The following is a 144,179-nucleotide window of genomic DNA, read 5'->3' on the forward strand; positions in this document are numbered from 1 at the left end:
CCCAGACCCTTTATGCTTCCCTGACCTCTCAGCTCTATTGTAATGGATATGTATCCACTCCTTTCGCAGTCTCTCGAGGTACACGTCAGGGATGCCCCCTTTCTCCATTACTCTTCGCCATCGCTATTGAACCACTGGCAATCTCCATAAGGAATTCCCCTTCCATTCACGGTATCTTAGTGGGAAACGTCCCATTAAAACTCGCTCTATATGCAGATGACTTATTATTATTTCTGTCTGACCATTCTACTTCCCTACCCTCTTTGTTTTCCTTGATATCTAATTTTGGCACTCAATCAGGATTTAAAATAAACATGTCCATATCAGAAATCCTAACGTTAGAAGGCCCCAATTCTCTCCCACAAATTCCCTCAGTCCCTATCTCCCTATCCATACTCAAATCAGAAATTAAGTACCTAGGCTTACATATTCCCTCGGATATTTCCTCTTTATATAAACTTAATTATACACCGTCTCTTGCCAAAATATCTTCACTTTACGATTCATGGCTTAACCTACCATTATCTATTATTGGAAGAATAGCGGTTGTTAAATGTATTATATTTCCTAAAATTTTCTATCTACTTCAAATGCTACCAATTAGTCTTTCTATTTCTGACTTGAAACGGTTTGACCAGATCACCTCAAGATTTTTATGGCAAAATAAACGCCCCCGAATTGCTTTCCACAAACTACAGACTCACAAATTTCACGGAGGCATGTCCCTTCCAAATCTAAAATTATATACTCTAGCCACCAATTTCAGATATATTTCAGATTGGCTTCTTTCTAAATCCACATTCACCTCAATTTCTCTAGACACAGCTCTTTTCAGTCCATATTCTCCCAGTGCCCTCCTTCACTCCAAAAAATCAGATATTCCCTTGAATATTTTACACCATACTTTGTTCCATGACACTTTTTCAGCTTGGATTAATATCAATACAAAAATGACAAGAAATCCATCTTCTTCTCCATACATTACTCTTTGGGGTAACCCCTCCTTTTATCCTTCGCTATCTAATCCAATTTTCCACACGTGGAAAGACAAAGGTCTTTCACTCACTTCACAAGTCTTTGACCCTGGAGGACAAATATTGTCGTTTTCTACTCTTCAAACACAGTTCTCTCTTCACACCTCTAACTTCTTCATGTATTTACAAACACGGCACTTTGTCTTTTCATTAGACCCTAAAACTAGACATCAAAACTCAATTGACCCCATTAATTCCCTTCTACGCCTATTAATTACTATCCCCTACAGGATAAAACTTCTCTATACTATTCTTTTACCGACATCTAATACAAAATCATGGCATTCACTGGCATCTACTTGGCAAAATGATATCCCCGACATTAACTCCCCTCTAATTCTCACTGAACATTGCTCTAAAACTTTAAAGTTTTTGAAATCCTCCTATCTTCAGGAAGTACACTGGAGAACTCTACATAGAGCCTACATATCCCCAGCTCAAAGAAGACATATGATTCCAGACACCTCAGGCTCCTGTTTTAAATGCCATTGCCTTCACGCTAATTTTTTCCACTGTTTTTGGGACTGTGGGAAAATAAAACGTTTCTGGAATAAGGTAATTGTATACATAAACTTTTTATTTTCCACACATGTTCTCCCTGATCCTTTAGCTTGCTTATGTGCGAATTTTAAAAATTGGCTCCCCAACAGAGAACTTTCTCCCCATATTCCGTTGTTGGTTACCATTGTGACAATTGCAAAGAAAATAATTCTCACCCATTGGATTTCCTCTTCCTCTCCTTCCTTGCAGGAATTAAAGTTAAAGCTTTTACAGCTCCTTTATTTTGATAGAAATAGTACTTTTCCCGATTTGGATAAACATGTTGACCGATTCTACGCCAAATGGTCCCCATTCATACATTCTCTAGATTCGAATACTCAAGACAGAATTATGAAAGTATTTGAAAATACGGATTGGCATCATTTACGTATAATTGCTAATTCCTAACGCTACTCAACATTGGCTCACTAATTGATTCTGTCTAGATGGTCATAAAACATCTCAGACTCCTTTCGATAACAGATCAGATCCCCCCTTCCCTTCTCCCCTCCCTCCCCCCTTCCCTCCCCCTCTGTCATCTTCTTCTCTTCTCTTCTCTTTTCTATAAGTTCTTCTTTTTGTTTTATCTTGTATCCTTTATATTACTATTTTTCTTTTTCTTTTATATACTCGTCATAGTATAGCTTGGATAAACACTACAGAATCCTCAATTTATAATTCAATTTGCATTGTTATAGCCGAGGTTTCTCTCCGTTTCAATACGCTATTTTTGGAATTGTTCTTCATGTTATTTGTTATTATACCTTTGGATTACTGTTATTCCTACATTTGACGATACATCTTCTATGTTCATCCACCTATACTTTTAAACAATAAAAATTGTATTTAAAAAAAAAAAAAAAAGTGTGCATGTCCTGTTTATACAACATAAGGGTGGGTGGGAGGGCCCAAGGACAATTCCATCTTGCACCTCTTTTTTCTTTCATTTTTCTTTGCATCATGTGCTGTTTGGGGACAATTTTTTTGAAGTGCCATCCTGCCTGACACTGCAGTGCCACTCCTAGATGGGCCAGGTGTTTGTGTCGGCCACTTGTGTCGCTTAGCTTAGTCACACAGCGACCTTGGTGCGCCTCTTTTTTTCTTTGCATCATGTGCTGTTTGGGGACAATTTTTTTGAAGGGCCATCCTGCCTGACACTGCAGTGCCACTCCTAGATGGGCCAGGTGTTTGTGTCGGCCACTTGTGTCGCTCAGCTTAGCCATCCAGCGACCTCGGTGCAAATTTTAGGACTAAAAATAATATTGTGAGGTGTTCAGAATAGACTGGAAATGAGTGGAAATTATGGTTATTGAGGTTAATAATACTATGGGATCAAAATGACCCCCAAATTCTATGATTTAAGCTGTTTTTTAGGGTTTTTTGAAAAAAACACCCGAATCCAAAACACACCCGAATCCGACAAAAAAAATTCGGTGAGGTTTTGCCAAAACGCGTCCGAATCCAAAACACGGCCGCGGAACCGAACCCAAAACCAAAACACAAAACCCGAAAAATTTCCGGTGCACATCACTAGAACTAGTGATGTGCACCGGAAATTTTTCGGGTTTTGTGTTTTGGTTTTGGATTCGGGTCCGCGGCCGTGTTTTGGATTCGGACGCGTTTTGGCAAAACCTCCCTGAAATTTTTTTTGTCGGATTCGGGTGTGTTTTGGATTCGGGTGTTTTTTTACAAAAAACCCTCAAAAACAGCTTAAATCATAGAATTTGGGGGTCATTTTGATCCCATAGTATTATTAACCTCAATAACCATAATTTCCACTAATTTTCAGTCTATTCTGAACACCTCACACCTCACAATATTATTTTTAGTCCTAAAATTTGCACCGAGGTCGCTGGATGGCTAAGCTAAGCGACACAAGTGGCCGACACAAACACCTGGCCCATCTAGGAGTGGCACTGCAGTGTCAGACAGGATAGCACTTCAAAAAAATAGTCCCCAAACAGCACATGATGCAAAGAAAAAAAGAGGTGCACCAAGGTCGCTGGATGGCTAAGCTAAGCGACACAAGTGGCCGACACAAACACCTGGCCCATCTAGGAGTGGCTATGTTTTTATTAGAAAAATTGCAACAACAAAACAAAGCAATCAACAAACACGAGAGAAAAAAATAACTTACATAAACAAAGGTGATACCAGCCAAAAGCCATACTTAAATAATATTGTCCAAAGTCTTTAGTCCGACTACGATGGCATAATATATCAGATTAGTGTATGAAGAGGCAATGCCAAATAAACTCAAAAGTCCATAGCACTGGCAAGATTAATAATAGTTTGTCAAATAGACAATCAATAGCAATATACAGACCAATATGTACAAAATCAAGCCATAACACACAACAAAATCCAAACATAGAGAAAGTGAGGTGAGCTTTTAGTCGTATGTTAAAACCATAACATAAAAAAACTATAACACAAAATCTATAGGGGGTGAAAGAAAAGAAAGCCAGAAGGATGAAAGGAAGGAAAGACTTCAGCCACCCACTCAAGGGGGTCTCAGATGGCGCCAAAGCCTGGACCAACTGACGGCATCCATCCTCCCTCGATCCATATCCATCATCCTCTTTACCTCGTGAAGAATGGTACCAACCACCTCAGTACAAGGAAGGACTAACCTTCTAAGGGAAACTAGACACCGTGCACTCCAAGTGTGGTACCTGACCGCTAAACTAACTAAGTAAATGGTGACTAAATCAAACCTCCCAAACCTCTTTTTGAATGGCCCATACGCCCACTCAGGGTAACTAAGCCCCAAAAGGCACGGAAGGCGTAAAGCGGCTGAAACGGCTTTGTAAATTTTTACATTAAAGGGACACTCGAGCAAGAAGTGGTCCACAGTCTCCACCACCCCAGGACATTCCTCACGTGGGCAAACACGATCACTGGCACCTCGAAACCCGATCTTCCCCCTAACATAAAGCTTCCCTTGAAAAAGAAGCCAGGCAATGTCCCTGAACTTCAGTGGGATCCTCCGAGAATTAATCAGATTCAACCCAGCTGAGTACACATTGCCCGGGCAGTCCCTTAGCGATGGCTGGGCATAAAAATGAGATCGCAAAATGCTCCTCTCCAACTCCCTTCTAGAGAAGCCTTTGACTTCACTCATCAAAATTCCCCATAGCCTTGTAACCTTCAAGCACAAGATGACGTAGATCGGGAGGTATCCGCTTTTATCAACTCGGAGGTTTCTCACCTGACTGCCATCTATCCATGACCTGAGGAAGGGGTGCACCCAAACCCTAAAGCCTTCTACCCACCGAGGGGGGGCCTCCAAAAACAGACTCCCAAGATGTAACTTTATAAAAGTGGATGTGAAAAACACCACAGGGTTGACCATTCCAAATCCACCCTCTGCCCTCGGTCTGTAGGTGATGCCTCTCTTAACGAGATTCATCCTGTTCCCCCACAACAACAGGAAGAACAAAGAATAAATCCTGGACCACAAAGATTGAGGCAAACACCACACATAACTGACATAAAGAAACACCGGGATCAGGTGAGTCTTACACAGGTCAACCCTTTCCCTGAGAGAAAATTTCCATCTTCTCCAGCTCTCTACTTTACGGGCAGCAACTTCCAGCCTACTCACCCAATTTAGAGTGGTATAATCACCACGACTAAACCAAATCCCTAAGATTTTGATTGACGAATTGGCCCGGGAAAGGCTGTCCGGAAGGCTGAACTCCTCACCTTCCTCCCCCATCCAGAAAGCTTCACATTTGTCTTGGTTTATCATGGAGCACGAGGCCCCAGAATTTTTGCAGATAAGGTGTTCCACATCACGTGCCTCAGTCGTAGACGACACGACAATCGTGACGTCATCTGCATAGGCCACCACCTTCAGCAGACACTCCGGCCCCAATTGCACCCCTTCGAGTGCACCACTTTCAACCCTCCTGACGAAAGGGTCGATTGCGAACACATACAGAAGGGAGCTCAAGGGACAACCCTGACGGACACCGGAGTTAACCGCGAAGGCAGGACCTACCCAACCATTGACAAGCGGGAAACTCTCGGCCTGATTATAAATAACGCGAAGCCAATCCACCACCCTCACTGGAAGTCCATACCTTTCAAGCAAGGCCCACAGGTACTCATGATTGACTCTATCGAAAGCCTTAGACTGATCCAATGCCAGCAAGTACTTTCCCCACTTCTCAGCACGACATCGCTCCACAGCCTCCCGGACGCCAAGGACAGCACTAAAGGTGCTACGGCCTTTCACGGTACCATGCTGAGAAGAAGAAAGCAACAGCCTGGAAACTTCCATCAGCCTATTGAAGAGCACCTTTGCCAAAATCTTCCTGTCTGTATTGAGAAGAGCGATGGGGCGCCAGTTCTCAACACGAGATGGATCCTTACCTTTGGACAATAATATGAGGGCGGACAACCTCATGGAGGGAGGGAGCAAACCCTCAGCCAGGCTCTCATTAAAAACCTCCACAAGATGAGGAACCAAGAGGTCCGAAAATGCCTTAAAAAATTCAGATGTTAAGCCATCCAGGCCCGGAGATTTCTTTATAGACAAACCGTCTATGGCCTTCCTGATCTCCTCCGCCGTCACATCACTTCCCAAAGAGTCAAAAGAGGCATCAAGGCCCCCGAGCCCAGGTGTCTCCCTAAGAAACCTTTCCATCCTTTCTCTGATGAGTAGCTGCTCGGACAAAAGATCGGAGTAGTAGGATCTGATGACCCCCAGAATGCCCTCCCTATCCTCACGAAGGACACCCCGAGAATCAACCAAACCCTGCACCTCCTTCAGATCAACCGACTTTCTACAATTCTGACAGGGATCAGGTGAGTGGTAAGCTCCATAATCCCTCTCCAAAATCAAGGAAGCCATGCGACTGTATTGATATTCCCTCAACCGAGCCTTCACCCGAGAGATCTCCCCACTATCTCCACGCTCAGAGATCAAGAAATCAAGTTTCCTTCGCAAGTCATAGTAGGCATTTTGTTTTCTACAGTTTTTCCGGGCTACCAGCTTACGGAAAAACCCCCGAGTACGCTTTTTACACTCCTCCCACCACTCGGATCTACTCCAACCTGCCTCCAAAAGAGTCTCTTGTAGTTGAAAGAAATCTCTAAAGGACTGTCTCACCATCTCCTCCTTCAGGAGCCCCGAATTCAGCCGCCATAGACCCCGCCCTCTCTGAGGGGTTTCCGAAGCATTCAAAGCAAAACTCAGAATACAGTGATCGGAGAACTCTACTAGCTTCACCTCAGGAGGCAAAGTTTTCGCGGACTCCTTAACAAAAAACCTATCTATCCTAGACCTACGACTACCACAATAGAAGGTGTAACCCGTGAGGTCTGGAAAATGGCGAACGTACACATCCACCAGACCAGCCTCCCTAGTCATGCTAGCTAAAAAATTGGAATCATGACCCAGGGTTGTCTTTGTGCCCCCCCTGTCTTTTGGCCTAATGATAGCGTTAAAATCGCCACCAAAGACAATCTGCCAGGCTGAAAAAAGAAACGGTTTTATCTCCGTGAAGAGACATCTCCTGTCCCTTGGGGACTGGGGCCCATAGATGTTAATTAGCCATAGGTTCTGTCCCTTCAAGTTGATATCCAAAACCGTACACCTACCTACCTGTAACTCTACAATCCTGTGCACGGTTACCATACCGGTAAAAAGCACCGCCACCCCACCGTACGGCTCGGCCGCAAGAGACCAGAAAGACGGTCCACGCCTCTATTCACGCTTTGCTCTATGAAGAACCGCCAGATCACCAATCCTGGTCTCCTGCAAAAATAAAAAATCAGCCTCAATTGTGCTGAAAAAATCAAAGGCCATAAAACGAGCACGTTCGGACAAAACGGAAGCCACATTAATTGTGGCACATCGTATAGGCTGGGGATCCATGTTTCATTGGATTGTAAGGTAGGACCCAATCACTTTCTCTTTGCTTGCCTACTTGACTCCTCATCGGAGCCATACCTTTTAAAACTAGTCCCCAAGGGAAGAGGATCATCCTCCCCAACAAACACCTCCTCAGTATCACTCTCACCTGCAGTGGGAGAGACAGAGAGGTCCATGCCCCGAGCCTCACCCAAAACAGCAGAAATATCTCGGCCCAAATCATCATGAGGAGGACCCGGATCAGGAGGCTCCGCTCCTGGAGAAGCGGGAAAGGACCTAGGGTCCACAGGGACAGGGGGAGGATCCACGAGATCATGGGGCAATGAGGAAAGGATTTGAGGGGTACAGGAAGGCATGGAGGAAAAATCCCCCACATCTTCCCCGACTGAACTCTGAGGTTTCCCATCAGTGTCTGATGTTACCACCGATCTAACTTTTGAAGACACATGACCAGAACTATCAACCTCATTACTTCTTCTCCTCCTTTCACTCCTCCTACACCCCTTCCCCTCCACCACGGACGCTACTTCCCCAAAGGAACTCTTAACAGAGGACCTCCTTCTTTGTTTCTTGGGTTTATCCTTTGGGACCTGGACAAGCTGCCCTTCAGATAAGAGGATATCACTGTCCTCCACCGCAGACTCTTCCTCAGAGTTAAACTGAAATCTATTAACACAAAAAATACCAGGGTCTGAATCCCTTCTTTTGGCCAACCTTTTCCTTGACTTAGATTCAACCACCTGAAAGCCATCTTTATCCACCTCAGCAGACACCTTCCTCACCACACTGTTCTTCTCTACCACCGCCCTCACCACTTGCTTTTCTACAACCTCCCGTCGCTCCTCCTCAAAAAGACGACCCATTTCCCTCTCTAGCTCTTCCCCCATAACCTCAAGGTTATGGGAGGCCTTGGGGTACCTACTATAAGGATGGCCTTCGCACCCACAAAGGTTGCAGGTTACATTGCCACAATCCCTCGCCACGTGCCCAGTTTTACCACAGAGGGCACATTTCAGGACAGTACAGTCACTGCTTAGGTGACGAAAGTCTCCGCAGCGGTGACACTGTCTACGTTGACCAGGATAAAAACATTGGATTTTGTCTCTCCCAATGAAAGCAGCAGAGGGAACATGGCAAGGCATCTGACCATTATGCCTAAGCCTGATCACAGCCGACCAGGCTCCACCCCACACACCTTTCGTGAAATCAATCTTCACCAGAGGAGACAAGATGTCGCAATATCAACTTAACCAATAGCCAATATCTGCAGCAGGGAGGGATTCATTCCTGACCAATACAGTTGCACGGACTCTATCCTGGCGAGTAACAGCCGCCGCTTTATAGCGACAATACGGCTCACACCCCTTCTTTAGCTCCCACTGTTCCCAGAACACCCGCAGCCCTTGGTAAGATATGAAACTAAGGTCGTAGTCAGGGGTCTTTACAGGGTGGATGCAAGCAAAAAGATCAGGGGCATGGAAACCCAATGAGAACACCATTTCCAGGAAATCCCCTTTAGAAGGGGGTTCCTCAACCCCTATCCACTTAAGTGAAACAAAGGTGTTGGATTTTAGGAAGGCTGATTTTGTAGGGATGGGAAAATGTGTAAGCGATTCTTTGGCAGAGTGGAGGAACTTGGAAACAGTGCAGGAGAGGTGGGAAACATTCAAATGTGCAATATTGAAGGCAACAGACCTTTGTATCAAAACCGTTAGGAAAAACACAAGGAAAAGGAAGCCAGTGTGGTTTGCAAAAGAAGTAGCAAATATTGTGAGAGCAAAAAAGATGTCTTTTAGGAAATATAAGCAGACACAAAATAATGAAGACAAAAAGATATATCTTGTTAGACAGAAGGAGACAAAGAAGGTTATCAGATGTGCAAAGGCACAAGCTGAGCAGAAAATGGCCCAGTCAGTGGGTAAAGGAGGCAAAACTTTTTTTAGGTATATAAGCGAAAAGAGAAAAACAAAAGGCGGAATTATAAAACTAAAGACGGACACTGGGAGTCTTGTTGAAGGAGACAATTTAATAGCAGATCATCTAAATGATTATTTTTGCTCAGTATTTACTACTGAAAGAGAGGGGAAGGGGCCACAGTTAAGTTGCAGGGATATTCAGGAAAATGAAACAAGTACATTTACAGAGGAGAAGGTCCTAACAGAACTCTCAAAGCTGAAAGTGGACAAATCTATGGGGCCAGATGGGATACATCCAAGGATACTAAAAGAACTTAAAGAGGTGCTGGTAGCACCATTGACAGAATTATTCAACCAGTCATTAGCTACAGGAGTAATTCCAGGGGACTGGAAAAGAGCAAACGTAGTCCCACTGCACAAAAGTGGAAGCAAGGAAGAGGCAAACAACTACAGACCAGTGAGTCTTACATCAGTAGTAGGGAAATTGATGGAAACACTCTTAAAAGAAAGAGTTGTAGATTATCTCAAATCCGGCAATTTACTGGATCCCAAACAGCATGGATTCACTGGGGGAAGATCATGTCAAACAAATCTTATTGACTTTTTTGATTGTGTGACTAAGGTGATGGATAAAGGTGGAGCCATGGATATAGCTTATCTAGACTTTAGCAAGGCTTTTGACACAGTTCCACATCGCAGACTGCTAAATAAACTTGAAAGTTTGGGATTGGATATTAGGATTATTGAATGGATAAGATCTTGGTTGAAGGATAGAAAACAGAGAGTTGTGGTAAATGGAGTGCATTCACAGGAGGGAAATGTTACCAGTGGAGTACCCCAGGGATCTGTACTTGGACCAGTGCTTTTTAATATATTTATTGGTGACATTGCAAATGGCATTAAAGGGAAAGTATGCCTTTTTGCAGATGACACAAAGGTATGCAACAGGGTAGACACACCAGGTGGGGTAAAACAAATGATAGAGGATCTAGGTAGACTAGAGGAATGGTCAAGAGTCTGGCAATTACAGTTTAATGCCAAAAAATGCAAAATCATGCACTTGGGTCTCAAAAATCCTAAAGCTAAATACAGTATTAATGGCACTATACTGGAAACTACTGAGGAGGAAAGGGATCTAGGAGTTACTATTTCAGATGACTTAAAGGCAGGTAAGCAATGTAACAAGGCAATGAGGAAAGCTAGTCAGATGCTTGGCTGCATTGGGAGAGGAATCAGCAGCAGAAAGAAAGAAGTAATAATGCCACTGTATAGGTCATTGGTACGGCCTCATCTAGAATACTGTATTCAGTTCTGGAGGCCATATCTTCAAAAGGATATTAATACATTAGAAACTGTACAAAGGAGGGCAACTAAAATGGTGCATGGCCTACATCACAAAACATACCCAGAAAGACTAAGAAATCTCAATATGTATAGTTTGGAGCAGAGAAGGGAAAGGGGGGACATGATAGAAACTTTCAAATATATCAAGGGTTTCAACAAAGTCCAGGAGGGAAACATTCTCCAAATGAAGAGAAGCAAAAGGACACGAGGACATGCACTGAGACTGGAGGGGGGGAGGTTCAGGGGAAATTTGCGGAAAAATTATTTCACAGAAAGGGTAGTGGACAAGTGGAATAGCCTCCCATCAGAGGTGGTAGAGGCTAAGACAGTAGAGCAATTTAAACATGCATGGGATAGACATAAGGATATCCTTACAAAGAAATAAGGATCAAATAAGGTTAGAGATAAAAAATAATTTTTAAAAAAAAAAAAGGGGCAGACTAGATGGGCCAAGTGGTTCTTATCTGCCGACAAATTCTATGTTTATGTTTCTATGTTTCTATGAAACCACGTTGCGACGCTTACCAGCCTGATCAGAAGCCGAAAACACCTTTGGAGCAACAATCCTATTGCCACTTGAGACAGCACCCGCATAAGAGGACAAGCCCGGCTTAGGAACTACCTGAGGCGAGGCCTGCCCAACAGAGCCCACAACATTACCCCGCCCCGCACCCTGCCCAACAGATACAGAACTAGCATTTTTATTGGCCAAAGAGGTTCTAATAACGGATATAGCTGGCAAGGATCTCACAGGTACGCCCAAGCTACCATATAGACCATCAACAATAGCCCGCTCCTCTGCAGATAAATCTTCTTTCCTTAATGCCGGAAGACCTTGGGCAAGTCCACACGATGACACTGGACCCACCGACACACTCTTAACACCAGTCTCGGCAACATGTTTTGTTTTAGCCCTAGCCTTAGAGCAAGTGACACCATCAACATTAGTGCCAGTGGCGTCTTTGGCACCACTCACCCCTGCCACCATGCTTGGCTTGCTAACGCCACCACCCGTAGGCAGATTGGGGAGACTTGCCTCAGCCATCTCACCGGCACGCGCCGGACCCACCATGGGCGCAACCTGCTTCCCAGCGGAGGAGGCCAGATCTTGGGAGGTCGACCCCGAGCAAGCAACACCAGCCTGAACAGCGACACCTCCCAGACCACCATCCAACCGCTGTTCCACAATCAAAAGAGGAGACGCCTCCTCCACCATATCAACATTACACTCCAGGTACTGATCCATCGCAGAATCCACAGCATCTTCACCAGCAGAAGCACCACCATCACACCTTGGATCCTCTTCCTCAGGCACGGTCGATCCACTTGGCTCACACTCAATTTTCTCCTCTTCCTCCAGCTCTTTCTGAAGTGCTAGCATCCTGGCCTCCAAACATATACATTCAAGCTCCAACCTGCGTATGTCCCCCTCCATCCTCTCCCTTTCCCATTTTGGACAAGTGTTCCTCCTCCTCTTCTTCTCCGCAATCAAAATCCCCTTCTTAACAACTAACATTTTCAACTCAGCAATGTCAATACTCGATTCACCAGTGCTAGCAAAGTCCTGCATCTCCATCTCCTTACTACCCTCATCGATAATTGCCATGCTAGTCCCACAAGAAGATTGGGAGTCGCCAGACGACAAACCCTACAGACTGCTCTGTCACTTTGTCCTGGACCTCCACAGGCAGGTCAGAGGATACACTCCGGGCACCAGCCGCCCTACACTCCAACTTAATTGTCGCAGGGAGATTACCCCCAATTGCAGCGGATGAGAGTTGTGCTTGCGTTTGTTCGGTGTCAGAGGATACCACATCAAGCAACGAACCTGACTCCACCAAGGAATCACACTTCAGCCCCAGCTTCTTTGTTTTTGACACAGAGGCCACAGTGGCTGGTTTCTTGACATCACCGATCCCTGAGCTACCCACAATAAACTTTGCAGGGGCTACCACAGGTTTAACAGCTCTGGACCTGGTCACCGGTCCCACGGTAGCATCGGTAGCAGCCACAGACTTTCCCTCACACACCAACAAAGCAGATCCAGATGGCACGGAAAGGGGGGACTTAAATTCACTGTACAGGGGGTCATCTTCACTAGACACCCCTCAATTTTCACAGCAACCGAGCCCCCAGTCACTTTTTCCTTAATCATAGATGTCTCATCACCAGTTGGGCACACAGGATTTTTTTTAAGCACAGCAGATGTAGAAATAGGCGCCACTTGAACGTCACCTTCCTTAATCATTGTCACTGATTTATTGGCAGCCGAACTTAACATGGGGGGAACCACTTTAGTAACACCTGTTGGCATGGATGGAACATTACTAGCAGGGGGCTTTATTCCCTGATTGTCCTTATCACCATCCAAAACCTCCTCCACCTCCTTTTGATTTTTTACATTAAGGCTGGCAGCAGTGCACACTGGTGCCGCAGAGCCAGGGGCCACTATACCAGCCCCTGCATCTACAGAGCGACGATCACACGCAGGGAACCCGCTGACAGCCGGACTTACTAACCTCTTCACCGTCGCGTCAGCAGGGGCTCCAGCGGCAGAATACTCTCCTTCCAGCGGCTTCACTTCCAGACGCCGGATCCCGACGCCATTCACAGCGCTTGCAGGGGGGAGCTCAGGGCTGCCTATTAAGGTCTTCACCGGCTCTCCTGACCCCTGGACTCCGCCGCTAGCACCCGCTGAAAAGGGAGCACAGCCCCCGGTACTCTGCAGCGGCTCCACATAAGATTCCATGCTCCGGCCATTAACAGATGCAGCAGGGGATCCACTAGTAGGCAAACTAGGAGCAGTCTTTGCAGGATCAGGGAACACTGGTGTAGATAAACCAGCTGTTGTAGATAAGTCAGTAATTGTAGTTAAACCACAGGCTTTAGACACACTGCTGGGGCTTTCCACAGTGACCTCCATAGCAGACTGCATGCAGGATGATTTTACAGCAGACTGGGACACTGGACTTGAATCCCCAGCACCAGAGCCTTTGCACAGTATAGGTTCCCCTGGGTCAGGCTCCATAACCGGGGGAAACTGCTTCTCCTTACCCCTGGGAGGCTCCATCCCAGCTGGGAAGGGCTCCAGGGATCTTGGGTGTAATCCGACACTCGAGTGGAACTCAGGAGCTCACAACACACACATCTGACCAGGCCCATCTAGGAGTGGCACTGCAGTGTCAGACAGGATGGCACTTCAAAAAAATAGTCCCCAAACAGCACATGATGCAAAGAAAAAAAGAGGTGCACCAAGGTCGCTGGATGGCTAAGCTAAGCGACACAAGTGGCCGACACAAACACCTGGCCCATCTAGGAGTGGCACTGCAGTGTCAGGCAGGATGGCACTTCAAAAAAATAGTTCCCAAACAGCACATGATGCAAAGAAAAAAAGAGGTGCACCAAGGTCGCTGTGTGACTAAGCTAAGCGACACAAGTGGCCGACACAAACACCTGGCCCATCTAGGAGTGGCACTGCAGTGTCAGGCAGGATGGCACTTCAAAAAAATTGTCCCCAAACAGCACATGATGCAAAGAAAAAAAGAGGTGCACCAAGGTCGCTGTGTGACTAAGCTAAGCGACACAAGTGGCCGACACAAACACCTGGCCGATCTAGGAGTGGCACTGCAGTGTCAGGCAGGATGGCACTTCAAAAAAATAGTCCCCAAACAGCACATGATGCAAAGAAAAAAAGAGGCGCACCAAGGTCGCTGGATGGCTAAGCTAAGCGACACAAGTGGCCGACACATACACCTGGCCCATCTAGGAGTGGCACTGCAGTGTCAGGCAGGATGGCACTTCAAAAAAATTGTCCCCAAACAGCACATGATGCAAAGAAAAATGAAAGAAAAAAGAGGTGCAAGATGGAATTGTCCTTGGGCCCTCCCACCCACCCTTATGTTGTATAAACAGGACATGCACACTTTAACGACCCCATCATTTCAGCGACAGGGTCTGCCACACGACTGTGACTGAAATGACTGGTTGGTTTGGGCCCCCACCAAAAAAGAAGCAATCAATCTCTCCTTGCACAAACTGGCTCTACAGAGGCAAGATGTCCACCTCATCATCATCCTCCGATTCCTCACCCCTTTCACCGTGTACATCCCCCTCCTCACAGATTATTAATTCGTCCCCACTGGAATCCACCATCTCAGGTCCCCGTGTACTTTCTGGAGGCAATTGCTGGTGAATGTCTCCACGGTGGAATTGATTATAATTCATTTTGATGAACATCATCTTCTCCACATTTTCTGGAAGTAACCTCGTACGCCGATTGCTGACAAGGTGAGCGGCTGCACTAAACACTCTTTCGGAGTACACACTGGAGGGAGGGCAACTTAGGTAAAATACAGCCAGTTTCTGCAAGGGCCTCCAAATTGCCTCTTTTTCCTGCCAGTATACGTACGGACTGTCTGACGTGCCTACTTGGATGCGGTCACTCATATAATCCTCCACCATTCTTTCAATGGTGAGAGAATCATATGCAGTGACAGTAGACGACATGTCAGTAATCGTTGGCAGGTCCTTCAGTCCGGACCAGATGTCAGCACTCGCTCCAGACTGCCCTGCATCACCGCCAGCGGGTGGGCTCGGAATTCTTATCCTTTTCCTCGCACCCCCAGTTGCGGGAGAATGTGAAGGTGGAGCTGTTGACGGGTCACATTCCGCTTGACTTGACAATTTTCTCACCAGCAGGTCTTTGAACCTCTGCAGACTTGTGTCAGCCGGAAAGAGAGATACAACGTAGGTTTTGAATCTAGGATCAAGCACGGTGGCCAAAATGTAGTGCTCTGAATTCAACAGATTGGCCACCCGTGAATCCTGGTTAAGCGAATTAAGGGCTCCATCCACAAGTCCCACATGCCTAGCGGAATCGCTCTGTTTTAGCTCCTCCTTCAATGTCTCCAGCTTCTTCTGCAAAAGCCTGATGAGGGGAATGACCTGACTCAGGCTGGAAGTGTCTGAACTGACTTCACGTGTGGCAAGTTCAAAGGGTTGCAGAACCTTGCACAACGTTGAAATCATTCTCCACTGCGCTTGAGTCAGGTGCATTCCCCCTCCTTTGCTTATATCGTGGGCAGATGTCTAGGCTTGAATGGCCTTTTGCTGCTCCTCCATCCTCTGAAGCATATAGAGGGTTGAATTCCACCTCGTTACCACCTCTTGCTTCAGATGATGGCAGGGCAGGTTCAGGAGTGTTTGGTGGTGCTCCAGTCTTCGGCACGCGGTGGCTGAATGCCGAAAGTGGCCCGCAATTCTTCGGGCCACTGACAGCATCTCTTGCACGCCCCTGTCGTTTTTTTAAAAATTCTGCACCACCAAATTCAATGTATGTGCAAAACATGGGACGTGCTGGAATTTGACAACAAGAATTTGGGAGGAAATCTGCACTCTCTAATTTCTATTGTAAACTGATAAAGTGAAATGGATCACTTGCATTAACCCCAATATCACTTAGATTTAATGTACATAAATCTTGGGGGTGCTACCTAAGACAACCAGTTAGCAACACAAATTATGGAGAAAAGAGAATGGGGTTGTACTAATAAGGTGCACAAAAAAGAATTGTAAATTAAAATATAACTTTTATTAACACATTAAAGGCCGTGAATCGGTCAGCATGGCGAAATATATGGTTAAAATGACAGATAGAATTTAGAAAAATCAAGTGCTCTAAGATAGAAAAGTGATAAGATTTAAAATGTATCCACTCCGATGAATGCAAAAACTACCAATGAAAAATTAATTGAGATACTAGTCCATTAACAAATAAATCTGTTGTATGTACACATAAGTAGATCAATTATATATTATTTAGTAAAACCACAATTAGTGGCTACTACAAACTTTCAGCTCCCAGTGTCCTCTATAATATGGGTGTTGTTATGAATTCTTTATCTGAGTCAAATACTCTACCATCAACAACCTACATGTGTCAAGAGAAACATTTGTTATATAGAGTTTAAAATAAATAAACAAAATGATGATAATACAAAATTATGTGTCCTGAATTAACTATCCACTTTCGCCTGGGTATTCACTCCCAGTGTCTACACAGCTATGTCAACAGCCACGTAGAATCACCTAAAACATGTTAATCGATAAGTGATAATTTATTAAGCATTTATCATGAAATATATAAGAACCAACTTTGTTGGAAAATATCTTTATTACAAATGTGTCACTTTATTTCAAAAATACTGTATTCACAGCAATTGCTGCCATTGCCCCACCTTTTCAGAGATAGATTATGTCTGGATGGGGTTGATTAAGCCTGTGTACTGATGTTAAATATGCAAGCAAGGATTGGCACCTTCATTCGGGTCTATAAATGGGATAATCTCTATTCCCTAATACGGATTGTTAGTGATTCTAGAACAATATCTATTGTGCCTAGTATTGAGAGTGTAGTGGAATCACATATCACACTTGCTGCATATAACGGCAGTGTATCCACTGGAATTCACTGATAACCTCCGGTCAATTAATAACCTACGTTCTTAGGGCTGGATACAGCTATCAATAGAGGGAGTAGTTGGTATGAATAGGCTTATTATGCAGCTCTATTAGACGCCATAATTTTACCATCAAATTAAATACCCTCAGTGTAACAGCCTCCCGTGAACACAGATTGGTAAATAGATGGAACAAAGGGCCCTTCGGGCTCTTATAACAGCATGTGTTGACGTAATCTTGATCTAATTGTCAAGTATTCCATCACTTGATGGTATGATCTCACTTGCTGTCATGAATACATGAATTGTTAAATGATTCTAAAGGCATTAATAGCTTATGAAATATAGAATTGATGGCACACATTCAATTAGCATTTATGTGTTTGTTGAAAGATATAAGGCTGTGAGACACAAAGGTAAGTATGCTATAACGGCATATATTCAATCAGTATACATCAATTCGGGCATTCCCGTGTTTGCCGTGTAGCAAAATGTTAACTTTCTGTGCATATGCTAGAGAGGAAGTAATTCAGACACAGGAGACTATGAGGGTGACACTGCTGCAACGGCACCTAGTGAATCAGCATTTGTCCGATTAACAGGCATTCCCGTTTGCCGTGCAGCAGTCCAACCCCCATACTCATTGAGAGAGATAAAGCTGTGAAACACAGAGGTATGTATGCTGCCACGGTATATATTCAATCAGCATGCATCAATTCGGGCATTCCCGTATTTGCCGTGTAGCAAGTTATCAACCTTCTGTGCATATGCTAAAGAGGAAATAATTCAGACACTGGAGACTATGAGGGTGAACATGCTGCAGCGGCACCTAGTGAATCGGCATTTGTCCGATTAACGGGCATTCCCGTTTGCCGTGCAGCAGTCCAACCCCCGTGAGCATGACAGATAAGGTAGTTAATGCAAAGGCATCAGAGCGGAGAAGGATGCTGATGCGCGCATTTCGCGTATAGCTTTGTCGAGGCTTAACCCGACTGTGACTTCTGACAAGATATTTATTCATTCATTCTTATGCAATGAACCAATCACATGTGGTTCTATGATCACATGGCCATCTTGTCCAATGCTAGCCCATAACTCCCAGGTGATATTCCGGACCGTGTTAGACTATCCTTAATTACATTATACTACACAGCCGTGTGAGGCATTAATGACCTCAAAGCGTGTGTTCTATGATTACTTCAGTGTGCTGTCATTTCATATCCTATTAACGTCATGTATTACCTGCACATAAGATCTAATATTTCTTTGATATATTCCCGGTATTTATAAGGCAGCCCAAAATCTAATTTTTAATTGTTAATATTTAGATTCCATCTGGGGATTAAACATTCCTAGTTTCATTATTAATATCCAGATCCAATTGTCTGGATAAAATATAGCAGAATTTCCCTATTGATTGATTATCTGAACAGTGTAAACTCCTATACTTCGGCGGACCTTGTTAGAATTGAGGTGATCAGAATTAATTATAGATGGCTATGGTATAGACTTACTGTACCTCAGATCCCTTCTACATGTCCCTGGTCACTAAAATACTCAATGGATTGATGGTCACTATTGAATTGGTCTTTATATATTTGCGGGTCCAAAATATTGATCCTCCTATGCCACATCTGCTTGTGATTTGCAATAATGAAAATATATAAATAAGGCTTTTTGCTGGTGAATTGGACATGAATGATATGCTATGTACCGACCCTACATATGTGAATACCAAATCCTGTGAAAGCATAATGTGATGATAAAGTGAAAGGCAGCCCAGCTGCTAATAATGTGAATACAGTATTAGTTTATCCATAAAGGGTATGAAAGGTGCATTCGGTGATCCACCACATGAGTTGATTTAATTTTATACCTATTAACATAGGAATGTAGTATAGAAAATACCTACACAAAAAAGTGCTACAAATCGTGTAAAATAAAATAAAACTACAAAACAAAAAATACAAAAACAAGTGAAAGTGCTAAAATGTGTGAAAGAGTAATAAGAAAAATTTAAGAATATAGGGACTAGCGCTCCAATAATATGAATAAAGACAACATATATATTTGTGACAATTATAATAATAATAATAGATCGTAAGCACTCGATTACTGTCCATAAAACCCTACATCGGGCAGATTTTTGGCAAATTATATAACCGCAAGCAGACAAACAAAAAATAATATACTGAGAATTCGACCGGCTACATTCTTTGTGATACCAGGGTGAGTGAGAGGGATGTGTAATATTGTTATCCTGATTGATCCTAATAGTATTCTCTGGGACTGATATAATTCCTATGAATGGAATAGTGCCCTGGTATGAATCTAGTCCTAGTATTCATAAAGGGAGGTAATAAGAGAGAAAAACACATTGGAATAGTTCACCTGTTACTAAATTACTTGAGGTCCCTAAGATGTACAACTCTTGGGACCCATACCTTCTATCTGATTGAGACAGAGATATAGATGTAAAGTATTGATACTAGGGTTCTTAGAGTCCCTGACAGTGTAAGCAGCCTTAACCATTATGGTTATCTGTCATGCTCACGGGGGTTGGACTGCGGCACGGCAAACGGGAATGCCCGTTAATCGGACAAATGCCGATTCACTAGGTGCCGCTGCAGCGTGTTCACCCTCATAGTCTCCAGTGTCTGAATTATTTCCTCTTTAGCATATGCACAGAAGGTTGATACCTTGCTACACGGCAAATACGGGAATGCCCGAATTGATGCATGCTGATTGAATATATACCGTGGCAGCATACATACCTCTGTGTTTCACAGCTTTATCTCTCTCAATGAGTATGGGGGTTGGACTGCTGCACGGCAAACGGGAATGCCTGTTAATCGGACAAATGCTGATTCACTAGGTGCCGTTGCAGCAGTGTCACCCTCATAGTCTCCTGTGTCTGAATTATTTCCTCTCTAGCATATGCACAGAAAGTTAACATTTTGCTACACGGCAAACACGGGAATGCCCGAATTAATGTATACTGATTGAATATATGCCGTTATAGCATACTTACCTTTGTGCCTCACAGCCTTATATCTTTCAACCAACACATAAATGCTAATTGAATGTGTGCCATCAATTCTATATTTCATAAGCTATTAATGCCTTTAGAATCACTTAACAATTCATGTATTCATGACAGCAAGTGAGATCATACCATCAAGTGATGGAATACTTGACAATTAGATCAAGATTACGTCAACACATGCTGTTATAAGAGCCCGAAGGGCCCTTTGTTCCATCTATTTACCAATCTGTGTTCACGGGAGGCTGTTACACTGTTGGTATTTAATTTGATGGTAAAATTATGGCGTCTAATAGAGCTGCATAATAAGCCTATTCATACCAACTACTCCCTCTATTGATAGCTGTATCCAGCCCTAAGAACGTAGGTTATTAATTGACCGGAGGTTATCAGTGAATTCCAGTGGATACACTGCCGTTATATGCAGCAAGTGTGATATGTGATTCCACTACACTCTCAATACTAGGCACAATAGATATTGTTCTAGAATCACTAACAATCCGTGTTAGGGAATAGAGATTATCCCATTTATAGACCCGAATGAAGGTGCCAATCCTTGCTTGCATATTTAACATCAGTACACAGGCTTAATCAACCCCATCCAGACATAATCTATCTCTGAAAAGGTGGGGCAATGGCAGCAATTGCTGTGAATACAGTATTTTTGAAATAAAGTGACACATTTGTAATAAAGATATTTTCCAACAAAGTTGGTTCTTATATATTTCATGATACATGCTTAATAAATTATCACTTATCGATTAACATGTTTTAGGTGATTCTACGTGGCTGTTGACATAGCTGTGTAGACACTGGGAGTGAATACCCAGGCGAAAGTGGATAGTTAATTCAGGACACATAATTTTGTATTATCATCATTTTTGTTTATTTATTTTAAACTCTATATAACAAATGTTTCTCTTGACACATGTAGGTTGTTGATGGTAGAGTATTTGACTCAGATAAAGAATTCATAACAACACCCATATTATAGAGGACACTGGGAGCTGAAAGTTTGTAGTAGCCACTAATTGTGGTTTTACTAAGTAATATATAATTGATCTACTTATGTGTACATACAACAAATTAATTTGTTAATGGACTAGTATCTAAATTAATTTTTCATTGGTAGTTTTTGCATTCATCGGAGTGGATACATTTTAAATCTTATCACTTTTCTATCTTAGAGCACTTGATCTTTCTAACTTCTATCTGTCATTTTAACCATATATTTCGCCATGCTGACCGATTCACGGCCTTTAATGTGTTAATAAAAGTTATATTTTAATTTACAATTCTTTTTTGTGCACCTTATTAGTACAACCCCATTCTCTTTTCTCCATAATACGTGCTGGAATTTGCCCAGATGTAATGCACGCACAATATTGCTGGCGTTGTCCGATTTCACAAATCCCCAGGAGAGTCCAATTGGGGTCAGCCATTCTGCGATGATGTTCCTCAGTTTCCGTAAGAGGTTGTCAGCTGTGTGCCTCTTATGGAAAGCGGTGATACAAAGCGTAGCCTGCCTAGGAACGAGTTTGCATTTGCGAGATGCTGCTACTGGTGCCGCCGCTGCTGTTCTTGCTGCGGGAGGCAATACATCTACCCAGTGGGCTGTCACAGTCATATAGTCCTGAGTCTGCCCTGCTCCACTTGTCCACATGTCCGTGGTTAAATGGACATTGGGTACAACTGCATTTTTTAGGACACTGGTGACTCTTTTTCTGCTGTCTGTGTACATTTTCGGTATCGCCTGCCTAGAGAAATGGAACCTAGATGGTATTTGGTACCGGGGACACAGTACCTCAATCAAGTCTATAGTTGCCTCTGAATTACCGGTGGATACCGGAACCACGTTTCTCACCACCCAGGCTGACAAGACCTGAGTTATCCGCTTTGCAGCAGGATGACTGCTGTGATATTTCATCTTCCTCGCAAAGGACTGTTGGACAGTCAATTGCTTACTGGAAGTAGTACAAGTGGTCTTCCGACTTCCCCTCTGGGATGACGATCGACTCCCAGCAGCAACAACAGCAGCGCCAGCAGCAGTAGGCGTTACACTCAAGGATGCATCAGAGGAATCCCAGGCAGGAGAGGACTCGTCAGACTTGCCAGTGACATGGCCTGCAGGACTATTGGCTTTCCTGGGTAAGGTGGAAATTGACACTGAGGGAGTTGGTGGTGTGGTTTGCAGGAGCTTGGTTACAAGAGGAAGGGATTTAGTGGTCAGTGGACTGCTTCTGCTGTCATCCAAAGTTTTTGAACTTGTCACTGACTTATGATGAATGCGCTGCAGGTGACGTATAAGGGAGGATGTTCTGAGGTGGTTAACGTCCTTACCCCTACTTATTACAGCTTGACAAAGGCAACACACGGCTTGACACCTGTTGTCCGCATTTGTGTTGAAATAATTCCACACCGAAGAGTTTATTTTTTTTGTATTTTGACTAGGCATGTCAATGGCCATATTCGTCCCACGGACAACAGGTGTCTCCCCGGGTGCCTGACTTAAACAAACCACCTCACCATCAGAATCCTCCTTGTCAATTTCCTCCCCAGCGCCAGCAACACCCATATCCTCATCCTGGTGTACTTCAACAGTGACATCTTCAATTTGACTACTGGACTGCGGGTGCTCCTTCCAGCACTTGCAGGGGGCGTGCAAATGGTGGAAGGCGCCACCTCTTCCCGTCCAGTGTTGGGAAGGTCAGGCATCGCAACCGACACAATTGGACTCTCCTTGGGGATTTGTGATTTAGAAGAACGCACAGTTCTTTGCTGTGCTTTTGCCAGCTTAAGTCTTTTCATTTTTCTAGCGAGAGGATGAGTGCTTCCATCCTCATGTGAATCTGAACCACTAGCCGTGAACATAGGCCAGGGCCTCAGCCGTTCCTTGCCACTCCGTGTCGTAAATGGCATATTGGCAAGTTTACGCTTCTCATCAGACGCTTTCAATTTTGATTTTTGGGTCATTTTACTGAACTTTTGTTTTTTGGATTTTACATGCTCTCTACTATGACATTGGGCATCGGCCTTGGCAGACGACGTTGATGGCATTTCATCGTCTCGGCCATGACTAATGGCAGCAGCTTCAGCACGAGGTGGAAGTGGATCTTGATCTTTCCCTATTTTAACTAGAGATGAGCGGGTTCGGTTTCTTTGAATCCGAACCCGCACGAACTTCACTTTTTTTTTCACGGGTCCGAGCGACTCGGATCTTCCCGCCTTGCTCGGTTAACCCGAGCGCGCCCGAACGTCATCATGACGCTGTCGGATTCTCGCGAGACTCGGATTCTATATAAGGAGCCGCGCGTCGCCGCCATTTTCACACGTGCATTGAGATTGATAGGGAGAGGACGTGGCTGGCGTCCTCTCCATTAGAATAGATTAGAAGAGAGAGAGATTGTGCAGACAGAGTTTACCACAGTGACCAGTGCAGTTGTTGTTAAGTTAACTTTTATTTAATATATCCGTTCTCTGCTATATCCGTTCTCTGCCTGAAAAAAACGATACACAGCAGTCACACAGTGTGACTCAGTCTGTGTGCACTCAGCTCAGCCCAGTGTGCTGCACATCAATGTATAAAAGCTTATAATAATTGTGGGGGAGACTGGGGAGCACTGCAGGTTGTTATAGCAGGAGCCAGGAGTACATAATATTATATTAATTTAAAATTAAACAGTGCACACTTTTGCTGCAGGAGTGCCACTGCCAGTGTGACTAGTGGTGACCAGTGCCTGACCACCAGTATAGTAGTATATTGTTGTATACTATCTCTTTATCAACCAGTCTATATTAGCAGCAGACACAGTACAGTGCGGTAGTTCACGGCTGTGGCTACCTCTGTGTCGGCAGTCGGCACTCGGCAGGCAGTCCGTCCATCCATAATTGTATAATTATATACCACCTAACCGTGGTATTTTTTTTTCTTTCTTTATACCGTCGTCATAGTCATACTAGTTGTTACGAGTATACTACTATCTCTTTATCAACCAGTGTACAGTGCGGTAGTTCACGGCTGTGGCTACCTCTGTGTCGGCAGTCGGCAGGCAGTCCGTCCATCCATAATTGTATTATTATAATATATACCACCTAACCGTGGTTTTTTTTTCATTCTTTATACCGTCATAGTGTCATACTAGTTGTTACGAGTATACTACTATCTCTTTATCAACCAGTGTACAGTGCGGTAGTTCACGGCTGTGGCTACCTCTGTGTCGGCAGTCGGCAGGCAGTCCGTCCATCCATAATTGTATTATAATATATACCACCTAACCGTGGTTTTTTTTTCATTCTTTATACCGTCATAGTGTCATACTAGTTGTTACGAGTATACTACTATCTCTTTATCAACCAGTGTACAGTGCGGTAGTTCACGGCTGTGGCTACCTCTGTGTCGGCAGTCGGCAGGCAGTCCGTCCATCCATAATTGTATTATAATATATACCACCTAACCGTGGTTTTTTTTTCATTCTTTATACCGTCATAGTCAGTCATACTAGTTGTTACGAGTATACTACTATCTCTTTATCAACCAGTGTACAGTGCGGTAGTTCACGGCTGTGGCTACCTCTGTGTCGGCACTCGGCAGGCAGTCCGTCCATCCATAATTGTATTATAATATATACCACCTAACCGTGGTTTTTTTTTCATTCTTTATACCGTCATAGTGTCATACTAGTTGTTACGAGTATACTACTATCTCTTTATCAACCAGTGTACAGTGCGGTAGTTCACGGCTGTGGCTACCTCTGTGTCGGCAGTCGGCAGGCAGTCCGTCCATCCATAATTGTATTATAATATATACCACCTAACCGTGGTTTTTTTTTCATTCTTTATACCGTCATAGTGTCATACTAGTTGTTACGAGTATACTACTATCTCTTTATCAACCAGTGTACAGTGCGGTAGTTCACGGCTGTGGCTACCTCTGTGTCGGCAGTCGGCAGGCAGTCCGTCCATCCATAATTGTATTATAATATATACCACCTAACCGTGGTTTTTTTTTCATTCTTTATACCGTCATAGTCAGTCATACTAGTTGTTACGAGTATACTACTATCTCTTTATCAACCAGTGTACAGTGCGGTAGTTCACGGCTGTGGCTACCTCTGTGTCGGAACTCGGCAGGCAGTCCGTCCATCCATAATTGTATTACAATATATACCACCTAACCGTGGTTTTTTTTTCATTCTTTATACCGTCATAGTCAGTCATACTAGTTGTTACGAGTATACTACTATCTCTTTATCAACCAGTGTACAGTGCGGTAGTTCACGGCTGTGGCTACCTCTGTGTCGGCAGTCGGCAGGCAGTCCGTCCATCCATAATTGTATTATTATAATATATACCACCTAACCGTGGTTTTTTTTTCATTCTTTATACCGTCATAGTGTCATACTAGTTGTTACGAGTATACTACTATCTCTTTATCAACCAGTGTACAGTGCGGTAGTTCACGGCTGTGGCTACCTCTGTGTCGGCAGTCGGCAGGCAGTCCGTCCATCCATAATTGTATTATAATATATACCACCTAACCGTGTTTTTTTTTTCATTCTTTATACCGTCATAGTCAGTCATACTAGTTGTTACGAGTATACTACTATCTCTTTATCAACCAGTGTACAGTGCGGTAGTTCACGGCTGTGGCTACCTCTGTGTCGGAACTCGGCAGGCAGTCCGTCCATCCATAATTGTATTACAATATATACCACCTAACCGTGGTTTTTTTTTCATTCTTTATACCGTCATAGTCAGTCATACTAGTTGTTACGAGTATACTACTATCTCTTTATCAACCAGTGTACAGTGCGGTAGTTCACGGCTGTGGCTACCTCTGTGTCGGCACTCGGCAGGCAGTCCGTCCATCCATAATTGTATTACAATATATACCACCTAACCGTGGTTTTTTTATACCACCTAACCGTGGCAGTCCGTCCATAATTGTATACTAGTATCCAATCCATCCATCTCCATTGTTTACCTGAGGTGCCTTTTAGTTCTGCCTATAAAATATGGAGAACAAAAAAGTTGAGGTTCCAAAATTAGGGAAAGATCAAGATCCACTTCCACCTCGTGCTGAAGCTGCTGCCACTAGTCATGGCCGAGACGATGAAATGCCAGCAACGTCGTCTGCCAAGGCCGATGCCCAATGTCATAGTACAGAGCATGTCAAATCCAAAACACCAAATATCAGAAAAAAAAGGACTCCAAAACCTAAAATAAAATTGTCGGAGGAGAAGCGTAAACTTGCCAATATGCCATTTACCACACGGAGTGGCAAGGAACGGCTGAGGCCCTGGCCTATGTTCATGGCTAGTGGTTCAGCTTCACATGAGGATGGAAGCACTCAGCCTCTCGCTAGAAAACTGAAAAGACTCAAGCTGGCAAAAGCACCGCAAAGAACTGTGCGTTCTTTGAAATCCCAAATCCACAAGGAGAGTCCAATTGTGTCGGTTGCGATGCCTGACCTTCCCAACACTGGACGTGAAGAGCATGCGCCTTCCACTATTTGCATGCCCCCTGCAAGTGCTGGAAGGAGCACCCGCAGTCCAGTTCCTGATAGTCAGATTGAAGATGTCAGTGTTGAAGTACACCAGGATGAGGAGGATATGGGTGTTGCTGGCGCTGGGGAGGAAATTGACCAGAAGGATTCTGATGGTGAGGTGGTTTGTTTAAGTCAGGCACCCGGGGAGACACCTGTTGTCCGTGGGAGGAATATGGCCGTTGACATGCCAGGTGAAAATACCAAAAAAATCAGCTCTTCGGTGTGGAGGTATTTCACCAGAAATGCGGACAACAGGTGTCAAGCCGTGTGTTCCCTTTGTCAAGCTGTAATAAGTAGGGGTAAGGACGTTAACCACCTCGGAACATCCTCCCTTATACGTCACCTGCAGCGCATTCATAATAAGTCAGTGACAAGTTCAAAAACTTTGGGTGACAGCGGAAGCAGTCCACTGACCAGTAAATCCCTTCCTCTTGTAACCAAGCTCACGCAAACCACCCCACCAACTCCCTCAGTGTCAATTTCCTCCTTCCCCAGGAATGCCAATAGTCCTGCAGGCCATGTCACTGGCAAGTCTGACGAGTCCTCTCCTGCCTGGGATTACTCCGATGCATCCTTGCGTGTAACGCCTACTGCTGCTGGCGCTGCTGTTGTTGCCGCTGGGAGTCGATGGTCATCCCAGAGGGGAAGTCGTAAGCCCACTTGTACTACTTCCAGTAAGCAATTGACTGTTCAACAGTCCTTTGCGAGGAAGATGAAATATCACAGCAGTCATCCTACTGCAAAGCGGATAACTGAGTCCTTGACAACTATGTTGGTGTTAGACGTGCGTCCGGTATCCGCCGTTAGTTCACAGGGAACTAGACAATTTATTGAGGCAGTGTGCCCCCGTTACCAAATACCATCTAGGTTCCACTTCTCTAGGCAGGCGATACCGAGAATGTACACGGACGTCAGAAAAAGACTCACCAGTGTCCTAAAAAATGCAGTTGTACCCAATGTCCACTTAACCACGGACATGTGGACAAGTGGAGCAGGGCAGGGTCAGGACTATATGACTGTGACAGCCCACTGGGTAGATGTATGGACTCCCGCCGCAAGAACAGCAGCGGCGGCACCAGTAGCAGCATCTCGCAAACGCCAACTCTTTCCTAGGCAGGCTACGCTTTGTATCACCGCTTTCCAGAATACGCACACAGCTGAAAACCTCTTACGGCAACTGAGGAAGATCATCGCGGAATGGCTTACCCCAATTGGACTCTCCTGTGGATTTGTGGCATCGGACAACGCCAGCAATATTGTGTGTGCATTAAATATGGGCAAATTCCAGCACGTCCCATGTTTTGCACATACCTTGAATTTGGTGGTGCAGAATTTTTTTAAAAACGACAGGGGCGTGCAAGAGATGCTGTCGGTGGCCAGAAAAATTGCGGGACACTTTCGGCGTACAGGCACCACGTACAGAAGACTGGAGCACCACCAAAAACTACTGAACCTGCCCTGCCATCATCTGAAGCAAGAAGTGGTAACGAGGTGGAATTCAACCCTCTATATGCTTCAGAGGTTGGAGGAGCAGCAAAAGGCCATTCAAGCCTATACAATTGAGCACGATATAGGAGGTGGAATGCACCTGTCTCAAGTGCAGTGGAGAATGATTTCAACGTTGTGCAAGGTTCTGATGCCCTTTGAACTTGCCACACGTGAAGTCAGTTCAGACACTGCCAGCCTGAGTCAGGTCATTCCCCTCATCAGGCTTTTGCAGAAGAAGCTGGAGGCATTGAAGAAGGAGCTAACACGGAGCGATTCCGCTAGGCATGTGGGACTTGTGGATGCAGCCCTTAATTCGCTTAACAAGGATTCACGGGTGGTCAATCTGTTGAAATCAGAGCACTACATTTTGGCCACCGTGCTCGATCCTAGATTTAAAGCCTACCTTGGATCTCTCTTTCCGGCAGACACAGGTCTGCTGGGGTTGAAAGACCTGCTGGTGACAAAATTGTCAAGTCAAGCGGAACGCGACCTGTCAACATCTCCTCCTTCACATTCTCCCGCAACTGGGGGTGCGAGGAAAAGGCTCAGAATTCCGAGCCCACCCGCTGGCGGTGATGCAGGGCAGTCTGGAGCGACTGCTGATGCTGACATCTGGTCCGGACTGAAGGACCTGACAACGATTACGGACATGTCGTCTACTGTCACTGCATATGATTCTCTCAACATTGATAGAATGGTGGAGGATTATATGAGTGACCGCATCCAAGTAGGCACGTCACACAGTCCGTACTTATACTGGCAGGAAAAAGAGGCAATTTGGAGGCCCTTGCACAAACTGGCTTTATTCTACCTAAGTTGCCCTCCCACAAGTGTGTACTCCGAAAGAGTGTTTAGTGCCGCCGCTCACCTTGTCAGCAATCGGCGTACGAGGTTACATCCAGAAAATGTGGAGAAGATGATGTTCATTAAAATGAATTATAATCAATTCCTCCGCGGAGACATTGACCAGCAGCAATTGCCTCCACAAAGTACACAGGGAGCTTAGATGGTGGATTCCAGTGGGGACGAATTGATAATCTGTGAGGAGGGGGATGTACACGGTGATATATCGGAGGGTGAAGATGAGGTGGACATCTTGCCTCTGTAGAGCCAGTTTGTGCAAGGAGAGATTAATTGCTTCTTTTTTGGGGGGGGTCCAAACCAACCCGTCATATCAGTCACAGTCGTGTGGCAGACCCTGTCACTGAAATGATGGGTTGGTTAAAGTGTGCATGTCCTGTTTTGTTTATACAACATAAGGGTGGGTGGGAGGGCCCAAGGATAATTCCATCTTGCACCTCTTTTTTCTTTTCTTTTTCTTTGCATCATGTGCTGATTGGGGAGGGTTTTTTGGAAGGGACATCCTGCGTGACACTGCAGTGCCACTCCTAGATGGGCCCGGTGTTTGTGTCGGCCACTAGGGTCGCTAATCTTACTCACACAGCTACCTCATTGCGCCTCTTTTTTTCTTTGCGTCATGTGCTGTTTGGGGAGGGTTTTTTGGAAGGGACATCCTGCGTGACACTGCAGTGCCACTCCTAGATGGGCCCGGTGTTTGTGTCGGCCACTAGGGTCGCTAATCTTACTCACACAGTCAGCTACCTCATTGCGCCTCTTTTTTTCTTTGCGTCATGTGCTGTTTGGGGAGGGTTTTTTGGAAGGGCCATCCTGCGTGACACTGCAGTGCCACTCCTAGATGGGCCCGGTGTTTGTGTCGGCCACTAGGGTCGCTAATCTTACTCACACAGCTACCTCATTGCGCCTCTTTTTTTCTTTGCGTCATGTGCTGTTTGGGGAGGGTTTTTTGGAAGGGCCATCCTGCGTGACACTGCAGTGCCACTCCTAGATGGGCCCGGTGTTTGTGTCGGCCACTAGGGTCGCTAATCTTACTCACACAGCTACCTCATTGCGCCTCTTTTTTTCTTTGCGTCATGTGCTGTTTGGGGAGGGTTTTTTGGAAGGGACATCCTGCGTGACACTGCAGTGCCACTCCTAGATGGGCCCGGTGTTTGTGTCGGCCACTAGGGTCGCTTATCTTACTCACACAGCGACCTCGGTGCAAATTTTAGGACTAAAAATAATATTGTGAGGTGTGAGGTATTCAGAATAGACTGAAAATGAGTGTAAATTATGGTTTTTGAGGTTAATAATACTTTGGGATCAAAATGACCCCCAAATTCTATGATTTAAGCTGTTTTTTAGTGTTTTTGGAAAAAAACACCCGAATCCAAAACACACCCGAATCCGACAAAAATAATTCGGTGAGGTTTTGCCAAAACGCGTTCGAACCCAAAACACGGCCGCGGAACCGAACCCAAAACCAAAACACAAAACCCGAAAAATTTCAGGCGCTCATCTCTAATTTTAACCTCCACATTTTTGTTCTCCATTTTTTAATGTGTGGAATTATATGCCAGTATCAATAGCAATGGCCTACTACTATATATACTGCGCACAACTGAAATGCACCACAGGTATGGATGAATAGTATACTTGACGACACAGAGGTAGGTAGAGCAGTGGCCTACTGTACCGTACTGCTATATATTATATACTGGTGGTCAGCAAACTGTGCAAAACTTAAATGCACCACAGGTATGGATGGATAGTATACTTGACGACACAGAGGTAGGTACAGCAGTGGCCTACTGTACCGTAATGCTATATATTATATACAGGTGGTCAGCAAACTGTGCAAAACTTAAATGCACCACAGGTATGGATGGATAGTATACTTGACGACACAGAGGTAGGTACAGCAGTGGCCTACTGTACCGTAATTCTATATATTATATACTGGTGGTCAGCAAACTGTGCGAAACTTAAATGCACCACAGGTATAGATGGATAGTATACTTGACGACACAGAGGTAGGTACAGCAGTGGCCTACTGTACCATAATGCTATATATTATATACTGGTGGTCAGCAAACTGTACAAAACTTAAATGCACCACAGGTATGGATGGATAGTATACTTGACGACACAGAGGTAGGTACAGCAGTGGCCTACTGTACCTTAATGCTATATATTATATACTGGTGGTCAGCAAACTGTGCAAAACTTAAATGCACCACAGGTATGGATGGATAGTATACTTGACGACACAGAGGTAGGTACAGCAGTGGCCTTCTGTACCGTACTCCTATATATTATATACTGGTGGTCAGCAAAATTATGCACTGTACTCCTACTATATACTACAATGCAGCACAGATATGGAGTGTTTTTCAGGCAGACAACGTATACTGGTGTTCACTGGTCAGCAAAGCTCTGCACTGTACTCCTCCTATATAATATACTGGTGGTCCCCAGTCCCCACAATAAAGCAGTGTGAGCACAGATATATGCAGCACACTGAGCACAGATATGGAGTGTTTTTCAGGCAGACAACGTATACTGGTGGTCACTGTCAGCAAAACTCTGCACTGTACTCCTCCTATATAATATACTGCTGGTCCCCAGTCCCCACAATTAAGCAGTGTGAGCACAGATATATGCAGCACACTGAGCACAGATAAGGAGCGTTTTTTTTAGGCAGAGAACGGATAAAACTGGTGGTCACTTGTAACCCTGGCGCTAGGGATGGGTTACAAGGAAATGACAGAGTGTGCCTCCACCCAAGCTAGTTAGATGAGTGTATTTCCAGGCGAGCTTGGGAACGCCTCGATGGAAGATATATTGTCAATCCCCCTCCTATCTAGATTATCTACTTATTCCCATTCAGGGACTCCAATAGGATGACCGAGTGGCTAATGGTATTACCTTTTTTTCCCTTTCAGGTTCCACCTACAAGAAACTGACAACTTCACTGGTAAGTATATTTGAGTTTACTTGTTTTCAATCAATTATAGTTAAATTTTACAACTCGTACCTTTCATCTGCGTAGAGGGTAGGCCTCAGGATGAGTCGTTCATCACCTTAGCAATATATTAACAGAAAATAACTGCATGCAATACAAAAAAAAATGTAACCATCCAATAGTCTATAAGACTATTTACCCGGGTTGGTGAAAATAATACAATATGGTATTTATATATTATATAACACCCGTTATACTATGGTGCACCATCCGCTATCTACCCAATAGTTATTTAACCATAAAGTAGTTATTATATGACTTTCTGTACTAGCAGTCTGATATCCTGGAAAAAGTCAGTAGATGAGTAGGGTAATTAATACACGTTAGAGTGTTCAGGTGTGAATCATTTACATAGAGCAGCTCCCGGGTCCTTATAGCTCCCTTCTCAAAGAGGGCCTGACTGGAAGTCACTTCTTGGAGTTAATAGGGGTAGTTAAGTAATTATATTGTTTATATCCAATTAGGATTCTTGACTCGGGTCGATAACAGCAATTATAATGAATTCCAGTTTACATTGAAGGTGCTTAGAATAATGAATTCGTTGTGCTGGACTAGGTCCCAGTAGCTATTCCCTTGCTCCGTCATTAACGCTTGTAATTAGTAGTGCTGCTACTCAATGGTTCCATAGTATATCCTTCTTAGTATATCCTTCTTCTACTTGTGGTAGTCAGAGTAGTAAGATCGCTAACCAGGACGGATGCTATGTCTGCGGCCAATTAATATCAATTTTATGGCTACTGTATCCTCGACTGCAGCAGTATGAGTATGTGGTAGAGGTATATGGGCAGGCTGCTATGCATCAATCCCCTAGCTCCAAGTAATGATGCTACGCACTGTATGTCCCTGATGTCCGTGTCCTATGCCAGCACCATATTAGTATGCGTAGGCAACAGGATACTCCCTCAAATGGTGAGTGGTATATAGAGTTATATAACTGTCACAATAACATCCACTCTAGATAAGAGAGGGGTTAATAGGTAGTCAATTATACTTGTTGAAATGTAGCGACAAATTGCTTCATATAAGGACAGATTTAGAAGTAATAATAAGTTCTGCAATGATGTCTGCCTACTCTTTACAAAGGCTGCAACGGTATTCAAAGCTATGCTGTGCTCTCAGCTGCTGAGTATAGTGTAAGGGCTTGATTTCCTTACCATTACAGTATATGTCTCAAATTACTCCGGGAGAAACTATCAACTCCTCCCCCGACTCCCCGACTCCTCCTCCGGTTCAATGAGGGGGAAAGTTCCGCCTCCGTAGGCTGGACTATTGTGTATGGTTGCTATGCAGCCGCTCTCCGGGACGGCCTCGACTACCGCCTCTCTGGCCTGCACCCGGGACTCTCCGGCGAGATCCTCCCTCCGTACGAGCAGACCCTAGCCAGTCCGTCTCCAGCCGGCCCTCAGCGCTCCCTCCACTGCCAGGCAATTCGTCACTCCGCCCCGGGACTCCAGCACTACTTCGGGTACTCACTGCTCTTTATGCCGCTGCTCAGCGCAGGGGATCTGACACTTTTTTTTCTCCACTCTCCTCCGCGATCAGCCCTCTGCGTCACTCCTTCCCCATCGTTCCTCCTCTAACTGTCCCCTTCCTCGAGCAAGATCTCTGTTGGGGGTACAGCATGCGCTCCTAACTGTCTCTGCATGAGGGCTTCTAGAAAAGTCTCTTCATGCCCTCTGATGCTATAGTATTAACACTGTTCCCCTGCTCTATTGCCCAAGAATATCATATCAGCACTCAACAAACCCCATACAACTATACATATTAATCATTCATTTACTGAAAATACTTAATATATATCATATAACTATATATATATATATATATATATATATATATATATGGATTTTTATTTCATTTTAAAACGCTAATACATAAATCCTATTTATCTTATGCCCTAAGGGGTTACACACTGATCAGCAAAACTCTGCACTGTACTCCTCCTATATTATACAGCTGCTCCCCAGTCCCCACAATTAAGCAATAAGCAAGCACAAATATTTGCATCAACAATAAACGGAGAGGACGCCAGCCACGTCCTCTCCCTAACATTTCCAATGCACGAGTGAAAATGGCGGCGACGCGCGGCTGCTTATATAGAATCCGAATCTCGCGAGAATCCGACAGCGGGATGATGACGTTCAGGCGCGCTCGGGTTTACCGAGCCATACGGGAGAATCCGAGTATGCCTCAGACCCGTGTAAAATGGGTGAAGTTCGGGGGGGTTCAGTTTCCGAAGAACCGAACCCGCTCATCACTAGTTTAAACCTATCCGGTTTCTTAGGGGCAGTGTCAGGCTCCTGTTCATCATCAACCTGAACAAGGAGCCTGATAGCCTCTAACAAGTCAGGAACATCCACCTGTGAAACAACTTCCCCATCAGAAGCATCAGGATCAGAATCTGTGGGGTCCGTCCTCATCAGACGAGCTGTCTGGGATGTGGGTGGGTTGTGAGGAAGTAATTGCCCGCTTAGAGGACCCCTTGGTCTTAGGCGGGCTAGGGTTAGACTTTTGAGTAGTCAGTGATTGGTTCAATTGCTGTAACTGATAGGACAGTTTATCTGCCCATGGCGGATTAACTGCGGGGACCATAAGCGGTTGTTCCGGCACAGGATGTCCCACAGGGGGCGTTAGTCTAGTTACCAGCGTATTCAATAGCGTGGAGAAGGTAGCCCAAGGTGGGTAATTTTGCACCCCCGTTGCTACAGTCCCACTGGGGGCGCAAGGAACCCCCAGAACCTGAACCCTCAGCTGCTATGTTATCCTCAAATGTGTCTGCAGCGTCAACACCACGCAGTGTGGGATCAGCCCCAGCTCCGTTGCCCTTTGTAGCTGACATAGGTGGTAATTCTGAGTTGATCAAAGCAGCAAGTTTGTTAGCAATTGGGCAAAACCATGTGCAATGCAGGTGTGGCAGATGGGTGGTATTCATGTGACCGACGGTCGGGAGACCGACGGTCACATGACCTCCTCCAGCATCCCGACCCCCACTATCCCGATGGTCGGCATGCCGACCAACAGGGACTATTTCCACTCGTGGGTGTCCACGACACCCATAGAGTGGGAATAGAACCCGTGGCGACCGTAGGTCGCCACCGAGCCAGCAAGGGGTTTGCTGCACTCGCCCCTCCCCGACGGGATCCCGGCGTCGGTATGCTGCCGGGATCCCGGCATCGGTAAGCTGACCGGCGGTGAGGAGACCGCCGGTCAGCCATACTACACCCGTGGCAGATATAACATTTGCAGAGAGAGTTAGATTTGGGTGGGTTATTTTGTTTCTGTGCAGGGTAAATACTGGCTGCTTTATCTTTACACTGCAATTTAGATTTCAGTTTGAATACACCCCACCCAAATCTAACTCTCTCTGCACATGTTATATCTGTCCCCCCCGCACTGCACATGGTTTTGCCCAACTGCTAACAAATTTGCTGCTAGATCAACTCAGAATTAGGCCCATAATCAAAAGCTCAATGCAAGGCAACATAGTACAATATCAGCCAGGGCCGGTTCTAGACCTTGTGGCGCCCAGGGCGAAAGTGTCCTTTGGCGCCCCCCACCCCGAGACGGCGAAATGGGGTTAGTGCGCACATAAAAAAATGGGGGCATGGCTTCATATGAAAGGTACGTGGTCAGTTTTGCTCCCTGTAGTTTTGCCCCCTGTAGCATTGTGCACCCTGTAGAGCTGTGCTCACAGTAGCTGTTGTGCCCCCTGCAGCTGTTGTGCCCCCTGCAGCTGTGCCCCCAGTAGCTGTTATGCCCCCTGCAGCTGTGCCCCCCAGTAGCTGTTATGCCCCCTGCAGCTGTGCCCCCATTAGTTGTTGCCCCAGTAGTTGTGCTCCCTGCAGCTGTTCCCCCATTAGTTGTGCCCCTATTAGTTGTGCCCCCTGCAGCTGTGCCCCCAGTAGTTGTGCCCCCATTAGTTGTGCCCACAAGTAGCTGTGCACCTACTATAAAAAATAAAAAATATTTACCAGCCCCGTTCCTGTTCCCGACCACTGCATTCTGTCTCCGCCGCCGTTCCTCTGATCTATGGGAGAGACATCATGACATCTCTCTCCCATAGCGCTGCACAGAAAGGTCCTCTCCGCGAAGGGAAACTAGACGCTACTGCACTGCGCATCTAGATTCCCTTCGCGGAGAGGACCTTTTCAAAACCACTGCCGCCGCCATCCTAGTTAATAGTGGCTCTTGCCACGGCGGCAGCGCCCCCGGGACAGCGGCGCCCCGGGCAAAAGTACTGCTTACCCGTGGCAAGAGCAGCTACTGATATCAGCAGCACAACACCTGACAAGAGCCCCCTGTGCAGTGTATCAGCACAAACAGGTAATTCAAGAGGTATATGGTGACTAAAAATCACAGAGAAAAATACACACTGAGTATATCCTGTGAACTGCCTATATTATGATAAACCTGACACACTTAGCCCCCTCAGGTTATAGAATATAGGGATCGCAATCTGAGTGAGAGACACGAAATGGAGGTCACACAGCAGGTATATGCACACACACAGAGTCACAGTTTGTACAATGCAGAAATTATGACATGCAATAAAACTGCACTGGACTAGCAATACAGATTAGTACTATGTACACTGAATAGCTATAACAATGCACTGTAAAGACTGGATGTATATCACAGGGTACTTGTACTAAAATAACCCTGACTAAATGCACTTTTTCTTAACTAACATTGTCAGCAGACATGTAGAATACTTAAGTGTCCTGTAAAATGCACGGCACTGACAGGCAGGCGGCTTTACAGAGGAGGATTTGCCCAAACAGTCCCAGGATCAGCTCTGCTTGCTATAATGGCGCCCAAACGCTGACAGGGAGTGAGGGAGAGAGAGAGATGCAGCTCCAGGGTGGGAACATTTACTCTAAATGGCACCCTGGGGCTGGGGGAGGGGCTACAGGTCAAAGCCTTATCCCCCTGCTGGACTTCACCACCAGTTACTGGGGGCTTAATATAACGGTTTTATAAGAGAAAACCGACTTGTGCCCATGCCCTGGTGGTCTAGTGGGGTCCCTGTACTACTACAGTGTCCACGCTAGCGCTCGCTGCTCGCCTCCCACCGGCCGTGGGATTGCGTTTAACAGCGGGTCCCATTGAGGGGACCCCTTACCTCCTCCCTGTAGTGCGGCCACGCGATCCGGGAAAGCAGCGGTCGTGTGTGTGACTAACAATGAAGAAAACCGGAGCCTCCGCTGCAGGTACCCGGCAACCAGGGCGCGGGAGTGTACAGCGCCGCTGGGGAAGGTGATGGAGCTGCAGCAGGAGATGTCTGACTGACATCTAACACGATCAGTGTCTCTGCTGCAGTCCTTGAAGTCTCCAAAATACTTTAAAAGCTTCTTTCAGGGCTGCCGGAGCAGCCCCCCTGTTAAGTGCCTGCTTATTGCATGGCACCAACTATAAAACTGAGCTCCTGTGCACGGAGGTGGGGTTATAGAGGAGGCGGAGCTAGGCATTCTGGGAACAGTCAAAGCTTTGAGCCTGTTGGTGCCTCGGATCAAGATCCTACTCTACACCCCAATGTCATTACCTGTGGAGCCCAGTGTACTCCGCAGCAGAAACATACATTACTCACATACACAGTCACACATACATTACACATACACATACATAATACATACATACATACATACATACAGTACATACACACATACTTTCACTCACTCACTTTCTTTCCATCCAGTTACCTAAGGAAGTCTGGCAGGCCGGAGCTGGAGCAGATCATCCTCCTGTTCATGCTGGTCCCGTGTAGCTCCGCCCCCAGTTCCATGTAGCTCCGCCCCTTTTTAGGTCAGGACTCTGCACACTGCACTGACAGAGGGAAGGGGGAGAGGAGGCTTCATGCTGCCGGCGCCGCTGTCTGTCATAGTGTGTGACAGGCGCAGCAGCAGCCGGCAGCAGCAGCAGAGACATCAGCTCAGCACATGGATGCAGAGCAGGCAGAGTGCCTCTCCATTCTGGCGCCTACATGCACTGCGTAACTTTGCTGAGCGGCTTGCGCCGGCTCTGTATATATGTGTGGTGGTGGTGGTGGCATAGCCAGATTAAGAGGGGGATGCAGGGCATACTGTACCCCGGGCCCCCCTCTGTCAGGGGGCCCCCCAGGCCAGAGCATATTGACATCACTAGCTTTCCCTCTTATACAGCAGCAGAACCAGACAGCCAGAATGTGAGCAGGACAGAATGCAGTGCAGGCAGAGACACAGGAATATCAGATTTCATGAACTATCAATGGAACTCTCCAACAAAAGGAGAAATAGGAGGGTGGAGAGAGCTGTAAGTGACACAGGGTGGGATCCCTGTGTCACTTACAGCTTTCTCCACACCTGGGTGGGAGCCCTGTGTAACTTACCTAATGAGGGTCTAAAGAGAGAGAGATACACACACACACACACACACACACACACACACACACACAGAGTCCTCCTGAGTCCTGTCCCAGTGTGTAAGTAGTACAGAGGCTGCTGCTATTTTTGCATGTGACAAGGTAAATTATACATTTTATTATTCTATGTGTATTTTAAGGTTGGTTAAGTTGTCTTTGTTACACTACAAGAACATTTTATAAAATAGTTGTCTTTCAATTAGGTGGAGCTATAAACAGTACCCAGGCCTTATTAAACTATTAATTTAAATCTAGTATACACCATTGGGCTAAATGTCATATACACAATCCATACATCCCACCATGACCCATTCCAGGAGGGACACAATGCTCTCTACCTGGACTTCCTTCTTAAGTTATGATTGCAATCACCTGTGTTGACACACCTTTCTTATCAATTAAATAGTTTAACACAGGTGACGCCAATCTTATATTAAGTGGGAAGTCCATGTAAAGAGCATGTTGTCCCTCCTGGAAGGGGTCATGTTGGGAGGTATGTACAATCTTATACACAGCCCTCCCCACCTTCCACTGGGGCCCCCCTGTCTACAGTGCCCCGGGCACCCCCAAGGCTTAATCCGGCCCTGGGTGGTGGGTGGGGGCGCCGTGACATGACACTGCTCCGGGTGTCATGTCTCCACGCTACGCCTCTGACTACAGCCCATACTGTATCCTTCCCCTATATACTGTACTACAGCAGCTCATACTGTATCCTCCCCTATATACTGTACTACAACCTATACTGTAGCCTCCCCCTATATACTATACTGATACCACTGACAACGAGCATGACACCCAGCACATGAAACCCCTGGCAACGAGCAGGTAATTTACAAGTAATTAGAAGCTTTACTGTAGGGCATAATTTATCACGGGCATTGCGGAGTATGGCATAATATGGTGCAAGTGCCATTACTGTGTGGCGCTTAGTATGGTGGAATTTTTTGTTATTCCTGTGGTGGCCGAGCTTTGTTGTTGCAGGGTCAAAAACTGGGGTAGTGCAGGGTAGTCTTTTCCTGCAAGACCACGGGCATTTTTAGTGAGGCCAAACCCATTTTTTAGCGAAGCCATGCCCCCTCGTCTGGAGCACGAGCACGTTAGGCTTGCGTAAAAAATGTTTTTCTCTGACGTCCTAAGTGGATGCTGGGGACTCCGTCAGGACCATGGGGAATAGCGACTCCGCAGGAGACAGGGCACAAAAGTAAAAGCTTTAGGATCAGGTGGTGTGCACTGGCTCCTCCCCCTATGACCCTCCTCCAAGCCTCAGTTAGGTTTTTGTGTCCGGCCGAGAAGGGTGCAATGTAGGTGGCTCTCCTAAAGAGCTGCTTAGAGTAAAAGTTTTGTTAGGTTTTTTATTTTCAGTGAGTCCTGCTGGCAACAGGCTCACTGCAACGAGGGACTTAGGGGAGAAGAAGTGAACTCACCTGCGTGCAGGATGGATTGGCTTCTTAGGCTACTGGACACTAGCTCCAGAAGGACGATCACAGGTACAGCCTGGATGGGTCACCGGAGCCGCGCCGCCGACCCCCTTGCAGATGCTGAAGAGAGAAGAGGTCCAGAAATCGGCGGCTAAAGACTTCTCAGTCTTCATGAGGTAGCGCACAGCACTGCAGCTGTGCGCCATTGCTCTCAGCACACTTCACACCAACGGTCACTGAGGGTGCAGGGCGCTTGGGGGGGCGCCCTGGGCAGCAATGAAAGTACCTATGCTGGCTAAAAATACATCACATATAGCTCCTGGGGCTATATGGATGTATTTAACCCCTGCCAGGTTGTCAGAAAAACGTGAGAAGAAGCCCGCCGAAAAGGGGGCGGGGCCTATTCTCCTCAGCACACAGCGCCATTTTCCTACACAGCTCCGCTGCTAGGAAGGCTCCCAGGCTCTCCCCTGCACTGCACTACAGAAACAGGGTTAAAACAGAGAGGGGGGGCACTTATTTGGCGATATTATTATATATTAAGATGCTATAAGGGAAAACACTTATATAAGGTTGTCCCTGTATAATATAGCGTTTTGGTGTGTGCTGGCAAACTCTCCCTCTGTCTCCCCAAAGGGCTAGTGGGGTCCTGTCCTCTATCAGAGCATTCCCTGTGTGTGTGCTGTGTGTCGGTACGTGTGTGTCGACATGTATGAGGACGATGTTGGTGAGGAGGTGGAGCAATTGCCTGTAATGGTGATGTCACTCTCTAGGGAGTCGACACCGGAATGGATGGCTTATTTAGGGAATTACGTGATAATGTCAACACGCTGCAAGGTCGGTTGACGACATGAGACGGCCGGCAAACCAATTAGTACCTGTCCAGGCGTCTCAAACACCGTCAGGGGCTTTAAAACGCCCATTTACCTCAGTCGGTCGACACAGACACGGACACTGACTCCAGTGTCGACGGTGAAGAAACAAACGTATTTTCCATTTGGGCCACACGTTACATGTTAAGGGCAATGAAGGAGGTGTTACATATTTCTGATACTACAAGTACCACAAAAGAGGGTATTATGTGGGGTGTGAAAAAACTACCTGTAGTTTTTCCTGAATCAGATAAATTAAATGAAGTGTGTGATGATGCGTGGGTTTCCCCCGATAGAAAATTATTGGCGTTATACCCTTTCCCGCCAGAAGTTAGGGCGCGTTGGGAAACACCCCTTAGGGTGGATAAGGCGCTCACACGCTTATCAAAACAAGTGGCGTTACCGTCTCCAGATACGGCCGCCCTCAAGGAGCCAGCTGATAGGAGGCTGGAAAATATCCTAAAAAGTATATACACACATACTGGTGTTATACTGCGACCAGCGATCGCCTCAGCCTGGATGTGCAGCGCTGGGGTGGCTTTGTCGGATTCCCTGACTGAAAATATTGATACCCTTGACAGGGACAGTATTTTATTGACTATAGAGCATTTAAAGGATGCATTTCTATATATGCGAGATGCACAGTGGGATATTTGCACTCTGGCATCAAGAGTAAGTGCGATGTCCATATCTGCCAGAAGATGTTTATGGACACGACAGTGGTCAGGTGATGCAGATTCCAAACGGCACATGGAAGTATTGCCATATAAAGGGGAGGAGTTATTTGGGGTCGGTCCATCGGACCTGGTGGCCACGGCAACAGCTGGAAAATCCACCTTTTTTACCCCAAGTCACATCTCAGCAGAAAAAGACACCGTCTTTTCAGCCTCGGTCCTTTCGTCCGCATAAGGGCAAGCAGGCAAAAGGCCAGTCATATCTGCCCAGGGATAGAGGAAAGGGAAGAAGACTGCAGCAGGCAGCCCATTCCCAGGAACAGAAGCCCTCCACCGCTTTTGCCAAGTCCTCAGCATGACGCTGGGGCCGTACAAGCGGACTCAGGTGCGGTGGGGGGTCGTCTCAAGAGTTTCAGCGCGCAGTGGGCTCACTCGCAAGTGGACCCCTGGATCCTACAAGTAGTATCCCAGCGGTACAGATTGGAAATTCGAGACGTCTCCCCCTCGCAGGTTCCTGAAGTCTGCTTTACCAACGTCTCCCTCCGACAGGGAGGCAGTATTGGAAACAATTCACAAGCTGTATTCCCAGCAGGTGATAATCAAAGTACCCCTCCTACAACAAGGAAAGGGGTATTATTCCACACTATATTGTGGTACTGAAGCCAGACGGCTCGGTGAGACCTATTCTAAATCTGAAATATTTGAACACTTACATACAAAGGTTCAAATCAAGATGGAGTCACTCAAAGCAGTGATAGCGAACCAGGAAGAAGGGGACTATATGGTGTCCCTGGACATCAAGGATGCTTACCTCCATGTCCCAATTTGCCCTTCTCACCAAGGGTACCTCAGGTTCGTGGTACAAAACTGTAGAGATGAGCGGGTTCGGTTTCTCTGAATCCGAACCCGCCAGAACTTCATGTTTTTTTTCACGGGTCCGAGCGACTCGGATCTTCCCGCCTTGCTCGGTTAACCCGAGCGCGCCCGAACGTCATCATGACGCTGTCGGATTCTCGCGAGGCTCGGATTCTATCGCGAGACTCGGATTCTATATAAGGAGCCGCGCGTCGCCGCCATTTTCACACGTGCATTGAGATTGATAGGGAGAGGACGTGGCTGGCGTCCTCTCCATTTAGATTATAAGAGACTGAGAGAGATTTACTGGAGCTGACTAGGAGGAGTACTGTTACTGTAGAAGTGTAGAGACTGAGTGGAGAGAGTTCACTAGTGAGGACAGTGCAGTTTATAATCCGTTCTCTGCCTGAAAAAAGCGATACACAGCACACAGTGACTCAGTCACATACCATATCTGTGTGCACTGCTCAGGCTCAGGCCAGTGTGCTGCATCATCTATTATCTATATATAATATTATATATATCTGTCTGACTGCTCAGCTCACACAGCTTATAATTGTGGGGGAGACTGGGGAGCACTACTGCAGTGCCAGTTATAGGTTATAGCAGGAGCCAGGAGTACATAATATATTATATAGTGAGTGACCACCAGACACACAGTGCAGTTTATTTAATATATCCGTTCTCTGCCTGAAAAAAGCGATACACACAGTGACTCAGTCAGTCACATACCATATCTGTGTGCACTGCTCAGGCTCAGGCCAGTGTGCTGCATCATCTATTATCTATATATAATATTATATATATCTGTCTGACTGCTCAGCTCACACAGCTTATAATTGTGGGGGAGACTGGGGAGCACTACTGCAGTGCCAGTTATAGGTTATAGCAGGAGCCAGGAGTACATAATATATTATATAGTGAGTGACCACCAGACACACAGTGCAGTTTATTTAATATATCCGTTCTCTGCCTGAAAAAAGCGATACACACAGTGACTCAGTCAGTCACATACCATATCTGTGTGCACTGCTCAGGCTCAGGCCAGTGTGCTGCATCATCTATATATATTATATATCTGTCTGACTGCTCAGCTCACACAGCTTATAATTGTGGGATAATTGTGGGGGAGACTGGGGAGCACTACTGCAGTGCCAGTTATAGGTTATAGCAGGAGCCAGGAGTACATATTATATTAAAATTAAACAGTGCACACTTTTGCTGCAGGAGTGCAACTGCCAGTGTGACTGACCAGTGACCTGACCACACTGACCACCAGTATAGTTAGTAGTATACTTATATTGTGATTGCCTGAAAAAGTTAAACACTCGTCGTGTGACTTCACTTGTGTGTTTTTTTTTTTTTATTCTATAAAAATAAAACTCATTCTGCTGACAGACAGTGTCCAGCAGGTCCGTCATTATATAATATATAATATATACCTGTCCGGCTGCAGTAGTGATATATATATATTTTTTATATCATTTATCATCCAGTCGCAGCAGACACAGTACGGTAGTTCACGGCTGTGGCTACCTCTGTGTCTCTGCACTCGGCAGGCAGTCCGTCCATAATTGTAATACCACCTAACCGTGGATTTTTTTCATTCTTCTTTATACATACATAGTTACATAGACATCTTCTCTTTATCAACCAGTCTATATTAGCTGCAGACACAGTACAGTACGGTAGTTCACGGCTGTGGCTACCTCTGTGTCTGCACTCGGCAGGCAGTCCGTCCATAATTGTATACCACCTAACCGTGGTTTTTTTTCATTCTTCTTTATACATACATAGTTACATAGACATCTTCTCTTTATCAACCAGTCTATATTAGCTGCAGACACAGTACAGTACGGTAGTTCACGGCTGTGGCTACCTCTGTGTCTGCACTCGGCAGGCAGTCCGTCCATAATTGTATACCACCTAACCGTGGATTTTTTTCAGTCTTCTTTATACATACATAGTTACATAGACATCTTCTCTTTATCAACCAGTCTATATTAGCTGCAGACACAGTACAGTACGGTAGTTCACGGCTGTGGCTACCTCTGTGTCTGCAGTCGGCAGGCAGTCCATAATTGTATACTAGTATCCATCTCCATTGTTTACCTGAGGTGCCTTTTAGTTGTGCCTATTAAAATATGGAGAACAAAAATGTTGAGGTTCCAAAATTAGGGAAAGATCAAGATCCACTTCCACCTCGTGCTGAAGCTGCTGCCACTAGTCATGGCCGAGACGATGAAATGCCAGCAACGTCGTCTGCCAAGGCCGATGCCCAATGTCATAGTACAGAGCATGTCAAATCCAAAACACCAAATATCAGAAAAAAAAGGACTCCAAAACCTAAAATAAAATTGTCGGAGGAGAAGCGTAAACTTGCCAATATGCCATTTACCACACGGAGTGGCAAGGAACGGCTGAGGCCCTGGCCTATGTTCATGGCTAGTGGTTCAGCTTCACATGAGGATGGAAGCACTCAGCCTCTCGCTAGAAAAATGAAAAGACTCAAGCTGGCAAAAGCAGCACAGCAAAGAACTGTGCATTCTTCGAAATCCCAAATCCACAAGGAGAGTCCAATTGTGTCGGTTGCGATGCCTGACCTTCCCAACACTGGACGTGAAGAGCATGCGCCTTCCACCATTTGCACGCCCCCTGCAAGTGCTGGAAGGAGCTCCCGCAGTCCAGTTCCTGATAGTCAGATTGAAGATGTCAGTGTTGAAGTACACCAGGATGAGGAGGATATGGGTGTTGCTGGCGCTGGGGAGGAAATTGACCAGGAGGATTCTGATGGTGAGGTGGTTTGTTTAAGTCAGGCACCCGGGGAGACACCTGTTGTCCGTGGGAGGAATATGGCCGTTGACATGCCAGGTGAAAATACCAAAAAAATCAGCTCTTCGGTGTGGAGGTATTTCACCAGAAATGCGGACAACAGGTGTCAAGCCGTGTGTTCCCTTTGTCAAGCTGTAATAGGTAGGGGTAAGGACGTTAACCACCTCGGAACATCCTCCCTTATACGTCACCTGCAGCGCATTCATAATAAGTCAGTGACAAGTTCAAAAACTTTGGGTGACAGCGGAAGCAGTCCACTGACCAGTAAATCCCTTCCTCTTGTAACCAAGCTCACGCAAACCACCCCACCAACTCCCTCAGTGTCAATTTCCTCCTTCCCCAGGAATGCCAATAGTCCTGCAGGCCATGTCACTGGCAATTCTGATGAGTCCTCTCCTGCCTGGGATTCCTCCGATGCATCCTTGCGTGTAACGCCTACTGCTGCTGGCGCTGCTGTTGTTGCCGCTTGGAGTCGATGGTCATCCCAGAGGGGAAGTCGTAAGCCCACTTGTACTACTTCCAGTAAGCAATTGACTGTTCAACAGTCCTTTGCGAGGAAGATGAAATATCACAGCAGTCATCCTACTGCAAAGCGGATAACTGAGGCCTTGACAACTATGTTGGTGTTAGACGTGCGTCCGGTATCCGCCGTTAGTTCACAGGGAACTAGACAATTTATTGAGGCAGTGTGCCCCCGTTACCAAATACCATCTAGGTTCCACTTCTCTAGGCAGGCGATACCGAGAATGTACACGGACGTCAGAAAAAGACTCACCAGTGTCCTAAAAAATGCAGTTGTACCCAATGTCCACTTAACCACGGACATGTGGACAAGTGGAGCAGGGCAGGGTCAGGACTATATGACTGTGACAGCCCACTGGGTAGATGTATGGACTCCCGCCGCAAGAACAGCAGCGGCGGCACCAGTAGCAGCATCTCGCAAACGCCAACTCTTTCCTAGGCAGGCTACGCTTTGTATCACCGCTTTCCAGAATACGCACACAGCTGAAAACCTCTTACGGCAACTGAGGAAGATCATCGCGGAATGGCTTACCCCAATTGGACTCTCCTGTGGATTTGTGGCATCGGACAACGCCAGCAATATTGTGTGTGCATTAAATATGGGCAAATTCCAGCACGTCCCATGTTTTGCACATACCTTGAATTTGGTGGTGCAGAATTTTTTAAAAAACGACAGGGGCGTGCAAGAGATGCTGTCGGTGGCCAGAAGAATTGCGGGACACTTTCGGCGTACAGGCACCACGTACAGAAGACTGGAGCACCACCAAAAACTACTGAACCTGCCCTGCCATCATCTGAAGCAAGAAGTGGTAACGAGGTGGAATTCAACCCTCTATATGCTTCAGAGGTTGGAGGAGCAGCAAAAGGCCATTCAAGCCTATACAATTGAGCACGATATAGGAGGTGGAATGCACCTGTCTCAAGTGCAGTGGAGAATGATTTCAACGTTGTGCAAGGTTCTGATGCCCTTTGAACTTGCCACACGTGAAGTCAGTTCAGACACTGCCAGCCTGAGTCAGGTCATTCCCCTCATCAGGCTTTTGCAGAAGAAGCTGGAGGCATTGAAGAAGGAGCTAAAAGGGAGCGATTCCGCTAGGCATGTGGGACTTGTGGATGCAGCCCTTAATTCGCTTAACAAGGATTCACGGGTGGTCAATCTGTTGAAATCAGAGCACTACATTTTGGCCACCGTGCTCGATCCTAGATTTAAAGCCTACCTTGGATCTCTCTTTCCGGCAGACACAAGTCTGCTGGGGTTGAAAGACCTGCTGGTGACAAAATTGTCAAGTCAAGCGGAACGCGACCTGTCAACATCTCCTCCTTCACATTCTCCCGCAACTGGGGGTGCGAGGAAAAGGCTCAGAATTCCGAGCCCACCCGCTGGCGGTGATGCAGGGCAGTCTGGAGCGACTGCTGATGCTGACATCTGGTCCGGACTGAAGGACCTGACAACGATTACGGACATGTCGTCTACTGTCACTGCATATGATTCTCTCAACATTGATAGAATGGTGGAGGATTATATGAGTGACCGCATCCAAGTAGGCACGTCACACAGTCCGTACTTATACTGGCAGGAAAAAGAGGCAATTTGGAGGCCCTTGCACAAACTGGCTTTATTCTACCTAAGTTGCCCTCCCACAAGTGTGTACTCCGAAAGAGTGTTTAGTGCCGCCGCTCACCTTGTCAGCAATCGGCGTACGAGGTTACATCCAGAAAATGTGGAGAAGATGATGTTCATTAAAATGAATTATAATCAATTCCTCCGCGGAGACATTGACCAGCAGCAATTGCCTCCACAAAGTACACAGGGAGCTGAGATGGTGGATTCCAGTGGGGACGAATTGATAATCTGTGAGGAGGGGGATGTACACTGTGATATATCGGAGGGTGAAGATGAGGTGGACATCTTGCCTCTGTAGAGCCAGTTTGTGCAAGGAGAGATTAATTGCTTCTTTTTTGGGGGGGGTCCAAACCAACCCGTCATATCAGTCACAGTCGTGTGGCAGACCCTGTCACTGAAATGATGGGTTGGTTAAAGTGTGCATGTCCTGTTTTGTTTATACAACATAAGGGTGGGTGGGAGGGCCCAAGGACAATTCCATCTTGCACCTCTTTTTTCTTTTCTTTTTCTTTGCATCATGTGCTGATTGGGGAGGGTTTTTTGGAAGGGACATCCTGCGTGACACTGCAGTGCCACTCCTAGATGGGCCCGGTGTTTGTGTCGGCCACTAGGGTCGCTAATCTTACTCACACAGTCAGCTACCTCATTGCGCCTCTTTTTTTCTTTGCGTCATGTGCTGTTTGGGGAGGGTTTTTTGGAAGGGACATCCTGCGTGACACTGCAGTGCCACTCCTAGATGGGCCCGGTGTTTGTGTCGGCCACTAGGGTCGCTAATCTTACTCACACAGCTACCTCATTGCGCCTCTTTTTTTCTTTGCGTCATGTGCTGTTTGGGAAAGGTTTTTTGGAAGGGACATCCTGCGTGACACTGCAGTGCCACTCCTAGATGGGCCCGGTGTTTGTGTCGGCCACTAGGGTCGCTAATCTTACTCACACAGCTACCTCATTGCGCCTCTTTTTTTCTTTGCGTCATGTGCTGTTTGGGGAGGGTTTTTTGGAAGGGACATCCTGCGTGACACTGCAGTGCCACTCCTAGATGGGCCCGGTGTTTGTGTCGGCCACTAGGGTCGCTAATCTTACTCACACAGCTACCTCATTGCGCCTCTTTTTTTCTTTGCGTCATGTGCTGTTTGGGGAGGGTTTTTTGGAAGGGACATCCTGCGTGACACTGCAGTGCCACTCCTAGATGGGCCCGGTGTTTGTGTCGGCCACTAGGGTCGCTTATCCTACTCACACAGCGACCTCGGTGCAAATTTTAGGACTAAAAATAATATTGTGAGGTGTGAGGTATTCAGAATAGACTGAAAATGAGTGTAAATTATGTTTTTTGAGGTTAATAATACTTTGGGATCAAAATGACCCCCAAATTCTATGATTTAAGCTGTTTTTTAGTGTTTTTTGAAAAAAACACCCGAATCCAAAACACACCCGAATCCGACAAAAAAAATTCGGTGAGGTTTTGCCAAAACGCGTTCGAACCCAAAACACGGCCGCGGAACCGAACCCAAAACCAAAACACAAAACCCGAAAAATTTCAGGCGCTCATCTCTACAAAACTGTCACTATCAGTTTCAGACGCTGCCGTTTGGATTGTCCACGGCACCCCGGGTCTTTACCAAGGTAATGGCCGAAATGATGATTCTTCTTCAAAGAAAAGGCGTCTTAATTATCCCTTACTTGGACGATCTCCTGATAAGGGCAAGGTCCAGAGAACAGTTGGAGGTCGGAGTAGCACTATCTCAAGTAGTTCTACGACAGCACGGGTGGATTCTAAATATTCCAAAATCGCAGCTGTCTCCGACGACACGTCTGCTGTTCCTAGGGATGATTCTGGACACAGTCCAGAAAAAGGTGTTTCTCCCGGAGGAGAAAGCCAGGGAGTTATCCGAGCTAGTCAGGAACCTCCTAAAACCAGGAAAAGTGTCAGTGCATCATTGCACAAGGGTCCTGGGAAAAATGGTGGCTTCTTACGAAGCGATTCCATTCGGCAGATTTCACGCAAGAACTTTTCAGTGGGATCTGCTGGAAAAATGGTCCGGATCGCATCTTCAGATGCATCAGCGGATAACCCTGTCTCCAAGGACAAGGGTGTCTCTTCTGTGGTGGCTGCAGAGTGCTCATCTACTAAAGGGCCACAGATTCGGCATTCAGGACTGGGTCCTGGTGACCACGGATGCCAGCCTGAAAGGCTGGGGAGCAGTCACACAAGGAAAAAATTTCCAGGGAGTGTGATCAAGTCTGGAGACTTCTCTCCGCATAAATATACTGGAGCTAAGAGCAATTTACAATGCTCTAAGCTTAGCAAGACCTCTGCTTCAAGGTCAGCCGGTATTGATCCAGTGGGACAACATCACGGCAGTCGCCCACGTAAACAGACAGGGCGGCACAAGAAGCAGGAGGGCAATGGCAGAAACTGCAAGGATTCTTCGCTGGGCGGAAAATCATGTGATAGCACTGTCAGCAGTGTTCATTCCGGGAGTGGACAACTGGGAAGCAGACTTCCTCAGCACGACCTCCACCCGGGAGAGTGGGGACTTCATCGGGAAGTCTTCCACATGATTGTGAACCGTTGGGAAAGACCAAAGGTGGACATGATGGCGTCCCGCCTGAACAAAAAACTGGACAGGTATTGCGCCAGGTCAAGAGACCCTCAGGCAATAGCTGTGGACGTTCTGGTAACACCGTGGGTGTACCAGTCGGTGTATGTGTTCCCTCCTCTGCTTCTCATACCTAAGGTACTGAGAATTATAAGACGTAGAGGAGTAAGAACTATACTCGTGGCTCCGGATTGGCCAAGAAGGACTTGGTACCCGGAACTTCAAGAGATGCTCACAGAGGACTCATGGCCTCTGCAGCTAAGAAGGGACTTGCTTCAGCAAGTACCATGTCTGTTCCAAGACTTACCGCGGCTGCGTTTGACGGCATGGCGGTTGAACGCCGGATCCTAAGGGAAAAAGGCATTCCGGAAGAGGTCATTCCTACCCTGGTCAAAGCCAGGAAGGAGGTGACCGTGATGAGCGAGGTTTGGTTTTACTCGGTTTTACTCGGTTTTACTCGGTTCTCAAAACGGCATCTTATTGGCTATCCAAAACACGTGACATCCGTGAGCCAATAAGATGCCGTTTTGAGAACCGAGTAAAACCGAGTAAAACCGAGTAAAACCGAATCCGCTCATCACTAGTGACCGCACAACATTATCACCACATGTGGCGAAAATATGTTGCGTGGTGTGAGGCCAGGAAGGCCCCACAAAGAAATTTCAACTCGGTCGATTCCTGCATTTCCTGCAAACAGGAGTGTCTATGGGCCTCAAATTGGGGTCCATTAAGGTTCAAATTTCGGCCCTGTCGATTTTCTTCCAGAAAGAATTGGCTTCAGTTCCTGAAGTCCAGAAGTTTGTCAAGGGAGTACTGCATATACAACCCCCTTTTGTGCCTCCAGTGGCACTGTGGGATCTCAACGTAGTTCTGGGATTCCTCAAATCACATTGGTTTAAACCGCTCAAATCTGTGGATTTGAAATATCTCACATGGAAAGTGACCATGATGTTGGCCCTGGCCTCGGCCAGGCGAGTGTCAGAATTGGCGGCTTTGTCTCACAAAAGCCCATATCTGATTGTCCATTCGGACAGGGCAGAGCTGCGGACTCGTCCCCAGTTTCTCCCTAAGGTGGTGTCAGCGTTTCACCTGAACCAGCTTATTGTGGTACCTGCGGCTACTAGGGACTTGGAGGACTCCAAGTTGCTAGATGTTGTCAGGGCCCTGAAAATATAGGTTTCCAGGACGGCTGGAGTCAGGAAAACTGACTTGCTGTTATCCTGTATGCACCCAACAAACTGGGTGCTCTTGCTTCTAAGCAGACGATTGCTAGTTGGATGTGTAGTACAATTCAGCTTGCACATTCTGTGGCAGGCCTGCCACAGCCAAAATATGTAAATGCCCATTCCACAAGGAAGGTGGGCTCATCTTGGGCGGCTGCCCGAGGGGTCTCGGCTTTACAACTTTGCCGAGCTGCTACTTGGTCAGGGGCACACCCTGGCTGAGGAGGACCTGGAGTTCTCTCACTCGGTGCTGCAGAGTCATCCGCACTCTCCCGCCCGTTTGGGAGCTTTGGTATAATCCCCATGGTCCTGACGGAGTCCCCAGCATCCACTTAGGACGTCAGAGAAAATAAGAATTTACTTACCGATAATTCTATTTCTCGTAGTCCGTAGTGGATGCTGGGCGCCCATCCCAAGTGCGGATTGTCTGCAATACTTGTACATAGTTATTGTTACAAAAATCGGGTTATTATTGTTGTGAGCCATCTTTTCAGAGGCTCCGCTGTTATCATGCTGTTAACTGGGTTCAGATCACAGGTTGTACAGTGTGATTGGTGTGGCTGGTATGAGTCTTACCCGGGATTCAAAATCCTTCCTTATTGTGTACGCTCGTCCGGGCACAGTATCCTAACTGAGGCTTGGAGGAGGGTCATAGGGGGAGGAGCCAGTGCACACCACCTGATCCTAAAGCTTTTACTTTTGTGCCCTGTCTCCTGCGGAGCCGCTATTCCCCATGGTCCTGACGGAGTCCCCAGCATCCACTACGGACTACGAGAAATAGAATTATCGGTAAGTAAATTCTTATTTTTATGTCTATTGGGGGGGGGCGCATTTTTTTTAACTGGGAGCCAAATTGTCTAGAAATGGCCCTGCTGCTAGTGCTTATTAAATGCATGAGTCTAACCTAACTGCAGCACATTTTGTCATATCACTATCTGATTGATCCAAAGAGACGCAGGGGAGTATCCATAATGTTCAGCGCACACCGTGGAACCATTGGGGGAATTCAGTTGTTTTTTGGGTGCCTGTAAGTAGTGATGAGCGGGTTCGGTTTCTCCGAAACCGAACTCCCCCGAACTTCACCTTATTCACACGGGTCCGAGGCAGGTTAGAACCTTCCCGCCTTGCCCGGCTAACCCGAGCGCGCCAAAACGTCATCATCCCGCTGTCGGATTCTCGCGAGATTCGGATTCTATATAAGCAGCCGCGCGTCGCCGCCATTTTCACTCGTGCATTGGAGATGATAGGGAGAGGACGTGGCTGGCGTCCTCTCCGTTTATTGTAGAAGTTGATTGATTTACTTTATTTCTTATTTGTGGGGAGGATTGGGGAGCAGCTGTTAGGAGGAGTACAGTGCAGAGTTTTGCTGATAAGTGACCACCAGTTTTTATCCGTTCTCTGCCTGAAAAAAACACTCCATACCATATCTGTGCTCAGTGTGCTGCATGATATATCTGTGCTGAGTGCTCACACTGCTTAATTGTGGGGACTGGGGAGCAGCTATAGCAGGAGTACAGTGCAGAGTTTTGCTGACAGTGACCACCAGTATACGTTGTCTGCCTGAAAAACACTCCATATCTGTGCTCACAGTGTGCTGCTTTATTGTGGGGACTGGGGACCACCAGTATAATTAATATTATATAGGAGTAGTACAGTGCAGAGTGCACTGCTGTACCTACCTCTGTGTCGTCAATCGTCATCCATTAAGTATACTATCCATCTGCATTGTATAACTGTGGTGCATTTTAGACTAGCTTAGCAGTTTGCTGACAGTGTCCACCAGTATACTATATATAGCAGTACGGTAGGCCACTGCTGTACCTACCTCTGTGTCGTCACTCGTCATCCATTAAGTATACTATCCATCTACATTGTATACCTGTGGTGCATTTTTTTAGACTAGTTTAGCAGTTTGCTGACAGTGTCCACCAGTATACTATATATAGCAGTACGGTAGGCCACTGCTGTACCTACCTCTGTGTCGTCACTCGTCATCCATTAAGTATACTATCCATCTACATTGTATACCTGTGGTGCATTTTTTTAGACTAGTTTAGCAGTTTGCTGACAGTGTCCACCAGTATACTATATATAGCAGTACGGTAGGCCACTGCTGTGTACCTACCTCTGTGTCGTCACTCGTCATCCATTAAGTATACTATCCATCTACATTCTATACCTGTGGTGCATTTTAGACAGTTTTGCAGTTTGCTGACAGTGTCCACCAGTATACTATATATAGCAGTACGGTAGGCCACTGCTGTGTACCTACCTCTGTGTCATCACTCGTCATTCATTAAGTATACTATCCATCTACATTCTATACCTGTGGTGCATTTTAGACAGTTTTGCAGTTTGCTGACAGTGTCCACCAGTATACTATATATATACTTATAGCAGTATGGTAGGCCACTGCTGTACCTACCTCTGTGTCGTCAGTCGTCATCCATTAAGTATACTATCCATCTACATTCTATACCTGTGGTGCATTTTAGACAGTTTTGCAGTTTGCTGACAGTGTCCACCAGTATACTATATATAGCAGTACAGTAGGCCACTGCTGTGTACCTACCTCTGTGTCGTCACTCGTCATCCATTAAGTATACTATCCATTTACATTCTATACCTGTGGTGCATTTTAGACAGTTTTGCAGTTTGCTGACAGTGTCCACCAGTATACTATATATAGCAGTACGGTAGGCCACTGCTGTGTACCTACCTCTGTGTCGTCACTCATCATCCATTAAGTATACTATCCATCTACATTCTATACCTGTGGTGCATTTTAGACAGTTTTGCAGTTTGCTGACAGTGTCCACCAGTATACTATATATATACTTATAGCAGAACGGTAGGCCACTGCTGTACCTACCTCTGTGTCGTCACTCGTCATCCATTAAGTATACTATCCATCTACATTCTATACCTGTGGTGCATTTTAGACAGTTTTGCAGTTTGCTGACAGTGTCCACCATTATACTATATATAGCAGTACGGTAGGCCACTGCTGTGTAAATACCTCTGTGTCATCACTCATCATCCATTAAGTATACTATCCATCTACATTCTATACCTGTTGTGCATTTTAGACAGTTTTGCAGTTTGCAGACAGTGTCCACCAGTATACTATATATAGCAGTACGGTAGGCCACTGCTGTACCTACCTCTGTGTCGTCACTCGTCATCCATTAAGTATACTATCCATCTACATTCTATACCTGTGGTGCATTTTAGACAGTTTTGCAGTTTGCTGACAGTGTTCACCAGTATACTATATATAGCAGTACGGTAGGCCACTGCTGTACCTACCTCTGTGTCGTCACTCGTCATCCATTAAGTATACTATCCATCTACATTGTATACCTGTGGTGCATTTTTTTAGACTAGTTTAGCAGTTTGCTGACAGTGTCCACCAGTATACTATATATAGCAGTACGGTAGGCCACTGCTGTGTACCTACCTCTGTGTCGTCACTCGTCATCCATTAAGTATACTATCCATCTACATTGTATACCTGTGGTGCATTTTAGTTTTGCGCAGTAAATATAGTAGTAGGCCATTGCTATTGATACTGGCATATAATTCCACACATTAAAAAATGGAGAACAAAAATGTGGAGGTTAAAGGGAAAGATCAAGATCCACTTCCACCTCGTGCTGAAGCTGCTGCCACTAGTCATGGCCGAGACGATGAAATGCCATCAACGTCGTCTGCCAAGGCCGATGCCCAATGTCATCGTAGAGAGCATGTAAAATCCAAAACACAAAAGTTCACTAAAATGACCCAAAAATCAAAATTAAAAGTGTCTGAGGAGAAGCGTAAACTTGCCAATATGCCATTTACGACACGGAGTGGCAAGGAACGGCTGAGGCCCTGGCCTATGTTCATGGCTAGTGGTTCAGCTTCACATGAGGATGGAAGCACTCATCCTCTCGCTAGAAAACTGCAGTGCCACTCCTTGATGGGCCAGGTGTTTGTGTCGGCCACTTGGGTCGCTTAGCTTAGTCACACAGCTACCTCATTGCGCCTCTTTTTTTCTTTGCTTCATGTGCTGTTTGGGGACTATTTTTTTGAAGTGCCATCCTGTCTGACACTGCAGTGCCACTCCTAGATGGGCCAGGTGTTTGTGACGGCCACTTGGGTCGCTAAGCTAAGTCACACAGCTACCTCATTGCGCCTCTTTTTTTCTTTGCTTCATGTGCAGTTTGGGGACTATTTTTTTTAAGTGCCATCCTGTGTGACACTGCAGTGCCACTCCTAGATGGGCCAGGTGTTTGTGTCGGCCACTTGTGTCGCTTAGCTTAGTCACACAGCTACCTCATTGCGCCTCTTTTTTTCTTTGCATCATGTGCTGTTTGGGGACAATTTTTTTGAAGTGCCATCCTGTCTGACACTGCAGTGCCACTCCTAGATGGGCCAGGTGTTTGTGTCGGCCATTTGTGTCGCTTAGCTTAGTCACACAGCGACCTTGGTGCGCCTCTTTTTTTCTTTGCATCGTGTGCTGTTTGGGGACAATTTTTTGGAAGGGCCATCCTGTCTTGATTGACACTGCAGTGCCACTCCTAGATGGGCCAGGTGTTTGTGTCGGCCACTTGTGTCGCTTAGCTTAGTCACACAGCGACCTTAGTGCGCCTCTTTTTTTCTTTGCATCATGTGCTGTTTGGGAACAATTTTTTGGAAGGGCCATTCTGTCTTGATTGACACTGCAGTGCCACTCCTAGATGGGCCAGGTGTTTGTATCGGCCACTTGTGTCGCTTAGCTTAGTCACACAGCCACCTTGGTGCGCCTCTTTTTTTCTTTGCATCATGTGCTGTTTGGGGAGTATTTTTTTGAAGGGCCATCCTGTCTGACACTGCAGTGCCACTCCTAGATGGGCCAGGTGTTTGTGTCGGCCACTTGTGTCGCTTAGCTTAGTCACACAGCCACCTTGGTGCACCTCTTTTTTTCTTTGCATCATGTGCTGTTTGGGGAGTATTTTTTTGAAGGGCCATCCTGCCTGACACTGCAGTGCCACTCCTAGATGGGCCAGGTGTTTGTGTCGGCCACTTGTGTCGCTTAGCTTAGTCACACAGCCACCTTGGTGCGCCTCTTTTTTTCTTTGCATCATGTGCTGTTTGGGGACTATTTTTTTGAAGGGCCATCCTGCCTGACTGACACTGCAGTGCCACTCCTAGATGGGCCAGGTGTTTGTGTCGGCCACTTGTGTCGCTTAGCTTAGCCATCCAGCGACCTCGGTGCAAATTTTAGGACTAAAAATAATATTGTGAGGTGTGAGGTGTTCAGAATAGACTGGAAATGAGTGGAAATTATGGTTATTGAGGTTAATAATACTATGGGATCAAAATGACCCCCAAATGCTATGATTTAAGCTGTTTTTTAGGGTTTTTTGAAAAAAACACCCGAATCCAAAACACACCCGAATCCGACAAAAAAATTTCGGTGAGGTTTTGCCAAAACGCGTCCGAATCCAAAACACGGCCGCGGAACCGAAACCAAAACACAAAACGCGAAAAATTTCCGGTGCACATCACTACCTGTAAGTAATGCATACTTAACGAGAACAATTCATTCATTTTTGCCGGTGGATAAAAGTGCCGTGAGTGCCCATTATTACTGCTCTTACCTTCTTAAGGAGGTGGGCAGAAATCTGCGAAAAGTTGAGCTTTTGGGTGGCCAATCTCAGTGTGCCCAGTACTTTAGATGGGTTTAGCCGCTTTAAGCATTTCAACCCGATCCATTTGGGTGCGACATGCTCAGTAAGCAATGGGCAGCCAATTATGCACACCCACCGGCACATACAATTGAATATCGCCTCATCACATTAGACAATAGATCAGGCAAATAAACAATTAAATTCCCCTCATTGAATATACGCAGGGGTTAAAGTCACCTAACCCTATGTGTCCCCGGCGCTGCACAGGGAGATGACGGGCGCCCGCTGAGATTGTGTTACCAGCGGGCACCCGTCTCTCCTCACCGAAAGCCGGAGCTCAATACCGGCTTCCGGCGCTGTCACTGTGCGGCGTGCGCTATGGGAGAGACGTCAGTCATGATGTCTCTCTCATAGTGCTGAGGAGAGGACGCCAAGAGAAGAGGACTGCAGCGGTCTAGAAGCGGGAGCGGGGCTCGGTGAGTATGGTGTGTTTTTTCTTCCTTAGGACAGCGGGGGCATCTACTGGGGGCAAACTACTGGGGGCAAACTACTGGGGGCATTATTACTGGGGGGCATCTACTGGGGGCATTACTACTGGGGGTCATCTATTGGGGACAAATTCCTGGGGGGCATTACTACTGGGGGTAGCTACTGGGGGAAAACTACTGGGGGACATTATTACGGGGGGCATCTACTGGGGGCAAACTACTGGGGGACATTATTACTGGGGGCCAACTACAAGGGGGCAAACTACTGGGGGTAAGCTACAAGAGAGCAAGCTACTGGGGGCAAGATACTGGGGGCAAACTACAAAGGGGCTAACTACTGGGGGCAAACTACAGGAGGGCATTACTACTGGCGGCGTAACTACAGGGGCATTACTACTTGGGGGCTAAACTACAGGGGGGCTAAACTACTGGGGGCATAACTACAGGGGCCAAACTACTGTGTGCATTACTACTGGGGGCTAAACTACAAGGGGGCATAACTACAGGGGCTAAACTACTAGAGGCATAACTACAGGGGCTAAACTACAATGGGGCAAACTACAGGGGGGCATTACTACTGGTGGCTAAACTACAAGGAGGCAAACTACTGGGAGCATTACCACTGGGAGGCTAAACTAAAGGGGGGAGGGGGTAAACTACTGGGGTCATAACTGCAGGGGCATTACCACTGGGGGCATAACTACTAGGGCGCTAAACAACTGGGGGCATTACTACAGGCAACAAAACTACTGGGGGCAATACTACACAGGGGCATTACCATTAAGGGCATTACTACTGGGGGCCCTACTAATGAGGGCATTGTAAAGGGGGCACTTCATAAGGGGCATCACTCCTGGGGACATAAGGGGCACTACTATTGCGGGCATTGAATAAGGGGCACCACTACTATGTAAGGGGCACTACGAGTACAGCGGACAGTGCATAATAAGCACTACTACTGTGGGCATTGTATAAGAAGCGCTACTGTGGTGGACATTATGTGTATTACGGGGTGCTACTACTGTGGGCATTATTACTATTGTGTGACCACGCCCCATTCTTTTGGAGACCACACCCTTTTTTGGCTGCGTGCGCCTATGGCACGCGCAATACCTTTATTGGTTGGGCGCCGTGGGGAGGGGGGTGAGTTCCACCACCTCTTTAGGACCACGTTAAGCACTGAATATACATACCTCTCCTCTGACATTGCCCTGGGAAATAGACACAGCAGCCATTTTCCTAGAGGTGTGTGCAGTAGAGAATTGGTGGAAATTTGTGGCCAACCACATTTTTCTGGAGACAAACGCATGTACAGTGCCAGAGTCTATCTGGTGTATGCACCAGCACGAGAGGGGTGGGCCTACACGTGGTCTGCACACAGGCTCCTCCTCTCTTAAAAAATACCCCTGAAGAGACATCAGCCAGAGAAGGCTACCCCAGAATGCCATGCTCAAAGAGGAAGTGCGTTCATATTTCCTGACTTCTTGTATAAACAGCAAAGGGGGAGACCACGAAGTTGAGTGGCTGTAGAAGGGCCTATCAGTGGCGTATCTATAATGGGTGCAGTGGATCTGTATTAACTTTGTGTTTTGGATTCGGTATTGGCTTTGCCAAAACCACCCGCACGTGTTTTGGTTTTGGATCTGTATTTTTTTTCCAAAAATTGATTTTTAAAAAGCTAAAAATCACATAATTTGGGCTTTTTCTCTAAGATCCTAGTGGATACTGGGGAATACTATATTACCATGGGGTATAGATTGGGTCCACTGGAGCCTAGCACTTTAAGAAATCAATAGTGTGTGCTGGGTCCTCCCCTCTATGCCCCTCCTAGCAGACTCAGCTTAGAAAATGTGCCCAAGGAGCCGGGTGCATTCTGTTGCTCTCCGGAGAGTTTTCTTCAGAAATATCTTTTAGTTTATTATTTTCAGGCACACTGGTTGGCAACCAGTCTATCTGCATCGTGGGACTTAAGGGCTAGACCGAACCAACTTCCTAAGAGTTAATGGTTCATAATCCCAGCTGACAGGACACTGAGCTCCTGAGGAGCTGTTTCTCACGTCCCCAGGTTGTGAGCCCACGCAGGCAGCATGCTGCCACCCCTTAACAGATGCGGTGCGGTGAGTGTTACACCGGGGTCCCGGTTAGCGGGTCCCCGGTGCATGTTGGCGGCATGAAGGGACAGTGTTCACCTGGCTCCGGGCTGTGGTGCACACTGAGTACCCAGACTAGCAGCAGAGGGAATGGGGGCTGTGTACTCTCGTTTTCACACTTTTATGGAGAATGCTAATATAAATATAATGCAGGGACCGCGCGTCATTATGGGGGCGGGGCTTCCCGGAGAGCGGGACCAGAAGCCAAACGGCGCCATTTCCTATTGCTGCTGCTGATGAACAGGCTGCACGCGGAGACTGCTCCTCCAGGACCCACTGAATCACCATTGTAAATGGTACCAGGGGGTTATAGTGAAGTTGGGAGCTCATAATCAGTGGTTCTACCGCTGTGTGGAAAATTACACTTAAAGGACACCCAGCGTGGCGCTGCTCAGTCTGTGGTGTAGTGTGCTGGTTCCAAGGGTTCTCTCTCTGTCACTCCATTCAGGGTGGTCTGGGATAAGTGTGCTATATCACTAATACTGCACTGTGTTTCATATTAATCTGTGTGTTTCTACTCAAGCATGTCTGCAAATAAGTCTGTGTATATTTTATACAAGGCTAGGTTTACACCTTCCTCACAGGGGTCCCTTATGTGTACCCAATGCTCAATTCCTTCACAAGGTAGTAATGTTCAGGAACCCGAGTGGATGTTATCATTTAAAACTATGATTTCCAATATTAATTTAGAGTTAGCTACAGCTAAGCAAGAAAGGCAAACCCTGAAACAATCTATGGACACGTTTATGGTTACTGCTACCGACCACAGACATGCTCTTCAGCCCCACTGTTGGTCTCTCACAAATGCACTCTCCCTCACTTATTACAATCTGACTCTGATTCTGAACTATTGTACCAGAACTTGATGAAGGGGAGGCTGAGGATGATTCCCTGTCCCCGGGTGTTGAAGCCCTCATTTATGCCATTGGAGAGGTGCTCAATAGGGGTCATTCTGAGTTGATTGCTCGCTAGCAACTTTTCGCAGTGCTGCGATCAGGTTAAATCTCGTCAAAACTGCGCATGCGTATGGGTACAAAGAGGATTGGTGCTGGGCGATGGGTTTAACTAAGAATCCATTTGCACAGCCGATCAGAAGGTGATTGAGAGAAAGAGGGCGTTTGCGGGTGTCAACTGACCGTTTTCTGGTAGTGTTTGGAAAAACACAGGCGTGTCCAAGCATTTGCAGGGCGGGTGTCTGACGTCAGTTCCGGGACCAAAAAGACTGAAGTGATCGCAGCAGCTGAGTAAGTCCAGAGCTACTCAGAAACTGCAAAAAACTTTTTTGTGCTGTCGGCTGCAATATCGTTCGCACACTTGCAAAGCGAAAATACACTCCCCCATAGGCGGTGACTATCTGATTGCAGCGCTGCAAAAAGTTGCTAGAGAGCGATCAACTCAGAATGACCCCCAATATCCCTAATAAGGAGGAAGAACAGGCAGAGGAATTGTATTTTTTTTTTTTTCAAAACATTTTTATTGAAGCATCATCATGTCAGTTCAACATCATTGTGATAAGCCAGTTTAACATCGTCAAAAGGTAGGTCCACATACATGCAGCACCACATATATCGAGTTGTCGTTTTGTCATTGAATAATACATTTACACAGTAATGGTGCAGAGTACATTTGCATTTGCCCACCCGTTGCCTATGACGAGGAATTGTATTTTAATGTGAAACCAAAGTCCTCTGCAACCTTCCCGGTTTCTGTAGAATTAGATTCCCTGGCTAGGGCAGCATGGATAAATCCTGACAAGAAATTTATTACCCCTAAACATGTGTTAAATTCATTCCCTTTCCCTACAGTGGATAGGACAGTCTGCGAAACCTCGTCGACAGTGGATACTTCTGTGTCCAGGCTGTCACGTAACATTGTTTTACATGTACTGTACCTGGGGCTGTTTTCCTTAAAGACCCAGCTGATGGCAAGATTGAAACCACTCTTAAATAAATTTATACTGCAGCAGGTATAGCCCAACTCCCTACCATAGTATGCGGCTGGATTTCTAGAGCCATGGTGAAATGGTCTGATGATATTCTGAAAGGGTTACTTACACTACCTCAGGATGAGATAGTTACTTTACTACAACACATCCAAGATGCTGCGAACTTTATGAGTGAGGCTGTTAAGGAACTTAGTATCATTAACGGCCATACCACTGCTATGACAGTATCGGCTCATAGAGCCCTGTGGCTGTGACAGTGGTTAGAAGATGCTAATTCTAAAAAAGGGGTTGAGAACCTTCTTTTTAAAGGTGATGCCTTGTTTGGGGAAGAGACGAACAAGTGGATATCTCAGGCAACTGCTGGTAAATCTACATATCTGCCATCTGCCCCGCCACCTGCCAGGCGTCCTTATCCTGGACCCTCCCTGCAGTCCTTTTGGGTGGCCAGATTCAGTGGCAAAGCCAGGGGTGCCTCCAATGAGGCTAGAGGAATTTGCTGTAAGTCCCGTTAACCAGCAGCTGCTAGACCTGCGGACCAGGCCACAGGATCCTCTTCCACGAAGCCCTCCGCGTGACGATTGGCCACAGCAGCAAAGTGACTTTCAGGTAGGTGCTCACCTTCAACACTTTGCCCACATATGGGCAGAGTCCTGCCGGGATCCTTGGGTGAGTGACCTCATATCCCAAGGATAACAGCTGGAATTCCAGGAACTCGTTCATCTCAAATTCTTCAGGTCAGGCTTACCAGCTTCACAGGAAGCAAAGGTTTCCTTACAGCAGGCAGTGCAAAAACTGCTTTCAACAGCTTCCTCAGCTGCACACAAAGGGGTTTTACTCAAGTCTCTTTGTGGTTTTGAAGTCGGGTGGCTCTGTACGTCCGATCTTGAACCTCAAATCCCTGAACCCGTATCTTCGGGTGTTCAAATTCAAGATGGAATCTCTAAGAGCAGTGATAGCGAATCTGGAGGAGGGGGAGTTTCTGGTGTCCCTTGATATAAAGGACGCTTACCTACATATCCTAATTTGGCCCCCTCACCAAGCATTCCTCAAACTCGCGATTCTGAACCAGCATTACCAGTTCCAGGCCTTACCCTTTAGTCTTTCCACAGCCCCAAGGGTATTCACATAGGTCATGGCGTAAATGATGGTACAATTGTGCATGAGGGGTGTCCAAATAATTCTGTACCTGGACGATCTCCTGATAAAGGCGGTGTCCAGGGAACAGCTACTGCATAGTATTGGCTTGACTACCCGTTTGCTTACAGATCATGGATAGATGCTCAATTTCCAGAAATCTCATTCGGAACCGTCTCAGAGGATTCAGTTCCTGGGGATGATCCTGGATATGGTGTCTCAGAAGGTTTACCTTCCTATGGACAAGGCCTTCACTATTCAGTCTATGGTCTGGTTGGTGCTGAAACTTTGCGGGGTCTCCATCCATCTTTGCATCCGCTTGCTGGGCAAGATGGTGGCCTCCTACGAGGCGATACAATATGGCAGGTTCCATGCGCGACCGTTTCAACTGGATTTGTTGGACAAATGGTCGGGATCTCACCTGCACATGCATCAGCATATAACCCTGTCACTGAAAGCATGGATATCAATGCTATGGTGGCTACAAGTTCCCCACCTGATGGAGGGTCGGAGTTTCAACACCCAGTCTTGGACGCTGTTGGGGGGTTGGGGGGCTGTGACTCAAGGAGCGCAGTTCCAGGGGACGTGGTCCTTTCAGGAATCTGCTCTTCCAATCAACATCCTGGAACTCAGGGCAATTTACAACGCTCTCATACAGGCCTCATCCCTCCTTTGGAATCAGGCCATCCAGGTGCAGTCGGACAATGCCACGGCAGTAGCATACATCAACCATCAGGGAGGAACAAGAAGCAGGGCAGCAATGCGAGAGGTGTCAAGAATTCTCCTCTGGGCAGAAGCCAAAGCAAGGGCCATCTCAGCCATTTACATTCCAGGAGTGGATAACTGGGAAGCGCACTTCCTCAGCAGGCATGACCTCCATCCGGGGGAATGGGGCCTCCACCCTCAGGTGTTTCAACAACTTGTTCACCGGTGGGGTTGTCCACAGATAGTCCTGATGGATTCTCGTCTCAACAAGAAGCTCCGTCGTTACTGCTTCAGAATGAGGGACCCACAGGCGGTTTCAGTAGACGTTCTGACGACGCCATGGAATTACCGGTTCGTTTACCTGTTTCCTCCAATTCCTCTAATCCCAAGAGTTCTAAAAAGACTCAAATTGGAAAGGGTTCAGGAAATTCTCATTGCCCCGGATTGGCCTTGACAGGCCTGGTATGCGGACCTCCTGAGCTTGTCATTGGAGGAACCCTGGCTTCTGCCACTTCTCAAGGACCTTCTTCAACAAGGACCGTTCGTCTATCCAGACTTACAGTGGCTACGTTTGACGGCCTGGAAGTTGAGAGGGAAATTTTAACCAGGAAGGGTCTTCCATCCAAGGTGGTTTCCACTATGGTTCAGGTCCGTAAGGTGGTTACCTCCAAACATTACCACCGTATTTGGAAAAAGTATGTTTCTTGGTGTGAGGGTCGAAAATGTTCTCCTGTGGCATTTCGTCTGGGCCGGTTTCTACTGTTCCAGCAAGCAGGAGTGTATAAGGGCCTACGATTAGGCTCCATCAAGGTTCAGATTTCGTCTCTCTCTATCTTTTTCCAGAAACAACTGGTGGTACTTCCTGAAGTACAGATCTTTCTTAAGTTTTGCACATTCAGCCACTCTTTGTTCCTACCACTGCTCCGTGGGACCTCAATGTGGTGTTGACCTTTCTCCAATCGGATTGGTTTGAACCCTTGCATAAGGTTGACTTTAAATACCTGACGTGGAAGACAGTTATGTTACTAACCTTGGCTTCAGCTCGGCGAGTGTCAGAATTGGGGGCCTTGTCCTGTAAGAGCCAATACTTGGTGTTTCATGAGGATAGGGCACAGCGCAGAACTCGCCCACAGTTTTGCAGAAAGTGGTATCGGCTTTTCATGTAAATCAACCAATCGTGATTCCTGTCTTATCCGACAATTCAGTTGCTCCAAAGTCCCTGGATGTTGTGAGTGCTTTGAGGATTTACATCAAAATGACTGCTTGTCACAGGAAGTCTGACTCGCTTTTTCGTCCTTTATGATGCTACGAAAATGAGTCGTCCTGCCTCCAGGCAGTCTATTGCTCGTTGGCTCAAATTGACTATCCAACAAGCCTATACTTCGGCTGCTCTGCCACTGCCGAGTTCTGTTCAGGCCCACTCCACAAGGTCGGTGGGTTCTTCCTGGGCGGCTGCCCAGGGCGTCTCAGCCTTACAGTTGTGCCGTGCAGCAACCTAGTCTGGTGTGAACACCTTTGTTAAGTTCTACAGATGACCTTCAGTTTGGTCAGGCGGTTTTGCGGGGGTCTCAGCACTCTCCCACCCATTCTGGGACATCCCCATGGTAATATACTATTCCCCAGTATCCACTAGGACGTTTGAGAAAATAGGAATTTAATACCTACCGGTAATTCTTTTTCTTGTAATCCGTAGTGGATACTGGGCGACCGCCTCTGTGCTTCGTTTTCCTGCTTACCTGGTTGTAAGTGTTATTGGATGGGTTTGCTGTTGCTTCTCGGTTCCATGTTTGGTTAGCATTGCTATCCTTATATTGTTAGCGTTGCTTTCCTCCGTTCTGGTTAGCTCTGCGATCTTATTGTTTGTGTGTTGGTTCGTTACCTCACCGCTTTAGGTGTTATATCCTTCTCTCAAAATATGTCCGTCTCCTCGGGCACAGTTTCCTAGACTGAGTCTGCTAGGAGGGGCATAGAGGGGAGGAGCCAGCACACACTATTGATTTCTTAAACTCTCCTGCACACATTATTGTCTCTTTATTTTCAATAGACACAAAATACAACTGTATATATCAGTATGAAGTATGTTGATATTGTCAGTTTTTTTACCAACAACAAAGTAAATGCAGACGACATATAAAAAAAAAGCAATCAGTTACAAGTACATCATTGTCAGAGACTATCTTGCATATTTTTGCACTTCTCCAGAACTGAGCGATGACAAGCCAACACCGCTGTCCATGGCACCTGGCCCTTGATAATTGACATGATGAATGTGCCAAGTCTTAGTACATCTTCCTCTATCTTAAATGTTGTGTGTGATGCTTTGAAGCAATGTCGTGCACAGAGGGGCTACGGCACCATGAGAGTAGATGAACAGCCCCTGCACACTCCACCCAACCGCCCCTTCTTGTGCTTAGCGTCTCTGCCCTGAAAGTATAGATACACTGAAAAGTTGGGCTAATGTGTCACAGTTTTCCAGCAAGACACCTGTTACAATCAGAAAGCACATTGCACATGCGTTACATGACCGCCGACACCCCCGCACTGCCAACAGAGGATGTTTTTGTTATACAGGAAGAGCTGCAGCGAGTGTTCAGTATGACCTGCAGGTAGTAAACACACACTTCTGCAGCTCTCCAGAGTCCTGTGGTGATTTGCATACTGGGGCTAATTCAGACCTGATCTCTAGGCTGCGTTTTCGTACAGCAGGCGATCGGGTCTAAACTGCGCATGTGTATGCACCACAATGTGCAGGCGCATCGCACGGGTACAAAGCGGATCGTCGCTCAGCGATGGGTTTGTGCAAAGGATCCATTCGCACGGGCGTTCACAAGGAGATTGACAGGAACAAGACGTTTGTGGGTGTCAAGTTGTCAACTGACCGTTTTCTGGGAGAGTTTGAAAAAAACGCAGGCGTGTCCAAGCGTTTACAGGGCGGGTGTCTGAAGTCAATTCTGGTCCTGAACAGGCTGATGCGATTGCAGCGGCTGAGTAAGTCCTGGGCTACTCAGCCGCTGCACAAAATCTGTTTGTGCAACTCTGCTACACATGCGTTCGCACACTTGCACAGCTAAAATACACTCCCCCTGATGGCGGCGACTATCTGATCGCAGCAGTGCAAAAATCGCCTGCTAGCGAACAGGTCTTAGGCCCTCATTCCGAGTTGTTCGCTCGGTATTTTTCATCGCATCGCAGTGAAAATCCGCTTAGTACGCATGCGCAATGTTCGCACTGCGACTGCGCCAAGTAACTTTACTATGAAGAAAGTATTTTTACTCACGGCTTTTTCTTCGCTCCGGCGATCGTAATGTGATTGACAGGAAATGGGTGTTACTGGGCGGAAACACGGCGTTTCAGGGGCGTGTGGCTGAAAACGCTACCGTTTCCGGAAAAAACGCAGGAGTGGCCGGGGAAACGGTGGGAGTGCCTGGGCGAACGCTGGGTGTGTTTGTGACGTCAACCAGGAACGACAAGCACAGAAATGATCGCACAGGCAGAGTAAGTCTGGAGCTACTCTGAAACTGCTAAGTAGTTAGTAATCGCAATATTGCGAATACATCGGTCGCAATTTTAAGAAGCTAAGATTCACTCCCAGTAGGCGGCGGCTTAGCGTGTGTAACTCTGCTAAATTCGCCTTGCGACCGATCAACTCGGAATGAGGGCCTTAATTGGGCCCACAGACCACTTTACTGCCACCTTGATACCCGGCCTCTTATGTATGTCCCCTGTTTTCACAGTACCCGATTGCTATCATCACTTTTCTCCTGCATTAACTGTAAGAGGAAGGGCACTGTGAATCTGGAACACACAGATGGTATAAATACCTCCTATTAACACTGTCTATTGACACAAGATTTTGGAGATCTAACTGTAGGAAAATCATTACACATGTATCACTGTCTTTTTTAAATAAATGGCTTAAGTCATTTATCATCCCTATTAATTACTCATCAATCAAATAGCTTTGAACTATAAAGAAATATGGCAGATTAATATATACGCTAAACAATTGCAACTATATCTCTCTTTTATATCCTGTCTGTCAGATAGAGGACCACACATGCTGTGTGGATGATCTGTATACAGGAATAAGAGGAAAACAGGAATCCCTCCCAGAGTTACATGTTATGTGTATCAAAGCGGACTAAAGGATTATATAACACTGATGAGGAGAATATGAAATATGTTTTAATTATACGTGGCATTTGCAGATTTCACACTTTTAACTTGTCACTAACGGTGGTCAGTGGCAAACGCAGGATTTCTAGAGGGGGCTTTCCAAATGCAGTACACAATCTCCCACTCTGTCGAACATTGGAGCAAGTGCGGGAGTCTGGGGGAGTGGCAGAATAACGTAATAAAGACCCTGGACATCAATGTACACATTGGTCTTTTATATACTGTATAGAATACACTGTATGGAATACAGTATTAATATTTAACCAGACTTGCCTACTCTCCCGGAATGGCCGGGAGGCTCCCGAAAATCGGGTGACCCCCCCGGCCCCCCGGAAGAACAGGCAAGTCTCCCGATTTCAGGGGTTCCCCACTGCCCGGCCGCCCACTTAGCGAGTAAAGTGGGCGGTCCGGGCAGGCGATGATGCGATTCTTGTTGAATCGCGTCATCATAGCCACGCCCCCTGCTGTATAATGCCAATAATAGCGGCATTACACAGTGGGGGCGTGGCTTACGTGATGCGATCCCGCAACCATGCCCCCGTCCCGCCTCCACCACGCCCCGTCACGCCTCTGGCCCGCCCCCCTCTGCACGCCCCATCACTGCCCGCCCCCCTCTTGAGCCGACCTGGCTGCTCTCTCCCGGAGAGAGCAGCCAGAAAGTCGGCAAGTATGTATTTAACACTATAGATGGTCTATAGTATAGGCTGTATTAAACATTTAAATAATATAAATAAGTGGTCAGGAAAAGGTTAAATGTACCATAATAAATGAATACACAAAAATAAAAGTACTGCACTTTCTAAGCACACATTTCTAAGGCTCCTGTCTCTTCTTCCTGGTAGCTACTTCCTGGTCCAGTGCACTGACTGGGGGCTGAGATCCACATACACAACAAACTTGGTAGAGGAAGCTGCTACCACTGGGCATGTGCAGCAGCTCTGCTCTGTCCCTCAAACTGCATGATGTGGCGGCAGCTCTAGTAATCGTATTATATACCATTGCTATTGTCACAATTTGAGCCACTTGCCAAGAGTAGTGGGTTCCGGCCAACCAGAACCCCCCCCCCCCCCCCCCCCCACACACACACACACACACACCTGCATTTGCCTATGGTGGTCCAAGTTGTTCTTAGGTGGGATTCTCTGTCCGAAGGGTTCCAAGTAGATACTGCACCTACAGCTCTAATTTATTTCACTTCTAAGTTCACTGCTCCCCATGGGCAATAACGTCCTATGTTACTTGAAAGCAAATCTTTACTTCGATGTCAATGCCAAACAGACTGCGGAGAGCCAAGCCCGCAGTTTCCTGTATGAATGTTTTATATGAGGGAATTCATATTTTCATGCTGGAGGACACTTAATGCAGCTTACATTTGCAGAGCGAAGGCTCCTTCAGTGTAATTCTTGGCAGAAGAAAATAGATCATATCATAAGGATATAAGAAACCAAAAGAATCCTGCTGAAAATAAATAAATACACATACTGTATGCTAAAGAATACAAAACTCCACTTCTGAAAAATATTTTAAAATCAATTCTTGCCAAACCAAGTGCTGCAGTTTGGCTTAGAGACTGGGGATAAAAGATCGAGACGGGCATGTGGTATTAAGAAGAGGACACTTGCATAATACACTGACATTGGAATTTCTAGCATTAACTACCCTTGCATACGGAGATTACGGACAAGAATGTTAAACGGGGTTGTTCACTTTCAGCTCATCTTTGTGTATATACTGTATATCACCATCCTTTCTTATAACCCTTCACCACCTTCCGACCATGATAATTACTGGCCTCAATTACAATCCAAGATGGCGCCGCAGATGGCTGCCTCGGAGCTATGCAGCTCAGCCAAAATACCTGTTTCCCCTTGTTTTCCCCTGCCCTTGTCTACCCCACCGGTGACCAAATACAGCAGTGAAGCCCTCCTAAGTTGGAGCGCTCTCACAGTGCTTACCCCACGTTTGGGACCGTCGGCGGATGGATCAGTGGCCCTTGCTGCCCTGTTTGGCAGGGATGCAGACGTCGTGGATGCCGAAGTGGATGACCAAGCGGCCGCAGCCCCCCACAGCCTGGGTGGATTAGCGGCCCCGGAAAGAAAATCACGGAGACCCTCATATCGGCCCTAGTAGAAAGACCTGGGCTCAGAGGAGAGGCTGTCGCGCAGGTGCCCTAGTGAGGTGGTGGTGGCGAGGGCACCGGTCTGCACTTCCTGCGATCCTGCTCTCGAATGTGCGCTCACTGGCAAACAAGTTCGACAAACTGTCCCTCCTTCTGGGCAGCGCAGGGTCAGGCATTACAGGCTTGTCCATCCTCTGCTTTACGGAGACGTGGCTGGACGACCATATTGCGGACAACCTGATGTCTCTGCCGGGCTTCGGTCTCTTCAGGGCCAATCTCTCCAAGGTTCTCCCAGGAAAAATGAAAGGTAGTGGCATCTGCTTCTACATCAACGACGGTGCACCAATGTCACAATCCTAGGCAAATCATGTAGACTTCACCTGGAGATGCTAAGTATCAACTGCAACCCCTTCTATTCCCCCCAAGAATTTGCCTCAATTGTCCTTGTTTGAGTGTACCCCATCCCCCCTCGCCTGCGCGAACGAAGCCCTGCAGCACCTGGCCCTATGCATATCTGACATAGAACACAAACACCCAGACTCTCTGCTTATAGTGCTGGGTGACTTCAACAGAACTAACCTGAGCAAGGAGCTGACTAAGTACAAACAACAAGTCACGTGTCCCACTAGGGAAGGGCACACCCTTGACCACTGCTACACTACCCTCAAGTCTGCCTTCTGGTCTATCCCGCATGCTGCACTCGGCCAATCTGCACACTACCTTGTCCACCTACTCCCTACCTATACACAGAAGCTGAGAGCGGTTAAGCCTGTCATCAAGACTGTTAAGAAATGGACCAATGAAGCTAAAATGAAGCTCCAGGCCTGCTTCGACTGCACGGAATGGGGGGTCTTCAAAGCCTCGGGAACTGACTTGAACGACCTGACAGGCACTGTCACATCCTACATCAGCTACTGTGAGGATATGTTTGTACCTACTAAGACTTACCACATTTACAAAAACAACAAGCCCTGTTCAACGACCAGCTCAGGCAACTTCGTTGGGCCAAAGAGGGGGGCTATAGCAACGGTGACAGAGCACTATACAACTGAACTAGGAACTCTCTGACTGAAGAAATCAGGCTAGCAAAAAAGCAGTTCTCGGACAAGCTGACAAATGAGCTCTCCACCAATGACCCCATATCTGTATGGGAAAGAATGCAATCCATAGCCAACTACAAGAAAACATTGAAGTCCACCACCATGCACCAAGACCTAGCAGACGAGCTGAACCACTTTTATTGCAGGTTCGCAAAAGAAGTCCCCTGCGACCAAAATAATCACCTCTACGATGCCCCGAACACCGACAATGGTGGAGGCAGTGTTCAAAAGGGCCAAACCCAGGAAAGCTCCAAGTCCTGACAGAGTGTCACCATCTGCCCTGAGAGCATGTGCGGGTCAGCTCACCCCCATATTTAACAAGATCTTCAACAAATCACTGGAGCTACAGAAAGTCCTTTCCTGCCTCAAAAGGTCTACTATCATCCCGGTCCCCAAGAAACCCTCTATCACGAACCTGAACGACCACAGGCCGATAGTACTCATGTCTGTAGTAATTAAAACGTTCAAGAGTCTGGTTTTGAATCACCTGAAAACTGTGACTGGTCCCCTACAGTTTGCCTATCAATCAAAACGGTGTGTCGAGGATGCAGTCAACCTGGTCCTGCACTACATTCTACAGAACCTAGACATTCCCGGTACCTACGCGAGGGTCTTGTTTGTCGATTTCAGCTCGGCCTTCAATACAATCGTCTCCAGCATCCTCCACCCCAAATTACTTCACCTAGGGGTCCCAGAAGCTACCTGTTCCTAGACAGTATACTTCCTGACAGATAGGACACAGGTGGTGAAAGCGGGGGAATTCAACTCTCAAGCGCGGTCCATTAGTACAGGGGCCCCTCAGGGCTGTGTCCTCTCACCCCTGCTCTTCTCCCTGTACACAAGTGATGGCACATCAGAGGCGCAATCAGTAAAGATCATCAAATTCACGACGACACCACTGCCATCGGCTTCATAAAGGACGGGGACGAATTGGCCTATAGACGTGAAGTAGACCCTTTTGGCCCAGTGGTACAGCCACAACAACCTTGGGCTCAACCCCCTCAAAACTGTCGAGATGATAGTGGACTTCAGGAAGAAGTCAGGGAGTGCACTTCCACTAACGATTGCTGACAGTGTGATATCGCTAGTTGACTCCTTCAAGTTCCTAGGGACCACAATCTCCTGGGACCTTAAATGGTGGTCCAACACTGATGCCACTGTCGGGAAAGCACAGCAGAAGTTGTTCTTCCTCAGGCAACTAAGGAAGTTCAACATTCCACAGAAGCTTCTGTTCCTCTTCTACTCCACGATTGAGGAGTTGGTACTGTGCTCCTCGATACTGGTATGGTACGGCTCCACCAGCGCAAGGGACAGATGCAGGCTCCAAAAGATGGTAAGAACCGCTGAGAAGATCATCGGGGCCGACCTTCCCTCAGTCCAGGACCTGTACCTGTCCAGAGCTAAAAAGCGGGCAATGAAGATAGTAAAGGACCAGCTACACCCCAGCCACAGCATGTTTAACTTGCTTCCTTCAAGCAGGTGTTACAGGGCCACCCCTGCTGGATCCACCAGAAGCATCAAAAGTTTATTTCCCCAAGTGGTCCTCCTGCTGAACTCCTGAACATTGACTGACTAGACGTACATGTAACTCACTTGTGTCCCTACGGTATACCTATCTGTATGACTTTACTTGCTCCCCCCCCCCCCCCCCACCTGCTTATCTGTTACCTACTTGGCTGTTGTATAGCAAACCGAAGACAAATTCCTAGTTCATGCAAGTATACCTGGCCAATAAAGCTGATTCTGATTCTCAGTGATGGCAGAACTGGATCTTTCTGTAGTTATAATTTTCTTGGTCCCCTTAAGTGTTTGTATTCAATCCTGATAGGAGAAGACCTATGGCTAGAACAATTAGGGGACTATTTACTAAGGCTTGATTTAAAGTGGACGGAGACAAAGTACCAGCCAATCAGCTCCTAACTGCTATGTTATAGGCTGTGTTTGAAAAATTACAGAGACTGTTTGGTAGGTACTTTATCTCCGTCCACTTTATCTCTCTCCAAGGCTTAGTACATAGACCCCTAGGTAACTGATAAATCATTCAACTTAAGTGGCGTATACATTAGGGGAGTATCAGGGCAATTCCCCATCTGCCAATGCCTGGGTAGTCCGATCAGGGAAACCCAACATGTTGGAAGTCCTCGATATGCCAAATCCAACCCAAAAATGTTATGGCGAGTCAGGGATTTTTAATATGCTGTTTTTTTTGCTGACTCCCCGACGGATTGACGATCATCAACGTACACTGATTAGCAGATGATATTGGCCAAACAGGGAATTGCGGGCGTAGATGTATGACCAGCATTAAGTTCAATCCACATGCGCTCACAGTGGTAAATCCTCACCAAAGGGACACATCTAAATGGCATAAGTTGAGCTAAACTGATCTAAGAAAATGACAGAACCGTGACAAGGTAAGAACCACTGTAGGTGCAAAGGACCTATATAGTACAGGTTGAGTATCCCATATCCAAATATTCCGAAATACGGAATATTCCGAAATACGGACTTTTTGAGTGAGATTGAGATAGTGAAACCTTTGTTTTCTGGTGACTCAATGTACACAAACTTTGTTTAATACACAAAGTTATTAAACATATAGTATTAAATGACCTTCAGGCTGTGTATATAAGGTGTATATGAAACATAAATGAATTGTGTGAATGTATACACACTTTGTTTAATGCACAAAGTTATAAAAAATATTGGCTAAAATGACCTTCAGGCTGTGTGTATAAGGTGTATATGTAACATAAATACATTCTGTGCTTAGATTTAGGTCCCATCACCATGATATCTCATTATGGTATGCAATTATTCCAAAATACGGAAAAATCCCATATCCAAAATACCTCTGGTCCCAAGCATTTTGGATAAGGGAGACTCAACCTGTAATAGCAGAGAATAACCAAAACAACTGCACACACTAACAATTAGCACAAGGGCTAAATCACAGGATGCTTCTGCTTCAGATGACAGAACAGAAAAGCCAGGTACTGGAACATCTACTGTATACCACAGGAATGCCAGCAGAAGCAGAATAGTGCACAGCTATCCGCAAACACAAGGGAGGCTGAGTCACAGGCCTGGTCAACAATCACCATAGAGAGACAGACAGAGGTCTGATCCAGAGATGTATGTAATACAGACAACGGCATCCCGGCCGCCAGTTCCGTACTTCCAGCAGCAGTGAGAGTGACAGCTCCAGGAGGCCCTCTGAGAGAAGTAGCTGGCTGGAGGAAGGAGCAGCCTCTTTGACAGTGTCTACAGTGCTTGCGTCCAGAGAGGTATTATTGCAATATACCTGATCACTCCACACCAGTGGAGGTCAACACTGTTTATAGAGAGAGAGAAGGAGACTTGTACTATAGAGTGCAGACTAGATACAGCAGTATTATAAACGCAGCAGCAGGCACACTCAGTCTGTCAAACATTCAGCAGCAATAGTTACTTCAGCCCTAACAAAGACAGCTCCCCAAAGTCACTTTGAACAATAAGCCTCGTTATAGATACATACGTATGTGCATAGGCTAAATACTCATTACTAGTCAAGTGTGTGTGTGACATAGACAGATCTCTAGGAAATTGGTCAGGGACAATGGGGGTCATTCCAAGTTGATCGCTCGCTAGCTACTTTTTGCAGCCGTGCAAACGCATAGTCACCGCCCACAGGGGAGTGTATCTTAGCTGTGCAAGTGTGCGAACGCTTGTGCAGCCAAGCAGTACAAAAACATTTTGTGCAGTTTCTGAGTAGGTCTGAACTTACTCTGCCACTGCGATCACTTCAGCCTGTCCGGTCCCGGAATTGATGTCTGACACCCGCCCTGCAAACGATTGGACACGCCTGCGTTTTTCCAACAACTCCCTGAAAACGGTCAGTTGACACTCATAAACGCCTTCTTCCTGCCAATCTTCTTGCGATCAGCTGTACGAATGGATTCTTTGTTAAATCCATCGCCCAGCAACAATCTGCTTTGTACCTGTACGACGCGCCTGCGCATTGTTGTGCATACGCATGCGCAGTAGTGACCTGATCGCTGCGCTGCGAAAAACGGCAGCGTGCAATCAGGTCGGAATGACCCCCAATAAACAAGAGCAAGGAATAGCAAAATTCTTCTTACTCTTCTGGCGAACTGAGTATTTAAAGTTGCATTACAAACAATTTATTACATTGATCCTACTAAGGACAAGGCGAATAATACACTGAGCCAGGAATAAAGCCCCACAGTACTTGCGGAAATTACTAACTATTTACGCTGCAGGATCTAAGGAGACACAACTTGTTAGAAACTCTGGTTTTTCTACAAAGTAACAACTGATGTACTTCAGGGAGCTGCATTGATTTCATTAGAAAGGCGTTTAAAGAATTCTGTGACACAACCTTAGCGGTCAGGGGTGACTCCCCAAATAAGTGCCCCATCTTACAGATTTCTGTTGAACTGTGTTACTTTAATGCCTGAGAGCATTTTTTAAAGCATTTTACGTTTGATTATTTGTAATACCAGTATTTGCATGTATTGATAGAAAAAAGTATTCCAGTTGGTCTAAACAAGTTTTAATTGATACTGAATACAGTTAGATTTGCATAATTCAGTTGTATAAAGTTGCTCATACTTTCCTAGTATCAGTAATAAGATTGTATCTTGAACTGCTTGCATGTCTATCAGTGATCAGTATCACTGATTTAGGTAACCTTCAGTTGTTCCTGTTAAGAAATACTACCAGACATAGGGGTAAATTGACTAAGATTCGTATTTTCCCGTTTGAGGTCAAAGTTCAATCACGAATGACATCGAAAGTGTAAATATGCAACTTTTTGAATTGATTACGACTAATTTACTAAGCTGCCGTATTCTGCATTTTCGGTTTTTCCGATGTCGATGTCATTCGTTTTTTTAGGCAGTGTTTTACGTGAGTGACTTGTAAAACACTGCCGACTTTAATACAATGAATCTCGGCCGGATCTGAGAGATCCGTGCAGGGCTTCATTGTGCACCTTGTTAAAAAAAATATATGTTTAAACTTTAAAAAAAAATTGCGTGGGGTCCCCCCTCCTAAGCCAAACCAGCCTCGGGCTCTTTGAGCCGGCCTGGTTGCAAAAATATAGGGAAAAAATTGACAGGGGTTCCCCCATATTTAAGCAACCAGCACCGGGCTCTGCGCCTGGTCCTGGTTCCAAAAATACGGGGGACAAAAAGCGTAGGGGTCCCCCGTATTTTTGAAACCAGCACCGGGCTCCACTAGCTGGACAGATAATGCCACAGCCGGGGGTCACTTTTATACAGTGCCTTGCGGCCGTGGCATCAAATATCCAACTAGTCACCCCTGGCCGGGGTACCCTGGGGGAGTGGGGACCCCTTCAATCAAGGGGTCCCCCCCCCAGCCACCCAAGGGCCAGGGGTGAAGCCCGAGGCTGTCCCCCCCATCCAATGGGCTGCGGATGGGGGGCTGATAGCCTTTGTGAAAAGTGTTTGATATTGTTTTTAGTAGCAGTACTACAAGGCCCAGCAAGCCTCCCCCGCAAGCTGGTACTTGGAGAACCACAAGTACCAGCATGCGGCGGAAAAACGGGCCCGCTGGTACCTGTAGTACTACTACTAAAAAAATACCCCAATAAAGACATCACACACACACCTTGAAAGTATAACTTTAATACATACATGCACACCAACATACATACATACTTACCTATGTTCCCACGCAGGTCGGTCCTCTTCTCCAGTAGAATCCATGGTGTACATGTAGAAAAAATTATACTTACATAATCCATGGTTGAAGGCTCCTCTGCTTGTAATCCTTTTGTAAACCACGTACTTGAAAAAATAAAAAAACGGATACCCGACCACGAACTGAAAGGGGACCCATGTTTTCACATGGGACCCCTTTCCCCGAATGCCAGAAACCCACTCTGACTGATGTCTAAGTGGGTTTCTTCAGCCAATCAGGGAGCGCCACGTTGTGGCACCCTCCTGATCGGCTGTGTGCTCCTGTACTGTCTGACAGGCGGCACACGGCAGTGTTACAATGTAGCGCCTATGCGCTCAATTGTAACCAGTGGTGGGAACTTTCAGGTCAGCGGTTGACCGAAAGTGACCTCACCGCTGACCTGAAAGTTCCCACCATTGGTTACAATGGAGCGCATAGGCGCTACATTGTAACACTGCCGTGTGCCGCCTGTCAGACAGTACAGGAGCACACAGCCGATCAGGAGGGTGCCACAACGTGGCGCTCCCTGATTGGCTGAAGAAACCCACTTAGACATCAGTCAGAGTGGGTTTCTGGCATTCGGGGAAAGGGGTCCCATGTGAAAACATGGGTCCCCTTTCAGTTCGTGGTCGGGTATCCGTTTTTTTATTTTTTCAAGTACGTGGATTACAAAAGGATTACAAGCAGAGGAGCCTTCAACCATGGATTATGTGAGTATAATTTTTTCTACAGGTACACCATGGATTCTACTGGAGAAGAGGACCGACCTGCGTGGGAACATAGGTAAGTATGTATGTATGTTGGTGTGCATGTATGTATTAAAGTTATACTTTCAAGGTGTGTGTGTGATGTCTTTATTGGGGTATTTTTTTAGTAGTAGTACTACAGGTACCAGCGGGCCCGTTTTTCCGCCGCATGCTGGTACTTGTGGTTCTCCAAGTACCAGCTTGCGGGGGAGGCTTGCTGGGCCTTGTAGTACTGCTACTAAAAACAATATCAAACACTTTTCACAAAGGCTATCAGCCCCCCATCCTCAGCCCATTGGATGGGGGGGACAGCCTCGGGTTTCACCCCTGGCCCTTGGGTGGCTGGGGGGGGACCCCTTGATTGAAGGGGTCCCCACTCCCCCAGGGTACCCCAGCCAGGGGTGACTAGTTGGATATTTGATGCCACGGCCGCAAGGCACTGTATAAAAGTGACCCCCGGCTGTGGCATTATCTGTCCAGCTAGTGGAGCCTGGTGCTGGTTTCAAAAATACGGGGGACCCCTACGCTTTTTGTCCCCCGTATTTTTGGAACCAGGACCAGGCGCAGAGACCGGTGCTGGTTGCTTAAATATGGGGGAACCCCTGTCAATTTTTTCCCCATATTTTTGCAACCAGGGCCGGCTCAAAGAGCCCAAGGCTGGTTTGGCTTAGGAGGGGGGACCCCACGCATTTTTTTTGGGAAAAATTATTACATTTCCCACCCCTTCCCACTGATAAACATGCACGGATCTCATGGATCCGTGCATGCCTATACAAACACGGGATAAAAAAGCAGGTCTGTTTTTTTTTAGCACTTTTTCACGATTTGTATTTTAGCACGGCAGTGTTTGGCTATTGTCGGCAGTGTTTGTGTTTTGCACTTTTTAGTAAATGACCGATTTCTACCAAATTGCAGGCGTATTTGACCGATGGTGTATTGATTCGTGATTTTTTTCCAAGGACTTCCAAAATATTACGAATGCCCTCATCACTGCCGTGATTTTTGCTTAGTATAAATTACCGAGATGACACTTTGAAGAAAAAACGGCATCTCGGTCAAAATCGGGACCTTAGTAAATATACCCCATAGTTCCAGTGAAATCAGTTTTTTTTTCTTCATTTCCTTTGTGCAATTTATTGTAAAAGTTTTAACTCATCCTCTTTACCTTTCTTAAGAAGACATAAGGAACCTTTACCTAGGGCAGAGAATATGACTAACAGGTAAACGAGAATATAGGGGATCATTCCGCGTTGATCGCTAGCAGCCGTTGTTCGCTGCGTAGCGATCATTGAAAAAAATGGCTAATCTGCGCATCGTACGGGTACGAAGTCCTTTGTGGTTTTGCACTGGTTATAGCGACGATTCCTATCGCACAGCCGAACGCAAGGAGATTGACAGGAAGAGGGCGTTTATGGGTGTCAACTGACCATTTTCTGGGAGTGTTTGGAAAAACGCAGGCGTGGCCGGGCGTTTGCTGGGCGGGTATCTGACGTCATAACCGTGTCACTCGTCACAGCAATCATCGCACAGGATAAGTAACTACAGGGCTGGTCTTGTTTTGCACAAAATGTGTTTGCAGGCGCTCTTCTGCACAGGCGTTCCCACTCCTGCAAAGCGAAAATACACTCCCCCGTGGGCGGCGACTATGCATTTGCACGGCTGCTAAAACCTGCAAGCGAGCGATCAACTCGGAATGATCCCCATAGTCACAACAGTTTACTGGCATACTCACCTTACACCAACCTGTATTCCGAGCTCAGTGTCACAATTATGATTATTATTGTCTCAGTGTATCCTCCTTAGAGATTTATAGTAATAGTCCCAGAATTTAAATTTTGTATGACCATCAGACTCAGCAATTGGTACACTAGCCCAATGTCTTCGAGTCTGAACCTGTCACTCAGCAACAATTTTACTTTGGCAGTCTGGCTTTTTGACCTGTAAGTAATAGATCATCTACATATATCACAATTATAAATAAGCTTTTTTCTTTCCATTTGTAGTATAGACAGTAAACAACTTTGACACGTACAATGGCAATTTGTAGTAATATACTGTTGAGCCTGATGAAGTAGCCATTTTTTTTAGCCCATTTATTTAGCAATGATTTTTTTAACACACATACTTTTCCCTCTTGAAATGCATTAACATTATAATGTTCTGGGGGCTCCATATACATTTCTTCTGCTAGCTCACCATTTAAGAAGGCTGAATCAAGCTCCTGTTGGTACAGTTGCAAATCATACACAGTAGATATAGCAATGACCTTGTGTCATGTAGTGTACCTTGCAACAGGTGAAACAATCTCTCCATAGTCGATGCCTAATTTATGGTTGTAACTTTTGGTACCAAGTGAGGCTTTGCAGTGAGTAAGACTTGGTGTTTAGCGTCTTGCAGAAGATCCAGGGCCGGATTAAGCCATGGGGGTGCACGGGGTACTTAAAACAGGGGGGCCCCGGTGAAAGGTGGGGGGGTGTATATAAGATTGTGCATACATCCCAACATGTCCCATTCCTGGAGGGACAACATGCTCTCTACCTGGACTTCCCACTTTATACTGTATATGATTGGCATCACCTGTGTTGAACTATTTAATCGATAAGAAAGGTATTTCAACACAGGTGACTGCAATCATAAATTAAGAAGGAAGTACAGGTAGAAAGCATTTTGTCCCTCCTGGAATGGGTCATGGTGGGAGGTATGGATAGTTTATATTACATTTAAAACAATGGTGTATATTAGTTTTAAACTAATAGTTTAATAATGGCTGGGTAGTGTTTATAGCTCCACCTAATTGAAAGACAACTATTTTATTAAATTTTCTTGTAGTGTAACAAAGACAACTTAACCTTAAAATACACATAGAAAAATAATTTTTCTTGTCACATGCAAAAAAAGCAGCAGCCTCTGTACTGCTTACACACTGGGACAGGATTCAGGAAGACTCTGTGTGACACTATCTCTAGACTCAAATGGTTTAGTTGCATAACAGTTTACACAAGACTCTGCAATATGGTAGTTCAGATTCTAGATATCGTTTCTCTATTGCATTCGTGAAAATTATAAACATGTAATCTGATTAGTTGCTATGGGCAACACAACCACTTGTCTGCTTTAGGAGCATAAGTAAATCTACCCTTACATCTCTTGATTTTCTGAGTTTCTGATTGGCAATGTACCACAATAGGTGTCCTTTGCTTTCTTGAAAGTCTCCAAACGTAATAAATAAGATGGGCTTTGGTTCATGTTTTCATCTCCTTTCTTTAGGCATCTGGGCATATTCCTTACACCAAAAGACACAGCGGTTACTTTTAGCTGCCACTAGAGGTGCTCAATTCTTAAGGTGCTCGGCAGATAGGACTGTTTCTGCCCAGAATCTTTTTTCCAGACCCGTATCCCTTAACATATACGTGTCACGATCCTCACTGTAGTTCTCATATTTGGTGACTTACCTCTGCAATCTCTGTCCTGGAACCTGCATCTTTCTGTTCACTGGGATAAACAGCTTGCCAATACCATGAGTTTCCTGAGTCCTGAGTTCTCTGCTTGGTAGGTAAGAGTTAACGAGCTCCACCTGTGGTGATTAATCTTCTGTGTGAGTCTGAATTCAGCAATCTGAAGTTTAGGCCTAAAAGCCAGCATCCTCTGTTTGTTTGCAGAAATTCAGGCTTAAGTGTTCTCTCAGCCTGCTAGGCCTCAATCCACATCACAGCCTAGTCTAGAGTACTCACATAACAGTGACTGTTCACCTGGCCCAGAGCTGTCCAATCCTGTGCCAGCCTGAGACTCTCTGAATCACCTGACACTGCTCACCAATCACCAAGGACCAGGAAGTATAAGTCAGGAGACTTGAGTTGGAAACTCTGCCAGTTCCTTGTGTCACACACAGCTCTGTGTGAGCTTAGAAGCTGAGCTCCCTAAAGGTAACACTTGTACTTCGGTTCCTGTATAACTCTGCTCCTTTGCTACCCAGTCTGGATTACAGTTGTGTTACCATTTATATCCAGTATTTCTACAGTTTCATCTTAAAGTCACAGTCGCAGTATTCCATAGTCTCAACTTAAAGTTACAACTGCAGTATTCTACAGTTGCATCTTAAAGTCACAGTTGCAGTATTCCACAGTCTCAACTTAAAGCCACAGCTGCAGTATTCTACAGTTTCATCTTAAAGTCACAGTTGCAGTATTCCACAGTCTCATCTTAAAACCACAGCTGCAGTATTCTACCATCTCATCTTAAAGTCACAGCCGCAGTGTTCTTCAGCCTCGTCCTAAAGTCCCAGCCACAGTCATCGTTCTACTTTCAGTGGCGTTTCCAGTTATATCCGGTACCAGCCCGGATTACAGTTGCGTCCCAGTCTCACCGGTAACCAGCCCGGTTCTCAGTCTCACCAGTAACCAGTCCATCTTACTATATTGCCAGTAACCTTGAGTACATAAGCACCTACTTCTGTGACACTATATCCATTTCAATCTCACCTATACATTCGTCATCCTGCTATCAAAGTCCCTGGTGATCCAGTGGTCAGGATACGGCTTCCTCTGCCGAGGCCCGGGTTTGATCCCCAGTCAGGGATTGCTCCTTCTTCTCACTGATTCCTACAGACCAGCCTAATATTCACATAGTCCTCCAGTCACCCGCACAGACTTCACTAACATGGGGTTCACAAAAACCACAGTCATGACAATACACCCTTTCTCTACGATTGCTATATTCGCTTTCATTTGTGCCATTCTGCTCAGGTGTGTAGGCAATCGTGAGAAGGTGTTGAATGCCATTCTTGCTTTAAAAATATACTGTAGCTAGATCTCTAATCTCATATTCTCCACCCTTTTCAGCACTTTTATATTTAGGCCTGTTTGCATTTTCACTAGACTCGCATATTATGTAGTTTTGCTGGTTATTTCTTTTGTGTTCAGGAAATATACTTGCGCCATCATTATAGCATCATCTATGAGAATCATGTAGCAACATTTCCCACTTATTGGGGTATATGCAATTACCGGCGAATCGCGGCAATTTTTCGCCCGTTTTTTTATTCGAGACAATTCGACCGTCGAATTCCGGCAAGTGGGTGCCGAAATTCAACATATTCAATAAAAAACGGATTCGACAGTCCCGCTGCGGATGGGGGGCTGATAGCCTTGAGAAAAATGAAAGAATATTGTTTTTTCCAGTAGTACTACAAGTCCCAGCAAGCCTCCCCCGCAAGCTGGTACTTGGAGAACCACAAGTACCAGCATGCGGGAGAAAAACGGGCCCGCTGGTACCTGTAGTTCTACTGGAAAAAAAATACCCAAATAAAAACAGGACACGCACACCGTGAGAGTAAAACTTTATTTCACACATGTCAACACACACACATACTTACCTATGTTCACACGCCGACCTCTGTCCACTTGTCCAAGTAGAATCCACGGTGTACCTGTGAATAAAATTATACTCACCTCAATCCAGTGTCCGGATCTTTTAAAATAATCCTTGTACTTGGCACACAAAAAAAACCGAACACCCGAACCAGGCGGACTGAAAGGGGTTCCATGTTTACACAAGGGACCCCTTTCCCCGAATGCAGAGACCCCCCCGTGACTGCTGTCACAGAAAGGTCTCTTCAGCCAATCAGCGAGCGCAACGTCCTGGCACTCTGCTGATTGGTTATGGGCGTCTGAGCTGTCAGACAGCGCATCGCAAAGCCTCTCCATTATATTCAATGGTGGGAACTTTGCGGTCAGCGGTGAGGTCACCCGCGGTCAGCGGCTGACCGCGGGTAACCCCACCGCTGACCGCAAATTTCCCACCATTGAAACTAATGGAGGGAGCTGTGCGATGCGCTGTCTGCCAGCAGACACGCATACAGCCAATCAGGAGAGTGCCACGAAGTAGCGCTTCCTGATTGGCTTAAGAGACCTTTCTGTGACAGCAGTCACAGGGGGGTCTCTGCATTCGAAGAAAGGGGTCCCATGTAAACATGGGACCCCTTTCAGTCCGCCTGGTTCGGGTGTTCGTTTTTTTTTTTTTTTTGCCAAGTACGAGGATTATTTTAAAAGATCCGGACACTGGATTGAGGTGAGTATAATTTTATTCACAGGTACACCGTGGATTCTACTTGGACAAGTGGACAGAGGTCGGCGTGTGAACATAGGTAAGTATGTGTGTGTGTCGACATGTGTCAAATAAAGTTTTACTCTCACGGTGTGCGTGTCCTGTTTTTATTTGGGTATTTTTTTCCCAGTAGAACTACAGGTACTAGCGGGTCCGTTTTTCTCCCGCATGCTGGTACTTGTGGTTCTCCAAGTACCAGCTTGCGGGGGAGGCTTGCTGGGACTTGTAGTACTACTGGAAAAAACAATATTCTTTAAATTTTCTCAAGGCTATCAGCCCCCCATCCGCAGCCCTTGGATGGGGGGGACAGCCTCGGGCTTCACCCCTGGCCCTTGGGTGGCTGGGGGTGGACCCCTTGATTTAAGGGGTCCCCACTCCCCCAGTGTACCCCGGCCAGGGGTGACTAGTTGGGAATTTAATGCCACGGCCGCAGGGCGCTGTATAAAAGTGACCCCCGGCTGTAGCATTATCTGTCCAGCTAGTGGAGCCCGATGCTGGTGTAAAAAATATGGGGGACCCCTACACTTTTTGTCCCCCGTATTTTTTGCACCAGCACCAGGCGCAGAGCCCGGTGCTGGTTTTAAAAATACGGGGGATCCCCTGTAAGTTTTTCTCCTGGATTTTTAGAACCAGGACCGGCTCGAAGAGCCCGAGGCTGGTTATGCTTAGGAGGGGGGACCCCACGCAATTTTTTTTCAGATTTTTAACATTCCATTTTAAAAAATAATAATAATAATAATAATAATAATATTTTTAAAAATATATAAATAATACTTGTGCCTCCAAAATAGACAACCAAGTACCTAATCCCTTCTAATATAAATAGATATGCTATTACCAATAAAAAAAAACACACAAAAAACATGTTTTTTAAAAAAATTATTAGATTCCGCCAGCAAAGTGTGGCGGATTGAAAATGACGAATTTACTGTCTAAAAGCACTGTTGTCGAATTTACAAACTTCAATTGAATATACTTTTGTCGAATTGCCGCATTTGTACCATTGCAGAAATGTCGAATTTGACAAATGTCGAATTTCAAAAAGTCGAATTTAGAAAGTCCGTTTTTTTGACGAAAAGTACTGAATTGCATTGTCGAATTTATTTTTTGGGTGAAAATGTCCCGTTTTTCGACATTTTCGGGAATTCGACCGCAATTGCATATACCCCATGGAGGCCTGATTCCCAGTCACATGCAACGATAAAGTATGTGCATGTGACGTGAATGATATTTTTGCTACTGCGCCTGCGTAATAATCCCTAAAAACTCGTACAGTGCATGCTTTACATTGTGTGTGTGTGCACAAAGGTTCAGTAACTAATGAGACACATTGGGCCAGATGTATTAACCTGGAGAAGGCTTAAGGAAGTGATAAACCAGTGATATGTGCAAGGTGATAAATGCACCAGCCAATCAGCTCCTAACTGCTAATTTACATATTGGAGCTGATTGGCTGATGCATTTATCACCTTGCACTTATCACTGGTTTATCACTTCCTTATGCCTTCTCCAGGTTAATAATTGTATATGTTTGCATTCAGTTATGGGGCAGTTGTCTGAGGGGGGCAGTTGTCTGAGTTTGGAAATATACAAAGTTAGGAAATTTTTAAAAGAACAGTTAAACCAACAGTTAAACAAACATTGAAAAACACTGGAAACCAGGTAATTTTACCATTTGGCTGGCATTTTCCTTAAGCACTTACATATCTATACTTTTATTTTTAAAAACACCATGTTCCACAAACTGTTTTTCCTAATAGCACTTCATGGTATCCTCTATAACAAAGGTTCTCAAACTTGGTCCTCAGGACCCCACACAGTGCATGTTTTGCAGGTAACCCAGCAGGTGCACAGGTGTATTAATTAGTCACTGACACATTTTTAAAGGTCCACATGTGAAGCTAATTATTTCATTTGTGATTCTGTGAGGAGACCTGCAAAACATGCACTGTGTGGGGTCCTGAGGACCGAGTTTGAGAACCACTGCTCTATAAAATGGCATCATCCTTCACTATTCCTGTTATTCATTGCTCTGAACACATTGCAGCCTCATTAATCCACTCCCCTCTTATTAACACTCATGAGCTTTTAACCTATCTATGGGGGTCATTCAGATCTGATCGCTGCTAGAATTGCATCGCAAGCAGTGGAACTTAGCTTAATGCGCACACGCAAAGACAGAAACGCACATGTGCAAGCCTGGCCATGCGACAAATGTGCATAAATACACACAGGTTTTATGTTCGCTGACAGACAATGACCAAGAGGCGTGTTGAAGGCGGTGCGGGGGCATGGCTTCGCAGGGTAGCGAAAAGCGGCGTGTAAGTGGGTGTCTTGCAAGGGGTGTGTGTTAAAGCCTGCAGGCATGGGTTTTCGCTAAGATGCAAAGCCACCAGGTGGCAGTGCACACTGGGCGTTCGCAGCTGACGAGTAAGCCCTGAGCTGTGCAGGATTTGCAAACATTCAGCTCGGGCGTTCCGTCCATCTGCCAGTGATTATTAGCAAATCAAACACACCTGCATGGAATTCCTCCACCTCTACAGCTCATTTCACCTCTACCTCCCTCTGAAATGGTATGTAGTTTATGAATCCCTGCATATGTACAACGCACAATCTACACACGTTTGTTTTATAATATTACATAACACACAACTGTTTTTGTTATTTGGATGGCCCTCTTTCTGTGTTCACATTGCTTTGTGATGACACATTGCTTTGATTTTGCTATCACACATACATGCCATGTTTTATTGATTAATACATTTGTTGAGTGTTTCATATAACAACATTCACACCATAATGGTCCTTTACGGTGACCATATTAATCCTTTTTCCTGACTCACACATGGATTACACTGGCTCTGTGGCTGGCTGATTTCAAATCTAACATTTCAGCTGTTTTTAATCTGCCACAGAACCAGTATAATCCATCAGCGTCCCAGGTAGATTATGGTTACCCTACTTTACCTATATTGTTCAATAATACTACTTCAGGCACTACATTCCAAAGAATTAATTTATTAACATTGGACTTCCATTTAAGATGGGTTGTTGCCAATAGCAACCAATCACATTCTACTTGTACTTCATCTACCACCTTAACCATAAAAATATGTGAAATGTGTTTGCTTGCTATGGGCAACATCACATATTTACTAGAACATCCATCTTAGTAGTGTATTTTCATTTTTTTTTTGGTGTGAAAAATATCTAAATACTGAGATCAGTTTGTTTTGGTTTTATACATACAAACATTCCCATGCCTCACTATAATACGTTTACACATTAAACACAAACTGTAAGGTTTTTATTTTGTTTTTATTCTTAAATCAGAGATTACATTAAATGAGAAATCCATTAAAAAAAATGGGTGAGGAAGAATTGGCCCAAATTGAGTGTGTTTCTGAGACCAATACTCAAACACAAGAAACAAAACCACAAAATGAAGAGGAAGGTGGGCTAAGTTCTCAGGCTAACGCATCACAGGCAAGGAAAGAAAAGAGAATACGCCAAACCCCATACAGGAGGGAGTTGGACATGTTTGATCCACAAACCTTTTACAGGTTGAGTATCCCTTATCCAAAATGCTTGGGACCAGAAGTATTTTGGATATCGGATTTTTCCGTATTTTGGAATAATTGCATACCATAATGAGATATCATGGCGATGAAACCTAAGTCTAAGCACAGAATGCATTTATGTTTTATATACACCTTATACACACAGCCTGAAGGTCATTTTAGCCAATATTTTTTATAACTTTGTGCATTAAACAAAGTGTATCTACATTCACACAATTCATTTATGTTTCATATACACCTTATACACATAGCCTGAAGGTCATTTAATACAATATTTTTAATAACTTTGTGTATTAAACAAAGTTTGTGTACATTGAGCCATCAGAAAACGAAGGTTTCATTTTCTCACTCTCACTCAAAAAATTCCGTATTTCGGAATATTTGGATATGGGATACTCAACCTGTATATTACATTTTTGAACAGCTAACATGGGTGCAGGGTGCAGGGAGCAAGGACCGCATCTGTCGAGAAATCACTGTTTCTTCCTTTTTTTCCCTGGATTTTGGGATTGTTCCGCCTGAGGTCTGTGCACGGATCTTCGAGGGGCCTGGCCAATGGGCTCTTGTTCCTGGCCAGGACTAGGCCAGGTGTCAGAGCCTGATACTGGCAGAGATGTCACACATGCCTTGTTGAATATTGGAGGCCAGCTTACGGACCATGGAGGTCAGGTCATGGACTAAAGAGGACAGCTCACGGACCTCCCGGTGCATCTGGTCATGGAAGTTGGTGTTGATTTTCCCTTGGGTCATAATCTCACCCAGAAGCTCTGGGATAGCAGGTTGGTACAGTTTGGCAGTTTGTGCCTGTGATGGTCGTATTTCCTGCCCCACACTGGAGCTGTCACTCAATCCCCCCTCCTCAGCCTCAGTCAGCTGCCTCTCCTGTGCTGTGATAGGAAAAGGAGATAAAAGACAACAACAAAAATGAGGACCCCACATTTGACACCAAAAATACAAGTGTTAAAAGAACCCAACAAACAGCAATCAATTTACCTTCCAAGGCATGTGGACCTACAAGGGCAGGTGTGTCGGTGTCCATTTCTGACATACCTGCCACCTCCTCATAAGACACACAGACATCGCCTGCTCCTCCAACTCGGTGAATTCAACCGTGTCAGAGAGTGGCCCTCCACCTGTTGCCCTCGAAGCATCCGAGTGTGCAGACTTTTTTTGCTTAAGGCGGGATTTAAAGTCAGCCCAACTACATATGTATTTGTTTTTGGAGGAAATGAGAAGAAATAATCATTCTTAACTGTAAGTTTTTTGTTTTTTTTTTTATATTTGGACTTATACTTGTACACATACATAGCATAATTTAATGAAAAATGCATTTGTATCGTGAACTTAGATATAGTTACATAGCACACAGAGACTAAGCTGTTAATTTATGCAGCACCTTCTACAAGAGTACATATGTAATAGTGTTGGTTGCTATAGACAATATTACATTAAAAAGCATACTACCATATTAGTGAATGCAGACAATAGTGTGTTTGAGTGTGGCTCAGTATGAACTTACAGTCTCCAGACTTCTTGTGGTGTACGGACGATTGGGACCACCGCATTAACGGCATCGGTGATCTCCCTCCAGATACGGTCCATGGTCCCTGCACCCATATTTTTACTGCCAAAATTTTTTTTACAATGGATTGTGAGATCAGAAAGGCCAACTCCCTCTTAGTAAAAGGTGGTTGTCATTTTCTCTTTTGATTCCTTGCCTGCGATGCAGTAGCCTGTGAACTATTTTCAGCCTCCTCTTCACTGTGTGGTGCGGTTTCCTGATTTGGGGTATTTGGCCCAGGAACTCCCTCACTTTGAACCACATCTTCCTCAGCCAGGGAACACACACTATTTTCTGGTTGGGTTGTTTCTCCAGTAGATTGGCCAGATTCTCTACTGGGTTCTTCTACTGGCTCCTCAAACCCTCTTTCCTGCTCTTCAACCAATTGCTGAAGCCTAGCTTGTATTCACTGCTGTCTCCTACAGACTGCCTCATACTTCTCTCTGATTTTCCTATATTCATCTGCGATTTGTAGCTGACGCTCCATGTGTTTCTGTGGCTCTTCTTTTTTATACCTGCGTATGTATAATTATTGTGATCAGCACAGCTGATGCATACACAATTTGATTACTCACGCTATATAAAATGCTCTATCCAGCCGTGGTTTGTGGGTGTATGCAGGTGTTGTGTGTGGAGTTGAGGAGTATTGGCGTTGGTGCGTCGGTTTGTGGAGATGGTGAGTGTATACTTAAGGTAAGATATGTTTGTGTAATGTTGTTGTAATTGTAACCTATTATTTTTTTTCCAAAACAGAAACAAATGTAACTGTTAAGTGTTATGCAAATGCGTGTAGGTGCGGTGCATTTTTGTTTTAAATTTTTTAAGGAGAGAACGCCCAGCGTGATGCACAGATTTTATTGTTTTTCTGTTTTTCTTTAATAAGTTTTGTGTTTGCCATGTATTTAAGGTTAGTGATAATTTCATGAAAAACAAATCTCCTTTTTTTTTTTTATATAAGGAAAACCAGTATATTTATCTGCTAATTGTGTTGTAATGCTCTGTTGTGTTTTGTTGAGTAATAATGTTGATTAATGATCTTCATAAACTGAACAATGTTTTTTTCCTCCTAGTTTTCCCAAAGTAGCTATGGATTTCCCAACAGCTGTAAGTGGATATGGGTTTTTTTTATAGATTGGGTGGAATGTATTGGTATTATACAGTATTGTTATTTTGCTTTTAAACTCTGCTTTTTTCTTACTCAGATGGTTACAGCAGCATACGTTAAAGCCTTATCCGGCCAACCCCAACCTGCCCCTCATACTCGAAGACAATGGAGGCGTGCAAGGCCTAGTATCTTCCGTACCAGTGTCACCCTTTTTGGAATGCCAGATGATGATGAGGTGGTGCAGCGCTATAGGCTGCCACCTCATGTCATCCTAGAAACTCAATAATAGAGAGTGATCTAGAGAGTGCAACTGGGCATCCTACATTTCTCAGGGTACTACCAGCATATAGTTGGTGTGCTGGTTGGCATTTCACAGGCTGCATTTTCCAGGATCCTGAGACGCATCATTCCTGCTTTCCTGAAAAGGACTAAGCAGTTTATTTCTATGACATTGGATGTGGGGTCCCTAGCTGTGGTGAAGAGCAAATTCCATGAAGGGGGTAGTCGCTTTCCACACATTATTGGGGTAGTGGAATGGGACACATGGTCCACATGTGGCACCAATACATAATGAAGAAATCTTTAGGAACAGAAAACTGTTCCACTCTTTGAATGTGATGGTTGTTTGTGGCTCATCCCTCCAGATCCTTTCCCTGAATGCCTGGTACCCAGGAAAAGCCCATGATTCCCACATCGGGGAACCAGGGATATGGCAAAAATTAAGGACCTTGGAAGGGAAAGACGCGTGGATATTGGGTCAGTTTGATCAGCATCATGTAGTAAAGCTTAAGTGACGTTGTTTTTCACTTTTTTTGAGGTCATATTGTATTGTGTTTTTGCTGTAGATTGTGGATACCCTTGCAACCCCTGGCTCATGACTCCTTACAGCAGACCAACACCAGGGCCACAAACGAAATTTAATTCCACGCTTACAGCCACTAGGCAACTGGTGGAGCGCACAATTGGCATGCTAATAGGGCTGTTCCGTGTGCTCCACCACACTGGTGGCGACCTCATGTATTCGCCAGAAATCGTTAGTAAAATCGTGGTCTTGTGTGCATTCCTACACAATATTACTGTAAGGAGGCATGTCGAGCTAACTGATAATGAGTTATTGTCCCCAGAGGATAAGGAGCCAGGGGTTGGCTGGACATGGAGGCGGGGCTCGGACGCCCATCGGGGACATGCAATTAGGGCACGAATAGTCCAACAATACTTCAGGTATGTTGTAGTTTTAAAAACATGATAGAAGTGTTTACAGGTAGATGTAAGCACATATTTTAACAAGATATAAAATAGGTATTTACTGATTACACAAAATAGATAGTTTGGTGGTAATGTGAAAGTATTATAAAGTAGCTGGAGTACCCGGCATTGGCCGGGATTTTAAGAATGTATTTAAAAAAAAATCAACATTAAATACACAGTATAAATAACGTTGTAGATAGCTGAATATCCGTGCTTTGCTACATTATGAGGATGTTAAATTAGAATGATAGTTCTTTAATTTACGTTGGTTTGAGTTCTGGTATATAGGCATATCTTGCTTTCCGGATGCACTTTGTGTAGTGGCCGGACCCCTTTTTGGTCCCCCAAGGGGCCCTGCTCTTCCCACCATACAACTCTCAGTCTGTGGCTTCCTGCTGCCTCCATTCCCCTCCTCACATCATGTCACTGCCCCTGTCACATGCAGCCATCATCACTGACATAACATGCATGTCCAGATCTATTGTGTGCTACAGGGCCACCCCTAGGAGTGCTAGTGGTGTGTGACCCCAAGTTTGGTGTAAATTGCTCCAGGCATTCCTGAGTTATGCTGTCTCCTGAAATACTCTGTGCTGCTTTCTCCTCTCCCCCCCCCCCCCCCCCACCCCCCAGGGGTGCTAGGGATTTCTAATTGTTTTTGTTGGCTCCACCATGTTTTAATACGCTCATATGATAAATTTCACGATCATCGCTTGTAAACTGTGGCTTTGTATAGAAAGACAGAAGTACGGATTTTCTCTTTTATATAGTAGATGTGTGTGCTTTAATTTTAATAGAAAACAGATGTAATTGATTGTGTGGCAAATGCTGCATAAAAATATGTTTTGCACATTTGTGAAAGGAACAAAATAGGAAACTTACACCAATAGTGTTTTTACATATATCAGCAATGTCATTTTAACTTTTAACAAAATTTATGTCCCTTAACCAAAAACAAAAAAAAACTGTGTATCATGCAATCATCTGGATACATTTTTTATATTCTATTATTTCCACATATACAAACCAATCCGCTCATCCAAAAAACCTACAATGTTTAGCTGAGTGAAAAGCTGTGGATGTTAATAAGTTTGGTTGGAAGGACTCTAGTATTGGCGTACATACGCAATTGCATATGCATTGCTGGCTGCGCAACATAATGTTCATTAAAAACAATATCAATAGAGCTTATTACTATTTGACAGCATCATAACTGACTACAATCAACAGTAAGCACACAGTATAAATATGAGCATTTGAGATTAATACGCCATTGGCACCATGCGAGCTGCCGCATTTAGTATGACGGAGCTAAGGCTCCTCACCAAGGTAATGGACCACCGCGTAGGCCGCACGGGACCATACGTCTCAAACGCTAGAAAGCGTGCGGGCTACGTGGAGGTCCGATCAAGGTGGACAATTGTGCAATTGGAGCAGCGGTGGTCAGACCTCCACTGCCGACAGCAAATAATAGCCAGTAAGTAATGAACACTGTTGAGCTTGTTTGCCTAACTGTAGTTGTTTTTACAAAACTTTGTGGAAATATATGCATCCAAATATGTGTGTGCTTTTATGCATGTAGATAGTTTTAGTATATGTTTAGAGGCATAGATGCTTAAGTTGTGAGCATGTAAGATTGTAAGTATGTGTGTGGTTTATCTGTTAGTATGGCATAACCATTGTTTGAATAAGATAAGACAAACAAATCAGACACAAACTGAACAGTGTCTATGACATCAGAACATGTTATGTTTGTAGCATTAAAATGAAAAAACAAAATGCAATTCACAAAATAATTAATAATATTGTTTAAACTATATTATCAGACTACACCAAACTAGGGTCACAAAAACAGTATAGACTTCCTAATGTACTTTTTTATCCAAAAATGTGTGTCAAAAATCTAACAAAAAAATACATAGAGCTGTGTTTCTCTCTCCTTAGGATGAGCACAAAGGAGATGAGGCATCCGCCAACAGAACACACCCTCCCCCCTCAATCACCCTCCCCCTCTCAACCACCATCCCCCTCTGAAGCATCCACCCCCTCTAAAGCATCCTCCCCCTCTCAAGCATCCACCCCCTCTCAAGCATCCAACCCCTCTCAAGCATCCACACCCCTCAACACTCCTCCCCCTCTCAAGCTTCCTCCCCCTCTCAAGCATCCTCCCCCTCTCAAGCATCCACCCCCTCTCAAGCATCCAACCCCTCTCAAGCATCCACACCCCTCAACACTCCTCCCCCTCTCAAGCTTCCTCCCCCTCTCAAGCATCCTCCCCCTCTCAAGCATCCACCCCCTCTCAAGCATCCAACCCCTCTCAAGCATCCACACCCCTCAACACTCCTCCCCCTCTCAAGCTTCCTCCCCCTCTCAAGCATCCTCCCCCTCTCAAGCATCCACCCCCTCTCAAGCATCCAACCCCTCAACACTCCTCCCCCTCTCAAGCTTCCTCCCCCTCTCAAGCATCCTCCCCCTCTCAAGCATCCACACCCCTCAACACTCGTCCCCCTCTCAAGCTTCCTCCTCCTCTCCAGCTTCCTCACCCTCTCAAGCATCCACCCCCTCTCAAGCATCCAACCCCTCTCAAGCATCCACACCCCTCAACACTCCACCCCCTCTCAAGCATCCACCCCCTCTCAATACTCCACCTCTCATCCTCCAGCCCCCTGCCCAAATGAAGAGCCCCTTGACATTCCCACCCCATCGCAATCGGATCTTCCTTACCCTATCCTACCTACCACCCCCTTCAAGCCCCTTCCACCATCCAACCTACCACCCCCCTTCAAGCCCCTTCCCCTATCCAACCTCGCTCCCCCCTTCTAGCCACTTCCCCCATCCAACATCCCACCCTCACTTTGGGTCTACAAACTGAGGATGAGGGCGAGTGGGCTACTATGGCCCCTGAAGAAAATAATGTTGAGCGTCTGGATCTGGAGCCTAGTAAGAGTCATTTAGTTAACCCAATCATTTCAGGTTTATAAATATCCAACAACATGTGTCTTGAACCTGTGTCCCTGCAGCTGATGTGTGAAACCACATCCAACCATTCCCTGCCACAGTTGGATTATTAAGGCAGGCTGTCAATGGGGCAGGCCATGCTGGGATGTGTAGTTACACAGTAGCTACAGGCACACAGGGCCAACACACAGGTAGTGCAAGAGATTTCATAAAAAGAAAAAATGGTTATCAAAGTTGGCCAGCACAGACATAGAGGGAAGGGTCTGATTCTTCCTAATCCACTAAAATAGATTTGTGATTTAAAAGCAAGACTACTTAGAAATTGATTTGAAAAAGGAATAAGAAAGGGCTTGGCTAACTAACTAATTCATGGAACAACGTAAGATGTGTGTGACACCATTACATAAGATGGGTAGTGGCCTAACACACTCCATAAATTAAGTTTGTGAAGAAGTGAGACAGAAACATGACAGATGCAGTGTAGATGGGTTTTCTGTGTTTTGGGGACATAAGGGCAGAGATATATATTTAAATGTGAAATACAGTATCTTGCCTAATAATTGATTAGAAATGTGGAAGTCATCTTTTATGTCATTAATAAGTAGTATATGTGAAATCCATAATCTGCTTTACAGTGGTTTTTAAATGTACTGTAGTTATGTTGGTTTCCTAAATATGGGTTTATGAGTTAATTTATTAATGTACACATTCATCTCCACTTATTACAGATCCTGAGCTTGGAGATCAAGACCTGGCCATAAGGGCCCAAGTGGTGGCCATGCATGGCTACATCCAGGCCCTCCTGGACACCGTTCAGAATTTTATTTTGCTTTTTTAGTTGTTTGATTATTTTGTTTTATGAAAAAAAATTGAAACAAACAAAAAATGTATATTAAAGTTAAATAATAAAATAATAATATTTAAACTATGTTACTGTGTTGTGTTTTAATTCTAAATAAATTTAAGTTTTAAAAACTTTATTTAAACAATTTAATATATCCTGTGATTCTTTAATATGTGTATAGATCTCTTTTTACTACTTTTTTTTTGCTTAACATTTTAGGGGTGGGGGGTAACTACATCATTTATTTTTATAAACAAAAAACATGAATCAAACAAAATAGTATTAAGTGTATGATGCAACTAGGACAACAAACATATTTTGCATTTTCAGTATGTTTGTAATTGTTTCTACATTTGATTGTTTTTTTATTGGGGAAAAAAACACCATTATGCGAATATTTGCTAGCTAGCGAATGCTACGCACATAAACTCAAGATATTTGTAGCCAGTGAATGCAACGCACATTCACACAATGAAGCGTACTGCTAGCGACGCAATTAGCAAACTTGCATACACATGGCTCCTGTGCGACGCATAATAGTATACACCTCTTTTTTGCACTGCTACACATTGGTGTGCACTCTTGCAGTATGGGCGTGGATTAGCACTCTTGTGCCACATTTGTTTGCTTGCGATTGCTGCTTGCGTGCGCATCGAACAGCGATCAGGTCTGGATTAGGCCCTATGTACACTAAATGTAACATCCTCAACCTGTCACCAAAAGAAACTATCACACACCTCCCCCAACTATGGTGGTCATTCCGAGTTGTTCGCTCGCAAGCTACTTTTAGCAGCTTTGCACACGCTAAGCCGCCGCCTACTGGGAGTGAATCTTAGCTTATCAAAATTGCGAACGAAAGATTCGCTATATTGCGATAAGACATCTCTGTGCAGTTTCTGAGTAACTCGAGACTTACTCGGCATCTGCGATCAGTTCAGTGCTTGTCGTTCCTGGTTTGATGTCACAAACACACCCAGCGTTCGCCCAGACACTCCTCCGTTTCTCCAGCCACTCCCGCGTTTTTCCCAGAAACGGTAGCGTTTTTTCCCACACTCCCATAAAACGTCCAGTTTCCGCCCAGAAACACCCACTTCCTGTCAATCACATTACGATCACCAGAACGAAAATTTACTTGGTGCAGTCGCAGTGCGGACATTGCGCATGCGCACTAAGCGGAAAATCGCTGCGATGCGAAGAAATTTACCGAGCGAACAACTCTGAATGACCCCCTATACCTATCTCTCTCTTCTTTTGCTTCTACTAGATGGTGACATATCCCCAAATCAACATCACATGTCTCCAATCTCTCTCCAAGTCACTAAAATGTGCTTTATGGAATACACGCTCTGTTTGCAACAAATTAACATCTATTCATGACCTTTTCATTGCAAAAAACTCAATATGCTAGCTATAACAGAAACATAACCGTATCTAACAGCGTTTTGGTTTGATGAGAGGATTCCGGATAGCCTCGTCACCACCTCGGTTTTACACGACGATCACCGGTAGTTCCCTCTGTGTTCCCTGCTGCCACAGAGCTCAGCAACACGTTTACACCCCGATCTGGGGTCTTTTTCAAGGTATCAAGTCGATTACTGATCAGTCCAACTCCAGAAATATTTAAATGTCCATACCACCAATCACAACCCAGGATGCACAGCTGGACCCTATACATCATTATTACTACTTGTCCCATGGTTCTCTGCTCTGCATTACCCCATCCGGCAGGGTCCACTGTGTGCATTTGGGTCATCATGGTAACCTGTTTACACATCGGGAACCGTCCCGTGTGCATGCAATCCCTTGATCTTATATTGCTCCGTCCAACTTGCCCGTATACATATGTCCACTTAGATAGATTTTATTTCCCTGGGGTTGTCTTTATTTGGGTTTTAGAGTCCCGTTCCCATTTTGGGCCATAACGGCACTTCCGGTGACGTCATCTGTAAACAAAGTGGCTGCATGCACTGTTATAAATAGATTGAACACTGTTAAAACCATTTATAAGGGTTGAAAACATAACAGTAAGAAAAATAAGAACAGGAAATATATATAATTAGTTCAGAACTTATGGATCTTTGTACAGAAACCATTTCACTTCAAAATCGGCATTCAATCCACCAGGTTTTAATGTGCCCAAATCACAGATAGCTTTAATTTCAGCCTGTGCTAATTGGCTAGCTATGTCCTTCCTTCTCCAATGGCCTTTAATATGTTTAAGGCCACAAAATTGTCTAATGGCCACTGTGTTACTCTGATGTTGAACCCTAAAATGTTCAGATAGTGCATGGGTTGTGAGACCCTTTTTAATATTCTTCAGGTGCTCACTGATCCACACTTTTAATGGCCTTGATGTACATCCTATATACCACAGGCCACATACACATTCAATTCCATATATTAGGTTAGAACTATTTCACATATTGAAATCTATGATTTTTATCTCAGTACTATTTACCTCAACACTTGTGATTTTACTTTTCCCTGTTCGTGTGCCTCTACAACCCAGACACAACCCAGATCTGAAAAAGCCTTTTGATTTAATCATACACATGGGTTTCTTTAAGGGTAAGGCACTCTGTACCAGATTGGTTTTTAAGTTTGTGGCTCTTCTGAATATACATTTAGGGTTTATCGGCAATAGACTTCCTATTACTGGATCCTTTTTCAAGATGCCCCAATGTTTTTTTTAGGGATTTCTCTGTGCTTTTATATTGTGAACTGAATGATGTCATGAAGGCCCATTCAAAACTATCTCCTTTTTTCCTATCCCTGGGTTTTAACAGTTCTTCCCGGTCGATTAGTGCTATTTTATTTTTTGCGTTCTCTATTTTCCCTATTTCGTACCCGGAGGCTACAAATCTGCCTTTAATTTCCTCTGCCTGTACTGTAAAGACCTCCGAACTGGTGCAATTACGCTTCAGGTGTCTAAACTGGCCTTCCGGTATAGAGCTTAACCAGTCAGGATGATGACAACTGGTGATTTCTATATAGGCCCCTGAATCTGTAGGTTTAACATAGTTCATAGTTTGAATAAAACCATTCTCTATAAAAATCATGATGTCTAAAAAATTAATCTTAATGTTACTATACTCAAAGGTAAACAATATATTTAAAACGTTATTATTTAAATATTCAAAAATGTTCTTTAAGAGATCCTCTCCTCCCCTCCAAATAAAAAACACATCATTGATATATCGCTTCCAGGACACCAGGTTCGCTCTGAAAGGGTAGTGGTTCCAAATCTTATCTTCCCACTGACCCATAAAGATGTTCGCATAACTCAGAGCAAACCTGGTGCCCATAGCTGTCCCAACACTTTGAAGATAAAAGGCCCCATTAAAAGCAAAATAATTGTTTTCTAAAATGAATTGGACACCCTTCAGTATAAAATCTTGTAGATCCCTCTTCATATCACTCTTCCTTAATGTAATAGAGAGTACATCAAGTCCTGCTGGATGTTCAATTATGGTGTATAAGGACCGAACATCCGCTGTTACCAAAATTAGTCCCTCTTCCCATTTAATATCTTTGATTACCTTCAAAAATTATTTTGTATCTTTCAAATGGGCTTTATTTTCAACAACTAGAGGCTGCAGGTAAAAGTCTATAAATTCAGATATGTTGGAGGTCCCTGAGCCAATACTCGAGACGATCGGGCATCCAGGGGGGTTAATTGGTTCTTTGTGGACCTTGGGTAAAACATTAAGCACCTGGATATTCGGCTCTTCTATGACTAAGAATTTCTTCTCTCTCTCTTCTAATGATCCTTTTACGAAATATTATTCTATTAATTTCTCAAGTTCCTTCTGTATTCTATTTGTTGGGTCTATCCTTCATCTCTTATATGTTATCCCATCATCCAACTGTTTAAAAATCTCCTTTTCACAATTAACCCTAGCCATGATAACCACACCCCCTCCCTTATCAGCTGGCTTGATGACCAGGTCCTCATTCGTTTTTAAGTTTTTTAGCGCTTGTCGTTCTTTAAAAGTTAAATTAGATTTAACTCCTTTTGTCTCTATAGCTTGTATTTAATCAGTGAATAATTTTAAAAAGAAGGTTTCTATAAAATTACCACGTGCGTATGTTGGATTAAAAACAGGCTTTGGTATAAAAGGGGTGTTCATTATTGTTGGCACAGTTAATGTGGATCCTTCTTCTTTTGTTAAAACTCATTCTTTAGTACTCAATTTCCTGATGTATTTATGTAAATCCACAAAAGTGTTAAATTTGTTGAGAGGGAGTGCTGGGGCATATTTTAAGCCTTTCTCCAGCAAAGACATTTTTTCGTTTGCTAAGATGTGTTGTGTGAGACTGAATATTTTTGTCTTCCCATTTTTTTCCATAATTAACCCTAATTTTCTGGGTTCTGAACATTTCTCTACACTTCCTCATTTTCTTTTTTTGATTAGTTTCTGCTTATTCTTCTTTTTTCCTCCTCTCTTCCCTCTTGTATTTATCTTATATACCCTTGTCTCCTCCCCTGTACAAAAAAGCAGACTCTGATTGGTCCTCCAAAAGTTTGAACCTATTGTTGGTCTCTATTGGTTTTGATCCCAGTCCGTGTCCTAAAATCTGTATGATTTTGTTCTCTCCCCCATCTCCACCTTTTTTCCTGTGGAGAATTTCTAAATCTCTCCCCTTCAAAAAAATGAATTCTGGGTCTATTTTGTCTCCCCCTTTCAGTGTTATCCCTAAGTCTTCTAGGTCCAAATTGACCCCTATTTTGAAGTGGTCTCAGGGATCAGTATAATTCTCCCTACAAGGGGGATTCTCATATCGTTGTGGTTCTCCTTCAAAATCTATCCTCCTCCTATCTGTTTGGGAGGGGAATCTTTTCCTTTTGACAATAACTGGTGTAATATACGGGGATAACACCATAGTGTCCTGACATTCCATATCTTCCTCATCTTAGAAACATAGAAACATAGAATTTGACGGCAGATAAGAACCACTTGGCCCATCTAGTCTGCCCCTTTTTTATTTTATCCTTTAGGCAATCTCAACCCTTTTTTAACCTTGATTCTTTGTAAGGATATTCATATGCCTGTCCCAAGCATGTTTAAATTGCCCTACAGTCTTAGCCTCTACCACCTCTGATGGGAGGCTATTCCACTTATCCACTACCCTTTCTGTGAAGTAATTTTTCCTTAAATTTCCCCTGAACCTCCCCCCCTCCAGTCTCAATGTATGCCCTCGAGTTCTAATACTTCTTTTCCTTTGGAGAATGTTTCCCTCCTGAACTTTGTTAAGACCCTTTATATATTTGAAAGTTTCTATCATGTCTCCCCTTTCCCTTCTCTCCTCCAAACTATACATGTTAAGATATTTTAGCCTTTCCGGGTAAGTTTTGTGATGTAGGCCATGCACCATTTTAGTTGCCCTTCTTTGTACACTCTCTAATGTATTTATATCCTTCTGGAGATAGGGTCTCCAGAACTGGACACAGTATTCCAGATGGGGCCGTACCAATGACCTATACAGTGGCATTATCACTTCTTTTTTCCTGCTACTGATTCCTCTCCCTATGCAACCAAGCATCTGACTTGCCTTTCTCATTGCTTTGTTGCATTGCTTTCCTGCCTTCAAGTCACTTGAAATAGTGACTCCTAAATCTCTTTCCTCCTCAGTCGTTTCCATTATAGTACCCTTGATACTATACTTAGCCTTTGGGTTTTTGAGACCCAAGTGCATGATTTTGCATTTTTTAGCATTAAACTGTAGTTGCCACGTTCTTGACCATTTCTCAAGCCTACCTAGGTCATTAATCATTTGTTTGACCCCTCCCGGTGTGTCTACCCTGTTGCATATCTTTGTATCATCTGCAAAAAGGCATATCTTCCCTTCAATACCATCTGCAATGTCACCAACAAAGATATTAAAGAGAACTGGACCAAGTACAGATCCCTGGGGTACTCCACTGGTAACATTTCCCTCCATAGATTGCACTCCATTAACTACGACTGTCTGTTTCCTATCCTGCAACCAGGTTCTTATCCATTTAACTGATTTATAATCCACCCCCAGGCTTTCAAGTTTATTTAGCAGTCTGCGATGTGGGACAGTGTCAAATGCCTTACTAAAGTCTAGATATGCTACATCTACAGCTCCCCCTTGATCTATTATTTTCATCACAGAGTCAAAAAAGTCAATAAGATTTGTTTGGCATGATCTCCCACCAGTAAATCCATGCTGTTTTGGATCCTGTAAGTTGTTTGATTTAAGATATTCCACTACTCTTTCTTTTAATAGTTTTTCCATTACTTTCCCTACTACTTATGTAAGGCTTACTGGTCTGTAGTTACTTGCTTCTTCCTTGCTTCCACTTTTGTGCAGTGGAACTACATTTGCTCTTTTCCAGTCCTCTGGAATAGCACCTGTATTTAGTGACTGGTTAAATAATTCTGTTAAAGGTGTAACCAGCACATCTTTTAGCTCTTTGAGTATCCTTGGGTGTATCCCATCTGGCCCCTTTGATTTATCCACTTTTAGTTTTGAAAGTTCTGTTAGGACCTTCTCCTCTGTAAATGTACTTTCATCTACCTTATTTTTATGAATGTCCTTGCAATTTAACTGTGGCCCCATCCCTTCTTCTGTAGTAAATACTGAGCAAAAATAATTATTTAGGTGATCTGCTATTGCCTTGTCTCCCTCCACCAAATGCCCACTCTCTGTCTTAAGTCTTATTATTCCTCCATTTGATTTTCTCCTTTCACTTATATACTTAAAAAAGTTTTGCCCCCTTTATCTACTGACTGGGCCATTTTCTCCTCAGCTTCTGCCTTTGCACGTCTGATCACTTTCTTAGCATCCTTCCGTCTGTCCAGATACACCTCTTTGTCGTTATTATTTTGAGTCTGTTTGTATTTCCTAAAAGCCATCTTTTTTGCTTTCACACTAGTTGATACTACTTTTGTGAACCACGCTGGCTTCCTTTTCCTGGTGCTTTTCCTAACCATTTTGATACAAAGGTCTGTTGCACTTAGTAATGCACTTTTAATTTTTTTCCACCTCTCCTGCACTCCTTCCAAGTTCCTCCAGTCTGCCAATGAATCACTTAAACATCTCCCCATTTTTGCAAAGTCTGCATTTCTAAAATCCAACACCTTTGTTTTTGTGTGAGAGGAGTTGGATCCTGTCTTTATACGAAACCATACTGCTTGATGATCACTGGATCCCAGGTGCTCACCCACATATATATCAGATATCCTATCACCATTTGTAAGAATTAGATCTAATATTGAGTCTTTGCGAGTGGGCTCCCTCACCAATTGCTTGAGAGATGCTCCCTGTAAGGAATGTAGAAATTTGCCACTTGTAGCTGAACTTGCAAAAGACCCCTCCCAATTTACATCAGGTAAATTAAAGTCTCCCATGATTATGACTTCTCCCTTAAAAGCCATTTTAGAGATGTCCAACAATAGGTTCCTGTCCAAATCCTGCCCCTGGCCTGGTGGTCTATAGATCACCCCAATGCGAATAATGTCCTTCTTCCCAGTTTCTATGGTGACCCAAAGGGCCTCAGTTTTGGCTTCAATATTTTGTATTAAAGTAGCATTTATGCTTTTTTTCACATACATTGCTACCCCTCCTCCTATTCTTCCTATTCTATCTTTCCTAAATAAATTGTATCCTGGTATAGCTAAGTCCCAGTCATGATTCTCATTGCACCAAGACTCTGTAATTGCCACAAAATCCAGGTTATCCCTTGTCATTATCGCAATTAGCTCTGGAATTTTGTCTCCTAAGCTCCTAGCATTTGCAGACATAGCTTTAAGAATTTTTTCTGTGCATTTGTTAGTAGTAGCCATGTCCAGAGCGTACAAAATAAATGACAAGTTTAAAGTTGAAATTACCTGTTTGGGGATGTTGCTCAGTATTTGTTTTCTTTTACTAATCAGTAATCATACTCTGTCCTTACACCATGACTATACCTTACTAAATATAAATACATAGTACACCTGACCACAATGGGTAAATGTTCAAAGGAGGTAATCACCAGTCAGTATGCAATAATAAACTGTTTCACTGAGCAACTTCCCCACACATGCAATGACATTTTCAAGAAATCATTACATAAAGAAACATACATAAGTTTGCATAAGAGAGAACTGTAGTGAGCAGATTGGGGATGCCTTTTCATAGTTTTTTTTTTAAAACAGATGATATGCATAAGATGAATTACATACTTTTGAGGCATTAAGGCAGTCCTTTTGTGGTAGTGTTGGTGTGTTGATGTTTTCCTTCTGTTTTCCTTCGGTTTAACGCAGGTATAACGCTATTTTTTATAATAACACTTTTATGTCAGCACTTCTATGGAAGCACATCCAGCCGATGGCTATCCAGCCGTATACTCAACTTCAAATAGGAAAAATATCCATGTGAATGCAATGATTGCAAACTCCACCCAAAACCATCCCCCTTTAAACTAAGGCCATAAATTAGCTTAGAAAAACATACATTACATACCAATAAGGCAGCCAACTATATCTCTACAAAGAGAAAAACATACAAAAAAAAACACCCTTTTTCAATATACCTAGGCTATTCAATCATGAAATTCATTTGACATAATCAGCAAATGCAGTACAACTTGCTGGGATGTGTAGTTCCTCGAATCATACCTAGGCTATTCAATCATGAAATTCATTTGACATAATCAGCAAATGCAGTACAACTTGCTGGGATGTGTAGTTCCTCGAATCATACCTAGGCTATTCAATCATGAAATTCATTTGACATAATCAGCAAATGCAGTACAACTTGCTGGGATGTGTAGTTCCTCGAATCATACCTAGGCTATTCAATCATGAAATTCATTTGACATAATCAGCAAATGCAGTACAACTTGCTGGGATGTGTAGTTCCTCGAATCATACCTAGGCTATTCAATCATGAAATTCATTTGACATAATCAGCAAATGCAGTACAACTTGCTGGGATGTGTAGTTCCTCGAATCATACCTAGGCTATTCAATCATGAAATTCATTTGACATAATCAGCAAATGCAGTACAACTTGCTGGGATGTGTAGTTCCTCGAATCATACCTAGGCTATTCAATCATGAAATTCATTTGACATAATCAGCAAATGCAGTACAACTTGCTGGGATGTGTAGTTCCTCGAATCATACCTAGGCTATTCAATCATGAAATTCATTTGACATAATCAGCAAATGCAGTACAACTTGCTGGGATGTGTAGTTCCTCGAATCATACCTAGGCTATTCAATCATGAAATTCATTTGACATAATCAGCAAATGCAGTACAACTTGCTGGGATGTGTAGTTCCTCGAATCATACCTAGGCTATTCAATCATGAAATTCATTTGACATAATCAGCAAATGCAGTACAACTTGCTGGGATGTGTAGTTCCTCGAATCATACCTAGGCTATTCAATCATGAAATTCATTTGACATAATCAGCAAATGCAGTACAACTTGCTGGGATGTGTAGTTCCTCGAATCATACCTAGGCTATTCAATCATGAAATTCATTTGACATAATCAGCAAATGCAGTACAACTTGCTGGGATGTGTAGTTCCTCGAATCATACCTGTTGAGCACAAAGAGTGATGAGGAGTTGGTTCACAAGTTCACAATCGACAACAGCTGATGATATAACTTAACGCAGGTATAACGCTATTTTTTATAATAACACTTTTATGTCAGCACTTCTATGGAAGCACATCCAGCCGATGGCTATCCAGCCGTATTGTTCTGTCTCTTCTGATTTTTTATCTCTATTAAACTTGCAAACTTTTTTCTCAATCAGGAGTTTTTCGCTCTTTTTCAAACTGTTATCTATTCTTTCTCCAAGCTTTTAAACTCTGGTAAATCTACAAAAGGACCAGTTAAAGTCTTATAGTTAGTAATTTCGTTCTCCAATTTCGCTAACTCCTGCTTTCTGTCCACAATAATAAGGTTAATAAGAGATATTAAACATGTTTTTAGTACCCTACTCCACTCTAACAGAAAATCCTCATTAGCTGAAGTAAACGTAGCATTCTTTTGTATCTTTAATCCTTTGGGGATAATTTGGTGGGAAAGGTATTTCTCTAGGGTCACCATTTCCCACCAATTACGAATTTCTTTTAAAAGGGCACTTTCTAATTTCTTCATTAAGCTTTCTAGACTCTCGTCTAGAAGTACCGCCGAATACCCTTCTTCCCTGAATACGTAAACAAATGTTGATTTTCGATTTTCTCTTAATTTAAACATGTCTGTAAATGCAGCACTATATGATTTCTATTGAAGGAAAATGGATAACAATGTACAATAGATTATAGAAGCCACTCAGTGCGCAAACAATGCAGCCAGCAAAACGTATTACTCTTAAGAGGTTTCCTTCACCCCTCACCACAAGTGTCAAAATACAAAAAACAAAGTAAACACTTAGCCGGCGCTGTCAAGTTGTTTCCTTATTCATATATCCTCCTTGTACTTTCACAGATGGAACGGAACTGCGGCCAAACAGTTCCTAACAGCGTTTTGGTTTGATGAGAGGATTCCGGATAGCCTTGTCACCACCTCGGTTTTACACGCTGATCACCGGTAGTTCCCTGCTGCCACAGAGTTCACCAACGGGCTTCCATCCCGATATGGGGTGTTTTTCAAGGTATCAAGTCGAATACTGATCAGTCCTAATCCAGAAATATTTAAATATCCATACCACCAATCACAACCCAGGAGTGCACAGCTGGAACCTATACATCATTATTACTACTTGTCCCATGGTCCTCTGCTCTGCATTACCCCATCCGGCAGCGTCCGCTGTGTGCATTTGGGTCATCATGGTAACCTGTTTACACATCGGGAACCGTCCCGTTCCGTCACTTCTGATCTCCGTGTGCATGCAATCCCTTGATCTTATATTGCTCCGTCCAACTTGCCCGTATACATATGTCCACTTAGAGAGATTTTATTTCCCTGGGGTTGTCTTTATTTGGGTTTTAGAGTCCCGTTCCCATTTTGGGCCGTAACGGCACTTCCGTTGACGTCATCTGTAAACAAAGTGGCTGCATGCACTGTTATAAATAGATTGAACACTGTTAAAACCATTTATAAGGGTTGAAAACATAACAGTAAGAAAAATAAGAACAGGAAATATATATTATAAGTTCAGAACTTATGGCTCTTTGTACAGAAACCATTTCACTTCAAAATCGGCATTCAATCCACCAGGTTTTAATGTGCCCAAATCACAGATAGCTTTAATTTCAGCCTGTGCTAATTGGCTGGCTATGTCCTTCCTTCTCCAATGGCCTTTAATATGTTTAAGGCCACAAAATTGTCTAATGGCCACTGTGTTACTCTGATGTTGAACCCTAAAATGTTCAGATAGTGCATGGGTTGTGAGACCCTTTTTAATATTCTTCAGGTGCTCACTGATCCACACTTTTAATGGCCTTGATGTTCATCCTATATACCACAGGCCACATACACATTCAATTCCATATATTAGGTTAGAACTAGTACACATATTGAAATCTATGATTTTTTTCTCAGTACTATTTACTGTGATTTTACTTTTTGCTGTTCGTATGCCTCTACAACCCAGACACAACCCAGATCTGAAAAAGCCTTTTGATTTAATCATACACATGGGTTTCTTTAAGGGTGAGGCACCCTGTACCAGATTGGTTTTTAAGTTTGTGGCTCTTCTGAATATACATTTAGGGTTTATCGGCAATAGACTTCCTATTACTGGATCCCTTTTCAAGATGCCCCAATGTTTTTTTTAGGGATTTCTCTGTGCTTTTATATTGTGAACTGAATGATGTCACGAAGGCCCATTCAAAACGATCTCCTTTTTTCCTTTTCCCGGGTTTTAACAGTTCTTCCTGGTCGATTAGTGCTATTTTATTTTTTACGTTCTCTATTTTCCCTATTTCGTACCCGGAGGCTACGAATCTGCCTTTAATTTCCTCTGCCTGTACTGTAAAGACCTCCGAACTGGTGCAATTACGCTTCAGGTGTCTGAACTGGCCTTCCGGTATAGAGCTTAACCAGTCAGGATGATGACAACTGGTGATTTCTATATAGGCCCCTGAATCTGTAGGTTTAACATAGTTCATAGTTTGAATAAAACCATTCTCTATAAAAATCGTGATGTCTAAAAAATGAATCTTAATGTTACTATACTCAAAGGTAAACAATATATTTAAAACGTTATTATTTAAATATTCAAAAATTTTCTTTAAGAGATCCTCTCCTCCCCTCCAAATAAAAAACACATCATTGATATATCGCTTCCAGGACACCAGGTTCGCTCTGAAAGGGTAGTGGTTCCAAATCTTATCTTCCCACTGCCCCATAAAGATGTTCGCATAACTCAGAGCAAACCTGGTGCCCATAGCTGTCCCAACACTTTGAAGATAAAAGGCCCCATTAAAAGCAAAATAATTGTTTTCTAAAATGAATTGGACACCCTTAAGTATAAAATCTTGTAGATCCCTCTTCATATCACTCTTCCTTAATGTAATAGAGAGTGCATCAAGTCCTGCTGGATGTTCAATTATGGTGTATAAGGACCGAACATCCGCTGTTACCAAAATTAGTCCCTCTTCCCATTTAATATCTTTGATTACCTTCAAAAATTATTTTGTATCTTTCAAATGGGCTTTATTTTCAACAACTAGAGGCTGCAGGTAAAAGTCTATAAATTCAGATATGTTGGAGGTCCCTGAGCCAATACTCGAGACGATCGGGCATCCAGGGGGGTTAATTGGTTCTTTGTGGACCTTGGGTAAAACATTAAGCACTTGGATATTCGGCTCTTCTATGACTAAGAATTTCTTCTCTCTCTCTTCTAATGATCCTTTTACGAAATATTCTTCTATTAAATTCTCAAGTTCCTTCTGTATTCTATTTGTTGGGTCTATCCTTCATCTCTTATATGTTATCCCATCATCCAACTGTTTAAAAAATCTCCTTTTCACAATTATCCCTAGCCATGATAACCACACACCCTCCCTTATCAGCTGGCTTGATGACCAGGTCCTCATTTGTTTTTAAGTCTTTTAGCGCTTGTCGTTCTTTAAAAGTTAAATTAGATTTCACTCCTTTTGCTATAGCTTGTATTTAATCAGTGAATAATTTAAAAAAAAAGGTTTCTATAAAATTACCACGTGCGTATGTTGGATTAAAAACAGGCTTTGGTATAAAAGGGGTGTTCATTATTGTTGGCACAGTTAATGTGGATCCTTCTTCTTTTGTTAAAACTCATTCTTTAATACTCAATTTCCTGATGTATTTATGTAAATCCACAAAAGTGTTAAATTTGTTGAGAGGGAGTGCTGGGGCATATTTTAAGCCTTTCTCCAGCAAAGACATTTTTTCGTTTGCTAAAATGTGTTGTGTGAGACTGAATATTTTTGTCTTCCCATTTTTTTCCATAATTAACCCTAATTTTCTGGGTTCTGAACATTTCTCTACTCTTCCTCATTTTCTTTTTTTGATTAGTTTCTGCTTATTCTTCTTTTTTCCTCCTCTCTTCCCTCTTGTATTTATCTAATATACCCTTGTCTCCTCCCCTGTACAAAAAAAGAGACTCTGATTGGTCCTCCAAAAGTTTGAACCTATTGTTGGTCTCTATTGGTTTTTAACCCAGTCCGTGTCCTAAAATCTGTATGATTTTGTTCTCTCCCCCATCTCCTCCTTTTTTCCTGTGGGGAATTTCTAAATCTCTCCCCTTCAAAAAAATTAATTCTGGGTCTATTTTGTCTCCCCCTTTCAGTGTTATCCCTAAGTCTTCTAGGTCCAAATTGACCCCTATTTTGAAGTGGTCTCAGGGATCAGTATATTTCTCCCTACAAGAGGGATTCTCATATCGTTGTGGTTCTTCTTCAAAATCTATCCTCCTCCTATCTGTTTGGGAGGGGAATCTTTTCCTTTTGACAATAACTGGTGTAATATACAGGGATAACACCATAGTGTCCTGGCATTCCATATCTTCCTCATTTTCTCTAGAGGATTGTTCTGTCTCTTCTGATTTTTTATCTCTATTAAACTTGCAAACTTTTTTCTCAATCAGGAGTTTTTCGCTCTTTTTCAAACTGTTATCTATTCTTTCTCCAAGCTTTTAAACTCTGGTAAATCTACAAAAGGACCAGTTAAAGTCTTATAGTTAGTAATTTCGTTCTCCAATTTCGCTAACTCCTGCTTTCTGTCCACAATAATAAGGTTAATAAGAGATAATAAACATGTTTTTAGTACCCTACTCCACTCTAACAGAAAATCCTCATTAGCTGAAGTAAACGTAGCATTCTTTTGTATCTTTAATCCTTTGGGGATAATTTGGTGGGAAAGGTATTTCTCTAGGGTCACCATTTCCCACCAATTACGAATTTCTTTTAAAAGGTCACTTTCTAATTTCTTCATTAAGCTTTCTAGACTCTCGTCTAGAAGTACCGCCGAATCCCCTTCTTCCCTGAATACATAAACAAATGTTGATTTTCGATTTTCTCTTAATTTAAACATGTCTGTAAATGCAGCACTATATGATTTCTATTGAAGCAAAATGGATAACAATGTACAATAGATTATAGAAGCCACTCAGTGCGCAAACAATGCAGCCAGCAAAACGTATTACTCTTAAGAGGTTTCCTTCACCCCTCACCACAAGTGTCAAAATACAAAAAACGAAGTAAACACTTAGCCGGCGCTGTCAAGTTGTTTCCTTATTCATATATCCTCCTTGTACTTTCACAGATGGAACGGAACTGCGGCCAAACAGTTCCTAACAGCGTTTTGGTTTGATGAGAGGATTCCGGATAGCCTTGTCACCACCTCGGTTTTACACGCTGATCACCGGTAGTTCCCTGCTGCCACAGAGCTCACCAACGGGCTTCTATCCCGATATGGGGTCTTTTTCAAGGTATCAAGTTGAATACAGATCAGTCCAAATCCAGAAATATTTAAATGTCCATACCACCAATCAAAACCCAGGAGTGCACAGCTGGAACCTATACATCATTATTACTACTTGTCCCATGGTCCTCTGCTCTGCATTACCCCATCCGGCAGCGTCCGCTGTGTGTATTTGGGTCGTCATGGTAACCTGTTTACACATCGGGAATCGTCCCGTTCCATCACTTCCGATCTCCATGTGCATGCAAGCCCTTGATCTTATATTGCTCCATCCAACATGCTCGTATACATATGTCCACTTAGATAGATTTTATTCCCCTTGGGTTGTCTTTATTTGGGTACTGTGTCAAAATCTTTAGCAAAGTCTAAAAAGATTACATACACCTCCTTACCCTAATCAAGGTTCACACTGTCTGTTTCATTAAAGCCATGTAAGTTTGTTTGACATGATCTGTCCTTTACAAAATATTGGTTCATATTAGTGACCTTATTGGCTTCAAGGAGCCTCTGTATACTATTCCTTAGAATAAGCTCCTCCAACCTTCTAACCACCCTTCCCCCCAGCACTGCTGCCCCATCCTCATTCAGGTGCAACAATTTAGCAGCCCAGCGATCAAGTCTGAATCACCCCCTCAATAAGGATTGCATTTAGCAGCCCAGTGTGCACTCTGGCGCCTGACTGAGAAGTCCGCCCAGTGTTCCAGGAACATAAACCCATCTTTCCTACACCAGTCTCTAAGCCAGACATTTACCTCCCTTATCTCCCTCTGCTTCCCTGGGCTAGCGCGTGGCATGGGTAATATTTCAGATAATATTACCTTAGATGTCCTTGCCTTTACTTTCTGGCCTAAGTCCTTATAATCTTTCTTAAGGACATCCCACCTACCACTAACTTTGCCGATGGTGCCAAACTGCACCAGGACCACCAGGTCTTTCCCAGCTCCTCCCAACAATCTCTCTACCCAGTCTGCGATGTGCTGTACCCGAGCACCCGGGAGACAACACACTGTACGGCGATCATGGTCCCGGTAGCAGATTTCTCTATCTGTCTTCCTGGTAATAGAATCCCCTACCCACACAATCTGACTAGGTACCTCGATCTCTTTTACCCCATCTGTGCTGGAGAGACCGCTCCTCTGGTTGCTAGAGGGAACAGTCTCCTCCAGCTCCGACATTTCCTCACTACCATCCTCCAAATGTACGTCCAATCAGGCGAATTTATTGGGGTTTGGTAGTTCAGAGATGTCATGCCTCCCCCTCTTTTTCTTCCTTCTAACTGTGACCCAGCTGGCTACCTGTTCGTCATCATCTACCAGTGTCCCCCCCCTGCAACTCCTCCACCGTTCTATCTAAGCTTTGCTCGAGATTGTGAATAGCCCTCAGCCACGTAACAGCTTGCTCTAGATCAGTTACCCAGGCTTCCAGAACAACCTTTCGCACACACACGTCATGCAGATGTATTCACACTGGGCCGGTTGCTCCAGGTGCGCATACATCTTGTACAACATGCACTGAGTGAGATTCTCAATCACGGCCCCACCCATTTCCTTGACAACTCTAGCTCCCTATTACCTTCCGAGAAAACAACACAAACAATATAAACAAAATTATGCAATACAGTATTATACTATGGCCTAGCTGTGAAGAGAAACAATATATAATATATAATATAATATAATAATATATTCACAACAGAACAGAAATAGCTAATTTAATCAAAGACAAGGACAAGGGGAGAGAGAAAGAGAAAATAATCACTCACAATATAGTAAGAAGCTAATACTTATCTGCGCGGGCCCTTCTCCTTGTGCCAATGTCATCTCAACGGGTGTTTGCCAGCTGTTGGAGTCCCGGCGCACAGTATACCGGTGCCGGAATCCCGTCAGCCAGCATATCGACACCGTTTCTCCCTCTTGTGGGTCCACGAACCCCCTGGAGGGAGTTTAGCCACCGTGCCCGCAAGGGGCTCATTTGCGCTCGCCACGCTGTCGGTATGCCGGTGGTCGGGATTCCGGCGCCGGTATGCAGTGTGCCAGGACCCCGACAGCCGGCAAACCATACTACACCCCCTCTCAACTTGCAGTTGCTCAGTCTTGTTGCACCTCTGTCCCCTTGCAGATGTGCACCCACCTTTCATTACTGTCTGGAGGTAGTGCAGCAGCAACAGCAGCACCTGCTTCCATGTCTCAGTACCCCCCCCCCCCACCACCCACCCCGCCTCAGCGTCTCCTTTCAGCTCCTTTACAGCCAGCTTCTTTCAGCTCCTCTCTGTCCGGCTCCTCACACTTCGGCTCCCTGCTCCAGGCCCTGGCACCCGGCTACGGTTTTCCCGCTTGCAGACCCTCACTCCAGCTCCCCCGCTTGCAGACCCTCCACTTCCCAACTCCCTGCTTCCTCCTACGCGTGCACGCTCGTCACGCACTTGTCACTTCCAGTTAGCGGACCACCATATTTCTCAGCGTCTCAACCTCAGCGTCTCAGTGTGCAGAACCACTTTCCTCTAGAAAACAGTGATTCTCTAATCCTTGCACTTCCCACTATTTTGTTCCAGTTCGTCTTCAGTGATCTACAAAATGCTCCTAGGGCCTGTTTCAGGTTGTATCGCAATCATGATCCAACGCGCAGTTTCCTGATGGCTGGGAAACAACGCCTGTGCAGGACCAATTCTGAGCATGGCCAGAACGGGTCCTGTGATCAGAGGGAGGGACTGGGGCAGCGGGCGTTCATGGAAATGGGGGCGTCCCGCTCCTGTTTTCCGGAAGTGACGAGGCTAAGGACTGATGCAGTTTCTTTGGCTTGGCAAGCCGCACTGCGACTGTTAGTCTAAGTAAGCGCAAGCTTACTCAGCCCGCAGAAACATGAACATCGCGACCGGTGGTCGCAATGTTCATCCAGAACTGCGATGGCTTCACAGTTTAGAGATTGCAAATGCTGGAAGGAGGTGATATGCACCTCCTCCTGCGTTTGCATTGCTAAGGATTGCATGCAGCTTTGCAAATGCAATACTTACTAAGGGGGTGATTCAGACCTGATCGCTGGGCTGCTAAATTGTTGTCCTGATTTCAGATAGTCGCTGCCCCAGGGAAGTGTATATTCACCATTCAAGTGTGCGATCGCATGTGTACGCCGAGCTGCTAAAAATCCCTCAGTCACCAGACAGCTGCAAATTCGTTCGCACCTCACTCACCATTGAATGATTTTTCCACTGTGTGTAGTCTGTGCGCAACCCAGGAGTTACTCCTACAGTGCGATGAGAACGGGCTGATCGGGTCCAGAGTAGAGATGAGCGGGTTCGGTTCCTCTGAATCCGAACCCGCCCGAACTTCAGTTTTTTCTTCACGGGTCCGAGCGACTCGGATCTTCCCGCCTTGCTCGGTTAACCCGAGCGCGCCCGAACGTCATCATCCCGCTGTCGGATTCTCGCGAGGCTCGGATTCTATCGCGAGACTCGGATTCTATATAAGGAGCCGCGCGTCGCCGCCATTTTCACACGTGCATTGAGATTCATAGGGAGAGGACGTGGCTGGCGTCCTCTCCGTTTAGAGAAGAGAGTGAGACAGTAGAGAGAGACACAGTAGTAGTAATTTTGGGGAGCATTATTAGGAGGAGTACTACTATACTACTACTACTTGCTGAAGTGATATAGATTAGATAGTGTGACTGTATTAATTATCTGACTTGTGGGGGAGACACTGACAGTGGGGAGCAGTTAGAGTCTGAGAGCAGGACTCAGGAGTACATATAACGTACAGTGCACACTTTTGCTGCAAGAGTCAGTGCCACACTGCCATTGTGACCACACTGACCACCAGACCAGTATAATATATTTTGTTATTGTCTGCTTAGGAGTTCTACTTGCAAGTTGCTGATAGTGTGACCAGTGACCTGACCACCAGTTTAATAATCAATCACCACCAGTTTAATATATATATATATATATATATATATATATATAATTGTATATAATATATATATAATATTGTATACCACCTACCCGTGGTTTTTTTTTTTTTCTTTCTTCTTTGTACATACTACTATAGTATAGTAGCTTACTGTAGCAGTCTGCAGTGCTGCTGAGCTGACAGTGTCCAGCAGGTCCGTCATCAGTCATTACATAATAAATATACATACCTGTCCGGCTGCAGTACTAGTGATATTATATTGATTTCATCTCATTATCATCCAGTCTATATGAGCAGCAGACACAGTACGTTAGTCCACGGCTGTAGCTACCTCTGTGTCGGCACTCGGCAGTCCATCCATAATTGTATACCACCTCCCCGTGGTTTTTTTTTTTCTTTCTTCTTTGTACATACTACTATAGTATAGTAGCTTACTGTAGCAGTCTGCGGTGCTGCTGAGCTGACAGTGTCCAGCAGGTCCGTCATCAGTCATTACATAATAAATATACATACCTGTCCGGCTGCAGTACTAGTGATATTATATTGATTTCATCTCATTATCATCCAGTCTATATTAACAGCAGACACAGTACGGTAGTCCACGGCTGTAGCTACCTCTGTGTCGGCACTCGGCAGTCCATCCATAATTGTATACCACCTCCCCGTGGTTTTTTTTTTTCTTTCTTCTTTGTACATACTACTATAGTATAGTAGCTTACTGTAGCAGTCTGCAGTGCTGCTGAGCTGACAGTGTCCAGCAGGTCCGTCATCAGTCATTACATAATAAATATACATACCTGTCCGGCTGCAGTACTAGTGATATTATATTGATTTCATCTCATTATCATCCAGTCTATATTAGCAGCAGACACAGTACGGTAGTCCACGGCTGTAGCTACCTCTGTGTCGGCACTCGGCAGTCCATCCATAATTGTATACCACCTACCCGTGGGTTTTTTTTTCTTTCTTCTTGATACATACTACTATAGTAGCTTACTGTAGCAGTCTGCGGTGCTGCTGAGCTGACAGTGTCCAGCAGGTCCGTCATCAGTCATTACATAATAAATATATATACCTGTCCGGCTGCAGTACTAGTGATATTATATATATATATATATTTATTTCATCTCATTATCATCCAGTCTATATTAGCAGCAGACACAGTACGGTAGTCCACGGCTGTAGCTACCTCTGTGTCGGCAGTCGCTCGTCCATCCATAAGTATACTAGTATCCATCCATCTCCATTGTTTACCTGAGGTGCCTTTTAGTTGTGCCTATTAAAATATGGAGAACAAAAATGTTGAGGTTCCAAAATTAGGGAAAGATCAAGATCCACTTCCACCTCGTGCTGAAGCTGCTGCCACTAGTCATGGCCGAGACGATGAAATGCCAGCAACGTCGTCTGCCAAGGCCGATGCCCAATGTCATAGTACAGAGCATGTAAAATCCAAAACACCAAATATCAGTAAAAAAAGGACTCCAAAATCTAAAATAAAATTGTCGGAGGAGAAGCGTAAACTTGCCAATATGCCATTTACCACACGGAGTGGCAAGGAACGGCTGAGGCCCTGGCCTATGTTCATGGCTAGTGGTTCAGCTTCACATGAGGATGGAAGCACTCAGCCTCTCGCTAGAAAACTGAAAAGACTCAAGCTGGCAAAAGCACCGCAAAGAACTGTGCGTTCTTCGAAATCCCAAATCCACAAGGAGAGTCCAATTGTGTCGGTTGCGATGCCTGACCTTCCCAACACTGGACGTGAAGAGCATGCGCCTTCCACCATTTGCACGCCCCCTGCAAGTGCTGGAAGGAGCACCCACAGTCCAGTTCCTGATAGTCAGATTGAAGATGTCAGTGTTGAAGTACACCAGGATGAGGAGGATATGGGTGTTGCTGGCGCTGGGGAGGAAATTGACAAGGAGGATTCTGATGGTGAGGTGGTTTGTTTAAGTCAGGCACCCGGGGAGACACCTGTTGTCCGTGGGAGGAATAGGGCCGTTGACATGCCTGGTGAAAATACCAAAAAAATCAGCTCTTCGGTGTGGAAGTATTTCAACAGAAATGCGGACAACATTTGTCAAGCCGTGTGTTGCCTTTGTCAAGCTGTAATAAGTAGGGGTAAGGACGTTAACCACCTCGGAACATCCTCCCTTATACGTCACCTGCAGCGCATTCATAATAAGTCAGTGACAAGTTCAAAAACTTTGGGCGACAGCGGAAGCAGTCCACTGACCAGTAAATCCCTTCCTCTTGTAACCAAGCTCACGCAAACCACCCCACCAACTCCCTCAGTGTCAATTTCCTCCTTCCCCAGGAATGCCAATAGTCCTGCAGGCCATGTCACTGGCAATTCTGACGAGTCCTCTCCTGCCTGGGATTCCTCCGATGCATCCTTGCGTGTAACGCCTACTGCTGCTGGCGCTGCTGTTGTTGTTGCTGCTGGGAGTCGATGGTCATCCCAGAGGGGAAGTCGTACTCGTAAGCCCACTTTTACTACTTCCACCAAGCAATTGACTGTCCAACAGTCCTTTGCGAGGAAGATTAAATATCACAGCAGTCATCCTGCTGCAAAGCGGATAACTGAGGCCTTGGCATCCTGGGTGGTGAGAAACGTGGTTCCGGTATCCATCATTACTGCAGAGCCAACTAGAGACTTGTTGGAGGTACTGTGTCCCCGGTACCAAATACCATCTAGGTTCCATTTCTCTAGGCAGGCGATACCGAAAATGTACACAGACCTCAGAAAAAGAGTCACCAGTGTCCTAAAAAATGCAGCTGTACCCAATGTCCACTTAACCACGGACATGTGGACAAGTGGAGCAGGGCAGGGTCAGGACTATATGACTGTGACAGCCCACTGGGTAGATGTATGGACTCCCGCCGCAAGAACATCAGCGGCGGCACCAGTAGCAGCATCTCGCAAACGCCAACTCTTTCCTAGGCAGGCTACGCTTTGTATCACCGGTTTCCAGAATACGCACACAGCTGAAAACCTCTTACGGCAACTGAGGAAGATCATCGCGGAATGGCTTACCCCAATTGGACTCTCCTGTGGATTTGTGGCATCGGACAACGCCAGCAATATTGTGTGCGCATTAAATCTGGGCAAATTCCAGCACATCCCATGTTTTGCACATACCTTGAATTTGGTGGTGCAGAATTTTTTTAAAAACGACAGGGGCGTGCAAGAGATGCTGTCGGTGGCCAGAAGAATTGCGGGACACTTTCGGCGTACAGGCACCACGTACAGAAGACTGGAGCAACACCAAAAACGCCTGAACCTGCCCTGCATTCATCTGAAGCAAGAAGTGGTAACGAGATGGAATTCAACCCTATATATGCTTCAGGGGTTGGAGGAGCAGCAAAAGGCCATTCAAGCCTATACAATTCAGCACGATATAGGAGGTGGAATGCACCTGTCTCAAGCGCAGTGGAGAATGATTTCAACGTTGTGCAAGGTTCTGCTGCCCTTTGAACTTGCCACACGTGAAGTCAGTTCAGACACTGCCAGCCTGAGTCAGGTCATTCCCCTCATCAGGCTTTTGCAGAAGAAGCTGGAGACATTGAAGGAGGAGCTAACACGGAGCGATTCCGCTAGGCATGTGGGACTTGTGGATGGAGCCCTTAATTCGCTTAACAAGGATTCACGGGTGGTCAATCTGTTGAAATCAGAGCACTACATTTTGGCCACCGTGCTCGATCCTAGATTTAAAACCTACCTTGGATCTCTCTTTCCGGCAGACACAAGTCTGCTGGGGTTCAAAGACCTGCTGGTGAGAAAATTGTCAAGTCAAGCGGAACGCGACCTGTCAACATCTCCTCCTTCACATTCTCCCGCAACTGGGGGTGCGAGGAAAAGGCTCAGAATTCCGAGCCCACCCGCTGGCGGTGATGCAGGGCAGTCTGGAGCGACTGCTGATGCTGACATCTGGTCCGGACTGAAGGACCTGTCAACGATTACGGACATGTCGTCTACTGTCACTGCATATGATTCTCTCCCCATTGAAAGAATGGTGGAGGATTATATGAGTGACCGCATCCAAGTAGGCACGTCACACAGTCCGTACTTATACTGGCAGGAAAAAGAGGCAATTTGGAGGCCCTTGCACAAACTGGCTTTATTCTACCTAAGTTGCCCTCCCACAAGTGTGTACTCCGAAAGAGTGTTTAGTGCCGCCGCTCACCTTGTCAGCAATCGGCGTACGAGGTTACTTCCAGAAAATGTGGAGAAGATGATGTTCATTAAAATGAATTATAATCAATTCCTCCGTGGAGACATTGACCAGCAGCAATTGCCTCCACAAAGTACACAGGGAGCTGAGATGGTGGATTCCAGTGGGGACGAATTGATAATCTGTGAGGAGGGGGATGTACACGGTGATATATCGGAAGATGATGATGAGGTGGACATCTTGCCTCTGTAGAGCCAGTTTGTGCAAGGAGAGATTAATTGCTTCTTTTTTGGTGGGGGTCCAAACCAACCCGTCATTTCAGTCACAGTCGTGTGGCAGACCCTGTCACTGAAATTATGGGTTGGTTAAAGTGTGCATGTCCTGTTTATACAACATAAGGGTGGGTGGGAGGGCCCAAGGACAATTCGATCTTGCACCTCTTTTTTCTTTAATTTTTCTTTGCGTCATGTGCTGTTTGGGGAGTGTTTTTTGGAAGGGCCATCCTGCGTGACACTGCAGTGCCACTCCTAGATGGGCCCGGTGTTTGTGTCGGCCACTAGGGTCGCTTATCTTACTCACACAGCTACCTCATTGCGCCTCTTTTTTTCTTTGCGTCATGTGCTGTTTGGGGAGTGTTTTTTGGAAGGGCCATCCTGCGTGACACTGCAGTGCCACTCCTAGATGGGCCCGGTGTTTGTGTCGGCCACTAGGGTCGCTTATCTTACTCACACAGCTACCTCATTGCGCCTCTTTTTTTCTTTGCGTCATGTGCTGTTTGGGGAGTGTTTTTTGGAAGGGCCATCCTGCGTGACACTGCAGTGCCGCTCCTAGATGGGCCCGGTGTTTGTGTCGGCCACTAGGGTCGCTTAGCTTACTCACACAGCTACCTCATTGCGCCTCTTTTTTTCTTTGCGTCATGTGCTGTTTGGGGAGTGTTTTTTGGAAGGGCCATCCTGCATGACACTGCAGTGCCACTCCTAGATGGGCCCGGTGTTTGTGTCGGCCACTAGGGTCGCTTATCTTACTCACACAGCTACCTCATTGCGCCTCTTTTTTCTTTGCGTCATGTGCTGTTTGGGGAGTGTTTTTTGGAAGGGCCATCCTGCGTGACACTGCAGTGCCACTCCTAGATGGGCCCGGTGTTTGTGTCGGCCACTAGGGTCGCTTAGCTTACTCACACAGCTACCTCATTGCGCCTCTTTTTTTCTTTGCGTCATGTGCTGTTTGGGGAGTGTTTTTTGGAAGGGCCATCCTGCGTGACACTGCAGTGCCACTCCTAGATGGGCCCGGTGTTTGTGTCGGCCACTAGGGTCGCTTAGCTTAGTCATCCAGCGACCTCGGTGCAAATTTTAGGACTAAAAATAATATTGTGAGGTGTGAGGTATTCAGAATAGACTGAAAATGAGTGGAAATTATGTTTTTTGAGGTTAATAATACTTTGGGATCAAAATGACCCCCAAATTCTATGATTTAAGCTGTTTTTTAGTGTTTTTTGAAAAAAACACCCGAATCCAAAACACACCCGAATCCGACAAAAAAAATTCGGTGAGGTTTTGCCAAAACGCGGTCGAACCCAAAACACGGCCGCGGAACCGAACCCAAAACCAAAACACAAAACCCGAAAAATTTCAAGTGCACATCTCTAGTCCAGAGCGGATATCACACACCCTCCCTGAAAACTCTTGGGAACGCCTGCGTTTTCCCAGACTCTACCAGTAAACGCTCAGTTACCACCCACAAACAGCCTCTTCATGTCAATCACCTTGTGAATGCCTGCGCAACCGAACTTTTCACACCAGCCTGTCGCTGTCTGGTGATGCCTGTTGTAAACCGATGCGCGTGCGCATTGTGGTGCATATGCATGCGCAGTCTATCGCTGATCGCCCGCTGTGGGAAAATGCACAGCAGCGATTAGGTCTGAATCACCCCCTGAATTAGGCCCCTAGTTCTCTACTTGTTTCAGAGTTTTGTGTTCAGTAGTTACTCTCACCTGCAGGATCCTTCTCCAGTTCTCCCTGCTGTAATCAACTCTGATCTACTGTCACACTACGGTGTTTTTGTGAATCCATTGAACTCTGACCAATTAAAAGAGTAGATGCTCTTGAATGGAGGAAACTAGGAGGGTGAAGATAATTCCTTCTCATATACTTTATTGAAGAAACACACAGACTTTAATGCTACTGATAGATAAAAAGTCTGAACGTATTGAGAGGGGAGGTTTGCTGATTCACTGGATGCAGTTCATGTGAGTGACGAATGGAGGATACCGGATGATTGGTTAAGAGCTGTAAAGAATTGTAGTCCTGGGTATTTGAAAGATGTGGCTAAAGAACTCTGGAAGAAACTGGATACTGGAGAAGCTGTGGAAAACTGAAGACTTGATGGAAAGAATGCGAGCTCTGGATATTCAAAAGACGAGGTTGAGAAACTGTGAAGAACTGTGGACTCTGGGTAATTGTAAGCCGAGGCAGGAGACCTGAGAAGACTGCCTGTGAAGAACTGTGGACTTTGGATATTTGTAAGCCGAGGCTGAAGGACTGTGAAGACTGACTGTGAAGAACTGCGGGTTCTGGATAATTGTAAGCCGAGGCTGGAGCACTGTGAAGACTGAGGCTGAATCTTTAAAATGAGACTTGTAGAATTCTGTGACTGTGCCTTTAAGACAAGTCTGAAGAATACTCAGGGGAAGCTGGCACCCCACCATGGGTCTCAGGATAAGCTGGCGGTACCGTACAGTTAACTGTGCAGCAAACAGTGAGGAATGGCTAGCGAACTCAGGGAGCGGAGTAGGGACCAGGACACTTGGATGGACACAGAGAAATCTGCAGGAGCACAGAGCTGGGATGCTGTCTAATAACAACAAAGCACTGGCAGAGAGTGCCTAAAGCCCTGCTTATTTATAGGAAGTGAAGCCACGGGATTAGCTAACCACTTACCCCAGTGAAACTCATTGGCACAGGATAATCTGGTCTCCAACATGGCCGCCTCCTGTGCTGCAGACACACAGAAGCACTGCAGCATACCTGATCCTCAATCCTCCTGGCCTCCCAGAAGTCACATCTCCCTCACTGCTAACTGCCCCGCCTCCCTGCAGCCACACCAGCACCATGGCAGCTGTACCAACTGCGGACACCATGGCGGTGAGCGTCTACGCCATGTCCCCCTTTGGTCGCACAACTGCGCAAACATCCGCACCGGCAGCGGCTGGACCCCAGACCCCCGGGGGTGAGTACCCGCCTCATAACATCTACCACACCAGTGCAGGGCCACCTTAATTTATAGGCACACTGGGCAGATGCTAGGGCCCCACAATTCTAGAGGCCTTTGAGCATTGGCGCAGGGGGGGGGGGGGGGGGGCAGGTGCTCTTTACCCCAGCCAGAGTCAGTTGGAGGGGCCCGGGGCCCACCACCCAACTATTCCCCGTGTGTGCTGGGCTGGAGAGAGAGTCAGCTGCAGAAGAAGTCAGTCCTCTTCCTCACTGCATGATGTGAAACTTGAAGTGCTCATTACCCTATATTAAGAATTAAGAATTAGACATAAAATATATGTGTATTGTACACACAGAAAATAAGTTACTTTTAGTTAATTTTCAAAAATGTAAACAGTTGCAATTAACACAGTCTACAATTACTTTGAATATTGTCATGTTTTGTTTTGCTTTTTGTTAGTTTCTGTAGTCATTTACATTTTCGTTACGTTAAAAACGATTACTGAGAAAATGTAAAGAGATGCATATTGTATATCAGCATCTAATGGTAACAGCACATGCAATAGTAAAGTTTAATGGTTTTACGCCCCCTGGTGGTAGCTAACCAACAAATTAGATTATTTAATCGACAAAGGGGGTCATTCCGACCTGATCGCACGCTAGGATTTTTTGCTGCGCTGCGATGAGGTCAGAACTGTGCATGCGTATGCATCGCAATGCGCAGGCGCGTCATACGGGTACAAAGCGAATCGTTGCTGAGCGATGGATTTTACGAAGAATCCATTCGCACAGCCGATCGAAAGGAGATTGACATGAAGAAGGCGTTTGTGGGTGTCAACTGACCATTTTCTGGGAGTGTTTAGAAAAACGCAGGTGTGTCGAAGCGTTTGCAGGGCGGGTGTCTGACATCAATTCTGGCCCCGGACAGGCTGAAGTGATCGCAAGGGCTGAGTAAGTTCAGAGCTACTCAGAAACTGCACAAAATGTTTTTGTACAGCTCGGCTGCACATGCGATTGCACACTTGCAAGGCTAAAATACACTCCCCTATAGGCGGCGACTATCTGTTCGCAGCGCTGCAAAAAATAGCTAGCGAGCGATCAACTTGGAATGATCCCCAAAATTCCACCTGACAGTTTTGTTTTACTGCTGAAAATGTCATAATCTTAGCATGAATGACAGTTTGTCAGATCTTCTGCTTACATTGCATTTACAATGATATATAAAAAAAATAACATGGCAGAATGCGATTTCAAATTTAGTAATGGGAATTGCCTTACTAGCCATTATATGTTAAAAAAAAACCATACACAATAATTGTGTATACTGCAAACACAGTTATTTTACAGATATTGCAAGGTGTAAGAACTATTAGTAAAAGTTATTTATTGTTCTGTAGTCACAGTAATATTTGCTAATGCTGCGCTGTAAGTAAAAGTTTTTCTCTGCATTTTAATTTTTCTGTTTATTGCTAGTTTTGTCTGCTGCTAGTTCTGCAGTTCTGTATACAGTATGTAGTAAAATGAAGGGGTCTAGTTTTATCATGCAGCAATAAACCTCATTTCTTATTGCAGCTACAGGTTGAGTCTATCATATATGAACAATACTTGGGACCATAAGTATTTTGAATATCGTAAATTTCCGTATTTTGTAATAATTGCATACCATAATGAGATATCTTACAGATGAAACCAAAGTCTGAACACGCAGTGGCGACACGAGGGTCGGTGACATCTGGTGTGGCCAGTAGCCTGCGCATGCCTTCGGTGCATATGCCTAAAAAGGGGGTGTGGCTTCATGGATATAGCGTGACCTCACAGAAGCCCCCATTTGCGCACTATGGAGGCGTGGCCCAGCAGGAAACGCCCCCCAGTTACATCACTCTGAGAGTGTCAGTGTGCCTATCAGAGATGCTGGGCTGTCCCCAGAGACTAGTGTCTGCATTGCTGGCTCCTTCTCAGTGGCAGGAGTCGAGTGCTGCAGGGTAATGTCATACACTGCAGCACCTGGCTCCTGTCACTGTGGAGGAGCAGTGGCGTCATCGCGCACCGCACAGCATTGTGGCACAGACGCTAGTGCCTATGCTGTGCTATGGGAGAGACGTCATGACTGACGTCTCTCCCATAGATCCGAGGAGAAGAGCGGCGCCGGTCTGCAGGGTCTGGAATCAGGAGCGGGGTATAGTAAGTATACTTTTTTTCTTCTTCTTTCAGCGGCGCTACAAATGGGGGCGTGACTGGCCACGCCCCCATATTAAGCCACGCCCCTAACTTTTGCCCGGGCGCCACAAGGGAAAGAACCGGCCCTGTGGAGGAGCCGGCATTTTAGTGTCACTCCCTCTATGGGTGACACCCGTGTGCGCTGGCACGCCACTTGTGACTCCTCTGTAAACACGAAATCCATTTATGTTTCATATACACCTTATACACACAGTATGCAAGAAAGATAGTCGGATACTCCAAAAACTGCGCAAAAACACTCAGGCAGCCCTATGGAATGTATACACCAAAGTGGGTGTCTCTCCCCCCAACACCCCAAATAAGTGACAATAGAAGATGCAAGGTATGGTGTATATGTGCCATTATTATATATACAATACGTCCTTTGTGATCGTTTCCTCCTCAGATGATGTCACACCAATGTATGTATACAGCACATGAGGGGACGCACAGAAAGCATATCATGTGTAGAAACATTAATTTAATAACACATTATCACACAAAATATAAAAACATTGAAGATACAAGTGGAAACAGATCGTTCAACCCCTCAATCCTGTGGGTGCTGAGATATAAAACAGATATCACCAGTTCTCCTCATGGGTAGGTTGTCTGGAAACCTCTTTCTCCGGCAAACTGTCAGCAAAATCAGTCCACAGACACTGTGGGGGTCCAGTTAATCCAACGCGTTTCGACCCTATTCTTTGGGGGATCCGGTCTGAAGATCGACAGTGTCTAGGTCGACAATGTTTAGGTCGACCACTATAGGTCGACAGTCACTAGGTCGACATGGATGGAAGGTCGACAGGGTTTCTAGGTCGACATGTGCTAGGTCGACAGGTCTAAAGGTCGACATGAGTTTTTCACATTTTTTTTCTTTTTTTGAATTTTTTCATACTTAAGGATCCACGTGGACTATGATTGGAACGGTAAAGTGTGCCGAGCGGAGCGAAGGCACCATGCCCGAGCATGGCGAGCGAACCGGTCACTCTACGAAGAAAGCGACACAAAAAAAAAATCCTCATGTCGACCTTTAGACCTGTCGACCTAGCACATGTCGACCTAGAAACCCTGTCGACCTTCCATCCATGTCGACCTAGTGACTGTCGACATATAGTGGTCGACCTAAACATTGTCGACCTAGACACTGTCGATTTGATTAACCACACCCATTCTTTGGGTCTGTGTCAAGGCAGTTTTTTTTTTATTTTTAAGTGCACCCTGTCCACACTGCAGCCCAGCACATAGCAGCATGTGCTGAGCTGTGGAGAAAAGCTGCAGCTGCCAGGTAAGGGGAGGGGGGGGGGGGCAGGGCCCCCACTGGGCCAAATCCATCAGACTTAGGCCCGGGTAATTAGTACCCTCCCCCCCTCGACACAGAGATGCTGAAACAGCTTTATGTGCAAGTCACTGTACACAGTACACAGTCTTACACAGTCTTAAGATGGCTCCTGCACATGTTCAGTACAGATCTCAGTGGCCATCTTGGGATAGGACATGGAGCCATACTGGAGAACAGGAAGACTGGAGGTCTGTGCAGTAGAACACTCCTCTTTCAACAAAATAAGCTTTGCATACACATCTAGCCAGATTGACACATCTCAGGGTTCCAAACAGATAATAAAACTTTTGAAACTGAACTTAAAACTTGTCATCTGTGCTCTTGATTTTCACACTATACTGTACATTGAGTTGCTCAGAAGCCATCAGCACTTATTACACATAACACTCCTGTATGTTTGATCAAGCAGATGCTGCAGGAACAGTGATGATTAGGATGTTAAAACCTTCATAGAAGTGTAAGGAGATGTGATCGTTTTTACAAATAATCACTAAGTGATAACTGCCCTAATTTTATTCAGTCAATTATCTTGAGACCCCGCAAATTAACTTGAGACTCCCAAATCACCTAAATGCTGTTAAATAACACTTTTGAAGGATTTGTTTTGTCACTTCATAAACACCAATAAATTTAATAGACTGACAAAATGATAGCTATATCCCCCCTTGTATATATTAGTAATACTAGAAGTCACCAAGGAGTTCTATGACAGTTTTCAGTCTTGCATATCTATAAAACGATAACACTCTGAGGTGGCTTCCTTATTATATACTATAGGGGATATGCTATTTATTCCATTAAATACTCCACAACACTTAATATACTTAACTCTTTACTATAATTGTACTTGCAATTTTATAGTCTATTTCCTCTCAGATGCCATTTTACATGACAAGTAGTCAGGGGCATAACTTGAACTATGGGGGTCATTCCGAGTTGTTCGCTCGCAAGCTGCTTTTAGCAGCTTTGCACACGCTAAACCGCCGCCTACTGGGAGTGAATCTTAGCTTATCAAAATTGCGAACGAAAGATTAGCAGAATTGCGAATAGACACTTCTTAGCAGTTTCTGAGTAGCTCCAGACTTACTCGGCATCTGCGATCAGTTCAGTCAGTTTCGTTCCTGGTTTGACGTCACAAACACACCCAGCGTTCGCCCAGACACTCCTCCGTTTCTCCAGCCACTCCCGCGTTTTTCCCAGAAACGGTAGCGTTTTTTCACACACACCCATAAAACGGCCAGTTTCCGCCCAGAAACACCCACTTCCTGTCAATCACATTACGATCACCAGAACGAAGAAAAAACCTTGTAATGCCGTGAGTAAAATACCTAACTGCATAGCAAATTTACTTGGCGCAGTCACACTGCGGAAATTGCGCATGCGCATTAGCGACTAATCGCTCCGTTGCGAGAAAAAAATAACGAGCGAACAACTCGGAATGACCCCCTATACCACTCCAATAGCAAGGCTTTGTTGCTATGGGAATGGCAACCCCATCTCATTGCTTCTGGAGAGAGAGACCTGTACTCACATTGGTTGGTCATTTTATACCCCAAATTTGTGTCCTAGATAATTTTATTTCTTATAATAAGACCCTGTTTCATTGTATGCATCATACTGGTGCTCTAGATTAGAGTTTCTCAAACTTCACCATTATAGTCCAGGTATGATATCCTGCCGTGTACAGTGAGAGGTGAGGAGGTAATTCACTGACCTGATCTGATGCTCTCAGTTCTCCGGCCAAGTCGTCAGGTTACGGTCTCCACTGCGGATTGGCTGGTGGTTTTGGAGATATAGATGAGAAGCACAAGCCCAGTCTGAAATATGGCGTTTAAGTCCTCTATGAGGCGTTTTATTTAAATAACATAAATGGTAAGAAAAAGAGATACTACCTGTAGGGTGGGTTTGCACAAGAGATAGAGCAATAAAGGAAAACAATAATAGAGCATAGAATACGATAAATTCAATCTGAAAACTTGTCCTGTAAATATTAATCACTTTCAGTAGAAATAGTCACAAGCAACCAGCATATCAAATAATATGAATGACTTTTCAAATACTAAAGTAATATCTCAGTTAGAGATGAGCGGGTTCGGTTCCTCGGAATCCGAACCCGCCCGAACTTCAGTTTTTTTTACACGGGGCCGAGCGACTCGGATCTTCCCGCCTTGCTCGGTTAACCCGAGCGCGCCCGAACGTCATCATCCCACTGTCGGATTCTCGCGAGGCTCGGATTCTATCGCGAGACTCGGATTCTATATAAGGAGCCGCGCGTCGCCGCCATTTTCACACGTGCATTGAGATTCATAGGGAGAGGACGTGGCTGGCGTCCTCTCCGTTTATAGAGAAGAGAGTGAGACTAGAGTAGAGAGAGACACAGTAGTAATTTTGGGGAGCATTAGGAGGAGTACTACTACTTGCTGAAGTGATAGATAGATAGTGTGACTGTATAATGTATATCTGACTTGTGGGGGAGACACTGACAGTGGGGAGCAGTTAGAGTCTGAGAGCAGGACTCAGGAGTACATATAACGTACAGTGCACACTTTTGCTGCCAGAGTGCCACACTGCCATTGTGACCACACTGACCACCAGTATAATATATATTGTGATTGTCTGCTTAGGAGTACTACTTGCAAGTTGCTGATAGTGTGACCAGTGACCTGACCACCAGTTTAATAATCACCACCAGTTTAATATATATATATATATATATATATATATATATATATATATATATAATTGTATATAATATATATAATATTGTATACCACCTACCCGTTTTTTTTTTTTTTCTTTCTTCTTCTTTATACATACTACTATAGTAGCTTACTGTAGCAGTCTGCGGTGCTGCTGAGCTGACAGTGTCCAGCAGGTCCGTCATCAGTCATTACATAATAAATATATCTACCTGTCCGGCTGCAGTACTAGTGTGATATTATATATATATATTGATTTCATCTCATTATCATCCAGTCTATATTAGCAGCAGACACAGTACGGTAGTCCACGGCTGTAGCTACCTCTGTGTCGGCAGTCGCTCGTCCATCCATAATTGTATACCACCTACCCGTGGTTTTTTTTTTTTCTTTCTTCTTTATACATACTACTATAGTAGCTTACTGTAGCAGTCTGCGGTGCTGCTGAGCTGACAGTGTCCAGCAGGTCCGTCATCAGTCATTACATAATAAATATATCTACCTGTCCGGCTGCAGTACTAGTGTGATATTATATATATATATATATATATATATTGATTTCATCTCATTATCATCCAGTCTATATTAGCAGCAGACACAGTACGGTAGTCCACGGCTGTAGCTACCTCTGTGTCGGCAGTCGCTCGTCCATCCATAATTGTATACCACCTACCCGTGGTTTTTTTTTTTTTCTTTCTTCTTTATACATACTACTATAGTAGCTTACTGTAGCAGTCTGCGGTGCTGCTGAGCTGACAGTGTCCAACAGGTCCGTCATCAGTCATTACATAATAAATATATCTACCTGTCCGGCTGCAGTACTAGTGTGATATATATATATATATTGATTTCATCTCATTATCATCCAGTCTATATTAGCAGCAGACACAGTACGGTAGTCCACGGCTGTAGCTACCTCTGTGTCGGCAGTCGCTCGTCCATCCATAATTGTATACCACCTACCCGTGTTTTTTTTTTTTCTTTCTTCTTTATACATACTACTATAGTAGCTTACTGTAGCAGTCTGCGGTGCTGCTGAGCTGACAGTGTCCAGCAGGTCCGTCATCAGTCATTACATAATAAATATATCTACCTGTCCGGCTGCAGTACTAGTGTGATATTATATATATATATATATTGATTTCATCTCATTATCATCCAGTCTATATTAGCAGCAGACACAGTACGGTAGTCAACGGCTGTAGCAACCTCTGTGTCGGCAGTCGCTCGTCCATCCATAATTGTATACCACCTACCCGTGGTTTTTTTTCTTTCTTTCTTCTTTATACATACTACTATAGTAGCTTACTGTAGCAGTCTGCGGTGCTGCTGAGCTGACAGTGTCCAGCAGGTCCGTCATCAGTCATTACATAATAAATATATCTACCTGTCCGGCTGCAGTACTAGTGTGATATTATATATATATATATTGATTTCATCTCATTATCATCCAGTCTATATTAGCAGCAGACACAGTACGGTAGTCCACGGCTGTAGCTACCTCTGTGTCGGCAGTCGCTCGTCCATCCATAAGTATACTAGTATCCATCCATCTCCATTGTTTACCTGAGGTGCCTTTTAGTTGTGCCTATTAAAATATGGAGAACAAAAATGTTGAGGTTCCAAAATTAGGGAAAGATCAAGATCCACTTCCACCTCGTGCTGAAGCTGCTGCCACTAGTCATGGCCGAGACGATGAAATGCCAGCAACGTCGTCTGCCAAGGCCGATGCCCAATGTCATAGTACAGAGCATGTAAAATCCAAAACACCAAATATCAGTAAAAAAAGGACTCCAAAATCTAAAATAAAATTGTCGGAGGAGAAGCGTAAACTTGCCAATATGCCATTTACCACACGGAGTGGCAAGGAACGGCTGAGGCCCTGGCCTATGTTCATGGCTAGTGGTTCAGCTTCACATGAGGATGGAAGCACTCAGCCTCTCGCTAGAAAAATGAAAAGACTCAAGCTGGCAAAAGCACCGCAAAGAACTGTGCGTTCTTCGAAATCCCAAATCCACAAGGAGAGTCCAATTGTGTCGGTTGCGATGCCTGACCTTCCCAACACTGGACGTGAAGAGCATGCGCCTTCCACCATTTGCACGCCCCCTGCAAGTGCTGGAAGGAGCACCCGCAGTCCAGTTCCTGATAGTCAGATTGAAGATGTCAGTGTTGAAGTACACCAGGATGAGGAGGATATGGGTGTTGCTGGCGCTGGGGAGGAAATTGACAAGGAGGATTCTGATGGTGAGGTGGTTTGTTTAAGTCAGGCACCCGGGGAGACACCTGTTGTCCGTGGGAGGAATATGGCCGTTGACATGCCTGGTGAAAATACCAAAAAAATCAGCTCTTCGGTGTGGAAGTATTTCAACAGAAATGCGGACAACATTTGTCAAGCCGTGTGTTGCCTTTGTCAAGCTGTAATAAGTAGGGGTAAGGACGTTAACCACCTCGGAACATCCTCCCTTATACGTCACCTGCAGCGCATTCATAATAAGTCAGTGACAAGTTCAAAAACTTTGGGCGACAGCGGAAGCAGTCCACTGACCAGTAAATCCCTTCCTCTTGTAACCAAGCTCACGCAAACCACCCCACCAACTCCCTCAGTGTCAATTTCCTCCTTCCCCAGGAATGCCAACAGTCCTGCAGGCCATGTCACTGGCAATTCTGACGATTCCTCTCCTGTCTGGGATTCCTCCGATGCATCCTTGCGTGTAACGCCTACTGCTGCTGGCGCTGCTGTTGTTGCTGCTGGGAGTCGATGGTCATCCCAGAGGGGAAATCGTAAGACCACTTTTACTACTTCCACCAAGCAATTGACTGTCCAACAGTCCTTTGCGAGGAAGATGAAATATCACAGCAGTCATCCTGCTGCAAAGCGGATAACTGAGGCCTTGGCATCCTGGGTGGTGAGAAACGTGGTTCCGGTATCCATCATTACTGCAGAGCCAACTAGAGACTTGTTGGAGGTACTGTGTCCCCGGTACCAAATACCATCTAGGTTCCATTTCTCTAGGCAGGCGATACCGAAAATGTACACAGACCTCAGAAAAAGAGTCACCAGTGTCCTAAAAAATGCAGTTGTACCCAATGTCCACTTAACCACGGACATGTGGACAAGTGGAGCAGGGCAGGGTCAGGACTATATGACTGTGACAGCCCACTGGGTAGATGTATGGACTCCCGCCGCAAGAACAGCAGCGGCGGCACCAGTAGCAGCATCTCGCAAACGCCAACTCTTTCCTAGGCAGGCTACGCTTTGTATCACCGGTTTCCAGAATACGCACACAGCTGAAAACCTCTTACGGCAACTGAGGAAGATCATCGCAGAATGGCTTACCCCAATTGGACTCTCCTGTGGATTTGTGGCATCGGACAACGCCAGCAATATTGTGTGTGCATTAAATCTGGGCAAATTCCAGCACGTCCCATGTTTTGCACATACCTTGAATTTGGTGGTGCAGAATTTTTTAAAAAACGACAGGGGCGTGCAAGAGATGCTGTCGGTGGCCAGAAGAATTGCGGGACACTTTCGGCGTACAGGAACCACGTACAGAAGACTGGAGCAACACCAAAAACGCCTGAACCTGCCCTGCCATCATCTGAAGCAAGAAGTGGTAACGAGGTGGAATTCAACCCTATATATGCTTCAGAGGTTGGAGGAGCAGCAAAAGGCCATTCAAGCCTATACAATTCAGCACGATATAGGAGGTGGAATGCACCTGTCTCAAGCGCAGTGGAGAATGATTTCAACGTTGTGCAAGGTTCTGCTGCCCTTTGAACTTGCCACACGTGAAGTCAGTTCAGACACTGCCAGCCTGAGTCAGGTCATTCCCCTCATCAGGCTTTTGCAGAAGAAGCTGGAGACATTGAAGGAGGAGCTAACACGGAGCGATTCCGCTAGGTATGTGGTACTTGTGGATGGAGCCCTTAATTCGCTTAACAAGGATTCACGGGTGGTCAATCTGTTGAAATCAGAGCACTACATTTTGGCCACCGTGCTCGATCCTAGATTTAAAACCTACCTTGGATCTCTCTTTCCGGCAGACACAAGTCTGCTGGGGTTCAAAGACCTGCTGGTGAGAAAATTGTCAAGTCAAGCGGAACGCGACCTGTCAACATCTCCTCCTTCACATTCTCCCGCAACTGGGGGTGCGAGGAAAAGGCTCAGAATTCCGAGCCCACCCGCTGGCGGTGATGCAGGGCAGTCTGGAGCGACTGCTGATGCTGACATCTGGTCCGGACTGAAGGACCTGTCAACGATTACGGACATGTCGTCTACTGTCACTGCATATGATTCTCTCCCCATTGAAAGAATGGTGGAGGATTATATGAGTGACCGCATCCAAGTAGGCACGTCACACAGTCCGTACTTATACTGGCAGGAAAAAGAGGCAATTTGGAGGCCCTTGCACAAACTGGCTTTATTCTACCTAAGTTGCCCTCCCACAAGTGTGTACTCCGAAAGAGTGTTTAGTGCCGCCGCTCACCTTGTCAGCAATCGGCGTACGAGGTTACTTCCAGAAAATGTGGAGAAGATGATGTTCATTAAAATGAATTATAATCAATTCCTCCGTGGAGACATTGGGGGTAATTCCAAGTTGATCGCAGCAGGATATTTTATAGCAATTGGGCAAAACCATGTGCACTGCAGGGGAGGCAGATTTAACATGTGCAGAGAGAGTTAGATTTGGGTGTGGTGTGTTCAATCTGCAATCTAATTTGCAGTGTAAAAATAAAGCAGCCAGTATTTACCCTGCACAGAAATAAAATAACCCACCCAAATCTAACTCTCTCTGCACATGTTATATCTGCCTCCCCTGCAGTGCACATGGTTTTGCCCAACTGCTAAAAAAATTCCTGCTGCGATCAACTTGGAATCACCCCCATTGACCAGCAGCAATTGCCTCCACAAAGTACACAGGGAGCTGAGATGGTGGATTCCAGTGGGGACGAATTGATAATCTGTGAGGAGGGGGATGTACACGGTGATATATCGGAGGATGATGATGAGGTGGACATCTTGCCTCTGTAGAGCCAGTTTGTGCAAGGAGAGATTAATTGCTTCTTTTTTGGTTGGGGTCAAAACCAACCCGTCATTTCAGTCACAGTCGTGTGGCAGACCCTGTCACTGAAATGATGGGTTGGTTAAAGTGTGCATGTCCTGTTTATACAACATAAGGGTGGGTGGGAGGGCCCAAGGACAATTCCATCTTGCACCTCTTTTTTCTTTAATTTTTCTTTGCGTCATGTGCTGTTTGGGGAGTTTTTTTTTTTGGAAGGGCCATCCTGCGTGACACTGCAGTGCCACTCCTAGATGGGCCAGGTGTTTGTGTCGGCCACTAGGGTCGCTTATCTTACTCACACAGCTACCTCATTGCGCCTCTTTTTTTCTTTGCGTCATGTGCTGTTTGGGGAGTGTTTTTTGGAAGGGCCATCCTGCGTGACACTGCAGTGCCACTCCTAGATGGGCCCGGTGTTTGTGTCGGCCACTAGGGTCGCTTATCTTACTCACACAGCTACGTCATTGCGCCTCTTTTTTTCTTTGCGTCATGTGCTGTTTGGGGAGTGTTTTTTGGAAGGGCCATCCTGCGTGACACTGCAGTGCCACTCCTAGATGGGCCCGGTGTTTGTGTCGGCCACTAGGGTCGCTTATCTTACTCACACAGCTACCTCATTGCGCCTCTTTTTTTCTTTGCGTCATGTGCTGTTTGGGGAGTGTTTTTTGGAAGGGCCATCCTGCGTGACACTGCAGTGCCACTCCTAGATGGGCCAGGTGTTTGTGTCGGCCACTAGGGTCGCTTAGCTTACTCACACAGCTACCTCATTGCGCCTCTTTTTTTCTTTGCGTCATGTGCTGTTTGGGGAGTGTTTTTTGGAAGGGCCATCCTGCGTGACACTGCAGTGCCACTCCTAGATGGGCCCGGTGTTTGTGTCGGCCACTAGGGTCGCTTATCTTACTCACACAGCTACCTCATTGCGCCTCTTTTTTTCTTTGCGTCATGTGCTGTTTGGGGAGTGTTTTTTGGAAGGGCCATCCTGCGTGACACTGCAGTGCCACTCCTAGATGGGCCCGGTGTTTGTGTCGGCCACTAGGGTCGCTTAGCTTAGTCATCCAGCGACCTCGGTGCAAATTTTAGGACTAAAAATAATATTGTGAGGTGTGAGGTATTCAGAATAGACTGAAAATGAGTGGAAATTATGGTTTTTGAGGTTAATAATACTTTGGGATCAAAATGACCCCCAAATTCTATGATTTAAGCTGTTTTTTAGTGTTTTTTGAAAAAAAACACCCGAATCCAAAACACACCCGAATCCGACAAAAAAAATTCGGTGAGGTTTTGCCAAAACGCGGTCGAACCGAAAACACGGCCGCGGAACCGAACCCAAAACCAAAACACAAAACCCGAAAAATTTCAAGTGCACATCTCTAATCTCAGTACATTAGCAAGAACCATATACACCATATCACTATGACAGTTCAACATACAATGTCCCTGGAATATAGTTCCGGCACACGTGAGTTCAGAGTGAGATAAGAGATCCCAGTATGACATCAACAGCAATTTGAATCGGGATATAGATGCATATATATAAAACACAGAAAAAGTCTAAGATTGGTTTTAGCCACTAGATGGTGGAGCGACTTAGAAGTATTCACTACTCGTCGGAATATAATCCATAATCCAAGTTTGTTGCAAGAATCAATGTAACATTGAACAGTGTTGCAGTTCTGAAGGGTGCTCTTTTGATAAGGGATGTGCTAGTGAACACTTTACGTGGTGCAAGCTGTAGCAGGAGATTACTACACTTTAAACAGCCTAGGAAACATTTGCACTGCACAGATGCATAACTGTAAATCAGAGCTCCACAGTGAGTTCCTGTCCACAATCCTCCGATTTACAGGCAATTGAGCTCAGCTACAGACAATAGAGGTATATGGTGTGGCTTTAGAGATGGACAGGCTGTATTAGCAGTCTTGTAATCCTAAAGTTATGATAATGCTATCCATTTATTTGCACATTGAAGGTATGGTGACTTGAATAATCCTTCACACCATGCAGGCTGCGGCAGGGTATACACTTGTTTTACAGCTTGTATCATACTGGGAGGGGGAGGCAGGTTATATGCTGCTAATAGCTGCTTGGTGCTCCCTTTTACTGTCTAACCAAAAGTCTCTCAGTTTCTATATGCAACAGGTATTAGTGCTTAACTGTGCACTGGCTGAGGACTCACTCATCACAGGGTGAGGTACACTTTAAGGAGGATGATGTGGTCTGAAATAGTTCAACAAAGGCAGTGTCTGTGAATAATGTGCAATACTAGAGAGTCCAAACTCACCACACACAGCTTCCAAGGTAGTGGCAGCTCACATCTCCCTCTACTGTCAACTGGATGCAGCTTATATCAGGGTTCTGCTAACTTCTGCCTGGTGAAGGTTTACAGCTTCCAACACTGCTGTCACTCTGTTCTGCTCACTTCCAATAGATAGGGTGCACTCTGTCTGGGGCTGCTGCAACACCAACTCCTCTCACACTACCGACAGCTGGACACACTACAAAGAACACTCCATGCTGACACTGCACACCTCTCACCAGATGCAGGGCATATTTAACCTCTCTGGCTTCCCAGGGCAACATTCCATGCCTGGGATTCCCGCTCTTTTGATATCCAATCGGCAATCAGGTGAGAGCAAGGAGACCTGTGGCTAGCAACAATGTATTGTCCATGGGCTGCATTAACCCTTTCTGTTCCTGCAGTTTCTGTAGTAAGGGCTGTGTGCAGCATATCTCAGCCTTTCTGGCTGCAGAAGCATGCTGGCACCTGTAGTTCCACAGGTTTTATGGGGGTACCACACAGGTTTTAAAGATATCCATACTTGAGCACAGGTGAATTAATTAGTACCAGTCTCATTTATCTATCTGGACTGAATGGATATCCTTAAAATGTGGACTATAATGGCGAAGTTTGGAAAACTCTGCCCCTAGATCATGTTATGCCCCATGACAGTGCCTTAGAACTTTTTATGCCTCATGTTAGCTTTATAGTTCACATTATGCCACGCAGTGCCCCCAGTTCACAACATTATGCCACATTGTAGTGCAATCAGTTCACATTATGCAAAATAGTGCCCCCGGTTCATATTGTGCCATATTGTAGTTTCTCTAGTTCACTTTATGCCGCACAGTGCACCATTTAATATTATGCACATTCTAGTGCCCCAGACAGTGGCATATTTATAATGGGTACAAGGTGTGGTGCCCATTTTTTGAATACATACCCCTCCGGAGTCCTGCATCAGCGGCGCAGCACAAATCACCAAGAAAATGGTGTGGCGACCATTTTACTGGAGTTTTGCTTATGCATAGTAGGAAAATTGCCATGAAAATGGCCACTGCACCATTTTCCCAGATACCTGCGCATTAGCACTGGATACTAGCACAGCTCTAGGATCTCTAGTGACCCTAGTGCTCAGAGTTCCGTTGCACTGCTGGCTAGGGAGGAGGGGGCTCAGATGGAGACTGCACACAAGCTCGCTTCTCTCTTAAGACGCCTCTGGTTGCAGTTCATATTATGCCACATCATAGCTCACACAGTTTATATTATACCATATAACAGTGCCCCCTGTTGGCATTATGCCACACTGTGCCCCATTTCACATTATTCTCCAGTGTCCTCATAAACTCATCAATGCAGCTATCCATCTACAAAATTAGCTAAATAACACTGTACATCAGTTTAATCAGCCTCTAACTGCCAGCTAAGTGTAGCCTGAAGTCTCTGTTGTAGATCACGGTCTCGCAGCCTGCAGACCCACAATGTCTTATGCGTGACTGGGGTACATTCTATCCAAAGCACTGGCTGATGGCATCCCACGTGTCACACTGCCACACTGTGCATGAACATACACTATTTTCTTGGAAGTAAAAATCCTGGGAACTTGGAAGGCATATACAGTATGAGCTGGATGCATGGGAGGTGGTCCACGGAGGCAGACCACCTAAGCGAACTGGCCCAATAACATTGCATTTTTTGCACCCACTATAGTTACCCCCCTGCAAGTAACTATTTATTCACAGGGCTTAAATCTAAGATTATTTAAGTAGCTTTCATAGATTATTTATGAGAACAGGTGAATTTACTTTGGTTATTAGTATTAATGTAATTCTACTTTACTCTGACCTGTATGTGGTGTTATACACAAACAAAATCTAAGGCCAGAATTTGGACACAATGGAACAGCATTGATCACATGACGCAATAACAGGTACGTCTCCATAATTGAAGTGTCTGGAATGAGAACTTCACCGAAAATCGTGAGAGAGGACACAAAGAGACACCAATCAAAAGGTAACGCCACATCTAATTTTGGATGTCAATAATAGCCATTAAATGTATTAAATAGCTACTGTATATACGGAATAAAAATATTTTATTTCTATGCTAGCTGTTGCCCGAAACTTCGTACACGATGAGATCGCTTCTGCCAAAAAAAAAATTCTGAAAGTAACCAAATAGATTGTTCCCATTAGCTTCATAGCGTTGGAATGTATTTAGATAAAATATAGCTGTGTGAGCAGGGCGGCCTTGTTCGGTGCTGGGCGGCCCGAATGCTAGAGAACGGAGTTGTAGTTTTGCAATTTCTCGCAAAACTACAACTCAGGCTGAATTAGGCTTATAATAAATAGGAAATATGGAAAGGAAATTTAATGAAAATGTACAAACCAGATTAAAGGCAGGAGGTCAAAGTGACTGTAATCTTGGTATATATATATATATTGTATCATTTAGAGAAAGCATAGCACAAACAGAGCAAAATATGATATTATCCTTTAAGCTACTCCAAAAATCTGGACCTATGTTCATAGTTTCCTAAATTAGGGGGTCATTCCGAGTTGATCACACGTAGCAACTTTTTGCTGCCCATGCGATCAACTAGACGCCATCTATGGGGGAGTGTATTTCTGCATAGCAGGGCTGCGAACGCTTGTGCAGCCCTGCTATGCTAATAAAGTTTCCTGTAAAACAAGACCAGCCCTACACATACTTAACTGGTGCGATGATTTTAGCAATGCAGGTCCCGGAATTGACGTCAGACATCCACCCTCCAAACGCCTGGACACGCTTGCGTTCGCCGAACCACTCCCGGAAAACGGTCAGTTGACGCCCCGGAACACCTTCCTCATGTCAATCTTCTTGCGGTCGCCGATGCGGCCACTTTCTTCATACGTGGCGTGTCTGCGGGAGGCCTCAGAAAATGCGATCGCCTCTGCCTATCAATCAGGCAGAGGTGGTCGTGGGGTGGGGGGAAGGGGGGCGGGCAATGCTCCGTTTCCAGGGAGGAGACAGAGTGTTGCGGGGGCGGTTCGGCGCAAACAGGGGCGGAGTCGGCCAAAAGGGGGCGTGCCATGTGCGTGATCACGACGGCTGCGTGACGTCACACGCAGCCGCCGTGATCAGGGAGAAGGCGGCGGGTCTCCTGCGGGCGCAGCTAAGCTGCGCTGGCAGAAGGCTTCCAGTATTTCTGCTAACAAGCAGAAATTGCGGTCACTCACAATTTCTGCTTGTTGAAGGGGGGGAGGCTCCGGTCAGCATGCTGGGCGGCCTTGCCCAGTGATGGACGGCCCCCAGCATGCTAGGAAAAGGATAACAAATTCTGCTAATTATCAGAATTTGCTATCCTTACTGAATTACCACCTCAGTGCGTCTTCCATCTAGTCGCAGCTTCCATGAGTCCAGTACATCGAATCAAATACAACATCCAGTACAACAAGAGGAATCAGGCCCGGCGCTACCCGCTCAGCGAAGGGATGCAGTGCAGGGAGGCGCTGGGACAGAGAGGCGCTTCCCCTGCTCTGAATCCCTTCACTGCTGCGCCGTCCTGTTTCCCCCTGCTGCTGCTGTGACTGTCACGGTATGACAGTCACTGGCAGCAGCGCCTGCAGAATCAAAAACCACCTGCCTCCCCTCCCCGTTACACAGACCAGGCTGCAGTACAGAGGGAGACTGGCTTAGGTAAGTGGTGTGTGTGTGTGTGTGTGTGTGTGTGTGTGTGTGTGTGTGTGTGTGTGTGTGTGTGTGTGTGTGTGTGTGTGTGCATATGGTGGGTGGGTGTGTATGTGTGTGTATAAATGTGTGAATTGTGTGTGTGAGGTATGTCTGCGTACGCGCACTTTATAAACGCTAGTACTGGGGGGGCATTACGTATAATGATGCTACTACTGGGGGAGGCCATTACATGCAAGGACGCTACTACTACTGGGGGGCATTACGTATAAGGACGCTACTACTACAGGGGGGCATTACGTGAAACTACGCTACTACTGGGTTGGCCATTATTTATAAGGACGATACTACTACTAGGGGGGAATTACGTATAAGGATGTTACTACTACTGTGGGTGCACTACGTATAAGGATGCTGCTACTACAGGGGGGCATTACGCGTAACAACGCTACTACTACTGGGAGGGTGCATTACGTATACGGACGCTACTACAGGGGGGCATTACGCGTAACAACGCTACTACTGCTGGGGGGGTATTACTTATAAGGACGCTACTACTACTACTACGGGGTAATTACATATAAGGAGGCTTCTACTGGGGGTGCATTATGTATAAGGACGCTACTACTACTGTGGGGCATTACGTATTTGAACGATACTACTATTATGGGGAATTACGTATAAGGACGCTTTTACTACTGGGGGTGCACTACGTATAAGGACGCTACTACTGCTGGGGGGGGGGCATTACGTATAAGAACGCTACTACTACTTGGGGGCATTATATATAAGGACGCTACTATTACTGGGGGGGCATTACGTATAAGGATGCTACTACTGGGGGGGCATTATGCATAAGGACGCTACTACTACAGGGGGGGGCATTACATGTAAAGATGCTACTACTGGGGGGGCCATTACGTATAAGGACGCTACTAGTACTGTGGGGGGGCATTACGTATAAGGACGCTACTACTACTAGGGGGGAATTACGTACAAGGACGCTTCTACTACTGGGGGTGCACTACATATAAGGACGCTTCTACTACTGGGGGGGGCATTACGTATATAAGGACGCGTCTACTACTGGGGGTGCACTACGTATAAGGATGCTACTACTACTCTGGGTGCATTATGTATAAGGATGCTACTACTACTGGGGGGGCACTACGTATAAGGATGCTACTACTACTGGGGGGCATTATGTATAAGGATGCTACTACTACTGTGAGTGCATTATGTATAAGGGTGCTACTACTACTGGGGTGCATTACATATAAGGACGCTACTACTACGGGTGGGGCATTACGTATAAGGTTAATAAGATTGTGCTACATTGTGGCGTAATTTTAAATGGGGGTACTATTGTGTGGCCATGCCCCTTACTTGTGAGACCACACCCCTTTTCCCGGCGCACGCCAACGGAATATGGGAGGGCGCAATTTTATAGTTTGCAGGGGGGCGCCGAACACTCTAGCACCGGCCCTGAGAGGAATACATCCATTTGTATATATTTGTGTTCATTTTTACGTTTGTATATTTTTAAACAAATTCATAAATATAGCACCACTTATGGATGTAGTATAGCACAAAATTAAGTAACAAAACAATAAAGCACACTCCTTTATTTCTAGGGTGTCAGCTGACCCCAAAATAATATAGCGATGGTATATTGCTTAGTTAAAATTATAAAAACATAGAGAGGGTTATTAGCGACCACTGGTGTCCCACTATGAAACATATAGAAAATGAATCTGTGTCTTTAAAAAGAGACCATAAAAATATTTGAGTTTAAAAACTGGAGAAAATTTATTTTAAAAATCACATACTATTAAAAAGTAGAGATGTGCAGCGGGCACTTTTCGTGTTTTGGTTTTGGTTCTAATTCCCCACTCGTGTTTTGGTTTTGGATTGGTTTTGCTAAAACCACCCTTTTCGTGTTTTGGTTTTGGTTTTGGATCTGGATGATTTTTGGGGGGGAAAACATAAAAACAGCCCAAATCACAGAATTTGGGGGTAATTTTGATCCTACGGTATTATTAACCTCAATAACAATAATTTCCACTCATTTCCAGTCTATTCTGAACACCTCACACCTCACAATATTGTTTTTAGGCCTAAAAGTTGCACCGTTGTGGCTGTATGACTAAGCTAAGTGACACAAGTGGGTGGCACAAACACCCGGCCCATCTAGGAGTGGCACTGCAGTGTCAGACAGGAGGGCAGATATAAAAAAAAAAGGCCCCACACAGCACATAATGCAAAGATAAAAAAGAGGTGCAATGAGTTAGCTGTATGACTAAGCTAAGCGACACATACAATTGGCCCATCTAGGAGTGGCATTGCAGTGTCAGACAGGAGGGCACTTAAAAAAAATAGTACCCAAACAGCACATCATGCGAAGAAGTAAAAGAGGGCAATGAGGTAGCTGTATGACTAAGCAAAGCGACACAAGTGTGCGGCACAAACACCTGGCCCATCTAGGGTTGGCACTGCAGTCCCACTGCACTAATGGCAGATACCGGACGCGCGTCTAACACCAGCATAGTTCTTATGGCCTCAGTAATACGCTTTGCAACAGGGTATATATATATATATATATATATATATATATACGGCAGGATCACTGGACTTATACGGCAGGATCACTGTAATTATACGGCAGGATCACTGGACTTATAGGGCAGTATCACTGTAATTAAATGGCAGGATCACTGTAATTATACGCCAGTACCACTGTAATTATACGGCAGGATCACTGGACTTATACGGCAGGATCACTAGAATTATACGGCAGTACTGCTGGCCATATATACGGCAGGATCAATGGACATATACGGCAGTATCATTGGACATATACAGCAGTATCACTGGACTGGACTTATACGCCAGTACCATTGTAATTATACGGCAGGATCACTGGATTTATACGGCAGGATCACTGTAATTATATGGCAGGGTTACTGTAATTATATGGCAGGATCACTGGATTTATACGGCAGTACCGCTGGACATATACGGCAGTATCAATGGACATATACGGCAGGATCACTGGACATATACAGCAGTACCACTGGACATATATGGCAGGTCGGCAGCACAGGGACACCACTACCGGACTGATGTAGGACACCACTGCAATGGACTGGACTTATACAGCAGCACTAGACATATGGCAGCAGAGGACATCACCACTGTGACTGGACAGATGCAGCACAAGACACCACCACTGGACTGATGCAGCACAACACAGCACCACTGGACTGGACTTATACAGCAGCACTGGACATATGGCAGCAGAGGACACAACCACTGTGACTGGACAGATGCAGCACAAGACACGGACACTGAGAGAATGGAGACACGTCCTCTCTCTACACTCTCCAATGCCAGAGTGAAAATGGCGGGGACGCGCGGCTCCTTATATGGAATCCAAACCCTGCGAGAATCCGACAGCGGGATGATGACGTTTTGCCTCGTTCTGGTTTCCGAGTCAGGCGGGAAAACCTGAGCCTGACTCGGACCCGGGCTTTTGACGTGAAGTCCGGTAGGGTTCGGTTCTCTGAGAACCGAATCCATTCATCTCTATTAAAAAGAGGTAATTCTAGCAGCACAAATACAGGGTACAGACAGGGGCTGGCTGGCAACTTTCAGCCTGGGGGCACATGCAAGCAAATGGCTTGGATTTTATAGTCACGCCCGCAACAGAAAAATGGACATGGCCAAAAGTTTTGAAGGTGTAGTTTGCCTAATGTGGGTGCGTTTTGCTAACAAACCTGAATAACCATTTTAGTTCGGGACTAGAAAGTGTTACCTCTTCCCCAATCAGTGGGGCATTTATCAAAAAATGCATTTCTACCCAAGATCACATTGCAAAATGCAATCACATTGGGTGGATGTATCATCTGTGCTCAGTGCCAGATTAAGGTCCACATTGGCCTGGAGCTGAAATTTCTGAAGGGCCTATTGTTGCTGCACAGTGGGTGTGATTAGCGCCACAGATAATTTCTCCCTGTGTGGGCATGGGGGTGTGGTGGCATGCTATATCACTGCATTTCCTCCCCACACTACTTCACTTCACTATATCACTACTACACTACATCTCCACACTATGCGTCATATTTTGCACAATCCACATCTGAGATGCAGATGTGATACATGTGACCAAAATCACATTGTGAAAATTTAACACACTGCAGGGATGTATCAATTACCACCAACAGGGACAGAGCTTGCGAGAAAGCTCTGTCCCTGCGAATCCTGTTACCACAATTGTCAGGGTATTTTTCGTAAAAATACCCTGAGATACAAGTGATGAGAGGGGTGGAAGCACAGGTGGTGAAGGGAGAAGGGACACAGGTGGGGAGGGAGGCAGAGATACACATGGAGAGAGAGGCAGAGGCACAGGTGCGAAACGGGCAATGACACAAGTGGGGAACAAGACACAGATGATAAGAGGGGTGGACACACAGGTAGTGAAGGTGGCAGAGACACAAGTGAAGAGGAAGGTGGAAGTACAAGTAGAGAGAAGGCAGAGACATAGGTGGAGAGGGTGCAGAGACACAGGTTGGCGAGGGGCGGAAGCACAGGTGGTGAAGGGGCAGACAGGTGGAGAGAGGAAAGAGACTCAAGTGGGGAGGTGGTAGAGATACAGGTGGAGGGGCTGTGAGAAGCACACGTTGTGAAGGGGGCAGAGATGCAGGTGCAGATGGGGAAAATATGCAGGTGAGGAGGGGGCAGGCATGCAGGAGGGGAAGGGGCAGAGACACAGGTGGGGAGGGGGCAAAGATGCAGGTGAGGAGGGGGCAGGGATGCAGGTGAGGAGAGGGCAGAGACGCAGATGGGAAGGGGGCAGAGACGCAGGAGGAGTCAGAGACACGGGTGGGGAGGGGGCAGAGACACAGGTGAGGAGGGGGCAGAGATGCAGGTGGGAAGGGGGCAGAGACACAGGAGGGCAAGGGGCAGAGACGTGGGTGAGGAGGGGGCAGAGACGTGGGTGAGGAGGGGGCAGAGGCGCGGGTGGGGAGGGGGCAGAGACACGGGTGGGGAGGAGAAGAGAAGCAGGTGTAGAGGGGGCAGAGACACGGGTGGGGAGGGAGAAGAGATGCGGGTGGGGAAGGGGCAGAGATACGGGTGGGGAGGGAGAAGAGAAGCTGGTGGAGAGGGGGCAGAGATGTAGGTGGAGAGGGGGTAGAGACACCGGTGGGGCGGGGGAAGAGATACGGGTGGGGAGGGAGAAGAGCAACTGGTGGAGAGTGGGCAGAGATGCAGGTGGAGAGGGGGCAGAGACACCGGTGGGGCGGGGGAAGAGATGCGGGTGGGGAGGGGGCAGAGATGCAGGAGGGGAAGGGGCAGAGACACGGGTGGGGAGGGAGAAGAGATGCAGGTGGGGAGGAGGCAGAGATGCAGGAAGGGAAGGGGCAGAGATGCAGGAGGGGAGGGAGAAGCTGGTGGCGAGGGGACAGAGATGCGGGTGGGGAGGGGGCAGAGACGCGAGTGGGGAGGGGGCAGAGATGCAGGAAGGGGCAGAGACACAGGTGGGGAGGGAGAAGAGAAGCTGGTGGAGAGGGGGCAGAGATGCAGGTGGAGAGGGGGCAAAGACACCTGTGGGGCGGGGAAAGAGATGCAGGAGGGGAAGGGGCAGAGATACGGGTGGAGAGGAGGCAGAGAGGCAGGTGGAGAGGGGGTATAGATACAGGTGAGGAGGGGGCAGAGACGCAGGAGGAGAGGGGGCAGAGACACAGGTGTGGTGGGGGCAGAGACACAGGAGCAACGGAGGCAAAGATACGGGTGGAGAGGGGGTAAAGAAGCAGGTTTAGAGGGGGCAGAGACACAGGAGGGGAAGGGGCATACTGTAGGTTGCTGCAGCCATATCTGACGTCACTGGCCATTTAGGGGAAAACTTAACCTGGTAGTACATTGGCCCTCATTCCGAGTTGTTCGCTCGGTATTTTTCATCGCATCGCAGTGAAAATCCGCTTAGTATGCATGCGCAATGTTCGCACTGCGACTGCGCCAAGTAACTTTACTATGAAGAAAGTAATTTTACTCACGGCTTTTTCTTCGCTCCGGCGATCGTAATGTGATTGACAGGAAATGGGTGTTACTGGGCGGAAACACGGCGTTTCAGGGGCGTGTGGCTGAAAACGCTACCGTTTCCGGAAAAAACGCAGGAGTGGCCGGGGAAACGGTGGGAGTGCCTGGGCGAACGCTGGGTGTGTTTGTGACGTCAACCAGGAACGATAAGCACTGAACTGATCGCAGGTGCAGAGTAAGTCTGGAGCTACTCAGAAACTGCTAAGTAGTTA

This window comes from Pseudophryne corroboree, chromosome 7 (assembly GCF_028390025.1).
Source record: "Pseudophryne corroboree isolate aPseCor3 chromosome 7, aPseCor3.hap2, whole genome shotgun sequence".
NCBI lineage: Eukaryota > Metazoa > Chordata > Amphibia > Anura > Myobatrachidae > Pseudophryne > Pseudophryne corroboree.